Genomic DNA, 144179 nt, shown 5'->3' with positions numbered 1-144179 from the left:
GGCTGTGCCGTGCCTGCCTCCTTGCTTCGGATGGTTTGGTGGCAGTCCAAGTGGAGATGTTCATAGGCGGTTGGAAGTACAAGAAAGAATGGGGTTTTCTTGCCTCTGCTATTTCAAAGACCTACTAAGTGGATGACAGTCTGCTGGAGTCTGAGAATCAAGCACGAATTACAGCAGATGCTGGATTGCATAACTAACCTCCAACTCTGTTTCCTCCCTCCCTAACAAAAACCCCTGATTTCATTCATGTTAAGCCTCCCATGTGCTCAAGGAAGATGGTTCGAGGCCAGGCCCAAGGAATGAAGATTGACCAGTCCAAGCCAACAGAAGCAATTCTATTCCTCTTGGCAGGGCTCAGTTTAGGCATGGCCATGTGATGTGCCCTGGGCAGTGAGCCCCAAAGAAGAAGTCTACAGGGGGCACATATAAAAGATTTTCCTCCCCGATAAAAAAAGATAAGTAAAGAAAAACAGCCTCACAGATAAATCTAGTTTTGGATTGGGTATGTTTTACCTGGGCATCCCTTGACCCAGTCAAATTGACACATAAAATTAGTCACATGGCTCCTTTGAAATACATTCTCCATCTCCTGAGCATTTAGTCATATCTCCATGTCTGATACAGCAATACCAGCCACAGCTGCATCAGCCACAAGGCCGTCACCTTTCCAAGATCATACTGACTTAACTCTTATTCTTTGTATTAGTTGCTCACCTGAATAGTCACTAGGTGAGGAATTTCATTCTGACAGTTGTCCTCCAGGAAGACCAACCCACCGAAGTAACAAGCCCCCATCTTCTTTATTGCTGCACGTCCAACAACCTCTCAGGGACTGAATGTAGCCAAGTGTCAGAGTCACACTTCAAGGAAAAGTTTCCAATCATTCTAGGCTCTGCTGCAGAAACAACAAAAGGAGATGCTATTGGTGTTTTTGTCTCTTTGTCTTGGTTTGCCCACTGTGTAAGTATTCTATTGTCTCGTGGTCCCTGATGCCCTGTCTCAAGCTATGGATGGTGGAGCATGTGTCAGGCTGCAGGTTCCCAACAAGTGTTATCTGGTAATGTTCCATAAGACATCAAGAAATGCTCTACAGCAAAATAAGGAAAGTAGCAATGAGGGGCTTCTACTGTTCTATACACTTGGAAAACCTTATACAGGCATTTTTACTTCCACGTTTATTTACCTCTACACATGCCCGAGCCTTCAACAATAAACTAATGTCTTAACACACGTTAAGTACTGTGAATGGTATCTAACTTATATTAAATGTTAATTAAATGTGAACTATTTTATCAGTCAGATGGGCCAGGTTGTGCTTCTGTAACAAACAACTCCAAAATCTCAGTGGCTGACAGTAACAAAAAATTACTTCTTATTCATCCTACATGTCTCTCATATGTTGGTTTTGGAGTAGGGAGTCATCTACATTTCCATAATGCCAGCAGTCACAGAGAAAATCAAACTGAAGAGGTGAGCACTAGCAATGACACATGTCACTTCTATGCATGTTTCAGTGGCTCAAGCAAGTCATGTGTCTGCACCGAACTCCAACAGCGGGTGAAATTCATTCTTTCGGCATGCCCAGAAATGGAGGAAAATGGGGTGTTGGTGAATGCTATGTCAACAGTTGTCTACATATCTGTTTTCTATTACTGTCATTATTTTTGTTGTTACCCAAATCAATACAGCTTTCCAAGAATCAAGCCACATATTTTCAAAATTGCTCAACAAAGGACCAGCTTCTCTTAGAACACCAAACTGATAAGGGACGCAGGTTGGGTGACACTCTCTCGGAGTGACTCCAGTGCTACCCCACCGCTCTCTGCTTCTGCTTGGATCACATAGTGGGTGCTGAATTCTCTGCCCTGTGTCCTGGCTCTAGGCCTGAGATTTAGGAGCCATCTAACCTCTCCTCTTACGACTTTGGGTCTTTGCCCACCAACCAGTTTTCAACCTTGCCCCTCTTGGTTCTACCTCAGCACTCACCCTGCTCTCTGGTTCCGCTGCCATCCCCTCACAGCGCCTCCCATGCCCCCTCACACCCCACACATGCATCCCCACCTCAACAAGCCCTGTCTCCAACATCAGTGAAAAAACAGACACACATTTGGAAAAGCAGCCAGCAGCCAAGCTTTTGTTGCTATATGTACTGACTGAGGATCACCCAAAGAGAATTTAATGTATCTTCAAAAATTTTTCATATTCCAGTAATTTCCTGGAATAATAATTAGGTCCCCACGGTGTGGGGGAAGACAGAGTTTGTACTCTTCACTTCTTCCTTTGCAGTTGGCCATTTCGGGTGGAAAAGTTGCAGGAAATGACCATGATGGTATGATGCTGGCCCACCTAAAATCTGTGTTATGAAACCGAGTTACATAAGCTGTTAGAGAAAATAAGTTATATTCTCAGGAACAGATTCCAGTGAATCAGCTCATTTTAGCCTCACATCTTCATCTGTCTCTAAAGTGGCTTATTTAAATTTTAATAGAAAATGTTCGATGTGGGGCTCCAATGGAGGGAATGAAAATAACACTGTTTATGCCCAAGATAAAACTGTGTCAGGATCAAAAGGGAAAAAAAGAGAAAAATGTGATGCTAATTTCTTGAAAACAAACCTCCTATGTCCCATTTTGTAGGGACTGGACAAAGCAATATAAAGTCTATTGTATTGAACAAAAGCAAAGATGGTACATTGAGAGACTAACTGTCCCTTTTTATTTGGCTCTTTAAAAATTATTCAAAGAAGAAAAGTGCCCTTGGGGGAAAGTGAGAAAAGCTTGCAAAAGAAAGTTTTGCCACCTCCATGGAGTCCTTGAGGGGCAAAAACAGGAGAAAGCATTGGGTAGGAGGAAGGTGTTTCCTGGGCTTGGAAGTAAAAAACTCGGGTCCAAATACTGCCTTTCCCACTCACCAGCTGTGTAATATTGGACAAGTAAATCAGCAGTGGCAGACTATACATTATTATTACCTCCAATGAGGAGAATAACAATTGCTATCTCATGATGCTGCCACGGGAGGAAGATGAGATGCCTTACCCAGCCCATCCTCCCCCAGGGTACCGTGTGTCAATGACCTTCACACTCGCTTGACCAAGAGCTGGCAAACCACAGCTCAGGGCCTAAATCCTGCTTGCTTCCTGCGTTTTGGTACCAGTTCATCCGCACAGAGCCACGCCCCTTTGTTTACTGTTCTCCACGTCTACTTTCACAGGACCGCACACCGAGACCACACGCACCGCAAAGCCTGCAATCTTTATCTGGTTTTTGCTAAAAATGTGTGCCGCTGCTTCCTCTAGATAGCTGTGAAATGTGGGAGTCATCTCAAGCAAACCCATTGACTTCAGTCTGTGCGTCCAATTAGTCACCATCTCCTGTAGATCCTGCCTCCAAATACTTCTTGAATGGTTGCGCTGCTCCATCTCCAGAGCCACCACCACAACTGCATGAGTGTCCCAGGAGGACTCCCAGCACCCACTCGCACTCTCCTTTCCTGCTTATGCTATCAACACACAGACGCACATACACAACTCCTCAAACAGCAGCCTGAGCGGGCTTTTTAAAATGCTTTTCCTGCCAACCCTCTGCACAGAACCACTATGCTCCTAGGTTCTGTGGAACCCCACTGCTCTTAGGATAAAGATCAAAATCCTGACAGAGGCCCTGAGCATCAGTGACCCGCCTTCTCGCTGCCTGTGATTTTAGGACATTCCTCTACCACTGTCCTGGCGACACACCAGCCTTCTTTCTGCTTTTCTATTGAAAGGAAGCCTGCTTCTTTTTCACCTACAGGATTACACATAGAATGATTCCAGGTCTAGGAAGACTTCCCCTCCCATCCTTCACCCTCTGTACCTGCATATCTCCCACTCACCCTATAGGCCACAGCATAACTGTCACCTGCTCAGGTACAACTACCCTGACTTTCAGCCCTGTCCTCACACCAGGCAATATCAGAATGCCTTAATTTACACTTAATTTTTTCCTATCAATGCTTATTTAATAGCCCTCCCCCAAGAATGTAAGCTCTTGGGGGTGGGATAAACCAAGCACATGGCCACGTCTGTATCTCCAGCACACGGCACAGCCCTTTGTACAGAGCAGAGTGGGGTCATGGTTAAGAGCGGACGTCACCACCAGACTGCTTGAACTGAAATCCCTCACTGCTTTCCTGTTCCGTGACCAAGCCACCGAACCTCACTGTGTCTTAGTCTCTGCCTCTTTTAAACGGGGATGATGGAGCATATTGTAGCAGTATGTGGTAGCATGTTGTGAGGGCGAGATTATTTAATATATAGAAAACAGAAAAGTACTGGTTATATGTTAAACTACATGATTGTTTGCTACTATGACTTGAGTGGGTGCTCAATAAAAATGGCAGAATGATTATTTTTTCCCAGGGAGCATGTTTTTGGAGCTTGCTATTTCAGCTGAAGTTCATATCCATGCTCCAATAACTCTCGATCCTTGACTCTCCAAAGTTCCATCTGCATTGTGCTTTCTATTTGCTTTTGCACATCCTCCCCAGTCTTTCTAGTGAATTGTATTCATTGATTACAATTCTTTGCAAATACTACTTTCACCCTCAAGCAAATTGCTTCATCTCCTCCCAGTCAACCAACAAAAAATTAACCTCCTTTTCCTCTGTGCTATAATGAGATAGATAAATAAAATGATAGATAGATAGATATACTATACACACACACACACTTTTGGTCATTTTTTCTGCACAGGGACCATGATGATCAAGATTGTCACCACCTCAACATTTCCCCAAAACATAGTGTTTATACCTTCGGTACATTGCCCCTGCCATTCGATTTCAATGTTTTTAGTAATGTACTTGTATGTTCTCTAGGAAGTTTTGACCTTTGAAAGGGCAGGGACCACAGCTTATTCAACTTAGAATGGCCCAAAGTGCTTTGGCCTCTTCTGTGAAGGCAGTAGGTGCTCAGAAAATGGGTAGTAATCTGTTACCGGTGGTTGAATCCATTTTTGTGTCAGCAGCACCTACTGCAACACAGTGGGCTTTGGAGCGAGTGTTTGTGGGATTGTGCCACAGTGAAGATGTATCTTTGGCACTGGCCTCCTGCTTTCTCAGGTTACACTTCGAGGACCAGCAGCAATGCAACCCAGTGCAAGATGGACAGGGGTTGTCCATTTATTCAGCCTGAGGGATAGGCAGGGGGAATGTTCCTGAAGGCCAAAGCAGCAATGAGTCAGGGAGAGCCACTGCAGAAACGCACAAAGCCTGCTAACTAGAGAGGACAGTGAGATTTTCAGAGTCCCTCTAAGGTCAAATTGAAACCCTGCTTTGGGGGCATCTTAGGGCTTGCCTTCAGTGAGATATTACTGTACACTGTAATGCTCACCATTGGTATCTTTTGTTTCTTAGGAAACCATATGGTCTTCCTACATACAAACACTGGGACCCATCGTGTGTAGGACATGCAGCTAGGGGTGAATGACGCAGTGATGAAGGATGGTCCTGCCTTCGAAGGAGTTCACAGCCTAAAAGGGGAATGAGAGAGAAAGACAGAGGGGGGCTGGTCTGGAAAAGTCAGAAAGCCACAGAATCACCAAAAAAGAAGAGAAGTCACTGTGCATAGAAAATTGCTTGTATAGACTGTTGGGTGAAAACAGCATGTTGCAAAATAGGTTTTGAAGTGCTTTTTGTTTATCTATGCTTTTTGTATAAGAAATCACATTATGGCCATGCGTGTGTGTGTGTGTACATACACCAAGATGCTAGTTCCACTGCAGGCGAGTTGGCTTTGGGGCTCTCTGATGTTTGATCTTTATTTTTGAATAGTAAGCATGACTTTTTAAAAAAATAAACTTTTTATTTTGAAATAAGTGTAGATTCGCATGCAGTTGTAAGAAATGATGTAGAGAGATCCTGTCTGTACCCTTTACCCAGTTTACCACACTGGTCACATTCTGCAAACTATGGCACCACATCCCAAGCACAATATTGGCATTGACACCGTTGGGACAGAAGACACTTCTCTCCATACAGGGATGCCCCCTGTTGTAAATGCCTTATTTTTGAAAATTAATAAAATAGAACCCTCAGGAACAAGTTCAAGAGCTCGCCGGTGCCAGAAAATGAAGAATTCATTAAGATTAGGTACTTTTTAAATTTTCCCAATAAATCCCAATACTCTCACTGGTTATTGATTTGAGGGAGTGAGGACTTGGGGAGTTCTGGTGCTGTCTTTCCCTCTGTGGCCACCCAGCATGTGGAGACTCTTCCTTTTCTGGAAATAAGAAAAGTGGGAGCAAGGTAGAGTCTCCAGGGATAGAAATGAAAGGATGACAGGTGCTTGCTCCACTCCCTAATATCGAGGTACCAGCAAAAGACCTACAGGTGACCAGGTGATGCTCACAGCCCTCCACCCCCGGGACTTTGAACCTTGAAAGGGTGACTTAAAGGCACAGGAGTGATTGTTTGTGAGAAAAGGCTGATTCAGTAATCCGTGAGGGTAGTGGTAAGTGTCCACTTCAGAGACACTAGAGTGGGCATCCCAGGCAACAGGGTCCACAGTGGACTGGTGGCCGGGCCTTGCCTCCTTCAGTTTCTGCCCATTTTCAAGGCTTCCCATCAATTCTGTGAGCCTTCCCACCTAGCCTGCCACTTAATTTATTTTTTGCTTAAATGAGCCAGAGCTTCTTTTTGCGGTTTGCAAACCAGAACACTGAGAGGGATAGATCACCACCATGTACAATTAACTCTTTTTCTGTTATCTCTGCAACTGTCAGAACAATCCTTTTAAGTGGGCAGTATTCCAGGGTGGAACTACTTTTTTCTAGGATTCTAAATGTTAAAAGCGCATAAACGACAAAGGTCTTCTAACTAATGGGATTTTTAATGATCATCCACTTATTCAATCACCTTCTAATAATGCACGAGTTTGCCGTGGCTCACTGTGTATGGGAACGGCGTGGTCTGATGGATGGCAAACACCTGCTGCGGGACATCTCAGTGTCTCTCTGCACAAGCCGTGAGAGTTCTCAGCCATTTACCTAATTCGCTATGAAAACTATTTTGAAGCAATGAATTACAATTGTGTAAATAGACATCCAATTTCTAAATCTCCATAATAATAGCATTTAAAAAAAGCCAAGACAATATCCCAAAAGAATGTACCCAGCAAATATTAAGGCTGAGATGAGTGACTCTCTCTTCATGATTAGTTGAGTCTTCTAGTGTTGAGAAACCTAAACTCCAGAAGAAGTCCTACAACGGAATACACCAAATCCCAGGCATTCTGAACGAATGCCTCCTCTGTTTCTATCTGTGACTCATGTCTAAAATACCACACGAGCGAATGAGACACAGTGTTTGCATTCATATTTTCTACCTCTTTGCCTCTCTAAAGGTAATTTAGTTTGTGTCTATCTAACCTTTAATTCTCTGCCTCTTTCTTTGGGTGTGTTTGCAAAGAGCTTGGACAAACAAAGAGCCCAAAGCAATGGACACCTGTCACCTGTCAGATCGCCATTATGATTCATCCTTTCTTTAACCCAATCATTAGATTTTAATGTCAATAATTATATCTTTATCCTTAGAAGTTTCCTTTCATTTTTTAATCAAATCTGTTAATTAATGATTGATAGTCTCTTTCTCCTTGCTATGTTATCCTACCTTTTCCTTCTCCAAGTATGATATTCTTAGGCGGTATATCTTCTCTATCAAATAACCCCAACACCGGAAGACCTCTGGGGTCAAAACCTGTCGGTTTTGTTTCTGCTGACCATCCCTCACAATGGCCTGCTTGCGTGTATGTTTGGCTACTTTCCATGAGTTTATACTTGGCTGAGGTTAACCCATGGGCATCCTGAAGGTTCTGAGTTGAACATGCTGACCCCCTTAGAGAATCTGCATGTGGTATCTCTGGACCCCAGGGACTAGTCTCAAGATAGGGCCACTTCAACTTGTTGGCTTTGTTTTCCCTGAAGGTACCAGGGACACCAAATAATAGTAGGTCCGCAGGAGAAAAGGCCTGGACTGGAGCTAATAAACTCCAGGGAAGACTAGTGTTGCTACCAGTTAAATTCTATCCATAGTCAGTTGCAGGCAGTGGTCTGCTGGTGTCTTCCTGCAGTTTTTTTACATTGTGTAGAGGCTTCGACAGTCGAGGTTTATGAGGGGATCACAAGTGCAGTTGCACAAGCCCCAGATCAATTTTCTCATAGTCTGTGAGATCAAAAATCCTCCAAGCTTCAGGCACCTGGTTGTGTCGTTTTACCCCAGATTGCTCTGCTTTCATGATTACTCACCTCTCTGGTTCCAGCTTATGGCTTGCAAATTTGCAGCTTTGTTATTTTCAGAAATTCCTCAGTTGTGGGCTCAGCAATGCACTGGCAAGTGTGTATGTGTGAGGGTGTGTGGGTGTTGTTTTTGTTTTTGTGTTGACTTAACAAGTAGGTATTCCGTGGCAGAAAAGCTCTCCAGGCCATCTTATCTACCACGTGGCTGGAAAAGGAAGTGCCCAGAAACTTCAGAGATGACTATAATTATAATGACTGGCTCCAGGCCAAACAGGCCTGAGTGGAAGACAGCAGCACGCACTCGTTCATCCCTTGTGCTCCCAGCTTTCTCAAATGCCCCCGAAACAGTCCTGACAATCCCAGAGGATGTCTCACAGGTGCTCTGGGAATTACCTGACTCTCACCTTTTGTTCTTGTCCTCTCTGGATCACGGTGCTGATCATCAAAGACACAAAAGTGACCACTCTGTTCCTCTCGTCCACCAAAGAACACTCTGCCCCTGCTTCCCACTGCTGCCCACTGCTGCCCAAGGCCCAGACACTGACTTCATGACTGAGAAAGCCAATGCCAAGGGTCACAGCCCCATCTCACTTATCTGGCCACTTCACTCTTGCGACTCAGGCCACCATTCCAATGCTATTGGCATCTTGGTCCTCAGTCTCTTCAGTAATCATAGAAAAATCATCTCTTTATTTTAGCAGTGAGGGCCAAGGTCAAAGACATTCATTATTCTTGTGAGTAACTTTTGCTGAGAGCACCAGGCACTGTGTGCTCTCTATATACACATTATCTCATTTGTCCCCTGAAAGTCCTTTTGTCTCCATCCGGGATCTGCCAACCCAATGAAGGCGTCTCCTACCTACTTTTTTCAAATGTGCGTTCAAACTATGGTTAAGAATGCTGACTCTAGAGTTTCACCAGGTTTAAATTTTTGTTCTGTTGCTTACTGGATGTGTGCTTTTAAACAAACTACTTCACCTGGCTCATAGGCTCAGTTCTCCTACCTGTAAAATGGAGCCGATCAGAGAACATGCCCCATAGGGTTGTCATGAGCATGTTTGGCTCCACGCCAGCACATTGCAAAGGCCACACACATGTTAGACATTTTTCATGTTTTGACATGATTGTGTAAAAGGATGGATTTTGCTCATTGTGACTTTTTCATTGAATGGTTACTAAAAGGACAGTTAGTGTGGCAATATGAACACTAAAAGGTGGGGGCACAGATTCACAAAGGTCATATACTACATGCCTACCTCACAAGGCTGCTGGGAGAATTAGACAACAATGGCACTGGGGCACCACAGTCTGGGGAGGTCCCACTCCCCTTCCATGGAGGCCAAAGCCAGCAGAACCAGAGTGGGTGGGCTCTGGAGCTTGCGTGACAGTGATAGGAGAGGGGCTCTGATGAATCTGTTCCCAGACCCTGGGTAAAGAGTTTGATAGGCCAGACCTTCCTACATGTTAAGAGTTCTAAAAGTGTGGCGAAAAATTAAAACACACAAAGCCAACAATTCCTAAGCCCAGGATCCCACAGTGAGTGAGAGGGGAATGGCTCTCAGGAATCTCTCAGGGTTTCTGAGTTTTAAAAAAAAGATATATATTAAAATAAGATACAAGAGAAGAACAAAGTAAGGCCAAATGAATGGCACAGACTGGAAGATGCACCAGGGAGATTATATTTTTATTCTACATTAATATCCACATCTCTACCACATCTATATTTAATTCTGTGCTTTTATCAATAATCCCATCTTTTCCATGTAATTAGGAGTCATCTTGATCAGACTTGGAAAGCAACAAGAAATTCAGGCATGGCCCTAAAACATAAAACCCACAGTGATAATTGCTTATTTTCCATCTCTCTGGCTCCCTGTTCATAGTGCTTGGCTTTTCTCTTTCTCGGGATATGGAGTCCTCATTTATACTCATCAAAATGTGTTAATGAGAACTTCACAGAAAAAAAAATGAGGAAGGGAAAAAGAGAAAAGACACATCAAAGGAGTTTAGGTTCTATGCAAAGTCGGACAAACAGAAAGTTGTAGTGTTTGGACATGAACACATTGTTCGTTTACTAAAGATGCTTATTAAACATTCCCCAGTTCCTGTGAGTCTAAAGAAAATTCTTTAGTGGCATGAATTTGTTTTTAATTAAGTAAATTTATTTTGAATATTTACTGGACCGAAGATACATAGCCAGATGTGTTGAAAAACATGAAGCTCAAAAATATGTCTTCTTCCTGCCCAGGTCCACTTGGGCCAACCATAGTCACCCTCCAAGGTTCCTATGTATACAGTGCTTGGCATATAGTAGGTACTCAACAAATACTTGTTTAGTGAATAAATAGGTCTTCCTAGATACCCAAACATAATCAGGTCACCCCATCATACCAGTGGGCAGGGCCATGTCTCTTTCTTTAAAAACACTCAAACCAGCCAAATCATGACCACTATTTTGTGATTCCTTCCTTTGAAACACCCTTAAATAGAGATTCCTCTTACCTCCTTCATCTTGTGGTTGCTGTCATCCCCCAGTTCTTCACTCCAGTTCTGGCACCTTCCACCTGTTGCACGTTATCAGCACAGCTATTGCAACATCTGTCCACCGATTCTAACATCGCTGCAACATTGCCCATCAGGCCTGTTAGACTGGGTGTGCGGTGAGCTTTCATCTTCTCAGAAAGGGGCCTGCAGCTCAGTGAGACGTCTGTCCCCTTCAGCCCTGCTTGTCCTCTGTACTCTGTCAGTTTTTAAAGGGCACACTGACATGGTCAGAGCCTGGTGTTCTGGGAGGGTTACCATGAAGAAAGTGAGAAATTAAAAGGAAATGAGACCGGAAGGCTGGAAGTTGAGAACATATTCAGTCATTCAAGTGAGAAGAAGTGAATGTCCAAACTAAGGTTGTAGTGGGAAGGAGGGGGAGGGTGAAATGAAATAAGACAGAGTAGGGAGACATACTGCCGGGGAGAGTGACCGGATGAGATCCAGGCTCAACACATGGTGGTGGCAAACTGGTGATCTGTAAAGCACGTGCTGTATCAGAGAGCAGAGCTGTCTGACGAGGTGCCATACAGGCAATCAGATGGGAGCTGGGTCCTGAATGACAAAGAATTTACACACAAGCATGGTGGTGAGTGGGTAGGATTCCAGGTGGGAGACAGTGAATGGGAAAGCACCAGCTGGAAACCCCAGAAATGATCTTGAATACCGTAGTGTCCTTCACACCTGGACAGGCAAGTTCTTGTCTGTCCAGCACTTCTTTCCTCTTCTTCTGGAAATCAAGCCCATCTTTCCTGTGGAGACTGAAACATTATGAATCATTTTTCACTCCGGGAGCCTGGCTGTCCCTCTTCAGCCAGGCTCCCAGAGTGAACAAGTCACCCAGCCAAGTGAATGTGAAGATTCCATCACCCTGACCTCAGTGAATGGCTCACTTTCGAACAACTGGCCCCCAAAAGGTCCAATTAGAATTGCTGAAGAGCTTGAGATTACTTATTCCAAGGCATTAAGATGAAATTTTTTATTCTAGCTAGATTGTGAATGGTTTCTAATTCATTTTTCCCACTCCTCTATCCACCCACCCACTATTGCAGGCACAGGGATCTTGGTTACACATAATAAAAACCCAGTGCCAACTAGAATAAGAGTTTAAGACTTAAAAAAAGCCTTATTCTGGTTCCTGGAATAATTTTCCTTCCACTATCCCCTACTACCTTTTTCACCCTTGTAGAGACATCAGCAAAGTTGTGTAATGGAGACAATTTATCCCTTCTCAGGAAAGAAATTTATTCTGATAATTACACAACTATCCTCTTGATATTGCTGGCCTGTTACTTCTTTACACAATTTTTTAAAAAATACAATAGAGGATGTTTCTTACTATTATACCTCAGTACACCCATGCCTTTGGCAAGTGCCACTAACTTTTCCCTGTCTCTCTTTGACTGTTTTTACAATTCTCTTTCTGTTTCTATGCTGGGCTTTTTGAAGCGAAAAATTAGCCTTAGAATCAGACAGAGGTTCGTTCTGACCAAGACCCCCCACGTGTTGCACAGCTGAGGAAGCTGCATCAGGTAAACACCCACGTTGTCTGCATTGCAGACACAGGTGTGTGCCAGATCCCAGAGTTTGCTGAACGACTGAGAATCAGTCCATCAGTCCACACCTACTAACCTCTTGTATTCCAAAAAGAACCAAATCTGTCTTGCTCAATAGACGTACAGGATGTTTCTTTTAATATTACCCTTCAAGTTCAGTACCATGTACATCTGTTGTCGGACACCTTGCAGGAGGCAAACAGATAGGTTTGGTGTCCACACAACCAACAAAACTCCATCATCAATAGAGTGAGTTTTTCTAGGGCTTTAGAGCCGCACATCTGGAAACTGCTTGAAGTGATTTAGGTAGATATATTTAAATAAACCCCAATTTTAAAAACTGTTCACTAGATGACTTAAACAATAATAGAGTCTTAGGAGAAATCAGAAATTCACAAGAAAATTTGCTGCAGTCAGGGATTATCTAAAAATAAAATTCTAAACATTTGATCTAATCACATAAAGAATTCCTTGTGTTTTTCTAGGCTTTTATCATTTGCAGGGATTTTATTCATAGGCTGTTATTTCCACTAAGGACAGTGAGCACTTTTATTTTTACCCGCTTCGGACAGATGTTGAAGTGGAGTTGTTTAGCAAATTGCCAAGGTTCAGACCACAAATAAACGGGAAGGTGTGACTCAAAGTGTACTTTGCCTTTCTGTCCAAAAGTCAAAACGAAGGAAGATGGGCTCTAAAACCAGGGCTCCCCAGACTCTGGCTAACCCTGTGACATTCACCCAGTGCCTAAATCTCGTTAACATTTTCATTAGTTCTCTCATTATTCATAATGAATAATGAATAATGCCATACGGCTAAGATTTACTTGAAAGTCTCATTTTGAGATTTGAATAAGATAAAGTAAGATGCCCCATCGACACTGGGTAGTCAATATTAGTTCCCTTCTTCCTTCTTTTAGAATAAAATGCACTATGTGCATTCAATATGAACTACAATTGTAATTCTAAAGCCATAATCAATATGTAGATGTTCACGTGTTCAGAATCAAACCGATTTGAGGTCCTTAGCCAACAGTGAAATAGTCATTTATGCTCACCATCACCAAGCCCACCCCTGTCACTACTCAACTGTGCACTTCTTACATCAGCAGATGGCACCACCATCAACCCAGGTCCCCAAAACTGAAACCTGCAAGGCAGCTCATGCTCCTCTTTCTTCTTGCCCTTGACATCCCATTAGTCATTGAGTCCTACTCATGTCACCTCCTAAACACAATGTGCTGCCTCCCCTCCATTACCCTGTCCTGTGCTCTGATGCACACCGCAGTCATTGCTGTGGCATAGTCTGCTTCTGGTCTCAGCTCCGGCCATTCTTCCTCCCTGATGCTTTTCCCTGCCAGTCTGTGGGAAACCAATCTGATCTCACAGTCCCTGCTCCAAGTTCTCCCACCTTTCCAACTGCCTGAGGAGTCCACACTCTCTAGCCTGGCACACAAGACCCACCATCAGCTGGTCTCTACCATGATCCTCTGCCTCCTCTCCCATCCTTCTTCCAGAGCCTCCCTGGGCCAAATCTAACTATCATAATTCCCTAAAGGTGCTTTGTTCTTTCTCATCCTCACTGGTGATCTCTCTGCCTGGAAAACTTTCTCCATTTAATTCCTAGAATAGTATATTCATCACTAAAACTCAGCCCAATATCATCATTTGCTCCAGGATGCCCTCCCTGATCTCAGCCCCAAAAGCTGGGCTCTATGCCCCATCATGTGCTCCTATAGCACCTTATGTTTGCCCCATGTTTTCAAAGCATTCATCACAGTTACTGTAACTGGTAGTTTATACATCTCTATGCAGATAAAGAGAGTTGCAAAGAGAGGTGCAATATTCTATTAAGGTTGAAAGTAAGCTCTAAAACTGCTTGGGTTAATCTCCTGCAATCTCACTTACCAACTTTGGGATCTTAGGTGAGTTTAATGGAACTTCCCATGCCTCCTTTACATACAGCAGCAGCAACTTGGTGACTTGAAACAACACAAATTTACTCTCTCCGAGTTCTGAGGTTCCAAGGACTGACATCAAGGTGTCAGCAGGGTTGTGCCCCCTCTGAAGGGGGTGGATGATCTGCCCCTTGCCTTCTCCACCTTCCAGTGGCTCAGGGTGTTCTTCACTCGCGGCCACATCCTGCTGTCTCTGCCCCCTTCGTTACATGGCCTTTGCCTCTTTCCTACGCTTCTCTCCTCTGTGTGTTTCTTATAAAAATCTTTGCCTTTGGATCTATGGCTCATCTTGATCATTCAGATGTTGTCCTCATCTAAAGATCCTTAACTTAATTAGATCTTTAAAGACCTTTTCTCAAGTGAGGCCACATTCATAGTTTCCAAGGATTAGTACATAAACATGTTTTTTGGGGGGAACACCGTTCAACACACTACAAGGTGCTACAATGGTTTGTCTAGCTCTTATATTTCTTGGCAATATGGGACGAGGTGATGTATGGAAGGCTCTCAGAACAGTATCCAGCAGAGTCTAAATGTTCAGTAGATCATAGCTCTGGTTCATATTAGTATTAGCATTTTTTCCGCAATGGTCTTAGACGTCGGCACATATATAGTCCTTTAATACCTGGTCACTTATCTTAAAAACTGTTCTTTAGATAAAAAAAAAAAAGTCATGAGAACACGTGAGACATATTGCTAACAGAAAGGGTTTAAGTAGCTTTCACTAGCTAATCTTTGCTTTAACAAGAACATTCATTTAGCCAGGGTTCTCACCGCCCCCCGCCCCCAGCCTGTCCCAGCTGTCTGTAGCAGTTTTTCCCCAAAGGGAGATTACCCGGGCCAAGGGCAAGAGGCCTTTGCTCTTTGCCAGCACCAGAATAATGAATGACTTTATTTGAAGTCACGTTGGAGAGGTCATGTGTGTGTGATTATAGACTTGGAAGGGCTAGGAAAGCAACCATCAAATAACCACTCTTCAAGATTACAAATGTGAGCGTTTATCAAGGCTGGCAAACCAATTACTTTCCCCAGATCACTTGTCGAGTTGGTGACAAAGCAAAGCCTAGGACCCTGGTCTCCAGATTCACCCGACTCTGAGTCTCACTAATGATCTATCTCATCCTGTTGACGCTATTCAGTGCAAGAAATTAATACAAATAGTAACATCAGCTGCTGAAAAGGATGGAGAAGGTCAAGAACCAATTTATGTGACTTAGCGCAATCTTTGTCATTTTAATATTCTATTCCAATGGATCCCTGTGATGATACAGATAATAGCTATATGAACTTATATTTCACTTTTATTTGGTAATGGCAACAGAGAGAAGTAGTGAAGTATATTCGAGTCACCTTGTTTTGACACCCAAATTCCTCTTCAACTTTTCTTGATAATAGGATCACCTTCTCTTCCCCTTCACATACCTTCTGCTTCAATTAAGGGAAGTGTTCACTCATTGCATACCTATTCCATTCTTTCAACCAGCCAACGTTTTGTTCCAGCTCTTGTTCTTTGTATCTTAAAGATCTTTTTTATCTGTGCATCTCTAAGCCCTGATACCCTTGAAGGCTCAGTTCAAATGGCATATAATCCAAAAGCCTTCCTTGCTTGATGCTATATGGAAGTGACTTTTTTTTTTACCTCCAAAGGCCATTTCATAATTTTTACATCTCTCTTGTACCATTAATCATGTCTTAATTTATATTTTAGATCTTTTGTCTTTATTTAGCTCTCATAGACTTCAATAAAATGAAGTTAAATAATATTTCTGTTAGGTTATTAGAAACCGGAAACCCCCATGTCCACAGGACCTTCTGAGAGAGTTTCGACACGTGATCTTGATGTTGTGACCACGGCTGAATGGTCCAGGATGGGAGCCCAGTCCAAGACCAGCCAGTCCCTATATTGACCAGAAATTAGGCAGTGATGGGCATAATTGAACATAATATCCAAGTGGGCTCATGCTAATTTTTAGGATCTAATTGTTAAATTATCAGGATTTGCAGAGCCAGGTGATAGCTTGAAATCAGCTGTAGTGGAAGTGTCTGCGCCATGAAAATTGGCAAATGTTACAGATCAGGGCTTCCCTTCCACCCCAACCCTTCACACATAGCCTTTTATTAAACATTTATCAGCACCCCACTGATGCTAACAAACTAAATCTTCTCTCTTAGCAACCAGAGTGTGAGGCCTACAGAATGAGCCAGTGGTCCTGAACAGAAACAAAAGCATGGGAACTCAGAAGAAAAGACTCTGAGCAGAAGACAGGAGATGGCTAAAATGAAGAGGGAGCAAAAGCCACAAGGTGGAGAGACAGGAATAGAAATTAAGTTAATCAGTAATGGCAGGTTCAGTGTAAGCAGAGGCGGAGGGTGGTGATGTTGTTATGATGACAAATTCTCTTAGTAAGAAAACACAGATGCCTCCTTCCTGGATGGTGACTAATCCCACTCCTGGCATCTTGCTGGGTCCCGTGTGACCTTTCCTAAACCCTGCTCTTCCACGAAGCTGGCTCTGCAGTGACTCCTGTCCTCCTTACTTTCCTGTCTCTCTTGGAAGATGAATGCTCATCACAGAGGACCGGCCGCCAAGAAACATGACAGAGTGACTGCGACACTGTGTAGTTCATACAGGGCTCTCATGTCCATCCTCGAATTTAATCCACACAGCAACTCTAGGAGACACATAGGCCACCAACTGGCAAATGAGACTGGACGAGGAAGCTGAGGCTCAGAGAATCTGAGGGACTTGCCGAGACATGCAGCTAGGGAAGAGCAGGGTGAGACACAGACCAGGGTCCTCCAGCATCAGGATCAGCGTCCTTGTTCACTTGGGGCCCAGGGGACCTGTCAGGGTCACACCTCAGTTGTGCAACACTCTGACACTCTCACTGCCCAATCCCATTCCGTGAACGACAAAAAGAATTAGTTAACAATCAAAAGGAGTAAAGAGGATGAGAGGCAGAAAAAGTGATAAAATAGAGAAAGAGAAACAAAGGAAAATATAATTTTAAAGTTTAGATATCATAGATAGATAATATGGTATTTAGGCATACACACATATGAATATGGAATATCACGTAGGTTGTATTTCGTGTATATTATGTGGCATCGAACATACCTGGATTGAAATCTAAGCTGCCAACTCATTGCCTGTAAGAATTTGAGCAAATCGCTGACTCTGACTTCATCCATAAAATGCACATTAATTTCTCTGTCTACTTTGTAAGCTTCTGGTGAGGCTTAAAAAGAAAATGTGTGTAAACCATTTGGCACGAAGCTTGACACAAAATAAATATTTGATATATTTGGTGAATAATTGTTATCACTTCAAGTAAAATAACAAAAATAATGAATAACTATGATAATTTTAGTTAATCTGACTTTATCCTGAAAAACACTGACTGCAAATGGAAACACCGCTGTCCATAAATCAGTGGTATTTTATACAGGCACACAGTCTGCTGTACAAAAAAAAATGGAAACACGCAGGCTCAAAATTAAATGTCTTTAAATAAAACATAAAGCAGAAACAGCTGCTGCTGAAACTTAGTCCCTAGACAGATTTGATTTTTGAACATGATGAAGAGGCCAAACTGTGCTTCGATTTCTGGGCTGTGCGTGAGTTAGGAAACGCGATTGCTTCCCCACACGGACAGCCTGCTGGAGGGGACGCCGGAGGGAGCGCCGGAGAGGCTCAAACAAAGGATGTCACGCGTTCTGGACACACCGCTCCCCGGGACCCTGGGCCGTCAGGGGATTCTGCAGCCACGTCATCCACAGCGTTGCTGAATTTCCTTCCGTTTTCTGAAACAACAACCGCCACAAATGAGACACCCTAATGGGCACCGTAAATGCGAAAAGAGCAAATTCATTAGGCCTATACAGGATAAAACTCCTGCCCAGAGAAATCACCTATATTTCCAGGGACCTCAGTACACGACCTTATCATTTCCTGACAGAGCCTCAGCTAATACGTCATAGGCCGAGACCAATTCCTCCTGGGAGATGAGTCTCTTGCGCTGTGTCCTCGAAATTAGATTCAGGATGTGCGTCAGAGATCTTTTTGAATACCATTCAAGTATAATTCTTTCTAATAGAATTTTAAAGTCAGTAAAACAAAACTGAAGAAAACGCACAATGTGGAGGCTTGGATGCACCACACCACCAAACACATCACCCTGATACCATTGCTGACTTTGGCATCTGCGCTTCCCAGCCTTTTATTTCTCACACGGTGGCTTTTGCAGAATGGAAGTCAGAGTATCCACACGATTCTGCAATTCGCATTTCCAGGAACCAGGCTGGTGGGCTGGGAAGTGCCGGGCAACAGTGGGAAGTGATGTGAAGTATGTCTGTTCTGCCCCACCCACCTGCCAGGCTCCCAGAAAATAACCCACGGAGGGGACCCATTTCCTTCAGGAAAGGATTTTAAATTCCGGTGCTTCCCTTCCACACGAGTAGCACTATTTCATGAATAAAAGTGAGAATAGCTCCTTTGTCGTACGTCCAGATCACCTTTCTTGTGTCCTCATATCGCTTTCCCCCCGGCACCCAGTGTTCCTGGCCCAGTGAATGGAGTGCAGGTTTTGACCACCTCTCAGGGTATTTATTAACTCTCTCTGAAGCTCTGCCCGGTTTGCACTGAACTCCTGTGGTCCACCCAGGCCTCATCTTCTACGTTCCTCTGCTAGGAAGCCTGGCCTGACCTGGCTGATCACCCGGACTTTAGAACTGATTCAGAACACAGCAGCTGCCTCTTCGTGGCACTCTCTATTCTAACTTTGGTTCCCACATCAATCTCCTTCCCAAAGGGAAGACAAAGTCATATCCAGAAGGGAAGTTAAGGACCAGGCACCTGCCCTGTGCCACCACCGTGGTGTGCGGTGGCCTTAAAGATATGGGAGCAGAAAGAGCTTAGGCTCGAGGCTGAAGAGGGAGAAGTGAGGTCCAGCAGCAAGGCCACGATGGAGACTGTGGGGGTCTCCATTTGGATGCTCCTTTCCCGGATCTCTGTGGGTCTTCAGGCTGGGTCAGTCCTTAAAAAGACCACACCAGGAGAAGCAGAATCTTCAGCAACTTGGAGGAATACGGTCATGATCAAATGGCCCGAGGCTCGGAGAGGAGGTGGGCCAACATCAGTTCTCACAGTGAGGTATGATTCTGGGGAGGAGTGGGAGCAGGAGGCGGCTGAAGTCCAGCATGGGTGCTCTTTGAGATACTCCAAGATTCTGAACTGTCGGGAATGAAGAAGAAGAGTCGAAGCCATGGACAAGAAGAATGGTCAGCCACCGCCATGTTCAGAGAAAGAAGACAGAATGAACTTGGATCTATGGTCTGTGGCTGTCTGGGGAGAAAGACATTAGAACTTCCCATAGCTGTCCTCAAGGGTAGAACTTCTTGAGACCACAGACCTCTGGAATAGTTTATCTGTATACTTGTGTGACCCCCCCACCCCTACAATAGCACCCAAAACAAGAGCTGGTCAACATAACATGCTAGATGAGTATTTGTTGGATGGATGGATGAATTGCTACAACAGAATTACTTAGAGACAATTGTACATTGGAAAGTAATACAAAAACAGCATTACCCAGGCAGTCAGGTGTCAACCAGGTGCCTGAAAGGACAGACCCACAAGCAAAGACAGAAACAGCTCACAAGAGCACAAAGGGAAGCCCTTCTGGCCATGGTTCTGTTCGTCAGCTACACCCTGATTCTTCTCTAGGTGCCACATTAGGGAATACTCAGGGCCAGGTTCCAGCATCCTGAGGCACAAATAAAGAATGATGTGGAATTTTAGAATCCCAAAGGACTCCCAAATGCCTAGGACCCCCAAAGGGCTAAGCATGCTGGTAATAACAAAACTGCTCATGGGAAGTAATGGGGGAATAATGGGGACAAATGTCATTGAACAACAATAAAAAAAATTTTAATACACATGGGTTGAATTCCTCTATTAGAGAACAGAGCCCGATATTTTAATTTTTTAATAAAAATTAATGTATTATAATACACACTCCTAAAATAAAAGCATTGAGAAAAAAATGAAAGATTAGAAAATTAGATGGCAAGCAATAGTTGAGAAAAAGAAAAGCAGATATAGCAATATTAGTATCGTCCAGTCTCACTAACTATAAAGTTGCCTCTTTGCCAGTGATTGGGATTCATTAATACATTGAGGTGTTAAAATAGGTCATCTCCTGCCGACCAGCTATTCTCATTAGCATTTCAGTATTGGCTTTACCTAAACAAAAGTTAAGTAAATTAATACATATAACCCTATCACTTGATAAAATAAGTTAATAAAATAAATATAAAATTTATAAAATTTATAATAAAAAGCTAATTTGCTCTATGTTTGGTGAATAACAGCTTTCAAAACGTGGCTTCCTTGTGGCAACAGTAAACCCAAGGGGAGGTGCCCTACAGAGACAAGTATGGGATCCCTGGTGTGGTCCGAAGTTCTCAAGGCACGGCACTGAGGCCGGCAGAACCTCTGGAAGCTGCCCACGAACACACCACCAGGCTCTTTGGCTCCAACGCTCATGCTCTTGTGTAGTCAGTCATTTCTGTCCTACTGAATGAAAAGGCTGGGTGGCTAAAGACCCTGCGGTCTGGCTGCCTAGCCCCCCTACCCACTCCCTGTTGCCAGCTCAGCAGCCCGCAGGCAGTGGTACGGAGTCTCCCTTCCCCAGTCTACAGTGAAACAGCAGATGCCCCTCAAATGCAGCTTGAGCCCAAAGGCTGGAAACTCAAGCAGGATTTCCATGTTGCAGCTGGGGCATAGAATTCCTTCTTCGAGAAAACTCGGACTTTGTTCCATAGTCTAGCCAAGTTGCTTCACAGCATTAACCCTCACAGCCACACTTCTCAGCGTCCAGAAAGCTCCTGCCACAGGAGGGGAAAAGGCCCTTGGTTTTGAAGATGCAAACTTCTTTGACCTCCTTTCCAGATTCTGGAAATGGGGAAATGATACATGCGAGGTGAGAGAATTATGAGTTTTCAAAATGCTGACAAGGTGCAAACCAGCCACAAAGAGCCTTCTAACTAGGTGACTAACCCACGCAGGCCAGAGCTACCCGGGCACCACCTTCTCAGCACATTCTTGCACCCAAGGCCCAGTGCATTTGCCCGTGTGCCTTCCTCTTGTGGGGAGAGAAGAGGATCTAACCTCGCAGGGTGGAAAGGAGTTCTTTTATCATGAGATGTGACTCTTGCCCCAGCTTGCTCCACCTTGTTGGACTGCATTGCCAGGTTGTCATAAAGGTCTTTCCAGCCCCAAGCCACATGCCCTTTCTGCTTAGCTGCATTTTGGTGTCATGGGAAAGCATTCACACACCCCTTCCTTCTGTGAGCCAAGGGGAAGCACCCGAACCGGCTGTGGGAACCTCTGGCTCGGGTGTCCGCATCTCGGCTGCCTGGCGCTGACTGAGGCACTGGAGACTTTGTCGGTTTGACTCACTGACTCAGTCGTGCCCAAGTCCAAGAAATCACAGTTTTCCTTTTGATATTTTCTTTATTTATTTTTAACAAGGCATCTGTTGTCTCCTCCAGATATGAGCTATCTTTCTGCCGTGGAGGTTGCCCACACCCCCATAATAGACTTGGCAGCAGACTCAGGGCAGGCTGCTACATTCTTGGGGCCCCTGTCTGGAGAGCAGGGAACACAGCACCTACCTTCAGGGTCTTTTGAGAATTCTGTAAGATACTGGTCCCAAGTTCTTGACACCAGTGTGCACTGAACAAAGTCCTTTTCCTCTTTCTTATTATTTGCATAAAGCTCTTGTTGCAACCAAATCCTCATGTGTTGTCCCATTGAACTACATGACATCCCCTTGAGAGAGGCGTTGACTGTCCCCAAATGGCAGAAGTGGAAACTGAGAGACAGTTTGCCATCTTTCCTGCTTTGGAGTGAATGGGAAGAGGACCCACATGTTCCCAAATTTATCCATTAGCATACTCAGGTCTTTTGTTTGACAGTACATGACACATCAGGACAGACAGATGCCTGAGAAAATAATGACAACCAACCAGGACAGGCTGGCCAAACAAGCCCTGGGGCCACTACCACAAGACGGGGCACAAAGAGGCTACAGAAGAGGAAGGTAGGATGTTCAGGCTTGGAGAGCATGTTTGGGAAGCTGGGGAGAGGAGGACTGGGCATCTGAGCCATAAGGAGGAGCAGGAGAAAGAAAGACACTGTTCTCGTGATGAGCCAACTTTCTGGGGTTCTGTGAACACTCACGAGAGGCAGGCTTTCATCAGGTGAGAGGAGGTGTGTTGGGAGAAAGGCAGCTCTTCCATCCCCGCTGCTACATGGAAGCCACTATCATCTCCAGCCTGGAATATGGCAACAGCCTTTCAGCTGGTTTCCCTGCTCCCAACCTTGACCACCTCAGCCCAGGCTCTGCACAGTGGCCAGGGGGAGCCCACAACAGCCTGAGTCAGCATCTGTCACTTCTGCGCTCAAAACCCTGCAGTGGCACCCATCTCTAAGCAAAGCTAAAGTCCTCACAACGTCCTCGCCATGACCTTGGCGGTTTTCTATGCTCTGCCCTCCATCCCTGACCTCTCCTATCCTCCCACGTGAGTACTCTGCTCCAGCCAAACCAGCCATCTTGCCTTCCCACACACACAGGTCTGAGAGCCTTTGCACTGGGTGCTCCTCCCCCTGGAATGTTCTTTACCTGAAGATCTACTTGGTTAAAACCACTGCTCACATCTCATATTCAACCCCGCTTAAAGCTCCTATTTCAATGGGGCCCAACCTGCATGTCTTATCTCCTACTGCAAATTACCGTATTTTTTGGAGCATAAGATGCATCTAGGTTTTAAGAGGAGCAAAAAAAATGTGGTAAAATATTTAATAACATAAATAACAGTATTTCACCAATGTAAATGTAAACAGAGCTCAAGAGCAGCACTACCAACCATTATTCCTCTCAGATTTGGGGAGGGGGTGGGAGGAGAGCGCATCTTATGGTCAGAAAAATATGGTACTCCCAGTCTCCACAGTCTCAGTTCCCTTTCTCTGCTTTTCTTTCTTGTTTGTGTCACCATGTTCTTTTTAAATTGTTTACTCTTGATCACCTGTGTTACGTCACTAGAATATCAACCTCACAAAGGCAGTGTTCTTTGTCTGCTTTGTTTATGCTATATTCTAAAGTCTAAGACTAGTCCCTGAGAAATAGTGGGTGCTCCACAAATAGTTTTTGAATGAATGAATGAATGAATGAATGAATGAATGAAAGACAATGGACCTGGAGCCAAACAGACTCGGGGCATGACTCTACCTCCACATTGCCCTTTTTGGCAGCCATATTAAGCTTTCTGATGCTCAGTTTCCTCATCTATAAGAGCAAAATCATCACATGTACCTAATAAGATTGCTATGGGGATTAGCTATGAGAACTTCATATAAATCTCCTGGCATAAAACAGGCTTTCAATAAGTACTCATTTTCTTTAAATATTTTCAGAGATAGCACTTAGAGTATCGAAAAAGAGAGGCTGCATGCTTCGATGTTCTCAGCTGAAAGAATCAATACATGTTTTTGAACACCAACCCAGTGCCAGGACCTATGCTAGGCCAGTAAGAACAGACAAGAAAGTAACTGTGCCCTCAGGAAGCACTGAGTTCTAAGTGTGACATGTCCTACTAGAAGCATCCAGAAAGTGTTATGGGAAAGAAAAAGCAGCAGAAATTAACTCATAAAAAATTTTGTGAAAAATAACTTTAGAGTTACAAGCACTTGCCAAATTATAGCGAGTTCCTGTGTACCCTTCCCAATGGTAACATCTTACACAACCACAATATATCATCAAAGCCAAGAAATTGACATTGGTGAGTTTCAAGGACAGATCCTACTCATAGTCACCAGTTTCTACATGCATTCCCTGTGTGTCTGCTACTATGACACTGATAGAGAGATCAACTGTTAAAGAAAGCAAGAAAGGAGTCGCAAAGGTAGCATCTTCTCCTGTTTATTTCTCGGATGTACTGGATTTAATATTTGCATTTAACAGATAGTATAACGAAGCTCAGAAAAGCTAAATGATGTGCCTAAGATGACATAGCTCCCAAGTGCCAGAGTTGGTACCTGCATGTGTTGATGGTAGAAAACCTTAAGGTAAGAAATTGGGTGCAATAGTATTAAGAAGACTGAAATCAGGGCTTTGTCTTCAGACTAAACTTGCCATAGACAAGCCTGTGGCTTCAAAACTGCTGTTTTCTAAGCTCCGTCAAATTGCTATTTTCTTCACTTTCACCCCAGCATTTGTGTTTCAGGATGTCTTTTACAAAATGCAAGGAAAAGAGCTGTGGTATTCCAGTCTTTACTGGGGAAATGGTTCCCCAAGAACCCCTATTCCCCTTATACGCACCAGGCAGACTCACCTCTGAGCTGTCAGCTGGAATCCCACAGAGCAAAGAAAGCAAAAACATTTCAAATCGGAGGACATGAAGAGAGGTTTGAACAGCCTGGGAGGAATCCTGCGTAAAGAAAGTGACTGTTGTTCTTCTCTCTGAAGCTCCTTTTTGTTGCCCGGTCTGGCTGAAAGCAGCAGGGTCTGAACCTCAGCCAAGGGACAAAGGGCTTTTCTGGCTAAGGGAAGCAATTGTGGTAGGGATGGGCCAAAACAGGAGGGAAGTGTTTTACGCGGTAACAGGGCCTACAAAATGTCACCAACGGTGCCTGCAGGATGTAATTGAATTCTGCAAGCATGCACTGAGCACCTGCTTTGTTCCAGGCACACTCACACGATGAGGACAAAACTCCATCCCTCAGCAAACTTGCGAACTAGAACAGGAGTCATTCCTTCTGCCCACTGATGATTCATCCCATCTCTCACTCCTTTGGCCACGTAATACAGTCGTTGAGAACACAGCCTGGAAATAAGAGAAGCACATTTACTGACTCATTCAATAAATATGTTTGGTGTGTACTAAGTGCCCAGCAAAACCCTAAGGGAACAACAAATGTAAACAAAATATAGATTCTTCCCCTGAAGGATATCGATTGGTTGGAGGCTGGGAGAGGAACAGACAATGAATAATAAACACAACAAATTAATTCTATAGTATATTAGAAGCTGGTAAGTGCTATGAGGTAAGGGCCTGGGGCACATGGGCCAGGGGCATTCAAAATGCAGAATTAAATAGGGTTGCCGAGGTAGACCTTACAGGTGAGCAGAGACAGGAAGCAGGTGAGGGAGTGGCAGTCACAGGGTTATTGACTTGGGGAGGCAAGAACACAGGTAGGGGGACAACTAGAGCCAGGGCCCTCGTGCGGGGCCATGCCTGCTCTACTCGGGAACAAGAACGGCTGTGCCCTTTTCAGAAAAAGTTCACAAGCCCTTGACCTAGATCGAGAGCTGTGCTTTTCACACGGTTTTTTACATAGATACAGACATGGAACCATTCAATCCTTTCCTCAAAGGAAGCCTCAGCCAGAGGCCAAGTATAATAGAATCGGTGTGGATTTGGTTCCTCAGAGAGCGGGGGTGGGAGTAACATGGGAGGTGTCTCTTCTCACTCAGACTCCGGCCTCTCTCACATCCAAGGGGAACCACAAGGCACTGGCCGCTTCGCCTTCAGGGTTCCTACCAGCACCATTTGAAAAACAGGAACAAGTATAAAGGACTTGACAAAAACAAGGTGGGGGTGGGGAGGGCTGGGGGGATGGGCTGGGCTGGGAGTAAAAAAAAACAGAAAACTGTACTTGGACAACAATGAAAAGAAAGAAAGAAAAACAGGACTTTAAAATCATCTCTAGCAGCTCTTCCAGGTCTGTAATTCCAACAGCCTGTAAATGATGTTGAAACGAAGTTTAAATAAACTCAGATCAAAAGTGAACAGGATAATAAAAACAACTATCTTCTGCAGGGAAACTATGCCAAATAAACGTTACAAATTGGATAAACTAACACTTGGGCTGAGAGCCTCAACATTGTTTTTTCTCGTTCATGGGAAGTTCATGTAAATCCAAAACTCAGTATTTATTGTGGCAGATACTTTCAACCTCAAAAGTCAGAGAGATGGCATTTCTACTTTCCTAGCTTTCCCTAATGATCAATTAGATTAAAAGTTTTTCTTTCTCATAATATTGTGAGAACCCCTGGAAAAGTTTCAACGTCAATCACTTTTGCCTCTTCTAAAAAAAACTTCTATAAAAAAATTTTCTGTATCCCGCCTTCCTCTACTTTTTCATGGTTTGAATTCCTGTGTGTTATGGACTATTTGTAATCACTTCCCCAAAATCATATGTTGAAGTCCTACTCCCCAATGCGGAGTTTGTTAATGGGGCTTTGGGGGGATAATCAGATCATGAGGGTGGAGGCCTCGTGCATGAGATTAGTGCCCTTATAAGAAAAGACACGACACAGCTTGCTCTCTCTTTCCCCGTGTGAGGCACAGCGGAAAGGCCAGCCCTCTGCAGCCTAGGAAGAGAGCTCTCACCAGAAACCAAATCAAGTCTGGCACCTTGCTCATGAACTTCTGACCTCCAGAATTAGGAGAAAACAAAAGTCTGTGGTTTAAGGCATCCAATCTATAGAAACAGGAAGCAGCTGCGGGTCAACCTCAACAGTCTATCCCACACAAGCATCCTATCACCAATTTCCAAAATAAAATGAAGCATTCCCCCATCCTCCTCCACACTCATCCTCCATGCTCCCTTCTATTAAACCACCATCACCCTCCCAGTCATCCTGGTTAACAAACCTAAGGCATATTTTGTTGCTTTGCACCACAAATCCAATCAGTTATCAGTATCTCTTATCCTGGCTCCAGAATGTACCATATATTTGCATTCTTCTCATCTATTCCATTCCCACCACCATTTTCTAGATCAAGTACCGGTGAGCTTCTTTGAGACTATATTTGTCTTCTAATTCACTTTCCTGGCTTTAGTTACTCTCCCTTCACAACCAATGGTCTTTCACAGGACTCCCAGTAAATGTCCTTTAAGTGCAAATCCAGTCGTATTATTCCTCTGTTCAGAAACCATCGGCAATTCTCCATAGCTGGTAAAATTAAGTCAGACCTTTGTTTCTCATCCCAGGTCCTCTTCATCTACCCTCCTGTCTTTAATTCTCACTATTCCCCTATATACACTCTGCATGCGAGACTAATGGTGTTCACTCTCCCCTGAACACACTGGCTTCTCACGCTCTTCTGGCTTCTTCTACCTGCATCACCTCCCCAGCTTTGCTACAGGTCCAAATCCTTTCCAGCCCAAACAAAACCCTTCTCTTTGTTGCTGTCTCTTCTGGTGCCTTACTCCTTCTCTTTTAAATATGCTCAACATTTTAACTGAACCTTTATAATGACCTAATTTTGATTGTGTTTTAAATTGTACCTGCCTATGGTTGATCCCTGGTACCGTCAGCATTTAGCAACATTCTGCTTGTCAGGCTACTACTAGCTGCTTTAACAAATAACACCCACATTTTATGGCTTAACACAAGAACAAATTTTCCCCTCAGGTAAGAATTTAATGCCTATTCAATAGATAACTTTCCTGGACATGGTGATTCAAGGACCTGGGTTCCTTTCATCCTGTGGTCCTGTGATTTTCTAAGACCTCAGAGTCCTCTGCTTCCAGATAGTAAAAGGGAAAAGACTGGGGGCGTCATACTTCCTATACCTGGACAAACATCATGTATATTTCTATTCTACTGTGAGAACCAGGCACTGGGCCCAAAGGGGAGGGAGCTGCCTTGGCCCAGCAGCGCTTCCCCAGAGGCAGTTCTACGAGTCAGAAGGAAGAGTGGAAACCTTGGGTGGAGACTCAGTCTTCTCTGCTACACAGTGGAACACAGGGGATGTTTTACAACAAAAACACACAGGTGAAGAGGATACTGTTGAAAATGCTCACCATTTATTGATTACCCATAGTGGGCTCTTTTGTGCTAGAAGTCATATATTTCATGTCTTTAACACGAAGAGCAACATAGCAATATGAAAACAATAATCATAATTTTTGACATGGAAACATTTCAGAGCTCGTAAAGAATAATAAAAATAACAGCAGAACTTTTTGAACACTGACTTTGAAATGGACTAAGGACTTCACATACAAGATTATCCAAGGTTATTAGCTGAGAAAGGTTTTGAACCAGGGTGTGTTTAATATAAAAGTCCATGTTCCCATTCATGACAACTTCAACCTGTCCTTCATGTTCCATAGCTAAAATGCACATAATAATAGATGTTGGTATTTATGGAGTGCTTCCTATTTTTCAGGCTCAATTATGTACATTTCATATGTATGGATGGATTATATTAACCTACATGTAATATCCACACATATATACAGAATGTGCAATATATATATATACACACATATATACTGTTGTACATTCATTATGCATGCAAATATATAGATATGTTTATATGCACACATAGTCTACAACATATACACATATGTATGCATGCATACACATATATACATATACACATACATCTAGATACCATAATATATATTGTATAAGGTATGTGCGCATGCATGTATACACAAAATACACTATATGATGCCATTATCATGTCCATTATACAAATAAGCAAACAGAAGCACAAAGAGGCTAAGTAACTTGTTCAGGGTCTCACGGGGAACAGTGACCAGTGTAGATGTGAATCAGGAAAGCTGGATGCCCCAGCCAGAGCTAGAAGCACAAAGGTAAGCAACCTGCACTAATTCTCTCTGCTCCCGGGCCTGCTTGTCTGCCCTGACATCAGACTCTAAGGCCACTGAGGGCAGGAACTCAGCTGTGTTCATCATAACCCTCCCAGCACCTAACATTGCCTGGCACACTTCAGTCAACATTTGTTGGATTGAATTGAGTAAGTTCAGGGAAAAGTGCTACAAGAATAGGACTAGAGTTTAGAATCTGTGAGATTAGAGGAGAAGCAATGAAATCTGCAGGAAAAAGTAAATAGCCTGGCATTTCAAGAAGCAAATGAAAGTCCAAGTGTTTGGTGAACTTCTCACTGTTTGTCTTTCTGGTGAACTGCGTTCTTGACAGTGAGCCAGGGTGGCAGAGCCTGGGCAGGAAGGAGGCCATTCGAGCTCACCCAGCCGGTCGCAGATGCCCTCGTAACCGTCTTCTTGTGTGTGTCTGGGCCAAACATTGCTCACGGACTCAAGACACAGGGAAATGCGTTTATTTTGCACTGCGAGTTTGGGGAATATGACGGAGACAGAGAGAAATCCCAGGACTTTAACGTTTATCTTTTATGTTTGCAACACAGATAAAAAATGGGGCCTGTGTGAGGAAGGTTTTAGGATTTTTTAATGATATGACACAGGCACATAAACATAAAATGAATAATTAAGATTGGCAAGGAGTTTTAGATATCACAAGGCATAGTCATGTACAATATCCTGGTGAGTCCACCCAAATAGCGTCTTACTGCTTTTACCAAGTGACAGGGAATGGGCTGGTTGCTGGCTTCTGTTGTTGCTCCTCTTTGGTTAATTTTTGATGAGCCAATATTTAGACTTTCTGTGAAAATGGAGTATTGCGTTCATACTTTGTTTCTCTGACCCAAATAAATATAAGCAGCAGAAAAAATATACAAATACATATATACAAAAAGACATCGCATAAATGCAAATAGATATATTCATACATATATACATATGAACATATGTATACATACATATATACATATATATTCATACAGAAATAAAGAAGGAAGTAAAAATCATCTCTCTTGGATGAGGAATGAAACAAAGGTGCAAATGAGCAAGATGGGCTCTAGCCAAAAGCCCCTAGGCTCTGGCTGGCAGTGGAACTGAGGATTCAGCTTCTGTAGTGACTAAAATAAAACTTAAGCCACCTCGCAAGACAGGGAGCCAGGACCAGGCTCACCACTCATCGCCAGCACATGGATATATGGGGTTTTCTCACGTAAGACAGTGAAGAAAATGCCTATGACCCACCCCACCCACTCCCCTGGAGCTACAGATGAGAGCTGGGGGGAAGAGGCACCACCTCTCTGCCAGAAATGGAACCAAGCAACATGCTGACTTGGAGACAGGGATCTACAACATCCCCTTTGCTGTTGTGTGTGGGACAGGGTCCCTGAGATGCCAGGGTGATACCTGGAGAGCTACACGTGAGCCTGAGAGCAAGGAGGAGGCAACTGTCAAGCCATTAGAAAAGGTGGCATTAATACAGATGGAGGGAAAGAATAAATGAAATTCTCTGACTTAACTCCAAGCCTAAGCCTAGCTCTAATTCCTACTGTAATCCTAATGGAATATAAACCAGAAATTAGAAATACTAGGTGCCTCTGAATTTGGGGATATAGTGGATCAAAGACTAAGAGGACTCATTAAAAGTGAATAGTTATGCACCACTTAACAATGGGTGTACATTCTGAGAAATGTGTTGTTAGGTGACTTTGTGGACTCAGTGTGTGCACTCACAGAAGCCTACATGTTATAGCCTACACCTAGGCCATAGGGCACAGCCTACAGCTCATAGACTAGAAGGCTGAGCAGCATGTTACTGTACAAAACAAACTGAGATTAAATCAAGCACAACAGAAAATGATGCCATCAAGATAGGTGGTAAACAGGAGATACATATGGCTACTAATGGTGTAATGTGACCTACTGTTTTACAGCAAACTTCTTCTTTATAAGTAGAAAGAGCACAGTCTAAAATAACTATAAAAAGTATATTGCAGTAAATACATAAACTAATAACACAGTTATTTATTATCATTACCAAGTATTATGTACTGTACATAATTATATGTGCTATACTTTTATATAACTGGCAACACATAGGTTTGTTACACCAGCATCACCACAGGCATCAGAGTAATGCATTGTCCTATAATGTTATGATGGTTACAATGCTGTCAGGCAACAGGAATTTCTTAGCTCCATTACAATTTTATGAGACGATCAGTGTATGCATGGGCTGTCATTGACCAAAACATCTTTAGGTGGCACATGACTATGTATGTGTAAGGGGCAGTTTTCTAGGACACCTCCTGTACTCAAAACGGTATGATTATTCTTCCCAGTCCACTCACCCACACAGCCACAAGAAGACTGGAAGTCAATTATTGGAGCCATCAGACCACAAACCTCTGGACTCAGGAACACCAGGTGCAGCTGAGGGAAAGGTGCAGCGCTGAAAAGGAGAGCCAGCCCTTTTCTTCCACTGAACTCCCAGAAGGCCACCTGTCAGGCTTATACCAACAGGTGAGATACTGGAAGATTCTAGAATTCCTTAGAAAGCTAATAAATCCAAGTAAAAAGGCTCCCAGTCACTGGACAATTACAGATTCTACAAGGATATAATTGATTATTTGTTCAGTTGCCCCAAACTGAAACCCACCACTCAACAAGTCCTGACGTCATGTCTTGGGCTTTCAGTTAGATTTTCAGTGCCTAACTTTATTATATAAATAAACAATGAGGAATCACCAGTTTTCAGGGAACACTTCCAATATAATAAACAGATCAACACTATCATTAAAAACACAAAATAGATAAAGTGCAGGAACAAAAAAAATTTATGTATATAGATTTATATGGAGATTACATATGAATAATCAAGTTAAATTAAAAAGGGAGAATTCAAAAATCCATTAATGTAATACACCATATTTAAAATATAAAGGAAAAAATCTCAATAAATACCAGAAAAGCATCCAACATATCTCAAAATTTATTCAAGGCAAAATGCTTAGTAAACCAGTAGTATTAAAATGGAATTTCATTAACCTAAAATAATTGCAAATAGCATATATAATAATGTTGATTTAGAAATATTAAAATGAAGGAACAAGAAAATAATTCCCTCTTTCTCTGATTCCATTTGACATTGTACTGATGGTCCAGACAATGCAATAAGATAAGGGAAAGAAATAAGAGGTACAAGAATTGGAAAATAATAAGAAGTCTTATTTCACACAGTAAAATTTTCTCATGGAAACACCAAAATAATTTATAGAAAAACTATTTAGAATTAAGAAAGTTTAGCAAAGTTTCAGGATATAAGATCCACATATCAAAGTCAACACAAAATTCTAGCATTAAGTGGAGGAGACCTCCCCCCAAAATGCTCATTGTGTCTATGTTCTTTGTAACAAAATGTTACAAACCACTTAAGTGTTCAATAGGAAATCATTAAATAAATGCTATAATAAATTGTAAACAATAAAAATAGAAAAGTACTAAATCTAGTAAAATAAATAAATTTCAAAAATGTAACTTCAAACAAAAAATAAGTTGAAAAATAGGTAAGTGACTATTAGCCTTTTTCTCTGCTATTGTCTTAAACACTGGTGTCACTGTTTGGTTAGAACAGCATAAAGACATCCATGGTCTAAAGCCTTCCCTTATTATGCTTAATTTACACAGCTATAAAACACTGCAAAATGCATATCTGCCATAAACTAATCCCTAAAAGATCATTATACAAAAAGGGCTTTTGCAATTTGCCTCCACTTGAGGTATCAGCATTTAAAGGTTGCAATTAATGGGAAAACAATTCCTACCCCCAACAGAAGAGTTAAAAAAAAATTCTACCAAGTCGGCACACTGAAGGATTTAGTGTGAATAATGGGTTGTCAGAATTTCTACATCATCAAGAAAATTGGCAAAGAAGAGCAAAATCTCTGTCCAACGTCCAGGCACCTCATTCATTTTGCATTTATTCCGGTAAATTTGCAATAGACACAACCCTTAACCTTTTCAGATCTCAGTTCTAGTGGAGATATAGGAGTCTTCCCAAAGCCTTAGAAAATCAGAGCTGAAAGCATCTTAGGATACACTGTTCCCCACCCCTTCTGGCATGCTTCTCAATACCATATGATCTCACCTTTAACAGGGAGCTAAACAACAAAACAAACAAGCAAGCAGAAAAAAAACAAACAAAGACACTGAAATAGAGAACAAGGGGATAGTGACCAGAGGGGAGAAGGAAGGGAAGTTAAGGGGAAAAAGGGGGAGGGATTTGGAGGAACAAATAGGAAGGACACAGGGACGAGAACTAAGGGGGGTAGAAATGGGAGGGAGGTGGGGAGCAAGGGGCGGGGGAGGCTGGGATGGGAAAAATAGACAAAAAACTGTACTTGAAAAATAACTAAATAAAATTTTTTTAAAAAATGTAAAAAAAAAAATCACACCGTGACAAAATCTGGGTTCTAGCCACCTTTTACAGGACAATGAACAGCATACATGTGAGAAAACTATTATTCTATTTATAATCTATATTAAGTTTTGTGACTTAAAAACCACAAAAGTAATATTACTGATGATATTATTATTACTATTTGTAGTAGATTGAATAGTGTCCACCATAAATTCATGTCCAGCCAGAACCTCAGAATGTGACCTTATTTGGAAATGAGACCTTTGACAATGTGATTAGTTAAGGACTTTAAGATGAAAGCATCCTGGATATAGGGCGAGCCCTAAATCCAGTAGGTGATGTCCTTATGAAAGGAGCAGTGGACATGGAGGGACACTCCAGGAAAAGGCCTGGAATAAGAAAACATGGAGGCAGAGATCAGAGTCAGACCGCCACAGCCAAAGTGAACTCGGTGCTGCCAGGAGCCACCAGAACCCAGAAGCAGAAAAGAAATACCCTCCCCTGGGGACTTGGCAGGGGGTGTGGCCCTGCTGGTACCTTGAGTTCAGATTCTAGCGTTTCATGGTTCTAAGCCACTGCGTCTGTGATACTTTGTTATGGCAGCCCTGGGAAACGAAAATACTGCAAGTTTTCAAACATCGAACTAACAATTGCATCATTGGTTGAAAAATGATACAAATATGAAACTGCTGGAAAACAGGACAATAACAAATGACTCTGTCACTGGGAAGACTATGAGGAAGCAGGAATTCTTGGGAAGCATTAGGAAAACTGGGTCCCCCCCTGGCCAGGCCAGGTGTCCTCATCTGTGGTGCTGAACATAAAAGTCCTAATTAGGGGAGTCATCAGTGTTTTCTCTCAGATGACCTCATCAAACGCATTCTTTCACAAAGAGGATTTTTTTTAAACTGAAAGAGCAGTTGGGAATGGCAGAACTTTGCAAAGGCAGTGATGATACTAGGTAGTAGGAGCACTTCTTGAGAGCTTCTGTGTTTCAGACACTCGTCCAGTGTTGGCTCCTCACCACCCATATGTCAGGCCCTTTCCACGTTGGATTGGAGGCTCTGTAAGCACAGGGACGTGCACCTCTTTGTGGGATGGTGCCTGGCACAGTCCAGATACTCAGTGACCACTTGGTGAATTAAATGGAGCTGAGACTTGCCCAAGGTAATACAGCCAGTAAGCAGTGAAACCAGGACTACAGGATTCGGACCGAGGTAATATGGCTTTAGGAACCACACTCTTAACCAGGATCCCATTCTGCCACTAATTGAAGGCAAATTTGTCAAATCGAGAGAAGGAAATAATTACCCAGTAATCTAGCACTCAGTTGGTCAGTATTGGTATTGTTGTTTCCTACTGGGGCTGTTCTTCTCTTTGTGTTAGATTATTTGCCCCCAAAGTTTTCGTCACAATTTAGAAACATGTTCTGCTTTTTAAATTTACCATTGTAGCAAATCATATTTCTATGTCATTATAAACTCTTCATAGATAAAACATATACTTCATTGAGAGGTTGTTACATAATTTGCTTTAAATATTACCTATTATTGGACACAGGTCATTTCCACTGTTTTTTCCTACTACCAATAGTTCCCCAGTAACTATGGTGGCTCATAAGCTTTTAACAGTATTTACAACTATTTTCTTAGAATAAGTTACAAAACAGAAAAAAATAGTCTCCTGGGTCAATTGGTATAAAAAGGTTAAAGGCTATTATTACCGTACGCTGACAAAATGCTTTCCAGAGGAGCGTAGCAACTTATACTCCCACCACCAACATGTACAAGTGAGACAGGAATATGTGGATATTCTATATGCTAAAATATTTACTAATTGCATAAGCAGTAAATGGTATCTCATTACTTCAAATGTGTTTCTTAGGTGCTGGAATAAAAGGAAAAGCACATGCCTACATTGTGACCCAGTAATTCGGTCTTCAATGCCTACATACGCCCACCAATTTAGTCCTACAGAGATACTTAAGGGAACTAAGTACATGTCTATCATAGTCATTTTGTTCAAACACCCAAATACTGGAAACAACTCAAATGTCCATCATCAGTAGTAGAATGGATACATCAGTTGAGGCACCTTCATTAAATGCAACATTACAGAGAAATTTAAGGAAGGAGGAACTCTGTGCAACAACATGAATGCCTCTCACAGACATTATGTTACATAAACATCAAGCACCAAGAAGAAAATACTGTAAAATTCCATTCATATTGTATTCAAGGACAGGCAAAATTAGCTGATGATAACAGAAATCAGAATGGTGATGGCGGATGTGAGGGTGTAGGACTTGACCGGGAAAAAGGGCACAGAGGAGGCTCCTGAGCGTGGGAAAGTTTCCCAAGTCTCGATCTGGCTGGTGGGCACACGGGAGTGCACAAGTGGAGAAAGTCACTGAGCTTAAAATTAGTTCAATTTATTATACAAAGGTTATGCCTTATGGAAAGTTAAAAATGTGAAAATAAAAATAAATAACAAAGCATGAATTTTGAAGAATTATCTAAGCACGCAAACCCTCCTGTGAAGGTCTTTTGAGGTAAATGGTTCATTACTCTATTTTATGGGAGTGAGAATTGCCTTTTGATGATATCATGCTTTGCTGTTCAGGGAGTTAGATAATGAACTCACTGAACTATTTACACATATGTTTGAAGGTTACAGGAAGCTGGAATAGTGCCCAAAAGACTTGAAGAGTAAAGAAAGTCATTTTAGCAATTACCGTCTGGCAAATCTACCATTTCGATGATTATTTAAGGAACTCTTTTAGGGACAAGAAATGATAAGCCTAAAAAAAAAAGGCACCATCAAAATCTTCCATGACAGAAGAGGAATGACTGAGAAGACGCTGACACCAGGAGAATGACTGAGTTCTACTGAGTTATCGGGAGGCTCGTCAATGTATTTCTATACACCGAGCTTTCTTTGGTGTCCTGGGCTTTCTTCTACCTTCCTCTTCTCTTTGGTTTCCTTTAAGTGCCGCCCAATCTGCCTCTCTTCCTCTAAATGTCAGTGTGCTCCAGGACACCATCTCCCCGGGTAATTGAGTGCAATTCCATGATTTTACCATCTATCAGCCAGTGCCTCCCAAGTGTAGACCTCCAGGTCTGACATCTCACCTGGTCTTCAGACTCACGTTACCCCTGTTTGACATCGCCATTGGGTGCCTCGTAGGAATCCCAAATTTAAAAATTGATTTTCCAAAATGACTTTTCTCCCACCTTCTCCAGTTCAGGCCAAAGAATCACACGCTGCTCAAAGCTGCAAACCCAGAAATAGAGAAGGGTCGTAAAGTGATGAAAGACATTTTCCACATTTGCTTTTATTTATAGCACTTACCACCATTTCCCATGCCATATACTAGTATGTTTATTACCTGTCCCTTTAAACAAGAATTAAAGCTCCAGGAAAGCAGGGGCTTTGTTTTGTTCACGGCTGTGTCATCAGGGCCTAAAGCAGGGCTCAGGGGGTTAGAGGCGCCTGGGATGTGTTGGTTCAAGCTGATAGAGTGAACATCAGCTATTCCTGACTGCAGTCATTTCCACAGTAATATAGTAAATCACCTTCAGTAGTACTATCATTTATTCATTGGGTTACTGGGAGGGTTAAATCAGATACACTACAAAAAATGTGGGAGGCTTTTTTTTTGCAATAAAAATGGCAGATTGCTCTGCTGGTCTCTGCAGGACAATGGCCTCATGGCAACTCTGGCATTGACATTTGTAGGTGGAAGTTAGAAAAGTTGTGTTTAAATCCAGATTCTGTCCTCAATCATTAATTGGGAGAACTTAGGTTACTTACAGAATCTCTCTGAACCTAGATACAAGTATTAGAAATAATTAAACCAGTCTCATAAGGTTATAATGCAAATTGCTTTAAATGATACAATGTTTATAAGACTGTCAATCAAGTACAAGTTCCTTAAACAAAAAAAGACAAAAAAACAGGCCTTTGCATTTGTGTAAATGATGCCATTAATTATTGTGCTTTCATGGGAGGTCAAATATAATTTTTAAACAATATTTATTATCCTACAAATAATATTTATTTATCCTCATTATAATACATACAGACTTATTAAATAGAAACTATGACATGTCCATAGAAATATTTAAAAAATAATTTTGTATTTTTAATTATATAGTTGATATCCAAAATTACATTACTTTCAGGCATACAACCTAGTGATTAAACATTTGTATAACTTATAAAATGAATATCTTTTAAATAAAATTTACTTAAAATTCTGGATCCCAGAGATAACCATTGCTAACAGTTTGGTTATATATTTTTCAAGTCTGTTTAACATACATACCAGCATGTATGGTATTTCAACCTGTCCTTATGTTAATAATGTTATCTGAATTCTTAAAGAACATGACGTATGAGAGGTATTCTTCTGAGCTCTTATTGATAGTCTACAGGGCTGACTTGATTTACATGCTTACAACTATAATAATATTTTAAATAGTTTTTGCCATTATTTCCATGGGTGAAGTATCCAAATGGAATTATTGGATGAAAGGGAATTAAAATTATTGAAGCCTTTGATGCATTTTGCCAAATTCTCTTTCAAAAAAGATTTCTCTAATTTACACTAAAACCAGTAGTATATAATTGCCTATTTCCACACATGTTCATTCTATACTGAATTGCAATAAGGGAGGAAAAAAAGCACAAATACTATTGCAGTACACACACACACAAAGTCTTATTATCTTATCTTTATAAATATATAATAATATAGTTTAGTATCAATTTGATATAATAATGACTTTATAATATTTGGAAAAGGGTGTACCATATTTCTGTTTTCCAGTAAAAATTTAAAATTCCACTCTCGAATGGAAAATTCTTGCTGAAGTGAACGTTCCTTGTGCAGTCTATTTAGTGCCACGTTTTTGCACTGTTGAGCTTTCCATGGTGATTTCACCATGTGAATTGTCCCTTAAGTATCAAAGTGCTGTCCAGTGTTTTAACGAACAAGAAGGCTACAACGCACCTGGAGAACAAGATACATGTTTGATAAGCATGTCCTGGTGTGAGTTATGGTGCTGTTGGCCACGAGTTCACTGTCAATGTTCAGCAACATGCTGCTGCAATAAGGTGCCTTCAGATAGACACACACACAAAATAAGGTTACGTGCTGCTCAGCTGATGGAAATGCTGAGCTCAGAGGCCCACAGGAACCTGACCCTCTTACCTCCCCTGGGAGCAATGTCTCTGTGTTCACTAACTCAGTTTTCCCAGTGACTTTCTAGAACGCAACTACCATGGGTATCAAGGAGTGACTGTACTTTAGAAAACTTAGAAATAAGATTTTTAATGGGTCATGCGCTAAGTGCTACAATTAATAAAAATATTAAATTACCTTTACTTAACAGTGAAAGTGTAAGTTATATAGAATTAAAGTATTTGCTGAAAATTACTCAATTCTCTTCTCAGCAAAAAATATCAATTCTTAAGTGATGCCTCTAGATTATTAAATCTGAAGGGATGAAAATGATTTTGAACTTGCTGAGAGGCTGGACTCATCATGTTTTTAAACTATGCTTCAACTTCACCATTCATGGACTCTCTGATACAGGGAAATCGGGACACGATTGCTTCCTGTCACCCACATCTTCCTCCACCTTTCTCTCTGAATGTGTTCAATTATTGTTTTGGCATTACCAAAGTCTGTGTCATTTGTATTGGAACTGTGACCATGAATTAGACAGGTTTTCAGACTTGATCTGTTTTTATTCTGATTCTGCATCCGTCACCAGTGCTTTGACTGCAGTTTCTCGACTCCTGAACTCGGACTTTGCAATGACGTGGTTTGGTACTATTGTGTCTGTCATTCTTATTACCAGTGCTTACTCGACTAGAACTGTAGTGTTATATTTAGAGCAGAGGGGCATACCTTTGGTACGAACACACACGTACCACACAGACACACATCATACCAAACCACATCACACACACCTAGAACACTTCTCAGTGGCCCGTTCACTTGGGTACAAACTGTGATCAGTCTGGACAGTAACAGCTGTCCCTAGCAGGGTAAGCCAGCTGCCTGGGAAATGCTATCTACATCCAGGCCCAGGGGCCACACAGCTTGGCGCATATTGACAATCAGAAGCTGACCTAGAAAGAAACAATCGCCTTGTTATATTTCACTGATCCTAAGATACATACTTTTTGTCATATTTTAACATTTCATAAAATGAAGTATGCCTTATAACTGATGTCATGTCAGAGTGTAATCAGCAGTGGTTTTTGTTTGTTGCTTATGATACGCAAAAGTAACAGTACATCTAAGAATGAGTGGCATCTTTGCTTTAACAGAATGTGGAGGCTCAGACCTGGAAAGGCAGCCATGAAGGAAGAGGGTGGGAGAACTGTCAGTGATTGGCAGGCAGAGAAGAGGTTTGGGTAATTGGGGCAGAAAATGGCAAAGGTGAATGAGTGGGAAGTTTCACGGTCATGGACAGAGAACATTTTAGTTGAAATACTGTGTGTGCAAAGGTTACTTGTCCATGATCATCATTCTCAAATAAGTGATGGGCTGCCTTGGGGAAAGAGAGAACTCGGCAGTTGGGGGCAGCTCCTAGGGGCAGAATAATGACAACCAAGAAGAGTAAATGGTGCCACTGTGGGCTCCCAAAAGTAAAGATTTAAAAAAATTTTTTAAACAAACCAGATGAACTTGCATGTGAAAAAGAGGTTTATTGAAAGGAGTCAGGAAGAGACATGTTACTTTAGAGGTATCTCTGCCTTGAATTTGAGATTTGACATAGCAACTTCTCTTCCAGTTTGAAGTTTTAAAACTCTAAGAATTGATGCCCATTTTAGCCTCTTTTAGGAAGTTATTTATGTAAATAAACAAAAAGAATAATGGGCAGATGTGTAGCATGTGATGTTCATTGTAGAGTAAGAAAAATTAAATCAGCATTTACCTGTTGGGATATGGTCAAGTAAATACAATGTGAGGAAATACACAGCTGCTTAAAATGGCCATTATGGAAACCATGTATCAGCCAGGGAAACTGCAAGTGATAAAACATTGAACAAATAGATTGCAACACCACAGAGTGCACCTTCACTGAGAGGAGGCAAAAATACGCCAGTACGTGGACAAAGACTAGTTACAAAGAAGTTTCAATGTGACTTTTTGACTGGCAGAATTCCGAGTTAGTCTTTTTCTTTTTTAAATTTCAATTTCTGTTATCATCGTGTTAGCTGATTAAGGAAGCCCTGCGTGAGGAAGTTAGCTCCAGTCTTCCTCCCGAGATCCAACTTCTGTCAATCGTTTAACCTGTTTCTCCTGGTGATTATCCCCCTGTCTCCAAATAAGACGCCTATACTGTTATATCTTGTTTTAGAAATTGAAGTTTTATATATTGACTTATTATTACGGAAGTAGGTTTTCTACAGCATTCTAAACATCTTAATTTAATTATATATCAAACAATGGGTTAATAAGAAGCAGTGTTTGCCTCATTATATATATATGTATGTATAATTATATAAATATCATTACATATATATAATGTATCACTAAAGCAATTAATACAGATTGCACATCCTTTCTCATAGAATTACTGTTTTTTTCTATACTCGGTAATCAACTCTGTTTTGTTTGTTCATTTTTTAAGTGAACAAATTACTCCTTTAGCATTATACTTTTTTCCCAACAACCTTAACAGACAATTCAAAATCCATCAGTAATGGTACATACGCTCAAGCACAGTTTCCAACACTCTGTCCATTCCTGCCTCTCGCTCTCCCCACCACCCCTACGCACACTCACCCTGCAGCCTCGCTCCCCTGGCCCTCAGTCCTGGGCTCCTATCCCGACCCAGTCACGCCCAGGACGACTGTGCAGCTTTCACACCGAGCCTCTTGTTCTCTACCCCCCTCCACACCAGGCATTAAATGCCCTGGGTTTTTAATCCCATCCCTTCCTCTTTCTTGACCAACTTGGTTTATAAATTACATCCTTTAGCAGCTTGCTCAGAAAAGATGTATAGTAGTAATGAATTTGAGCCTTTCATGTTAGAAAATGTCTATATACTACCTCATACCTGCAACTGATAATTGGGCTGAATATAGAATATTAGCTTGAATATCATTATCCCTCTGAATTTTGAAAATGTGGCTCTTCTGTCTCAGCATCCGGCGTTGCGTTACTATTGTTAAATTTGAAGCCGCTGTGGATTCTGAATCTTCTCTCACTCTCTCTGTCTCTCTGTCTCTCTCATTTTATTTTAAGTGTTCTAAAATTCCATAATCATGTGCCGTGGTGTAGGGTCCTTTTGCACAGCAATCTCCAACCTTTTTGGCACCAGGGACCAGATTCGTGGAAGACAATTTTTCCACAGGTGGAGGTGGGAGGTTGTTTGGGGATGATCCAAGTGCATTCCATTCAAGCTCACCTCCTGCTGTGCACCCTGTTGCTAACAGGCCGGGACCAGTACCAGTCTGCACACAGGTCCACAGACCAGAGGTCGGGGACCCCTGCTTTGGCATACAAAGTGCTAATCCATCAGGGACCCTGTGAATGTGAAAGTTTACATATGTCAGTTACGGGAGCCATTCCTCCATTACTCCTTTGATAGTTCCACCCTTTTCATTCTATCTTCTTTTTCTGAATCTCTTAACATACACACGTGGGAGTCCCTGGATTGAGCTTCTACTCTTTTTTATCTTTTCTTCTTTTCTACCTTTCATTTTCCCTTTTGTTAGGTAACAAAGTTATTTCGCAAAACTTGTATGTGCTTTTTAAAATTTCTTTGGGGTGGGGAGTGAAATGAAATCATTATCCCCCCACACACACAGGAGTTCTTTATCCTTCTGATGTTTTCTTTTCCCAAGCATCCCATTGGTATTCCATAGATGTAACAAATGTTCTGGCTGTTCAGAAAATGTTAGTTGCAAGGTTTTTGAGAAGCTCTTCTCTGCTGCCAGCATCGTGTCTCTTTCACTGAGTTCCTTCTCATCCTCCTCTTCTATTGGTTTGTTTACTTCACTGGTTGGTTGGGTTTTTGGCTTTCTGTCTCTTTCATGTGGAGCGCCTCTTTAAATGACTAGTTACCCTGGATCGTCCACTTGTTTTTCAAAGAGTAAAGCACTAACTGTTCTACCTGACACACTGTGAATGCTGGGTTTTACATGGGATAAGAAAAGGGCATGCCGTCCTTGTTGAAAGGAAGCTCCGCATGTCAGTCTCTGGAACTCTCTTCTCTGGACCTACTTCATTTGTCTACAAAATAACCCTCCAGTCTGCTGCTACAGAGGTTTGGGGGAAAATATACAGATGTGCTTGAGTGCTGGCCTTGTAAGGCCAAAGAGAAAGGGTGCTGAGCATTTCACAGTCTCCTGTTAGTAGGTTATCCTCAATCCTCTGTTGTAACTCAGTGCCATCCTCCCTTGTTCTCCCAAGATCTTGGTGTCCCTGAAACCAGAATTTCACAAGTTTAATTCTGCAAAGATAAGGATAAAAACTCTTCTGGTTGCCAAGGATTAGGGAGGGACCTAGGGGTCTGCAGGTCACCCAGCTTTAGCCTATGCTGCTCCAACTTCTGCTGTTCCTGGTGTTCTTTCCACGGGGCCACTCAGAGGCTGCGAGGGCAAGTCATCTGCAGGCATTTAGTGGGGTCTTTCTCCACTGTGCTGTGCTGTCTGCAACGCCTGCATCTGTTTCCTATCTTCAGCAAAGTGGTTGAACCCCTCCATTCATTACTGTCTCTTCTGCTATACTTGTCCCTGCAGATTAGTCTCTTTACTCTTCTGCCACCATCTCAAGGGTTTGGGGAGGTAGAAGAGATAAATCTGTTGTCAGCAATGTATTATGATTAACCAGGAGCCTAAGGTCTATTTTAAAGAAACAACAGGTTTAGCCGAGGGAGGAAAACAGAGTGGTCTAGGCAGGGCGCTACACAGTGGTCTTCGAGCAGACATGGGAAATAATCCGCCCATGGCTGAGACTTCCTGCCTGCTCCAGAAAAGGCACTGCAGTAGCGTAGCACTTAATTTCCAAGCTCAACATTGGGAAAAATGCAGACTTCATCTCTGGTCTCCCACGTAGTAGTTATGCATCCGTTAGAAAACCTTAGTCACTTTGGACCTCAGTTTCCTTATGTGTCACGTGTGGGGAAGAACCAGACCTACCTCAGAACTTACTGAGCCATTTAAATGAGGAAACGCTTTATGAAGAGTTGAGTACTACATCCAGCAAAATAGTAAGCACCAAATAAATGTAAACTATCATCATCATCTATCCACACAAATATACAATAGTAGGAAAAATCTCACTGAAAAGATTGGCAATAATAATTTAGGTGAGCAGAAAAGAAAACTATGAAGAATCGGTTATGGAGTTATGAAAACTTTAGATTGGATTCTGTATCCTGACTGAAATGAGTTATTTGAACAATGAGACTAAATATGAGTATTTGTGCAAGGTGCTACTTCAGAACCTATCACACAGGCATGTGTTACGTGATAGTGATTTTGTCGTCCTTGCTGTTTGATGCGACAAGAGCAGGACAAGTGAGGCACTGTGAAAGCAGCAAAGCTTTCATTTAGAATGGAAGGGCAGATAAAGTGCTTCTCAGATAAGATCAAATTCAAGGAGTTCATCGTCACCAAGCCCTTATTATATGAAATGTTAAAGGGACTTACCTAAGAGAAAGAAGGTAAAAAAGATGAACAGTGAAAGGACAGCAAATTCACAGTTACTAAGAACCACACCTAAAACAAAAACAAACTAAGGGGTCAGCTAGATCAGGAGCAGAAACATAGAAATGAAGATCTCATGGAGGGTTAGCAACAGGGGAGTGGGAGAAGGAGAAGGGGGGAGAAGGTACAGAAAATAAGTAGCACAGATGGTAGGTAGAAAATAGATAGGGGGAGGGCAAGAATAGTAGGGGAAATATAGAATCTAAAGAACTTGAGACACGTGGTCATAAACTAAAGGGGGGATGGTGGGGGAGGGGGTGTGCAGGGTGGAGGGGAATGAAGGGGGGAAATAGAACTATAATGGCATAATTAATAAAATATATTTAAACAATAAATAAATAAATCACGAGGACTTAAAAACTGGCCTAGAGGTACACTCTCATATTCCATTCAATCCACTATAAAACGGAGGTACCCCATTATTTTCTCCCACAGGGGTCTGGTATTTATCTTAAACATTTGATTGTCTGTTCGTCTCTTCCTCACAAGAGACCAAGGCTGTTGGTGGGAGGGACACTGTGGGTCTCCTTCTCCTCTCTGTCCCCAGTACCTGAGTATCTAACACACAATAGTTTTTGGTAATAAATGAAAGCTGCTTAAACTCTCTAAATAAATATTTTTAAGCAAATGAGGTAGTGGGAAGAACAGAAAATAACTGGTTCAGCATGCCTTTCATTTCATGCTCAAAACCTAACAAGCCTCAAAATAGTTCCTGCTCAGCCTTTTATTTATTTTTTAACAAAGTTTCTTATTCATAAACTAGGCAGATCCAGCAGCACTGAACTAACAACCAAATTGACTCCAACTCTTTTCACAAATCTCCATGGCTGGCAAATTCCAACAGAGCCTGCCCAGCAGTGCCGACCCCTGCTCCCTCACTTTGCAGAAGGGTTGGTAGCAGAGTGTTTCGGGAAAAGCCTGCAGGAACGGCTGTGTTTCTGTTTACCACATGCATCCACCCTGCTCTTCTTATTAGCTAGACATTTGGTCACAGATTATTAAAATGAAACGATGCCTGTTAAGACAAATGGAAAAAAGATGCTCTCTGTAATGTCTTAAATTTTACTCTTTGTAGGCCCGCCAAATTGCAGGACTCCAAAATGCTTCCTGACACCAAAGGGAATGATTGACATTTTCTGCATCATCCCCAGGGTTGAGAAGCATCCTATGATGAAACCTCATATTTCAATGGTGCATTTGTAATTCTCAAAGCCCCTTCGAGTGTTTATATCATTTGATTCTACTTAATAAGCCAGTGAGAATAAGTCCATTCTTGCAATGGAAAAACAAAGACTTGGCCAGGTTTAGGTGACTAAAATCAAGGTCACAGAAGGGGCTGGGAGCCCACCGCACAGCAGAAAGCAGCTGGATGAGCAGCTGCCTGGGAAGGAGACCTGGTTTTCTTCCTGGCCCTGAGTCTAAAAAGCTACGTAGCCTTGAGCATGTCACCCCGTCATTCTGGGAATGAGCTTCCTTATTTGCAAAACGAGGTTAAACTAAGAAACTTCCTGGTTCCAAAACTCAAATTATAGGATCCTACCCAGGTTTTCTGAGTTTTTTCTTTCTTTTTACAGTTCAGCCCGAGGGATTCAATCTCTTCTATCACTAAGAACCCGATACATCTTAGCTTCTCTCTTTTCAGTTGCTTACTTTGAAAAACAACAAACTAAATACAAATAGATTGCGTGACTACTATTTGCCAGGCACTACACTAAAAAGTAATGATACCAAGGTGAAGAAACCCGGTGCCTGCCCTCAAGACGCTTCCTGCCTGAAGGAGGCACGTAAGCAGCTACAAAGCTGTGCCATGACTGCAGTAAAGGCGAGATGATGCACAAGATGCCCTGGCAGCATGGAAAACAACCAAGCTCAGGTCGGGCTTCTTTAAGAAGTGTTGAGTCCTGTTAATGTTCAGGGACAAGACATTGTGGCAAGCGCTGCACAATAGAGAAGGCCCATCCAGAGAACAGCCAGTCCTTCTGGAGCTGGGACGGGGCTGGAAGAGAAGTGCACACAAAGGAAAAAAGGTTGGAGAAGTGGGCTGGATGACTCCTCTCATCTAGCGGATGAATGACTCCTCTCGTTGACATGGGCTTTCACTTGTTAGTCTTGTTTCGTTTACTTGGGTTCTGCCCTGCCCTCAAAATAACTTGAAGTCGGTTGTTTAAATGAGAAAAACAACAATCTAGACTGGATGAAATAATAAGGGAATGTACTGGGCTCAGGTAAGATGCAGATTAGAGACCAGTTAGATTTCAGAATTTATTAACCCAGAAACTCTAGCTCAGTTTCTCTGTAGTTTTGTGATTGTCACTTCCTCTGGGTATTTACTTCCCTCCAACATCCCGTGGTTTCCTATTTGGAGACAGAAAATATCCGACTTAGAGCTCTAACAAACTTTCTCTCTCGTCTCTCAGGCCTGATCGGGCCCCGTGCCCATTCATGAGTCAGCCCTTGAGTCCAGGGACCTGCCAGACGCTGACTGTCTTAGGCCTGAATCCTGAACCACCGTACCAGTATTGAGGTGTTTATCAGAGGACATGGCTCACATCTGCCTCTGGAGCTGAGGATGGAGCCATCCTTCCTGAACTGTGATGGTAAGGGGTACATCAGTAAAGGGACACTGGGATAGTTTACAAAGAGTGGAGGGAAAAATGAATATGGGAGCTAAAAACAGTAATGTCCACTGAATTTAGAATACATTAAAAAGTGATACCAGCTATCATATATAATATTATGATATTATTATATAACATAACAATATCATAATAGTATTGTCTTATACTATATGTAATAATATATACTAGGTAACAATGTATGATATTATATTATATATAAAAATAAAGGTCAAGGGATAGTAAGGGTAAAATGGTAATATGACAATAATGGGAAAATTACTAGATAGACTCTAAACAGGAAAAGTCACAAATATTAAAGACAAAATGGTAATTTAGTTTTGAGCTTCCTAGCAGCCAAGGCAAAGAAGGAAAACTGGTCAGTTGAAAGAGTCAAAGTATACTATGGAAGAGCGAAGCTCTTTCTGGTTCAAAGTCCTCAGAGAAAATATCTTCCCCAGGGATCTCCATAAAAGGATCATTAAATAATATTATAGAACTGTCCATACATAGGATTCCTACGTATCAGCAAGTTTTAAAATAGCTGTCAACCCCAACACAGGTTTAGCTGAGACTGCCCTGAGATACTAAGTCTAAACCAAGATGACCCTCCCATGCCTTGTGTTAACCCAGGGGTAGAAGCTAGACCAATGAGAGCGCCAGGTTTCCCAACTCAGGTAAAATGGGCATCAGGAGATGCACCATTTTGACCGGCCTGCTTTCCTGGTGATAAAGGATTTAAAGCATTAATTATATGTCTAAGCCAACATGAATGTATGCAGAATAGCATGTAAAATGCATATGTGGTTTGAAAGAGAGAGCATGAAACCTCAGTGAAAGGAATGGCCCATGCTCTTCTGCCCTAGGGCTTTGTCCAGGGGAGAGGTCTGGAAACAATTTCCCCTGCCGCTCGTTGCTCCCGTGGCCAACTGGTAGTCACCCTTACTGCTCCTTGTAGTTCTCTAGTCACAACCCTCTTCACATTTTATTGTGGTTCTTTGTTTACCACCTGTCTTCCCCGATAGAGAGTAAGGGGCTGGCTGCCTGGCTGCTTTCATTCCTGGCAGTATCTGGTCTGGTATGAGGAGTCAACAAATGAATAAGTTAACTAACTAAAGATGTCTGGCTGTTGTGGAATGAATTGTGTCCCCCCAAAATTCATGTGCTAAAGTCCCGACCCCCAGGAGTAAGAGCTTCCTTCCCCACCCAAACCTCCCTTCGAGGTCCCATTTGACAGACTCACACAGATCACCTTGTTTATTTTTTTTAAATTGATCCTTTTTTTGTTTTTTAATATTTTATTACATTTTATTGGGGTAGCATTGGTTTCAAGTGCACATTTCTCTGACCCAAGGTCTTCATGCTGTACCTTGTGCCCACCTTGCTTATATATGAGCTCTGATGTTAGCTGTAGGATCTGGGCCCAGCTGGCTAACTGTTCTCTGTGCCTTTGTCTTCAGAAGTGATATATTATACCTAAGCCAGAAGTCAAAGCAATGCACACAGAACCTTCTCACATGGTCTGTCGCATAATAGGACTCCAAACACATGAGTCTCCTTGCTCCCTTGCTCTCCTTATAATGGAATACATATTTTCCCACGGAAGGAGTAAGTAGGCCTCTAAATACTTTACAATTTTAATGTGTCTTTTTTCCTTTAATATTGTAATCTGTCAACCTTCTACAATAGGCCGAAAATCAAGGAGATGTTTAAGTAACAAGAGGACAAAAAGTGGCATTTTCTTTTGGGAAGAATTAATTATTGTGAACTAAACATCCACATTAGTATCTTAAAATGTTTCATTAAAAAGCAATCCCGGTCCATTGAGTTCACTTATGAACTCTGGCTGAGGTTTACTCTTAGAACAAATGTTTTTAATTTCATTATACACTACCAAATCAAGCAAATCATGTGTGTGTAAACTCAACCCTCCATACCTTGCAAATGTGCTTTTTTTCCCAGTGCCTTACTTGATGTGATTTTCATTGTTTAATTTTTTTCTGTATTGCTTCTCAGTAGCTGAGTGCTCCTTAAACTAAGCAAAGACCAAAAAAGAACACTTTCAACAATGGGTTTGAGGTCACTTAATCTCAGTGATCTTTGGCTTTCCAGAGATTAAAGCCAAATTTAAACCAGAGTGCTTTTCCAGAACTAGCAATAAAGAGATTATTTCTTCTAAGGTTCACTTGCCATGGAAGAATATAGAAAATTCAGCACTATTATTTACTCCAAGTCCTAAAAACTTTAGTAAAAATTCCAAAACTCCAGGTTAAAATTCTGTTTCACTTAATATGACCCAGTTTTAATAATTAGTCAACAAAGACGAACCTGCTGTAAAGCTTAAATAACTTTTACTAAGCAACCTAAAAGCCCACCAGTAAATGAGTGGATAAAAAAACTATGATACATTTACACAATGGAATACTACACAGCCGAAAGAAAGAAGGAGCTCCTACCCTTCACAACAGCATAGACAGAACTGGAGAGCATTTTGCTAAGTGAAATAAGACAGGCAGTAAAAAACAAATACCATGTGATCTCACGTGTAAGTGGAACCTAATGAATAAAACAAACAAGCAAGCAAAATATAACCAGAGACACTGAAAGAAAGAACAAACTGACAGTAACCAGAGAGGAGAATGGAGAGAGATAATGGGGGAAAATAGGGCAAGGTCCATAAAGGAACATGTATAAAGGACACATGGACAAAGCCAAAGGGGGTGAGGTTCCAGGGTGGGAGATGGGGGTGGATGGGGCAGAGGGCTGAGGTGGGGTGAAAACTGAGACAACCACGCTTGAACAACAATAAAAGAAAAAAGAACTTTATTAATAAATACTTAGTATCATCTATGGAGAATTCAGGTACCTGTCACCCATTTGGAATTCAAGTATAAATTATGAAGTATTCAACAAATTTTCAAGATAAGAGAATGCAAGCCAGGCTGGCTCCAGGCAGGGGCATTTGGGGCAGGGTGAAGTGACCATTGACATCCTTACAACGAACTTCAAGGTAAGCAGGAAAACCACAAACATTGGTCACAAGCTTACAAATCCTCAGCATTCTTTTTTTTTTTTGTACAAGCAAAGAGTATTAAATATACCACAGGCTGCAGGACATTACTATGGTGTAACCCAGTAGAAAAAGCCAGGGCAGCTGCCTTTTCTGCCTCAAGGCACAGGGGTCAGGAGCCACGGGCTCTGATTAGCCAGTCATTTGGGAAGTCATTTTAATCTCTCAAAGACAATTTTTACCTCCAAAATGAAAATAATTCTGTTGCTGCCTATTGCACATGGTCATAGTGGGAACCAAAAGCAAACGAGCTATATGGAGTCACTGACTTGATTTCATACCTCGGCCAGCCCTTTCTCCTCTCTTGGCTTCTAGAACCCCACAGGGTCCTGTTCCCCTCTAATGTATGGGCTACTTCTGTTCAGCCCTCTGCCTCGGTTTCACTCTCTGATCTCTAAATTTTAGAGTACCCTAGCGTTCAGTCCTCATTATTTTTCTCTACAGTCTTTCCCTAGGTAATCTCAAAGCTTTATGTAGGATTCATTTTGCTCATTATCCCCATGTTTATATCTCTAGACCTAACCTCCTTTCTGAACTCCAGCCTTGTAAACCCGACTGAAAATTTGAATCCCCACTCGCTGTGTAATAGGCATCTCAAACTTTATATGGCCAAACTAGACCTCTTGATTCTTCTCTGTGTTCATCTAGTCTTCTCTATTTTAATCAATACCATTCACTCAATTGCTAAAGCCAAAAACCCATAGAAATTATTTTGTGTCTTCTTTTCCCTTCTTTCCTCACATCCAATCCATCAGCAAAACCTATCAACACCCCCTCTAAAACAGGCCTCAGATCTACGTGCTGGCCCCTGGCTGCCTCACAGCCATGCTGTTCTCACAGTCAGGCTGCGCCACAATTGAGCTGTTCTGCACCAGATAAAGTTTCTTCTTCACCACACTCCCCCCCACAAAATATCTGTCTACTTCCTTCTCCTATATCACCCCTTGCCTTGGCCAAGCCACCATCTTGGCTCATCTGAATGTCCACAAATCAACTCCCAACTGGTTGCCCTGGTTACCTATTGGCCTAGGCAATCTTTTTCTTTACATTTATTATAACTTTTATATAAATTTAATGACATTTAAACAATGCATATATAAAAGATACCATTTTTATTTTTTAAAGATTTACTTATTTATGTTTTGAGAGATGGGGGGAAGGAAGAGAGGAAGAGAAGCATATACCTGTCAGAGATACATCAATCGGTTGCCTCTCCCATACCCCCAACTGGGGACCTGGCCCGCAGCCCGGGCGTGTGCCCTGACTGGGAATCGATCCAGCGACCTTTCAGTTCATAGGCTGGTGTTCCATCCACTGAGTCCCACCAGCCAGGGATGGACAAGAACAACAGGGTGGGGACTGACTGTGGGAGTGGGGGGCGGGAGGCAGGGAAGAGAATGGGAGAAAATTGAGACAACTGAAACAGAACAATGAGAAAAAAGTTCCTTCTTTTTAAAGAATATAAATGAAAGCATTTTAATACAAAAATCACCAAAGAATAAAAATACATGTTTGTGTGAAAAGTCAAAATTCAGCAAAGACCTAGAAGGTTACACACAAAGTCTATGATGCACTTAACTTCATAGAAGGGAAATAGGGGAGGAATGAAGAAGAAAACAAACTTTACTTTTATACACAGTATCTCCTTATTTTATTAAAAACAAGAAGTGTAAGTGAACATGTCAATATATTATAATGTCAATTCTTGGGTTAAATATTTAGATATTATTTTCTGTGATTTTTTCTAATTTTTTCAAAATAAAAAGAAAAACAGACCCCCCCCCCTTTAGTTTATGACCATGTGTCTCAGGTAGGGTGGAGGGGAATAAAGGGGGAATAGAACAACTGTAACAGCATAATCAATAAAAATATTTTAAAAAAAAGAAAATACATAGGGCATTTTTTAATAGTTACAACCCTTACATCTTTCTTAAAATGTTCCTTTTTTCTTCTTGAGCTTGTATTTTTATTTCAATTGTATTATACTGTAGTGTAAAACATTTTCATAGTTGCAAGCCTTTTTGTGGATCATCCTGTCATACTTCTCCACAATAAAAATATGTACATGTTAAAAAAAAAAAGAAAAGCAGAGAAGATAAAGGGCAATAAAATAGGTAAAAAGGTAAAATATCCCTGAGACAAACACTGAATTAAAAATTTAAACACATCCTATGCATGCATAAACAGCTAACAAAATATTTTAATTTCATAAATAAGAGAGAAATTGTCTTACTGTATTCCTGATATTAACTGAAACGTTCATATTGCCTTCACACCATGCAGTATCTTGAAAATGTGCATCATAATAGCCTGTTTAAAATTCTCCAACGTCCCCCTAGAACATTTATAGTCACATTCAAATTCCTTACCAGGACACCCGAAGACCTACTGATCTGTCTGTCCTCTAACCGCCTCCCCGACCTCCCTGTGAGCAGGACCTCCAGCCATCCAGGTCATGGCCATGCCGCTCTTCTCTCTCTTGCTCACAAGTTCTTTCCCACAGGAGGCCCTTTGCCTTGGTCCCTCCTTTGCCTGGACAGCTTTTTCCCCAGACCGAACTTGGCTGGAACCTTCTTGACATAATAAGCCCTTTCAAATACAGCTGCCTCAGTGACACTTCCCTGGACCAAGTGATCTAAAAGAACCACTCCCCCCACCCCAACCACTCGGATTCAACCCCTTTGTAATGTGCTCTGCCGCACTGGACTGAAATCTGATCTTTCACTGTGTGCTCTTGTGTCAGCTTTTCTTCATTGCATCTCCTTTATCCCCCATCCTTCTCCCATAATACAAACTCCATGATCGTGGAGGCCATTATATTTCTAGCACCAAGACTTATGCCTGGTACATAGAGGGTGTGTTGGCTTTTATTGCTGCATAACAAATCAGCTTTTATTGCTGATTCACAAATTCCAGTGAATCACACTAACATTCATTATTTGCTCACAGTCCTGGAGGTCAGAAATGCAGGTGCAGGTTGGCTAGGTTTTACCACCTGGCCAGGGCAATTAGACACTGAAATCAAGGTGTCAGCCAGGCTGAGTTCTTGATTGGAGGCTCTGGAGAAGAATCTGCTTCCGGGCTCTTCAGCTTGTTGATAAAATCCAGCTCCACGAGGCTATAAGATTGAGATCTCTATCTCCCCACTGACTGTCAGCCAAAAGCCATTCTCAGCTCCTGGTGGCCACCCACCATCCTTACCATGCGGTCCTGTCTCTCTTCAAGCCAGCATGACAATCAAACCCCCCTTGAGCTTTGAATATCTGACTTCCTCTTCGGTGACCAGCTGGAAAACTCTCTGTGTTCAAAAGAGCCATGTGATTCCATCAGGCCTAGCTGGGTAATCTCCGTATCTTAAGGTCAACTTGCCAAGTAACATAACTCAATCCAAATCCGTCATATACACAGTCCTGGGGATTCTATAAAACATGTACACCTCGGGGGGAGGGAATCTCAGGCCCACTGTAGAATTCTGCCTACCACAGAAGTTATTCTACAAACATGTGTTGCATTAAAAAATGAATAATGTGCTCAGCTAGAATCATAACCTCACAAGTGTTAACATTAAAGTAATTATGATTCATAAAGATGTCCCTATAATGTCAGGAAAAAGTTAAAGTGGATATGAGTTGCCATATCCAAGTAAGACTATTTTTTTCTTTAAGTTTTGGGGCTCAGAAAGATAAACTCTGGTGAGCTGACAAAGTTTAAAAAGACAAAAACAAAAACAAATAAGCAAAACCATAGGCTGATCAGTAAGGCTGGGTGTTCATTTGACTCAGCTACTTCCTAGCTTGGACTTTTGGGCAATTTATTTAACACATGGAGTTCAGGTCGCTTCTGTCCAAAATGGGTAGTGATTTCACAGGTGGTTGTGAGATTTAAGTCAATAGATGCATGCACGTTACCTAGCATGTTATCCAGAGTTTAGCATTTGCTCAATAATTATCTCCCACCAGTTTGCAGAAGTCAACTGTTTAGAGGGGAAATTCACAGATTTGTTTCACCCAGGCAAGGCTTTTTAGTGAAGTTGCAGGGTAAGAGAGAGGGGCCAGGGGTGTGTCCTAAAGTCAGGAAAATAGTGTGTGTGTGATGAGCATTCTTTTCCTTTAGGAACTTGCCACACTGAAGACTTTCTTAGTGAATTCAGTGCAGCCAGTTTTTCTGCTAGCATTAGAAGAAATTGTATTTCTTTAGCTGCTTATCATGCAAGGGAATTGACTAAAGTTTAGAGGGCATATTTTATTAAAAATACTTATCTTTAAATGCTGCAATCTCTGCACAGCAGAGAACACCTGACATGGGGCACAGCACAGTGCAGTGGCAGTAAATTCCAGCCCTGCCACTTAACAGCTCTGTGACGTGGGACAAATTTACATTAATCTCTGCCTATCTCACTGCCCTCATTTGCAAAATGGAAGTAACAATTCACCACAGGGCGGATGTGAGAGCTAAATGATTCAGCATAGGCAAAATGCTTAGAACTATGCCTGGCATGGAATAAATGCTACAAAATATTTATGCAAAAAAACTGCAGACTGAGAAACAAATGGAACCTGGCTGAGGGACAGCTGATCTGCACCTCCCACTCACTCCATCTGTTTCCGTTTAGCAGCCGCTGAAAAGTGCCTACTCTAGTGGTCACTCTTCTTTCCTCCACCCCGCCCCTTCCAAGGAACAGCAGACTGGCCCCAGAAATAGATGCATGAGAGATTTAGTGGGGGAAACACTTGTAGGATAAGGGACAAGGGAGCAGGAGTCAGCAGGGAGAGCATTGGGACCACGAGACAGGTCAGACACCTGTGAAAGGAGCGAGGGAAGGAAGGAGCATTGGTGAGGAAGAGCCACAAACCACAGTGCAGTTCTTAGAAAGTCTCAGCCTGGCCAGAGCCATGAGCAGACGGTGCCTGTTAGAGGAATCCCACGTCAGGCAACACAGGGCCGCTCAGGTGTTGGCTGCTGGGAGGAGCCCAGGGGAAGCGCAGCCTTGGCACATTCGGACAGCTGTCTGGCAGCTGTCATCAGCTGAGCTCCCCATGCCAAGGCCTGTGGAGAGGAAGGAAGATCTGGGTGGCCCACCTCCATGACTGCCATGGCCCTGTAGTTTCATTCATGCAGGTGAAATGCACATAGACTGTAATGGCCACCAGACACTACACTAGGTGTTACCGCACATCTGGTTATTCTTTGGGGACCAGCCAGGAAGCGGCAGCTGAAGCCAGTGCTGGCGCTCTGGTGGGATCCATCCACAGGGAAAGCTGTTGCCTTGCTGGTTGCACATGTCTGGAAACTAATCCATTGCACCCCTCCTGATTTGTGCATTTGCTAAGCATGGACTCCAATGGTAAGCAGCTACCTTTTGTATGAAGGCAAATTCAGGAATAGTATGTATGTATGCTTGTGTATGCATGTGTGTGCGTGCCTGTGGGGGTGTATTTAGAAGCCATATTTCTTTCCTTCCAAACAAAAACAGCCTTACTTGGTTCCACATAAAGTATATCTCTTCTTGGAACTCAAATTACCTACTCAACTGAATAGAAGAATGTCATTAAAAGAGTTGGCATTGCTTCTTAGCCACCAAAATCGTAAGACAGTATTCAGACTTCTTTGAAAAACATCAATAACAAGGTAACTCTTAAGTTTTCCTTTTGAAATGAGATCGCAAATAAGAGTGTCGAGCTGGACAGCCCCGGCTGGCTCTTGCCTGGGTGCTGACAGCATCTCTGTTCTGAACCTGGCACTGTGAGGGCACAGAACGCAAAGGCTTGGTGCCAAGGCTGGGAGGAACAGACAGGACCAAAAGGGTGTTTACAGGCACTGTCAGGACTCAGAGGAGTGAGTCACCAATAACGATTATGGGAACTGCAGTGATGAGCGAGGCCTGCAGACACTCAGCTCACCTGGACAGGCTGCTGCTCTCGCCTGGCACTCAGCTTTTTCTTCATCTCCCTCCGAACCTCGGCCTCCAGCTTAACCATGGCTCTCCCAGGGCAGATGGGGTCAGTGTGATCCTTGCTATCCCATCCCTAAGTGATACTATCATTCACTCATTCATCTGCCCACACTTCATCAAGAATATATTTATTAAGTACAGAATGCACTTAGATTACAGTTTGTATTAACATCAGGTCCCTTACACAATAAACATCTATTTGGTTATATCAATGTGTAGTATTAGCCAACTCAGATCCCTTTGGGAATGAATAAAAGGATAAAGAAGGTAAATTCCAGTAATTGCAAAGAACCTTTTTTCTCAGCTACATGTCGCCCAGACAGCATGGCAAGAGCTTCTGTCATGATTCTCAGTATTGACCACACGTGTGACCTGGTTAGAACCCTCATTCTCCTACTCATGATCTGAAAAGTGAGGATAACACATCTTGCAGCGTATGTGTTAAATTATGTATGCAAAAGGCAAATATTATTGGAGCAAAATAAAATGTAGAAAATAAAAGTATACACATGCAAAATGGAAATTTAGATTCCTTAAAATAATCTGATGTAGGAAAAGTCCTCTTAAACATGTAAAATAATCCAGAAATCATACATAAAAAGGATAATAGATTTTAATATATAAAAATTGTTCCCCTCTATATAATGACATATAGCAAAAACAAAATTCTTTAAAAAGCATGTAATCGATGAGGAAAAACATAGTTGCAAATATATATTATACATACATATGTATAGATATTAAAGATTAATAGCCATAGTATTTAATGATCCCTGCAGATTAATAAGAAAAATGCAATTCTACAGAAACATGAACCTATGCATATGAGCCATTCACAGAAGAATTGCAAGTAGCCAATAAAGACTTGAAAACATTCTCAGCCTATTTCTTAAGAAACATGGATTTTAAAAATAAGGTGATATCATTGTTTTAACCCACCATGTTGACAAAAGTATGAACTATTAATAAAGTCCCTTGTAGGCATGGGGAATGGGTACTTTCACATGGGACTGCGTGAGAGAGAGCTGAGGCAAGGCACCTGCTGTGTATCAGACTTCACTGATACAACTCTTAATCCCAAACATGGGGGAAAGCTAGTTTAAAATAACTTGAGGGAAAAAAAAGAAAAGAATTACTATTATCACAATAAAGAGCTTAGGATAGTTCCCGAATCTCCTGTCCTTTTTAGAAAGATGGGAACCAGGCACTCGATTTGCATTCAGACTCATCCGTTCTGCTCTTCTCTGCTTGTTGTCTTCAGATTTCTTTCTTCCCTTCTTTTTTTTTTTGGGGGGGGGTGCTGACTGACTTTCTCCATTTGGTGGCAAACGTGGCGACCAGAACATTGTGAGTTCTATGTCTTACAGCTCCAACTTAACAGAAAATGACTGATTCAAGCTTCAAGTTCTCCGGGTTCAAAAATCCTAAGGAAGGACTCACTGGCCCTGATTAGAATCAATGAACGTGCCGGGACCAATAATCAATGCCCAGAGAGATAGAATTCCTTTAGTCGTTGCCCACTCCGATTCCAATCCACTTCGTCAGAACATGAGGACATACTTCCCTGGCATCTCCCACCAGAGGGATAAGAGAAGGCATGATTCCTAGACGAAGGGAATGCTATTACTAGAAGTAAAATATGTTACCATATATAAAAGGGTTAGAAATATGCAGGCATGAAATATTTTTTAATTAATTAGGTAATAAAAGATAACTAGGTATAGCCAACTGAAAGAGATATTTAGCAATACCTATCAAGACTAAATATATATATATATATATACTTCTGGTATTTACCCTAAAATTTAACATATATACAAAAAAAGATTAAATTTTTAAATTACTCAACAAATATTCAGTGCACACTGTGTGCCTACACTCTTTTAAGAGCTGGAATAATAATAGTAAAGATAGAAAAGTTTTATATATTTATATATGAGTGGGGAACACACAGAAAATAAGCAAGTGATGGACACATTGCAATTGTTTGCTAAGCACTCTATCCAGTTTCAATTTTTAGGCTTCATAATCTCACGATATAAATGTATTTTCCGTTTCTGCTCAGAGAGTTTTCATTATCTTCAAGCTCCATTTGTGATACCATATATACTTGCAATTGGAAATAGTATTAGATTATGTCTAATTTTTATAGAATTGTATACTTCACAAAGAGCTTTCATATCTACTATCTCACTTCTTTCATGCACCAAAACTGACTTAAATAGAGGCAGGTATCATTATTATTTTGATCATCCTTGAATCTCCAGAACCAAACAAGAACCAAGGGAGAGTTAGTTGGAGGAATCAGAATTAAGAATCAGGGCTAAGGACACGGAGCCAATTAGGTAGCTCGTGTTAGTCATCTAACTCAAGACTGCCAGTTCCAGTTCTTGGGCTTTTCCAGCTATACCATGTTTGAAATTTCTAGAATCATCTAATCATAAGATTTTAGTTGCCCCCATTTTACTTGGTAGCTGCCATTTCTTCTAAATTTAAGGATCTTGGAGATTTGCTTTTTTGTTTTTAAATAAATTATTGATGGTTGATTCACAAAACATGAACTACTGTCATAAAACCTGGAACCAGTAGCAAGTAGAGCTCAGAGTGTAGAAAGAAGTGTTGGCCACACTCATATCTGAGCCTCATGAGAAATCTAAGACTTGTGCTGTAAATTTAATGGCATATGTGTGACTTAGACCAGTCATTCTGCCTCTCTATGAAATGATTATTTTCATTGAATGCTGATTCCTTCTATTGCTAAAATATGATGGGTCAACTTTTCCAGCCACGCCTGCTGAATAATTGTGGATAGCAAGGGTTGTGTTTTAGTTGACCCTGAAGGAGAGGAATACGCATTGCAGAACAAAGTTATTTCCATCAGTTATTTGAGCAACTGAGTGTTCTGGGCTCCACAGATGCAAACTTAATTATAACAAAGAACAAGCATTAGTTCTTTTATGTGATGAAATGAGTCAACAGAGGAAAGTTTGACTGGGCCCACCCTCTTCCTTGGAGAAGTAAGACTCATCGAATGTTATGACATGCCTTTGCAGAGGCCCAGCTAAAAGCAATGGACATGAACTACAGAAACGGAAAGCCTGTTCTTTGGCAGTGGCTTTGTACTGGGGGTCAGCTGACAGAACCAGTCCTTACACAGGAAGTAAGACCATTAGTTACATCCTTCCAGGTCACAAAGAATAACAAACAAGCAGAGTCTCCTTACCTAACATCCATGACAGCCTCTATACTGGGAAGCAAATGAGCTTTGGAATATCAAAAAGCCTGGTTGCAAATTCCAGCCTCTGCCTTAAGTGACCTTGAATAAGGTATTTAATCTGGCTAAACCTCAAGTTTCTAATCTACAAAATTAGGATAATAATATTTACCTTCCAAGACGTCAGTCACAAATGTATTTAAGCACCTGGTAGGGTCCTGACACCAAACAGATGGTGAATATACAGAGGGACGTGCGGAGCTTTAACCATTCTCCCACTGAAGGATACCTAGGCTGTTCCCACTTTTGCCTATTACAACTAACACATCTTTAAACATTCATGCACAGACTGCTATGTAGCATACATTTTCATTTCCTTGAGACAAATGTCCCAGAGTGGAATTGCTGGATTATATGGTCGTTGCATGTTGAAGCTATAAATTATTTGCCAAGCTGCTTTCAAGAGTGGCTGTAGCATTTTACATTCCCACCAGCAACAAATGTACAAGATCAAGTTTCTTCACATTCTCGTCAGCATTTGGTGTTATCACTATTTCAAAAAAAATTTTAAGATTTTATTTATTTTTAGAGAGGGGGAAAAGAGGGAGAGAAACATCTGTGTGCCAGAGAAACATCGATCGGTTGCCTCTTGCGTGTGCCATGCCCAGGCACCAAACCTATAACCCAGGCATGTGCCCTGGCCAGGTATCGAAACGGTGACCTTTTGCTTTGCAGGACCAATATTGTCACTATTTTTTTATCTGAGTCATCTTGATAGCTGCATAATGATATCTCACTGTGGTTTTGATTTGCATTTCTATAATGGCAAATGATGTTGAACAGACTTTCGTAAGTTTATTTTCCATCTGTTTATCCTCCTTAGTGAAATGTCTATTCATGACTTTTGCTCATTTTTTAATGGGCTTATCTCTTTCTTTGCTGTTGTTTTTGAAGTCTTTTTTCTTAAAGATTTTATTTATTTATATGTTTAGAGACAGGGGAAGGGAGGGGAAAAGAGAGGGAGGGAAACATCAATGTGTGGTTGTCTCTCGTGCACCCCCACTGGGACCTGGCCCACAACCCAGGCATGTGCCCTGACTGGGAATTGACTGGCGACCCTCTTATTCTCAGGCTGACGCTGACGCTCTATCCACTGAGCCACACCAGCCAGGGCTGAAAAGTCTTTATGTATTCTAAATATTAGTCATTTGTCAGATAAATGGCTTCCAAATATTTTCTCCCAGTCTGTATTTTGTCTTTTCAACCCTTTAAGAATGTCATTCCTACAGCAAAGGTTTTCAATTTGGAAGTCCAGTTTATCCACTTTTTCTTCTCTGAATCATGCGTTGTTATTTCTAAGAACTCTTCACCCAACCCTAAGTACAAATGTTCTCCTTTATGTTCTCTTCTAAAAGATTAATGATTTCTGTTTTGTATTTAAATCTATGATTCATTTTGAGCTAAATTTTGTATAATGTGTGAAGTTTGGGTTGAAGTTCATTCATTTGCCTGTAGATTATAATTGTCTTAGAACCATTTGTTCAAAAGATGATCATTTCTTTATTGAATTACTTTTTCATCTCTGTCAAAAAATCAGTTGGGTGATTTTGTGTAGTTTATTTCTGGATTCACTCTCCAGTCTGACCCATTGATCTAGGTTTCCTTCCTTCCACCAGCAATATGCAGTCTTGGTGACTATGGCGACATAAGTCTTAACACTGGGCAGAGTGATTCCTCATATTCCAGTCTTCTTTTTCACATGTGTTTTAGCAATCTTAGATCCTTTGCCTTTCCATGGATTTCCCCTTTATTCCTAAAGGATATTCTAACAGATCTAGAATTTTGAGTTGCTAGTTCTCTTCTTTCATCACTTAAGAAATATACCACTTCTTCCTGGCCTCTGAGATTTTGGATGAGAAATCTGCTGTCACTTGAACGTTTTTTTTTTTTTTCCTGCAGAGAGAAGTTGTTTCTCTCTCGTTGCTTTCAGGATTTCTCTTCATCTTTAATTTTTACATGAGTGACTATAATGTGTCTTGGCATGGATTTTTACTTTTTTAGTTCATCCTGTTTGACATTCACTTAGCTTCTTCAATCTACTGGTTTGTGTCCTCTGCCAAATTTGGGAAGGTTCCAGCCATTATTTCTTCAAACACTCTGTCAGGCTCAACCTCTTTCCTCTCTTCCTCCAGTCCTCAGTGATGCAGATGTTGGGTCTTTTGTCATGGTCATACAGGTCCCTAAGTCGCTGACCATATTTACTTCAGCCTGTTTTCTCTCCTTATTCAGACAGGGTGATTTCTATTGTTCTTTCTTTCCATTTACTATGTCCTTCCTCTGGTTGCTGCATTCAGCAGTTGAGTTCATCCATTGAATTTTTTATTCCGGTTATTTTATTTTGAGGTTCTAAAATTTAAGGTGCTTTTGTTATTATCATTGATGCTATTATAGATGTTCACCATTTCCCCCTCCCTTTGTCCCCTTCTTCCCAGTCCCCCCACACCTGGGCCTTCATCACATTGTTGTCTGTGTCCGTGGGCTATGTATATATGGTTTTATGTTCTTTGGCTCATCTCTTCCAGTCTCTCAACCCCCTCCCTTCTGAGATCTGTCAGTCTGTTCCATGTGTCCATGCCCCTGGTTTTGCTTATCACTCTATTTTGTTCATTAGATTCCACATATGAGTGAGATCAAATGGTATTTGTCTTTCTCTAACTGACGTATTTCACCTAACATAATATTCTCCAGGTCCATTCATGCAGTCACAAAGGATAAGAGTTCCTCCTTTTTACAGCCAAGTGGTATTCCACTGTGTCAATGTACCACAGCTTTTTTTTTCCCACTCACCTAATGATGGGTACTTGGGCTGTTTCCAGATCTTGGCAATTATAAATAATGCTGCTGTAAACATAGTAATATTCAAGTTTCTTTATAGATTCTAATTCTTTGCTGAGGTTTTTACTTTTTAATTTGTTTCAAGCATGTTTGTAATTGTTCATTGAAGCATTTTTATGATGGTGGCTTTAAACCTTCTCCCAGCTGAACAGAAGGAGAGAGAAAATAGTTGGTGAACTGAAAGAAACAACAATAAAAATTACCCAATCTGAACAACAGAAAGAATAAACTGGAAAACAAAAAGGTAGAGAGACACTCAGAGACCTGCATAACTATAATAAAAGTTCTATAGTTGTGTTTCCAGCATACGGAGAGAAGAGAAAAAGGAGGGCATAGCTGGAAAAACAAATGGCTAAAGACGGCCACAGTTCTAACATCTGTCACATCAGTGTTAGTGTTCATCAGCTTTAGTCACTCGTGTTGGAATTTTCCTGGTTCTTGCTGTGATGAATCATTTTCAACCAAAACCTAGACATTTTCTGTGTTGTTTAGAAACTTCAGATTTTATTTCAATTCTGGCTGCCTTCCTACACTCTTGCTGTGTCAGGGGAAGAGGGCATGTTGCTTCATTACAGCCAGATGGAAAGAGAAGCCCAGGTCCCTCACGTGGATGGGACCTTTGCGGATGAACGGGGAGCTTTGTGACTACTGTGCAGGAAGGACGGTACTGGCACCCCTCTCAGCCTGCTCTGACACCACCCTTGTTTTGTCCTATCCAGAGTGAAGCGCTAGGCTACCCACCTGTCTTTGCTGATGGTCTTTGTCTAGGCTACCCACCATTCGTGGAGGTGAGGCCACACTTTCTTCATGGTGTTTGGCTGGAACAGAGCCATCAGTGTCAAAAAGTTTTCCGTGGTGCGAGATTTTGCTTTTCCTGGCCCTTTGGCTACAGGGAGCAGGCTTTTTGGGGTCTTTTTTTGTTTGTACCCAAGGGCACTTTCAGTGCTCTAACTTCTCTGGATCCAATTTTAGAATATACAAGCCAAAAGAACACCCAAGAACCCCACTACGCTATTGTTCCTCAGGTTCCAAGGTCCCTGTACAGTTCACCTTCCTCTCTCCACCTTTCAGATATTGTACATTTGTTCCATACAACTGTACTTAGTGGGAGAAATAGGGAAAAACCATCTATTTCATCTTCATGGAAGCAAAAGTTCTGAATATTCATTTTTAATAACACTTTATTGTAAAAAAATTTGACATTAAATAAACTGTTAAAACTAGAAAAAGACTTCTTATAATTTTTACATTGTAATTACTTACAAGATTAAGATTTGCAGGTGGTATTTAGTTATCCATGTCCACAGTAAAGCTATGTACATGTCTAGCCAGTGCTCCAAGCTAAAGGCCATGTTGGAAGGCAGATAGGTAACTAAGTGCCTTAGGTGTGTGGTTTGATGGTGCTAAGTAAGCCAGTCTGCCCCAAACAAATCCTCCCCCTGGATAGCACATAGCGTTACCAGGCTTAAGCTTTATCTCCTTAGCTTATGCCTACAAAATCAGTTGAACAGAAACAGCCATGGAGAATGTGCAGCACCATCCCATACCCTGAGAGTGCTGCATGCCGTGAACACTCATTAGTAAAGAGGAGCAACCAGATACTTAACAGAACCAAACAGATATGAGGATAGTTCACCATGCCCCTCAAATACGTTCTTTTAGATGTACATCCATAGTCACACACATATATCTCTGACAACCAAATGAATAAACCAAAATACCCAATTTAAAAGGCACTTTCGGTTATGACTAACATATTTATTGACAATGGCTTCATGTGTTGAAAAGGTCACAAGAAGTTGGGTGCAGCATGTTTTCCCTATTAGCTTCAGCCATTCAGGAACTAAGCTCAATAAGTATTTATTAAGCACTTACTGTGTGACAGGCACCACATTATGTACTAGGGATAAGAATTTATAAATCACTTCTCTATGCTTTCTCTTATTTGATGGCTCTTATACCAGAAAGATGTTTCTAGGAAATTGGATTTCTTTATCATAAATCTGTATTGCATTTTAGAAACTGCTTTCCTTTATCTCAACTGACTAATTCTTAAAATAAGGTAGAAACATTACTTGTTATTGTTCATATTTAATAAATGAGGGAAGTGAGGCCCCAAATTTAGGTGTCTCTCCCCCAGCCCGTCAACTAGGAGAATTGGGGGAAAGTCTTAAATGGCATCTTCTGACCACCCAGCCCAGGGCACTTTCCACATCACACCTGGGTGCTGCCCAGCTCCCAAGAGCCATTTTCCCCAAAAGATCTGTCAGTCTTTAGTTAAAATCCCACCTTTAGATTATAGCCATTTGTCTAAATCTTTCCACCAAACCAAAGACTCCACAAGGGTGAAAACTTTATCATTACAACCCATTATGATTTTATACATCTGTCTTGGTTGGTATTCCATTAGTATTTATTGACTTAATTTCAATGACTGCAAAGGACTCTAGATTCTGAAATAACCCTTGATGTTCTTCACCATAATCAATCCACCAGCCTCAGACCCTTCCTAGCTCTGTGAGCTCAGTTAAATTAATAAAATTCTCTTGTTTGCAAAATGGGCATGATAATGCTTACTTACAGGGTTGTTATGAATATGGAAGACGGTAAATGCTAATTTTTATTGTAAATTATGTAAAATTCCTAGGACACTCTTTGGCATGGAACAGACTGCCCTTCCTTCATTCTCTGGCCCCCACTGGACAGCAAATTTCATGAAGGAAAGGGCACGTCTATTTAAAACCCACAGTACAATGCTCTTTACTTATCAGCCATTGGAAACTGATCTGCTAAATGAATGGAAAAATTAATACAATACCACAAAAGGATTTTTTAAAATATCAGTGTTACAAAATATTTAACTTTACTGAGATCAAGCTGATGCAATATTTTAACAGTATAGTAAATCTATGTATATCTTCTAAAGTAAAATATATGAGCATCAATCACTCTGAATCTTTTGACTTTAACATGTTTGCTCTATTATTTATTTTCACTTTGAAGTCCTATCAGCTCCCTACTACCTGCCTTTATCCTTTCCTGCAAACTAATCATTCATTCATGCATGCAATTAACATTTGCTGAGCACTTACTGTCTACCACAAACCAGGTTGCAAAGATTCATAAGGCTCTCTCTCTGCCTCTAAAGGATTTATATGCTACAAAGAAAAGCCAACGCATAAACAATGTATAATTAATGGAGGTGTTATGATAGAAGTACGAAAAAGTGCTATAGTAATAAGAGTGATTCATTCTGCCTGGGGAGTTTGCTTATGGGAGCTTACATGTGGGAAAGTGATTTTTCTCTTTGCAAACTAAATTGACTTACTGGTAATAAAAATAGTTTCCATTTGTGTAGTATGTTGCAAAATGCTTTCACATCCATTTATTATTTTAATCCTTACAATGAAGGCTCTATAGTTTAGTGGTTTTAAAAATATATATATTCATCCAAAAAGGCAGCTCTAGGGTCAACAGATAAATATTATGAAAATTCATTCTAAAGCCCACGGCTAGATGATACGAGCCAAAACTAGAAATGGGAATAGCTAATAGCGAAGACCTGCTCCTTTCCCGTCATCCTCAGTGCCATCGCCTCACTTCAAGCCTGAGCCAACATCTTGCTCATACGTTATTATAACAACCTTCTAACTGGATTCCCTCATTCGTGTCTCATTTGCCTCCAAGCCATTTGCTACATTGGTCACAAAATGATCATTTTAAAATGCAAATTGAACCAAGTCGTTTTCCTATAGAGTTGTTCATTTCCTATAGGAAGAAGTCCAAATGCTTCTGCGTGGTACAGAAAACTTTCAACCACCATCTAAACCTATCAAACTTTTCTAATTCTTTACGGGTCACTCTCTTCCAATGAACTTACTGATGTCACTCAAGGCCACCATGCTACTTCCATTTCTACGCCTTTGAGCGTCTTTGCCCTACAGTGCCTTCAACCCTCCCCTGTGCTGTTTGGTAGGATGACAGTGGGACCCAAACAGTGTGGCTTTTTTGTTGTTGTTTGTATTAGACTTAACTCAACAATAATGGTAAAATCCTGGCGACACAATTTTTGATCTTGCTTTTTCTTCTTAATTTATTATTGCATGAAATACAGGTTGGGAACCAATAGTTTTAGCCTTTTCTTCTAAAATCTCATGAAAAGATCAGTATGTTTTTATTACATATCAAAGGTTCACGACACTTACATGCATTTAACAGAACTAAAATGTATTCTCTTGTGAGCTCAGGCTGTGCTAAATGCTAAGGAACCAGCTGAGGATAAGTCAAAACAAGGCAGATATAAGTCTGTGGTGGATCTTACATTCAATGAAATAAACAATAAGTGAATTAATTAAATCTTATCAATGTGTGACAATGCTATTAAGGAAATAAAGGCTGGTCTGAGGAAGGAGGTACTTTGGAGTGAGCAGACAGTCCATGAAGATCTCTGTGAGGAAGAAACATTTGAGATGGGACTTGAAAGATGCGAAGCCAGATATGCAGCCAGTAGAAGGGTGTGCGGAGCTAAGGGAGAGCCTTGGAGGGGGCGAAGAACTGAAAAACCTATGTCACTGTGCATAGTGAGTGACGGGAAGAGTGGGCTGGGTCAACAATAGATCATGCAGGACCTCATAGGTCAAGGTGAGGAAGCCGCTGAAAGATTTTAAGCAAGTGAATGATGAAGCTGAATGCAGGATGCAGGATAGAAAATGGATTACAAGAGAGCAGAAGAAGTAAGAAGACCAGTTAGGAGGCTGTGGCAATGGTCCTATCGAGATATTTTGATAAATGGGACTATCGTGGTGGCAATGGCAGGGCTGAGCAGTGGATGGATTTGGGATACACTTTGTAGATGAATCCAACAAGACCATCTCAGAGGAGAGCAAAAAGAATCAAGGATGAGTCCTAGATTTCTGACCTGAAGCAACAGGAAAAATGGTGGAGCCATTAACTGAAATAGGGGAGACTGGGAGAATTTGAGAAAATGGAAAAAACATGGAAGTTTCAGTTTGGACATGTCATGTTTGAGATGGCTATAAAACATTTGAGGGGAGCCACCACGTTGGCAGTTGGACACATTCATATGTCAGAAGGGAGTCCTGAGCTAGATATGTAAGTGTGGGAGTTTTTAATATAGAGATGGGTGAGATGAACTAATGCATTAAATGTGTGGTTTGAAATAATGCATGGGAAGTATAGACACTTCACTTGGAACGTAGCAAACATGTGCTTAAAAATATTCGCTACAGGACGCTGCTTATGGTCAGGACATTCTTTGCACAGTGTAGCCCAAATCTTTTCTATTAAAGACAAATGGCCCTTCTGTCATTGGTTTCTCAATAGAAATACATCTAGTAGTCTTAATAAGCTAGTCATGATTTAGAGACTGATTTAGAACATTTATGTTTTCATATGTGGAAATACAAAAGAATAAAGATAACAGTCTGCTAACATAAATACATGGCATATAATATAAAAGTGTGTATATAACAGAAAAAGTGTATCCCTCTGCATAATTTAGTTTAAAAAGTATTTTTAAAAAACGGAACATCAAGGTAGTTAAATTATTCGGATTTACAGAGTTTTAGCACCTATATATAAAATAAATACATTTTAGAATGCTGATCCATTTATGACACAGTAGACTAATTAATTTTTATGCCGTGGGAGGCACAGTGGTCATGGTTAAGAAAATGTGGTTTCACCTCACACTTCCTGTTTCTGTTATTTACTAGCTGTGCAATTTTGGGCAAATTATATAGCCTCTCAGTTCCTTAATTTCCTCATCTGTAGACCATAGATAATTATAACACCTATCTAATCAGTCTGTCACAAGAAATGGCAATGATGTGTGTAAAATATGTGGCACGGTGCCTTAGGTAATCAATAAATGATCTATCGATATCAGAGGTCCTCAATCCTGGATGAATATTATAATCACCTGGGGAGGTTTTAAAATACCGATGTCCAGGCTTCATCTAAACCAATTAAATCAATATCTGTAGGCAGGACTCAGGATAACAACAATATTTTTAAAACGTTCCCTAGGGGATTCTAATGTGTGGCAAGGGTGTAGAACTACTAGGCTATAATAAATGATCGTCTATGAAATATTTCTATTGAGTTATATCTACATGATATAACGTGATACCGACTAAACAAGTAGTCAAAAGATTTTCAAAATCTGTCCAGCAATTTCGTTTGAGGGGGAAAAAAGGAAATTGGAAGAGTAGGTAATGACAATAGGAACGAAGAAATGGCCTGGCTTCTCTAACCCGAAGCCCGCACTCCAGGCCCAGCTCCACCACTGAGCCCTTCGTGATTTCAGTCAAGTCACTCAACCACCGCTTCCTCGTGGGCGCAATGCAGGTGGTGACGGTGCCTGCCTCTCCCTGTGTTGTCCCTGGGCTACGTGATTTAATATTTGTAAAGTGCTTAGAACAACTTCTGGTACATAGTAAGTACTACATGTGTTTAAAAATATTAATGGGGAAGTATTCGGAATGAAATAATGCTGTTAATATTGAATTCCAGTCGCATGCTTTCACATGAAATTAGTACTGAAAAATAGGCACAGGACAGAAATTCTGAAGTGACTTAAAAAAAAAAAACATTCTTTATACCTTCTATCAAAGATTACACCGGTCTGCAGTTCAAACTAGCTCTCTCGCATTGAGGAAGATGGCGTGTTAATCTTGCCAGGATCTGGGTAAGATACCATGAAATATGTTAGTTCAAGTGTCCATTATCCCTGAAGCCCTGACATTAAACGATTACATGAGAATTTTAAAAACATGGTCACCATCTACAGGTGCTATACTGGGTTTAGGTCCTGGGGGTAGGTCTTCAGGGATGGGTCCGCTCTTTGTTTCACCTGGTCTGGCCCTGGTCGGCTTCTCTAGCTTTGTTCTAATGGCCCCACCTCACCCCCCACTGGACAACTTCTCCCCACTTCCTCCCACCTGTCCTACTCTTCTCTCCCCCAAGCCTTGGCTGCTCTTGCTGATGCGTCCTCCCAGAATGCTCTTCTCATTTTGCTCTGACTCTCCCATCCTTAGCCGGCACATCTTCTAAGACTCAGATCCAGTACTAACCTCTTCTGTGAAGCTTTTCCCAATGCCCCAGGTTTAAGTAACGATTCCCTCTTTTATACTTGTTTATCCTGTGAGCAGATGGCCTTTTTTAAAACTATGTTTGATTCTTCTTAAAGGCCAGAACCCTAGTCTTATTTGTTTGCATATGTACTTATTTAAGGATTAGCACCTGGTACAGAGCCTGGGTAGTTTAATTTCACTGACTCAGAAAATGGAAAGAAGGGAGAGTTGGACGAAAGAAATGGATGGCATCCATTTGTATGGGGCTTGACTGAGAGGAGAGGAGCCGTCAGTGGGCACAAAGGTGTCAGTGGGCATCTATGGCCCCTGGTTTTAGTAAGATTGACAGGAAAACCATCCCAGCGCAAAGCCGTCGGCTTCTCTAGACCTAAGACACTGTCTCCCCTCTGCTGCACGGAGAGACACCGTCCGGATTTCAGCGAGACTGGGTGGTCTGAGACGGCAGCAGAAGGGTCCCTCACACCTACACCACAGAGTCCGTTTACAAACACCGCAATTTCTCTAGCTTCCCATGTTCCTCAGTTCATTCTCATCTTTGAAAGGTTCTCTCAAGTTCCACCGCCTCTTGGAGGTCTTCCCAGGTGAGCAGAGACAAAGCCCCAAGACTCACAATAACTGGAGCACAACAGACTAAGCGTAGGAGCTCCGGGATTCTGACTCTGCTGTTGGCTCTGTGGTGAGAGCAAGCTGCTTAATTCTGTCCTTGGTTCACTTGGCTGTGATACGAGGACAGTAACGGTGCTTATCACGGAGTCGTCAAGTAGAGTAAATGTTTAAAATAGCTCCTTACATGAGAAGAGTACTAAATCCATGTTAATATTTGATATTATAAATTATTAATATTATCTGTTAGTTAATATTATAGACAAGAACTACCGAATTCCCTTCCTTCATTCCATCTTTCCTCAAGCAGGAAGAATGTAGGTGCCTCTGTTTTAATTAGCATAACATTGCTTATTTTAGGAGTTAAGGGATTATATGTGTTGGCCATATTGAGGATATACATTCACCTTCTGTATAAATCAACAGGTCTACAGTTAAATTAAATACAGAATGAGATTTTTCCATATACGAATCCTGTGGCATTTGTTGCTTCTGAGTCTATTTAGCAATGGTGATGACACTCGACAAAATGACCAAACTTGTATAATGGCAGAGAAACGGCAGATCGGCCTGGCCTATGATTCACTAAAATCCGAACAAGGCAGAATCTATCAGATGCACCAGGACACTTTTATTTTCTAAACTGGAATAAGCTGAATACAAGTATAAAGCTTATTCTGCACCTCATCTTAAGTTCCTTTGAAGTCTTTAGTGAGTCTCTCCCAACTAAGGAGACTGGCCCTCCGAGAAGAATCTAGGTGTGATAGGGGATTAGGTTAAACAAGCGCCAACAGAGACCTGGTATCCAGCGTTCTCTTTCCCAATTTCCTATCAAGAGGGCCAGTCTTACCCTCCTTAGTAAATGAACTACAGGGAGCTCTAAAGAGGAATCCCTAACATTAAGTCTGAAGACAAGTCTCAGGTTATGTCCCCAGCACTGATGAATAAATAACAAGTCATTAGGTTATCTTTCATTAATAACCGATTGTTTTTACACTTGAGTTGGGCTTAAATTTTTGAGCATTAACGATTATTAATAAAAAGAGCCTGTGTTAGCATTCACAAGCAAATTCAACCCACAGGCATCTTACACTCTTACCAGAACAGAGTTCCTAAGTCCTCCAAGAACTATGTGCTGCTAGTCAAAAAGTTGTCTTGCTTTTCCCATGGCCTCCTTCTCCGGAGCCTTCCTTCCCCAGCTGTCTACCTCAGGAGTCTATCTTCTTGAGTAGTAGAGCAGACAATTGTACTCACAGGGAGCAGGACTGAAAAAGAACACAGGGTTGTAACTCAGAAGATGGTCATTTTACTTGGTTTTGCCACGTACTAGCTGTGTTTCCTTGTGAATTCACTTAACTTTAGGTTCCATTTATTCAGTAATAATATTGCCACCTCCCTCCCTGCCAGAGTCACTTTGAGGACGTGAGAACTGTCTATGAAGGTAGTTCTGAGCTGTACGCTGCCAAACAGTCGTCACTCTAACTCTGCTCATCCCACAGCACGGCAGTCAGGTGCCAGCGGTCTGTGGTGTAGACTGAGTTTAAATCCAGCCTCCCGTTCACCAGTTTTGACCTTGAACAAGTTCGTGCTTCCATTTCCTCATTCGCAGAATATAAAATGAAAGGGCAGCTGCATGGCACTTAGGAAAATGACTAGAACCTGGTAAAACAGTCCATAAGAGTTAGGATATGATCCAATGAAGCTTTTTCCCTTTAAATGGCTACCCCTTGATTGTGTGTGAGCTGCGAGGAAGCAGGAGGATAAGATCCGATACCCACCTTTGGGGGCCTCCCAGACTCATGAAGAGTGGACACTCAGTAAACATGTGTTACTACACAGATAAAATGTGGGGACGCATGGCTTCATTCCTGACCCCCTGCTCTGTCCTCCTGCCCTCACTGTTTCCCCGCTCTCCCTAGATAAATTTCCCTGTAATCGAATTTACGTTCATGGATGGCTTCAGCTATCAACTGCGCACCGACAGAGCTAAAATTCATAACCCAGAACTCCGCCCTCACTGCAGGGTGTCTCCAGGCAGCTTCCTCCCTCCCCCCACTCCTGAACCTGTACCGCCTTCAGCTAATCCCTCCACCTAATCATTGACCAAACCATGACAGTTCTGTCAGAGAAACACTGTGTCCCAGTTCTCAACATCCGTACACACGACTGCATTCATCCTGACTGTTGCAGGAGCTCCCTCAGCATGTCTGTGAGCCGGTCTCACCTTCCCTACCCAACAGTCACCCCCATTCGGCCATAATAAAACATTTCGTTATGGATTAGGTTCATTCCCCATTCAGGCCTGCAAACTTCATGCAATGACTTGCACTGATAAATGAATTTCGGATGTCAAGGGGACATACATTCCCATGGACCTATTTAAAGCATCACGCCCAAAGTGGAGACTTAGTAAGACTGAATTGATAGCATAGAGGATGAGGCACTAACCTAGACCAAAACCAATACACTCCTTTGCTCAGAGTTCTCTTAACAAATGTAAAATATGATAAAAAAAACTTCCTGATTTTTTTACTGAACATTCATAGTTTCCAAAATAAATATTTAAAACTTCTAATCTTTCTATGATTCTGAAAATATTAAGACAAATTTGATAGATGCAATACTCTTGACCTACATAAACCCCAAATATTCAGTATTTACTCAAAATGCATCTTTACTTTTGTCTGCATAGACTAACTTATCAATGGAAGGAGTTCACTTCCTAGAATGTAAAATAAAAGAATTAAATGCAGCATATACAATCTATACCGCCAGGCCTCATTCTTCAAATAGGAGAAAATGAGTAAGTACATTTGAGTTTTTCTGAATTTTTATGGGATATGTATTTTGAAAATAAGATGGTGTCGCTCTCAGATCATGACTGCCCATTGTTATTCATTTAGTCAGGTGTAACTGAGAAGGCTTCAGGGATTATCCTTTCTGTCCCTTATCCTTTGATAGAGGTAGCAACCACTGTTTTCAGGGCCAGTCCCTGCGGTTGTGTTTTGCTCAGACGTGTTCCATGTCTCTGGCGATGGCCTGAGGGACCACGTACAGAGCAGGAGAGTGAGAATGGGAGATAGGGGTATTAAGCACAGACTATACACACTGCGTAGATAAATTACTTTGTTTCTAGGCCTTGCTTTACTAACTATAAATAGGAATATTTTCTCTCTCTACTCACAAAGCATATTATAACAAGTAAAGAAGATAATAAATGGAAATCTCATTTCAAGCTACAATTACAATGATTCGGTGTGTAATTTCTTCTGCCTTCCTGCTGAACTTGCCTTACCTCCATACTCCTAGTCATCTTGCAGCTCCAGCCACGACCGGCCCAGCGATGCTTTGTCGGAGCATGCAGGACTCCAATTCAGTAGGTCACTTTCAGCCTGGAATCTCACTATTTATGACTCTGTCTAGACAACTGGGGCTGGGATTTATCATAACTAGAATTGATAGCAAATAATTATTTCCAATCTCTCTGATCATGCACAGAATACCTAGCCCCTCACACAGTGTCTGGAACGTAGTAGTTACTTGATACATAGTTTCCAGATACAAAAATGAAGAACTAGGAAAATAAAGGAATATGTCAGACATAGCCACTGCCTTCAGAGACTTATAATCTAGTCAAGTTGCCGAGCACTAAAGAAAAAACACAAGCAGCAAGGGAACAGTTAAGTCAGTCTACACAAGCACCCAGTGCGCATCATGGAAGGAGTTACTGTAGTCACCCTCCGTCTTAGGTGGGCACATTGGAGCCTGCTAACAAACTTCCAACGCACTACAAAGGGTGACACTACCTGAAAGACACTTCATCATATTTGAGGGTTATTGTTTATTATCAGGGGAAGACTCTGGATCATGTCCTTTTTCAGTGAGTCAGCCCATCCTGGGTGGCCTGGACCAGGTGGCCTGTGGTAAGATGCTTGGACACTGGATATAATTTAAATGTAGGCCAAGCAGCACATAAGGATGGCGTGGATATGCTGTAAGAAAAAGAGAAGTCAAAGATGACCCCAAGGTATTTGACCTGGGTAACTATCGCAATGAGGTAACATTTATTGAAATGGGGGATTATGGCAGGGCTATTCAATTTGGGGGTCATCGTGAAACATTGGGGTGTCATGAAATACTGAGATGTCTGTGAAGACATGTCCTAAGCAGGTGGGGGAGGATCTGGAGCACCAGTGGAGGGGCAGGCCTTAGACCTTAGATGGGAGTGTCGGGCAAGTAGCAGGAGGGAAGATGAGGTATCCGGGGACAGAGTGACTGGAAAAGGGGGCAGTGACAAGCTGTGGAAGCCATCCTATAACTGTGGCTGGGCATGAGGACAGGAGAGAAGGCTTCAGGATGAAGTAAAAGCTCTCCAGTGAGGCCCTCGACCTCTCCAGGTGTTCTTCTAGTACACGGTTCTTACATGTCAGCTTGTTTCCTAATCACGGGTCTCAAAATCAACTTAGTGATTTGAGAGCAATTCAGGAATTTAATAAAATTAAACAGAATTTTAAAATAGACTTTATTGCATGTATTAAAAGTAAGAATTGCTTAATAAAAGTTTTATTCCAGTTGCATGTTTGTGTATGGGCATGAGTGGGTTTGTGTCTTCCCTGGGTTAGAGCAAAAATATTTTTCAAAACACTGGTGCATTGCCCTGGCCAGTGTGGTCCAGTTGCTTGGGCACTGTCCCCCAAACTACAAGGTCGCAGGTTTGATTCCTGGTTAGGTACATACCTAGGTTGTGGTTTTGGTCCCTGGTCAGGGTGCATACCAGAAGCAGCATTTTAATGTTTCTTTCTCACATCAATGTTTCTCTTCCTCCCTCTCTCTCCTTCCTCCCTCCCCCTCCCTTTAAAGTATTGCTTAATATCAATAAAGGTGTCCCCCAAGTAAAGAAACAAAAAACACTGGCCCAGGACAGTGGAAAGAAATGAACAAGGGATTGTCAAAGCCAGGGACCAAGTTAATGGTCATCTAGTTAACATGTGCAGATGAGAAAGACTATAATATAGACTCAAAGACCTTGACTTTGGATGGGTTAGAGGACCACAACCCCTCCCTCCCTACCCCCTCCTACTGCCACCCTCCCACCAACCCCTCTATAGGGAAGACTTGGTCTGAATATTGTCAGTGACGGGATGCTCACCAGATCACAAGTTCTACATTTCGGAAGGCAATTTTCCTCGTATTAAAAACTAAAGCCTTTGTTAACACTCTCTGCGAAGTGAAAGCAGTGAGTGGAGGCCTGGCATTCGAACTTTGGGATTTAGTGAGCCTGGTGTGGAGTTTGATCATGTTACGTAACAGCAAACTTGCCGGCTTCCCTCGGTTTGGAAGAGCTCCAAATCCTCTGAAACAAAACCAGTATCCGAACACCATGAAATCTTTTTCTTGTCAAACTTTAACCCACAATGGCACTGGTTAGCTTTTAAATGTATGCTGTCTGCAATTTTAATGGGTGAGTGAAGGTTTATGCCTACATTTCCTCCTTCAAGATTTTTTGTTGGATCTGCAGCTCATTCCAACCAAATATAACCTTATTTAGAAAAAAAAAATTGTTCATTTTTAAGACTTTACATGCCTTGGCTGCTGAAAGTTTTTTCCTCTAAAATACATTAATGAATAATAGTTAAGAATGTGTCAATAAGTGCTGTGAAAATGGCCATTTATAGTTTTAATTCTAATGAGCTCAGTTTATTTTCTTGGCAATATAATTTAGAATAATAAAAGTACTTCCAGTTCTATATTTTGCCTGATTGTTAAAAATGGTTTTGAGAGTATTAACTTGAATTAATTTTCTATGCACCTAAGCAATTTCTGAGTCATCTCTGAATTTTAAGTACTTTTTTCTTATTGTAAAAGACACTATCAGATATACACATTATACATAAAATATATTTCTCCCTTGCAATGTTGTTCTCTTTCTACTGTATTTATTCTGATTTATTTAAATTTGAAGCACTGGAGTAACAAAAGTGGAAGTGAAATTGAACTAAGAGAATGAGGACTCATAAAAATGTACACTCTGCCTACATCAGTGAGTGTATGCTAATTTATGACACTATTTTATCTTAGCCCAGTTTTAAGCAAAATCAAGTAGAGTGTGAATCCATTTTCTCTCTCTTTGGGAGTACTCTACATTCTAGGATTCATTCAATAGTTTCACTTAGATCTAAGTGCCCGGAAAACATTAACGTTGCAAAACAGAAACAAAAAATATCCATATCTTTTATGTTGTATGAATCATTTTGCTGTTAGAGCCTCATATAACTGTTTTTCTGTATGTCAAGTTTTTATTTATGAAAGGAAATATACAAAATCAGTTCTATTGCTTGCAACAAGAGCGCTGCCATGGAAAGCTCGCTGCCCCCTTCCATTTTGCAAGCCTCAACAAGTCTGTTGCTGAGTCAGAACCTCCTTTTTCCCCCTGATGTGCGAAATCTTTCTCCCTCGAATTCATAAAGCTTCAGAAATGTTACAGCCTCCCTAGGGGTAAGGGGAGGGGGTGGCCGCCTGAACGCAGCGGGGAGGAGTCCCCCCCCACAGCAGTCTTGATGACAGCACATTAAGCGCTTTTATGAAATAGGAAGACTTGGAGCTGGCCCAGGGTTGCCATGGGAGCTCATTATATGTATATTCGTGTGTAAAAAACCACAGGGAACCGTGTTAGGGTCCAGGAGTGAAAATGTTTGCTGTGCAGTGGAGGCTTCACATTGACTCACAGAAAACACCTTCCCGCGACTGCAGGAAGGTCGGTGACCGCACGCGAGCGCGCTGCGAGAGGCTAAAAACGGAAACGAGCCCCAGAAGGCGCTTTCTAGGGCAACCAGCAGGGCTCCAAGTTGGAGCCGCGATGGGGCCAGGGATGGAGGCGAACTGCCCGGCATTCTGCTGGGCAGGCAGGGTCCGTGCACTAGCGAGACGGCCACAGGACCCCGGTGCTGAGCCAGCGGGGCCAGAGGACTCCACCGGAACTGGGAACCGCTCCGGGTCACACTCGCTGCCTCAGTTTCCCCCGTGGGCCAGCCCCATCCGGGGAAGAGTCTGTCCCTGGAAAGCCCCTGTCCGTGTGGCCAGGCCTCACATGACCAAGGGTGGGGAGTAGGTGACATGAAGGAGGCGCGGCCGCGAGCGCAACCAGGCAAGAGCGGCAGGGGGCGCGTTCAACGAGGAGCAGGAGGGGCCGTTGCTCCGGAATCATCGGCGCCGCGGGTGCCTGCTCATCCTCTTTCGCGTGCACGTCCGGCCCTCAGAATCCCCTCGGCCGCCGGCCGCCCGCCGCCCCAACCGGCCGTTCTTTTCCCTGGGTTCGGAAAGGTCGTAAAGCTACACGCCTCCCGTTCCCGCGCTCCCCTCCCTCCCACGAACGGGAGCGCGCCCCGGCCAATCCTGCATATTAATGAGGGGCGGGGCGGGGGCGGGGCAGCGGGGGCGCGGCGGCCTCGCGCCAGCGCGTGCCGGGACGCACCACGGGGGGCGGTGCGATTGTGAGGTGGCGCTGACGCACGTTCCGGGATTCTTAAGCCGCGAGGGCGGCGGTAGCGCCGGCGCCCGAGCCGGTCTCGGGAGCGGCCGTGGCCGCCTCGAGGGGTGGCGGGGCTGAAGTTGGTGCCCCAATTTCAGTCACGGTGTCCCTTTCTCACTGACTTCCCCTCCTTCCAGCAGGCCCGCGCCGCCCAAGATCTGGAGGCTTTTTAGGGGGGCGGCGGACGGGGCGCGTCTTCTCCCGTTGCCGCCGGCCTGATAAATGAAGGACTTAGGGTTTGGGGTGCTGCAGACAGCCCCGCTCCGAAACAGCAGTCCCGGGTCCCTATTCGGCGGCGGGGCGTACCGCCCCTCCGCCGCGGCCACCACCCCGCTACCCTCCGCCACGCCCTTCGGCCCGCTAACGCCGTTGCCTGTCACCGGGTTCTCGGAGGCCGCCTCCCCCTCCCCTGTCCCCCTCGGCTGCGGCGGCGCGGGCCGCTGGGCCGCCGCCGCTTCCTCTTCCTCCCTGCTCCTGGCGCATCAGCAGACCATGCAGGATGAGCTGCTGCTGGGGCTGACACTGCGGCCGGTGGCCCCGGAGAAACTCCCTAACCACCGCCCCGGCGGCGGCACGAACGCGGGTGTGACCCACCTCCTCCCCTCCCAGGACTTCAAACCGAGTCTGCACCACCCCGCCTCCGCCTCCGCCTCCTCCTGCTGTGGCTGCCGCACCTCCTCCCCGCAGGACTTCAGTAAGCGGCAGCAGCAGCAGCTGAGCAGCCAGAAGAGGAAAGAGTTCAGCCCTCCCCGCCTTCCCCACCCTCCGGACTCGCAGTCGCCGCCGCTCCACTGCCCGGGCCGGTTCAGCACGCCGCCGCCCGGTCCGCCGCTCCAGCCGGCGCCGCTCGCCCCGTGCCATCAGCAGCGGCAGCAGTTCAGCCTCCCGCACCCGAAGCGCCTCCCGCCGCCGCAGGACCTCGCCCCGCGGCAGCGCCCGACCGACCTGCCCCCGCTCCCGCGGCTCCAGCCTTCGCCTCCCGCAGCCCCGCGGCGCCGCCACGGAGGCGCGGGCAGCCCTCACCAGACCCCGGCCGCGGGCGAGGGCAGCGCAGCCGAGTCCCCCGATGCGGGCTTGGCCCCCTCGACGCCGCCGGTGAACCCCGCGCCGGACTCCATGGAGTCGCCCAACCACCCTCTGCTCAACAGCCCCAGCAACCTCCTGCCCGGCGGGGCGCTCGGCGCGGGCGCCTTCAGCAGCCTGCAGAGCCCGGACCTGCCGCACCCGGGCGGCGGCGGCGGGGGCGGGGGACCCCCCGGAGGCGGCGGGGGAGGCGGCTCCGCCTCGCCGCCGCCGCTGCCCGGCTTCGGCACCCCTTGGTCCGTGCAGACCGCGTCGCCGCCGCCCCAGCCCCAACCCCCGCCGCCGCCGCCGCCCCAACAGCAGCAGCCGCCGCCTCCCCAGCAGCCGCCGCAGCAGCAGCCGCCGCAGCCCGGCTCGTCGGCCGCCACCGCGGGTGGCAGCGGCGGAGGCTCGCTCAGCGCCATGCCGCCGCCCAGCCCCGACTCGGAGAACGGCTTCTATCCCGGGCTGCCGTCGTCCATGAACCCGGCCTTCTTCCCGAGCTTCTCGCCCGTGTCCCCGCACGGCTGCGCGGGGCTCAGCGTGCCGGCCGGTGGCGGCGGCGGCGGCGGCGGCTTCGGCGGCCCCTTCTCGGCGCCCGCCGGGCCCCCGCCGCCGCCCGCCATGAGTTTACCTCAGCAGCAGCCCGCCCCGCCCGCGGCGCCGCCGCAGCCGCCCAGCCGGAGGTCGCCCGTCAGCCCGCAGCTCCAGCAGCAGCACCAGGCGGCCGCCGCGTTCCTGCAGCAGCGGAACTCCTACAACCACCACCAGGTGCGGCGGGCTGCGCGGGCCGGGGGCGCGTGCGGGGTGCGGACAGCGGCTCGGCCCCGGGGACGAGCGACACGGGTTACTCGCCCGAGTGACAAGGGGACTAGGAAGGCGGAAAGGGTGACCGGACTCGGGACGCCGGTCCCTGGCGGGGAGGCTCCGGAGGCGGGGTCGTGCCGGACGCCGCGGCCGGCGCTCCCTCGAACGCCGGGAGCGCCGGTGAGGCCGGCGGCGGGCGGGCGCGTGACCTCTCGCGTCCGTCACAGCGGGCCCCACCCGCGATTTCGGCTCCGCCGCCCCCCCCACCCGGCCGGGGGCCCCTGTCCCGAGGAGAGTCTCGCGTGGTCCGGCGGGGGACGCGGGGCCGGCGGGCTCGGGCGGCGGCCTCGGAGGAGCGGCCGCGGGAAGAAAACTTGCGAAGGAGGGAGATGGTTCCCGGGGACCGCGCGAGTCGTCCAGGGAGGGGACCCGCGGGAAGGCGTTTTCTCTCCAGTGGGTTTCGCCCCTAATGGGCCGGCGAGGGGCGTCGCGGGGGAGGCGGTGGCGGGCCGGGAGCGGAGCCGGGCGGGGCCGCGCCCTCCGGGCTGTCAGCCGGCAGCTCGGCCGCCCCGGCTCCGCTGGGCGCCCGGGCGGTGTCAGTTCCCGGCTCGCTCTCGGCGGGGCCGCCCTCGGTCGGGGTGAGAGCGGCCCGGAGCGGAGTCTGGGGCGGGGGGGCGGCTTGAGGACACGTGCGGGGGCCCCGCGGGACCGCGACTCGAGGGGCTCGGGCAGTGGGAGCGGGGAGCCCGGCGGGCCCCCGGGCAGCGTCTGAGCGGTCGGCGAGTGGGCGCTCACGGCGAGTTTAGTTCCGTCCGGTCCAGTCCGGCGACCGGTGCGTGTGCGGCCGTTCCGCGGGGAAGGGTGAGCGACCGGCGCTGGGCCCCACCGGGCGCTCGGCCGCTCCCGTGACTCCCGCCGCCGGCCAGCTGGCGTTTCCAGCTTTTTAAAGGGTGGTAACTACGCCAACCAGAGTGACAGTTAACAGTTTATTTCAGTCCATCAAACCGGTAACAGTTTTTGTTGAACCACCGGTTTCTCCCTGGGGAAGGAGGACGTGGCCTACAAGGATCGAAAATGGGGAATGTTGAAATGACACTCTGTTTGCTCCCGGTTTGCATCATTGTGAGCGGCTCTCCTGTGTGTGGCAGGGTCTTCGCTTTTCTGCTGGAAACTTGCCACTGAAGTGCTAGGTGGCTTTCGGTTCCCGGAGACGTGATGGAGAGCGTTAGGAGACCATGTACCATGATCGCTAGTAAGCAAGGAGCTGCTGTTTGTCAAAAGAGGGTCCGGCAGGGAAGCGCGAGGCCACGCGCTTGTCACCCGAGTTTGGGTCTCAGGAACCGGGCGCACGGGTGTCCTGAGCACCCAGGGCCCTCCGGCGGGCGGTTTCTCCTCGGTCTCTGTAGAGCTGCGCTTTTGACCTGCGTGGAGGCTGAACCCGCGATAGAGAGTCATGATTATTTTAGTATTTAAAAATTTTAAATAGGTACTATTTATTGGGGTGTTTTTATTTTTGTTTGTCTTGTAAGACGCAGGTTTATTTTAAGGGTACTGTATTCATTGACTTTTAGTAACTGCATGGTCCATACTTGTTTGGGCTACATATTAGCACAGAATTATTCAAGTATAAGTTTATTGATAATAGAATTGCTAGCAATTAAAGCATTTTAAAAACCTACAACTATGGGTGGCTTTTCGTCGGTTTTCCATTCTTTGATGACTTAACTTTTTTTTTTGCCACAGGTTCTGGTTTGGAATATTATTTACTTTTGAAAATGAATGAAATTAGTGGAGACTTAAGATCTTTACTAAAATAGTTAAATCATATAGTTATTTACCTTTATATATCTCAGTGGATCCACCTATAGGTAACATTAGATAATTGCTTAACAGTTCATGGATAATTAAGTGAAAGAAACTAAAACTCTATAAGAAACTACACTAAAACTGGAATAAAAGGGCTTACAAGTTCAGTAAATGGTGCTGAAAAGGACACAATTTCCCATATTGTCCCTATTCCCAAAAGGACTTTTAAAATTTGTACAACAGAATAATATTATCTTATTATTCACTTTTGCACTGATACAATTTGTTTTAGAAGCCTAAAGTCTAAATGTTTTACCGATATGGTCGGTATGTTTCGATTTTTTAAAAGAAGACTATTTTTAGTTGTGTGCCTACCAGAACGTGGTTGCTTTAAGATCATAATGTAGGGTATATCTTTAAGGGCCTTCAGAGTTAATTTCAATTTAAATAGATTTTTTCCTTCATGTTTATCATGTGTATGGTTCTCTCTGTAGGGAAAAGCTATAACTGCATGCTTACATTTTAGTAATTGTCATGAAATACCTTCTTGCTTCATAATAATTTATAACAAACAAGAGGATGAAAACTTGCCCCATATTAAATGAATGTTTTAATATAGCAAGATCTGAAGCCTATTAGTTTTTAAGCTAGTTAAGGATATATTTTTATATATTCTATATTTCAGCATTTAAAGATTATATAAATTCTTAGCTCAGGTCTAAAATTTGAATTTTGATCATAAACTCTTTAAATGTCTATAATTTAATTATGTTTTTCCCAGCCTCTTCTGAAACAATCTCCTTGGAGCAACCATCAAAGCAGTGGCTGGGGCACTGGAAGTATGTCCTGGGGAGCCATGCATGGCCGAGATCATCGTAGAACTGGAAACATGGGAATTCCAGGAACTATGAATCAGATATCTCCACTGAAAAAACCGTTTTCTGGTAATGTCATAGCCCCACCGAAATTTACTCGCTCTACACCGTCACTGACGCCCAAATCTTGGATCGAAGATAATGTGTTCAGAACAGACAACAATAGTAATACACTCTTACCCTTACAGGTAAGAATGGTATGTAAATGGCCTTATTTCTAATGTTAACCTTTTGAAATTGGAAACTGGGTGGTGGTGGTGGTAGTAATAGTAAAAGAAAATGAACAGATTGAAAAAGAAAAAGTTTTAGTTTTAAGCATATATAATGTTATCAAAAGATAAAATCCCTATACAAAGAAAATTAACACTACAAATTCTTTACCCACACTACAGAAAATAAGCTTCATAAAATGTAGAAAAACCCGCTATATGTATTAAATACATATTAAGCTAATTGGCAACTCCTTCAGAATGCCTTAATTTACTCATATTCAATGGGGCACCAAAATGAGTGAGTGCCTCCTGTATTATGGCTGAACTGTTCATAATCATGCATAGACTCAACTGTGACCTGATCAGCTGTATGTGGATTCGAATATACTTAGTGCAGCTGTGATTATGGCAAAATAACATCAGGGCTTTTTACATCAAATTAAAATTTGTCCTCAGTGGTTCAATGACTGTTTTGTCCCCGATAAGGCCTAATAGTTATGATGACTGACATTTTTTCAGGCCTTTTAGTATTTTGTTGATATGGCAGGTTAATCAAACTTCCTTATGGCTATTTAAAATGAGACTTTCTTTTTCTCTCTAAAACCTTTAGAAGACAGAATAAAAAGAGAACTTTGTTCTTTGTTTTCTTTCTTTCCTTTTTTTTTTTTTTGGTTTGTTTTTGTTTGGTTTGTTTGTGGATGGGTTTGGGGAAGAGAACTGCTTATTTCTGATGAAAACTTCTATGCTATTGAAGGTGAGATCTAGTTTGCAGTTGCCAGCTTGGGGCTCAGATTCACTCCAAGATAGTTGGTGCACTGCAGCCGGAACATCCAGAATAGACCAGGTAGGCTGCACAGTGTATATTTTTCAGGACTTTGGCTAGGAGTTTAGTATTTATATTATGAGGAGGATTTCTTATTTATTTTCTGATGATACCTATTTTAGCATATATCAGAAAGCATGAAAGTAATTTATTTTTATAGGGTCCATTGACATAAATTAATTACTTATACTGCTTCATTTTCATGTTTAAAAGTAATTTATAATTTTTATATTTCCAAAGCATAATAAATTTGTTTTTGGGAAAAGGAATTATATACCCAAGAGCACCTGGCTTTAAACATCAGTCAAATAGAACAGATTTTTATCTCTTTTCAGATTTATTTGCAATTAGATACAAAATCATATGTTTAATTAACCTCCAACTTTACATTTCATCAATGTCTTATGGAATTTTTTATTTCATTTTTTCATGAAATCTGCCACATTGGTCTTGAGGTATGTTTTTAAAAACTTTGGCTGTTTCAAGTGGATAAAAAACTTTATGAATCAGTATTTTTTCTAAATTTTGTTGCTGCCCAAATAATCATTTTCCTAGGGAAAACCTCTGAGTTAGAGAGCTGGAGTCAGTCTTAATCAAATTACTCTCAAGCACTTTGTGGTTACAAAATGCAAAAACCCACTCCTTACCTGTGAAAGTTCTTTTCTACAGAACACAAGTTTGAATGACCCCAGACTTGACATTACGGGGGTCTACTGAATGGAGCGATATTATATTATCCTTAGCTAAAGCTCAGCCTCAGTTAATGTATCATCATGAGATGATTTTACATAAATTGTATAAATAGATTAATAATGCCTCTGTAAATACTTTTCTAATCTTCAGGGTTAGCAGTAACTTTAATAATCAACCATTAGCTCTTGTTTTAGGTAAGTGCTACCTATTTACCCAAGTAGTCCTGTCAGGATCTCCACTTAGAAACAAGTAGTTATCTCACGTAATTTGTAGTTTATTGTCTTGTTAATGGAAGTTAGCTATCCATCTATTTCTACTCTGTTTTCACCCTGGTTCTCGTAAGCCATATTAGTGTCATTTTTGCGGTGGCATTTTTATGCCATTCAAATTGATTATCTAGATGCCTAGGAAATGGTATGTTGGAAGAGAAAAATTATAGTTATTTTGAAGGTGGTAAGGAATAATATTTTTAGAGAAAAGACAAACACGTAAGAGAGATACATATCTCCACAGAAGAAAAATACAAATTGCCTGCCATATAACGGGTCCATGGGTTGAGGGGGCCATACGTTGAGAAATTAGGTCATTGAGATGGTGTCAGTTGGTGGAATGCTAGAGAGTAGAAGTGACAAGGAAAGGGAAGCTGGCAAATTGGACTCTGCAGACGAGCCTCTGGGGCTGCCCCAGGGTGAGGGCCTCTAAGCCTCCCACTTACACTCCCATCAAGGCTACTCTCCTTTACCTATTTTATCATCTAGGGTTTTTAGTAAATTCATTTTGTCGATTGAAGGGTTTTTTTTCTTTTGTAAATTGCTGAGATATTGGCATTCCCTGTGGACTCTTTTTAGTTTTTTAAAAATTGTTCAAGTACAGTTGTCTTCATCCCCCTTGCCCCCCATCCCCACCTCCCACCCTCAATCCTACACCCCTTTTGCTTTGTTCATGTGTCCTTTATACCTGTTCCTGAGGACCCTTCCTGCCCTCCCCCTAACCCCCTCCCCCCTTTCCTCTGGATACTGTTAGTTCTTTATTTTAGTGTGTCTCTGCTTATATTTTGCTTGTTCGTTTTGTTGATCCTGGACTCTTAAGCAAGAGGTGTAATATGATCAGTTAAAGACAGTGATAAGTTAAATAAGATGGTGACAGTGAACTAAACTAGAAGGAAAAGTTGTTTGAAACCTGAATCATCTTCCACTTCCTCTCATAATTTTTATGACATTGTATCACAGTTTCTGGGCCTCCATCTGTTTGGTTCATAGTTTCATTGTACAAAAAGAGTTGATTGAACTAGGTCATGTTAGGGTCTTTTTAGCTCTTACACTTTCTCTGATCTCTTTTGGCCATTTCTTTTACTCCCTGCCCCCTACTATCCACCCCTACCCCTTAGTTTTAGAATCTAAGGGTCTTGGTTTACTAGGGGGAATAGACGGATATTGATCCCAAGGGGGGGGCGTGTATGCAAACTGGTCTTGAAAACATTTTTGTTGTCTCCTTTGAGTACCCAAAGGGTACTTACACAAAATTTGTTCTGTGTTTCTCCGTAAAAGGTTGAGGTCTTCAAAGTCGAGGTTCTTAAAAATACAGCAGCAGCTACAAATTGCAACTGGCATCTTAACCAGTTGGGTAGCTCCTCACTATTTGACAAAGTTAAAATTATAGAAAATACTTAAGCATGTGAATATCTGGAGAGATTATTGTTATCTATAATTGTTTTATGTCATATACAATACTTTCATATTAATTTTAGTTAACAAATACTTTAAAACATTTAAGTTTTCATTTCCTTTAGTCTCAAATTGATTAGGTCTAAAAATACTAAATTCTAGAACTGAAGTCTTAATTCTTATTGTCGTACTTCAGGCCTTACCTGTAACTGAATTCAATAAATGGGAAAGAAAGAATTTTATAGGTTGGTTTTATTTCAGACGTATGTAAAATTTGGAAAATTTTGGAATTGACTGTTTGGAAATAGTCAATTTTTTATGGAAAAGGTTCAACCTTAAGACTTTTAGAAAACAAATACAAATTTTATGCACATTTTAAACTTTAAAGTGAATGTTAGATATCTTTCTTAACATCTTTAAGGCTAACAATGACTTTAAAACTCTATTAGCTAGTTATCCTTGCAAGAAATCATATTCAAAAATGTTAATTCTAAATTACCTTAAAACGGAATTTCCCACCCTGAGTGGCGGCTCCGTGGGTTGGGCATTATCTCAAAAACTGAAACGTCACCGGTTGGATTGCCTCTTGGCACTGGAGTTGAGAGCCAGGCCCCGGGTCAGGGGCGTGCAAGGAGCAACCAATTGGTGTTTCTCTCCTTCTCCATTTTCCTTCCCCTAAATAACGTAGTTTTTAAATAGAGTAACATTGAATTTCTTTTTATGTTTCATGTCTTGTGTTCAGTTCTAAATTGTATTTGATATATTCTTAAACCAGTGTTTTCCACTTGTCTGTCCATTTTCTGTAACTCTTGTGGGTCTTAGAATACCATTGGCCATTTGGGTCCTTTAAAATTAAATTTAAAAAAAATCAGAATCACTGTTACAGAGCTTTGTTAAGGATCAGAATACTAAAGGAAGTTTAAGAAGTGAATGTTTATTATATATGTGGCACTGTGTTAATTACCCTTGAGATATATGAGGGGAAGTGCTGTTCTTTACCCTTGAAAAGGTGAAGGTGCAGTGGGGTGAAGAGGGGGTGTCTGCGGTGGAACAACTAGAGAATTTGCGAGAGTGCGACACTGAGCCCCGGCTGCTGTGCAGTGAGGTCAAGTGCGCAGCAGGAGCTGCTTGCCCGTTCAGAGCAGTGCAGCAGCGGCGTGTGATCAGGAGTGGCTAACCAGCACTCAGATTGAGCAAAATGCTAACATAACTTTGCTTTTTAATTTTAAAACTGGAGAACTAGACACAAAAATATGATAAAAGCTGATCTTCCTACTTAGGCAGAGAAATACATGCTCAAGCACCTGGTATATCTTTAAATATGAGGATGTAGGGTTTTTCTGTAATCTTCTTTTTCTTTGGGAGAATACTCCGTTGTCAGGGTTCTACTTGAACACTTCCCTCTTTCAAAATAGAACAGGGTTTTGAATATATCAAAGTAAGAATATGACATCCCATAAAAAAGTTCCCTTTTAGTTAAATTGGAATTTCTCTTATACTAATGGTAATATCATTGAATTCCTTAGTTATTTTTCAGTGTGTATAGTCTTTTCTTAGGCCATCCTTTTTAAGATTAGGATTTCTTTGTGTTTTTGGTGTTTTTCAGTTTTCTAGGACTTCTGTCACTTCTGTAAGTGTTTGTGGCAAATGTCTCAGTTTACAAAAACAATAAAATATTAGAATATAAGATATTATAGTTTTTCCTCTAGTGCATTCTAACTTTTGCCTGTTCATTATTGTAGGATTCTATAATTTCTGTTTCTCAAAGCCCATGTAGTTGATTCTTTGCAGGATAGTTTTAATATTACATAGATTGGAGTAAAGTTCTTCATAAAGATTCTTATGTGAAATATTAGTTTTCATATAGTCATGTAAATGTAAGTCTGATTGCTATGATTTTTCCATTTATGCTAATCAGTATTGGTGTGTTTGTGGTTACTTGAAAATGGTTTCAGGATTCCAGTTTAGTTTTTAAACCAACATCAGTGTGTGTGAACACAAATTTGGTTGGTAATTGTCTAGTAATGTCTAGTACAAAATGTCTAGTAATTGTATTTCAGAAGGATGCATGAGTGTGTTTTATAATCACATTAGTTTTTGTTTGAAAAAAATTTTAGACGTCATTATCATGATTCCCCACATTTTATTTAATGAAATTATCGGTATTTTTGAACATGTAACTATAGGTCTCATTAAATTCAAACAGCAGTTTTGGGATGTCATGAGCTCTTTGCCTGCTCAAGGCTATTTTGTGTTTGATGCTTTAAGAGTCATGTGGGCTACAGCTGATGAGTAACAAAGTAAAATTAAGTGAATAATTTTTAAATAGCTTTGCTCTTTGCTAAAGTACGACTTTGTTTCATAATGAAAAGACTTGTCTAGGAAGGAAAATAAGGGATTTTATAAGTAGGCCTCTCAGCTAAAGCTAAAATAATAATATTGTATATACAACATTTTGTAATATAACAGTTGTTGGATCTGATTGTGTAGTGGTCACAGATACAACCTATTGAATCACACTCTGTAGATGGGTCCCAGCAATCTGTGTGTTTAACAAGCCTTCCAGATGATTCTGAAACATGCTCACATTTGAGAGCCTCTGTTTTTGCTCAGTGATTCTCTGGGCCTTCCTCACCAATCAAGGTCACTGTTCTAGTGAACTTGTGTTACTAATGGGTGTGTTTTACCTGAGGAGTCCAAGTTAAAATAAGGAGTTAAACTATAGCTAATCAGTGATAAAGTTGGAATAAGAGCCTCTAGTGTCCTATCATTTGCATCATTCAGTGTTACTTTTCACAGTTAAATACCTTGACAGCAACTTGTTTAATCTACGATACTGATTCCCAGTCTCCTAGCTTTAAAAAGCTCATAACCCCAATTTAAACATCAAAGTAGAGTAAATAAATCAACATATTCTCATGAAATGTTGATTTCCCGAGAATACATGCTTATGTATGTATTGCACGTTGCTTATATTTTTCTTCAGCTTTCTAAAAGAGTAGTTCTGAATCTTCTCTGGATTTATAGACCCCTTTGGAAAACTGATGAAACCTATAAACCTTTCTTCAGAAAAAAAATGATGTATACATGCACGTACAAAATGTTGTATATAATCTCAAAGATTGCATGATCCTTCTCAAAGCTCATGGACCCTGGCTAAGAAGTACCAAATTCTGATTTCTGTGGAGGCTTTTTTCCCCACTCGTGTGATTCTTTTTTTTTCCCATGTTAATCATTTTTTGAAATTTAAAGATGGCCTGCCTCATCCACATATTCAAGCACTTGCACAAGCATGCATACACACACACACTTAAATGGGTGGGGGAGAGTGCTGACGTATTCTGATAAAAATCTCCGTGGTCATTTATTTGGAAGCCCTGGGCCAGAGCTTGCTGTGGTAGTTCCCCATATGTATTTGTTCAAATGCCTTGATTGCACGTTGAACAGAATACTGTATGAAATTCATGAACGTTAAAGAATTTACTAGGCAGGTTAAAAGATTTAACATTCAGGAGACTAAGCTTCTAATGACACAAAAGATTTTGTTTTGAGACTTGATGAAGTAGGAAATTTCATAAAATGAGATTGCTTTTGCTCCCCCTACTTTATTTGCAAAGGGGATGGATGGGAAGAAGGTTAGAAATGCAGAGACCAATATGTGAGGACTTCAGAGAGCAAGACTGGAATAAAAATATTCTAGGTGTTAGCCTTTGTTTTGTTATTGGTATGTGATTAGCCTTTTTGCTATTTGATTTTTTACTGTATAATGTGTTTATGCATTCATTATTGTAAAATTCTGAGTAAGTCAAATAATGTACGGTGTTTGATATTGGTATTTGATATTAGCCTTTGTTTTGATATTGATTTTTTACCATATGATACCTACTGTTTTTGCATTCATTATTGTGAAATTCTGACTAAGTCAAATAACATACAATATTTGATAGATGTTTAAGGTATGGTGCAATTGAATTAAGTCCTTTCCCCAAAACTATTCTTCTCAAGTGCCAGTCTTTCTAGATCTATGAGAAAAGTTTTATGTTATTTAACTTTTAAATTAATAACATCTAAAAATGCTTTCTGCATGTATCACATTTCAGAAATGTTTATAAGCTGAGAATAACAGCAATAAAAATTGTTTTACTGTATTCCATTAATACTGTCAATGAAATAAGATTGCTTTTTATATGTGATTTTGGAATTAAATTTATTAAATCTATTCTTCACAATGAGAGACTGTAGTTTATAAGGTCCTTAGTTATTGGTATTGTCTTGGGATGCAAACTTATCAGTAATATTAATCATATGTTACATTTTGTGTAAGAAGATTACCGTAGTATATTTATCATTACTTTTTGAAAAAAATTGCATAGATTATTTTGAGTCTTTTTCTTTTCTTCTCTTTTAGGATCGAAGTAGAATGTATGACAGTTTGAATATGCACTCTTTGGAAAATTCCCTTATTGATATTATGAGAGCAGAGCATGATCCTCTTAAGGGTAGGTGACTTTTAAAAATATCCTTATCATCCACCAGTTTGTCTGCTTGTCTTGCCATTTTTATATGAAAGAAACTCAGAGCTTGAGTAGCACCTGTGCCACCAGCACAATTCTATTATAACTGTTAATGAGAACCTTTGTCTTGGTGCAATGTCATACTTTGATATGCATAAATTGAAATAGATGCTGATTTATACAGAGAGAAATGTAAACTCATCTCTTTGGACTTGTTTTATAAGAGTCACTTTTCAGAGATTCTCTAGAGTTTACCAGAGGACAGAAAAATGGATGTGAAAGTGTGTAGTATAGTCACTTTTCTGAAATTCTACCAAATACTTAATTTTTAAATTTCTTAAGAGTACTTTCATTCACAATTTGCAGTGATTCCAACCTAGAATTGTCTTACGCTAACTTCCTTATTTTTCTTCTGCTTCATATCATAAGAGTTTTGAAAGATGATATTTATAGTAGCTTGTCTGAGGTAGAAAACAGTTTTACAGAAAGTTGGGGCAAATTAGGAAAAAGAATCTGCCCCACTGATCTTACAGTATCAACTCTATTTTAACTAACTGTATCTGAAGAAATTTCATTAACATTCTTTTTCTCATTTGTATTTAATAATTTTTTTAGATTTCTTTTAAAATAAATCTGATTGCCTTTTACATTAATGGTGAAAATCTAGCAAACTGTGAGATTGAGTGATGAGAAATATTAGTTATCTATTGCTGCATAATAAAGCGTCCCAAAATTTAGAAACATAAAACAACAATAAGCATTATTACCTCATGCGGTTTCTATGAGTCATGAAATTCAGCAGCAGCTTAACTGGTTGGTTTGGCTCATTGAACCAAAACCATGAGTTCCTTTGTAAACTTTCTGCATTTTTTAATTCTTTCAAGCCAAGTAAGAATGCCCTTACAAACTCGAACCTAAAAACTCTAGAACTTCAATGTTGGCACCAAGTGGGTGGCTCAGGGCTGACTTGGCAGTACTGATCAGATATGTAAACATTTTTGTTGTGTCTGGATTTTGCTTGTAAAGGAGTTTCTGGTTTTTCTAATTTCTTTATTTGTAAGGAGCTTGAGAGGCTCAAGGAATCAATAGTGATTGTTGACAACATGTGGCAATGGTAATTCTCATAAACCAATGAAGGTAGTTATTATACTTCGTTTTGTGTGGATGCTTTTTGCTTCTAACCAGAATCTAGGCTATTTTTTTAATGTTTTTATAGTACTGGGGCCTTGTTCTTTTTCACTATTATGTTGACAGTTCCACTAGCATTTGTCTTGGATCCACTTTTTAAAAAAATATATTTTATGGATTATGCTATTACAGTTGTCCCATTTCTTCCCCTTCATTCCCCTCCACTCTGCGCACCCCCTCCCACCCACATTTCTCCCCCTTTAGTTCATGTCCATGTGTCATAAGTTCTATATTTCCCATACTATTCTTGCCCTCCCCCTGTCTATTTTCTACCTACAATCTATGCTACCTATTCTCTGTACGTTCTCCCCCTCTCTCCTCCTCCCACTCCCCTGTTGCTAACCTTCCATGTGATCTCTATTCTGTCGTTCTGTTCCTTTTCTAGTTGTTTGCTTAGTTTGCTTTTGTTTTTGATATGGTTGTTAATAACTGTGAATTTGCTGTCTTTTTACTGTTCATATTTTTATCATATTTTTTTAGATAAGTCCCTTTAACATTTCATATAATAAGGGCTTGGTGATGATGAACTCCTTGAACTTCACCTTTCTGAGAAGCACTTTATCTGCCCTTCTATTCTAAATGAAAGCTTTGCTGGATAGAGCAATCTTGGATGTAGGTCTTTGGATTTCATGACTCGGGATACTTCTTTCCAGCCCCTTCTTGCCTGTAAGATCTCTTTTGAGAAATCAACTGACAGTCTGATGGGAACTCTTTTGTAGATGACTGTCCCCTTATCTCTTGCTCCTTCTAGAATTCTCTCCTTCATTTTAATCTTGGCTAATGTAATTATGATGTGCCTTGGTGTGTTTCTCCTTGTGTCCACCTTCTTTGGGACTCTCTGAGCTTCCTGGACTTCCTAGAAGTCTATTTCCTTTGCCAGATTGGAGAAGTTCTCCTTTATTATTTGTTCAAATAAGTTTTCCACTTGTTGGTCATCCTTTTCCCCTTCTGGTACCCCTATAGTTCAGATGTTGGAATGTTTAAAGATGTTCTGGAGATTCCTAAGCCTCTCCTCATTTTTTTGAATTCTTTTTTCTTCATTCTTTTAATTTCCACTTTTTAAGAATAGAATCCAGTAGCTTCTGATTATGGAGAATTTCTGTTTCTTTAACTATCCAGAAAGAAAACTCTTTGAAAATTTTAATACAAAATGAAGCCAACGTTTACTATCCATCAGCAATGGATAAGGAAAAGTTTTCCTTTGTTGTTTCTCCCAGGCTTCTTTAACAAGGTGTTTTGAAGATGTTCAGAGAAAACATCTCTGTTGTGCTATTAATTTTCTCAATCTTTCTTTTCCTCTAGCCTGTGTTATAATAAAGGGGGGGAATCTATTTTTCGAACAAAGATGTTGAAAAAGAAAATGGAAGCAGCACAAGGCTAAGAGGAATTTAATAGTAAAAAAACATCAAGCAAATTCAAAATTCTTTTATTAGAAAAATTATCTTTGACCATGAGAAGGGAAAAAAAAGCTGCTCACCACCACCCTTAACAATCGCAGTGAGAAATCTGTTTCTAACTGGAGCATTTTATGTTCCACATTTATTATGGCAGAGAATAAAAAGGAAAAAAGCATTTGAGAAACCTTCTGTACAAAAAACAAAGAAGTAAGACTAGTAGTACTTCTGCAAGTTGCTGTCATTTACCTATTTCATATTATCTTGATACCCAAGTGCTGCCATCTGAAGTTTTTTCTTGCTTTTCTCACTAGCACAGCCTCTGCTAGCTTCTGGCATCATAATTTATGTCCTCCCCACACTCTCATCACTTCAGGTTTGTTTTTTGTTTTTGTTTTTTTGTGGGGGGGGGGGACGGTGCTGGGCCTTAGTAAAATTTACTAAAGCAGGGTTGTGACAAATGGAGGAAACCAGTTTCTAACTTTGTTTTGTTTTCCCTTCTTCCCATTCCTGATCTTCAGGACAGGACTTTTCCTCTACCCAGTCTCTTCTGTTCCCTCTGTTAATCCCATTCAGAAAATTCTGCCTTCTGTCTGATACAAGGAAACTCTTTTTTCCAAAAAATGGGATGAATCTTATTTTATCCTTTTACAGTGTTTCGAAATAACCAGACGTTACTTTGTCTTCCTTATGGGATCTAGTTAAAAAAAAGAGAGAGAGAGAGAGAGAGAAGGGAGTGGTAGGGTAAAATATTTTTAATGAATTACTTGTTTCCCTTTATATTGATGGTGAAAGTTTCTTGAGAAAATGTCTGTGAACTTGAGTGATGAGAGCTATTAGTATTTATTACTCCATAACAAATTATCCCTAAATTTAGCAGCTTAAAACAAGAATAAACATTTGTCTCATACAACTTCTGTGGATTAGAATTCAGGAGCAGTTAGCTGGTTGGTTCTGGCTGAGGATCTCAAGATGCTGGCTGAGGCTGTCGTCTTCTGAAGGGTTGACCGGGGTGGAGGATCCCTTTCCGAGATGACTCACTCATGTGGCTGTTGGCAAGAAGCTCAGTTGATCACCACATGGCCTTCCCACTGGACCGCTGGAGTGTCTTCATAGTGTAGTTGGTTGATTCCCCCCCCAGAGAACAGTGAAGCTCCAGGGGAAGCCCGGGTGTCTCTGTGGCCTGGCTTTAGAAGTCTCACACTAGCCTGCTCACTGTCTCTGTCAGCCCTGCTCAACTGGCAAAGGCTCTGCTGCTCAAGAGATGAGAATGCTAGGCAGCGCAGCTCAGTGGAGGCCACTGTGGAGGCTGGCTCCCTCAGAGATGGCAGGCAGAAACCCGTAAAGTTGTATTCAGTTCTGCTTTTCTGAAGGAAAAGAGAGAAACTGCTCAAGGTGAGAGTCAGTGTCAGTAGAAAAAATAGCACTCAAGCAGATCTCTGGCATCCAAAGAACGTCAGCGGCAGATTACTGGCCTGGCTGGAACCTGACTGTACTAACAGAAGGCCCCTCCCATCCCCACCTGAGCCTAAAATATTTCACTACAGCTAGTTTCTGTCTTCCCCACTCCAGGGTTTTTTACAGGTCATAGGGGGCCTCCGTCGTTTAATGTTCAGGTGTTTATGGGTTACCACATCAGGTGGGAAGAAGGGTCGTGTGTTATTGGACCACTATAGGTGTGAAGTGACGACAGCCAAAGATAGACTCTGAGTGCACTTTATTCCACGAGTGTGCCTGTTTTGTGTCCGTCAGTGCCCAAAACTGTCTGCATACACTGTATGAAACAGATAAGAGTCTCTGTTCTCTTGGAACATACAGCTTATTGGGAAAGGAGAGAGCTTACAGTTACATGCATAATATACTAATATAATATAACATAATGTAATATATAGGTATCATATATAAACATACACAAATGTAATGTATAGATATAACTACAGAGTGCCATAAATACCATGGAGGGAGGATTATAAAGTGCTTAGGAAGGTAGGAATTGGGGAGAAGGGGGTACCCAATTTACCTGTGGAGTAAAGAAAGCTGAGACCTGAAACCTTAAGCAGCACAAGGATGAAAAAATATTAGGGAGAAAGTGTCAACTGGACAGAGTTTCTCGCTTGAGGAACTGAAAGCAGACTAGTTCTGGCGTAGCTCCCTTAGAGGAGCCTGGTGCTGATTGGGTGCAGCACTGCCCAGCCTGCCCTGTGGAGCGGGTGCCGTCCTTTGTCTGGATGGTGAACCCTGGCACACTGCTTTATGCGTTCCTTGGTCTGAGTGGCGCTGACCAGTCTGTTTTGCTTATTCTGCAGGGGTTTCTCACCATTAAATCCCATTTTCTAATGACCGTTTTGATTCTTGGCAAATACTTTCCCTTTCAAAGAAACAAATGGTTAAAATAAATCATGCTTTGTCAAGTCAGTTTTGTGATTCTGCCATATTGTTTTGCATACCTATATTAAATAATCTGAGATCCTTTTATGTATGTGTGGGTCAATTCATTCTATTTTAAACAAAAGAACAACATGGTGATTATTGTTAAGCTCTTTTTTCTCCCTGCCTCAGCAATTTGCAAAAAGATCTTACTGTGTAAGCATTTTTACCAAAAATTGCTTACCCCCTGGCCCAAAGTATAAGGGCAAACAAAAAAAATTTAATTTCAGCTCATAAATGTTGATGTGAACATTGTAGGAAGAAATGCAGTTTATATAACAGTTGTTGGGGAGGATCTGTCTCAGCAAGTCACAATGCCATTACCAGTGTTCCCTGAACAATTCAAGGGAATTCAGGAAAGGGATTTCTGAGTATGATTTTATGCCAACAAATGTTTAGAAGTGGATGCCTTCAAAAAGTTTTTAATTGATTATGCATTTTTGTATATCCAGGTTCGTTTTTATTACTTCACTGCTAAACTCCTCTATTTTCTAAGGCTTCTGAAGTCAGAAGATCTATTTGTTTTGTTTTGTTTTGTTTTTTAACAAAAATAACCTCTGAGAAAATAAGTAATTATTTTTGTAAGGTGCCAAGTTGTTGTGGTAGTGCCTCTTCTCTCCTACTTTTCTTTTTCCTCTTATTCTCTTCACCTGAACATAACATAAAATTGAAGTGCAAATCCCTAAAATAACCTGCATGAATTTCTGAAAGTCTGATGTGAGAACTTACATTTTTAGATCTACAAATTCTATAGGAGGACAGAGGTTCTCAAATTCTGAGAGCATGCTTATCATGCAGGTTTCAGGGTCCCCTTCCTAGAGCTTGTGCATTGTATGTTGTTGGAGAAACTCTGGTACAGGAGAACAAAATCAAAGAGATCCGTGAAAAAAAGGTAACAATTATAGCACATTCGTTTAAATATGGCGAAGTGCAGACTAAAACTCAAACAAGTCATGGACATTCCAAAGCAGTGACAGCAGCACTTCTCCACACCCCCTTCTCTCTGACAGCAGGGACTGTGCTGCTCAGAAGTAATTGTACTCTTTAGTCTCCTGTGTGTCCCAGAGTCAGAACTTGCACAAGTACCCCCCAAGAAGTGTGGATGAACATCACGTGTATTAGAATAGCTACAAAAAAGATTAAGGAGCAATTGTGGTGTGCGTATAACATGATTTATTTTTAAAAGGAGTAGAATTTATATGTCATTTTCCCTTCAATTCATTGGTCTTCTTTCCCCTTTTTCCTGTAGACCACTGGCCTTTGATAAGAAGAAAAAAATCGTTATTAACTTTGGAATAAATTATATGAATGTAGAAGCCATATACATGGCTTTATTAACTGTATTCTAACTTTAATAAATGATCACTGTTGTGATTGTACCTGTTACCTTAATATTTTACTGTCTGACTTGTCAGAGTTTAGTTTATCTTAAGAAAAGTACAATTTTTAAGAGTTTAACTTCTGTTACTGGTGAGAATATCTGGAGAGTGAAAAGGTTATTGTGAAAATATGGTTGGAAAAGTTCTGGTTTTAGAAAACTTATTTAAAATATGGTATCCTGGATAGTGACTTTTAAGTTTTACTTTTATTTATTTTTAAGTAATTGTCTTAATGATATTAAATTTGAGAACATAGTTAGAGTTACAACAGGCTGCAGTTTTCAAAAAAACTGAAACAGGCAGAAATCACAATAGATTTTCTTCAACTCTTACTTATTTAGAGTTCTAACTTACTTAAGTTAGAACTTAAATGTGTTTATTAAAACCCTATTATTTGCCACAAAGCATTTTTCTTAGGACCGTAAATATGGGCTTATAACTTACTCATTTTTTTTCTATAGATGTCTGCAATTTACACCTCTCCTTGGCCCACCTCCACCCCCTGGCTTATAACTTATTTTTAAATTGAAAATAAAACAATGCAAGTAATATATTTATATAGACCTTGAAGTGATAAAGACAAGTACATGGGATAATTTAGGCCTATGAATTTTAGCTGTTTATAGTATTTGAAGAGTATCTGAGAATGTCTAATGAAGATTTTGTTCCTCAAGAATATAGGACTTTATCTTTTTAATTTAAAAAAAGTTTGTTTTAAAATATTTTATTTATTTATTTTTAGAGAGAGGGTAAGGGAAGGGAAAAAGAGAGGGAGAGAAACATCCATGTGTGATTGCCTCTCGCACACCCCCTACTGGGGACCTGGCCTGCAACCCAGGCATGTGCCCTGACTGGGAATCAGACCAGCGATCCTTCGGTTCACAGGCGGATGGATGCTCAATCCATTGAACCACACCAGCCAGGGCAAAAAAAAAGATGTTTGTTTTCTTATTACAAAAAGTAGTATGTATTCATTAAGTGAAATTTGAAAAAAGTAGAAGAAAAGTGTTTAAATTTTCTACATTTTAAGTATTATTTGTTAACTGTCTATTAATTGTCCCCTAGCACTTTCCCTGATTTGTCCTCTCACAATGCTTAGGACCATTCTTTTGTTTAAATTAGGTAGTATGTTACTGTGATAATGCTGATACCTTAGTAATATTCATAAATAAACCATGTATCCTTTATCCTGTAAGACATATTTTTATCCAGCGTGCAGCAAAAATGTTTAAAACATGCAACACATGACTGTTTAGTCAGGGGCAATGACCTCTTTCCCTTAGACTGTCAAATTAAGAAATTACAACAACAGCCAATACAACAATAACCATTCTGTTGTGAATGAATCAAAATTATACCTATTTTTTGTTGGATCAGCAAAAATATATTTTTGGGTGTACCGCAGAATTTTTGTAATTTGTGTGCACCACGAAATGAGAAATGTTGAAAATCACTGCTATAACATATTTTTTTCTTATAACTGTTTTTCCTAGAATTACGGTCTCTTGTTATTTGTCACTAATTCACCCCAAAATTTATTAACAGAACTCTAAAGATTCTCTCTAAACATGTAAAACCATCAAGTAATTAATCTAGATTGATTTTTTGCTGCCATCTGAGGCATACTTTTTGTAACCCTACATAACTGTCATTTTGGGACTTCCCTATTCCTGGGAATACTTTTTTCTTGTAGAATCCATTTCCTGAATCTCTATTCTTTCTTAATGATTTAGGTCTTTGTTTTATTGGACCTGTTTTACTGTACCTTCCTTCAGATGGGACATGAATTTTGACCCTACATCAATGAAAACATCTTTATTCTACCTAAGATGATAGATTGGTGTGGAATGATACATTAGTAATTTATACTATTGAAAGCATTGCTTCATTATACCCAGGGTTACTATAATACCATCTGAACCCTGTTCACTTGGATGACTGATTGCTTGTTTTGTGTTTTTGAAATTTTTGCTTTTCTTTCTAGAAGCTTTTGGGATATTTTCATGCCTGTGGTTCTGAAATTTTATATACGAAATATATATGGGTCTTTCAGTGTGTGTGCAGTGGTGGTGGCGGGGGGGGGGGGGGTGCTCTGCCTGCCAGTCTTCCTCCTCCTTCCATTTCTGTGTTTTGTTTCCTCTGCTGCACATTCTGTGGTCCCTTTGAATTCAGACATTCATTTCCTTCAGTTCTTGGACATTTTGGTATTTCTGTGATAACTTCTTTCCTTCTGTTTTTTGTATTACCTCTTTCTGGAATTCCTGTTCTTCACCTATTAAGCTTCCTATTCTCAACATCAGCTTTCTATTTTTTATTTTCTATTGCTGTATCTTTTATTGTTTGCTTTTGGAGCAAATTCCTCATGTCTTATTTATCAACCCTCCTATCCATATTTTTTGTGTAAAAATTTTTTCTCTGAAGAACTTTCAAGATTCTCATTTAAAAAATTCTCAGGACTTTTCCTATTATTATTATTTGATCTTATTTCACTGGAGTGTCTGTTTTTAAACACTGTATTGTAGTATTGAAGATTATTTTTCTAATTCCTTGTATTGTTTATGCTTCTAAGTTTCTCTTTTGTACTTGTTTGTTTTTTGCTCATGCTGGAGGCTTTCATCAAATATCTTATGGTCTTTTGCTATCCATTATTTAAAGAAAAGACAAAAATGGTGATTGGAAGCTCACTGTATGCAGTTGGGGTTGACTAGTAACATTGCTGTAAGCGGGTCAAATGGAACTCTCACATGTCTGCATCTCTTGTTCTTTTCTTTTGATCTGGGAACTGGACCTGGATGTGTTTTCCATTCTGCCTGTGAGCTGTAGTCCTAGCTGCTAGCACTCTTAGAGGGGCCAGGAAGAGGCTGTCTGTGTCCCTGATTCATGTACAAACTAACAAGCAGTCACGGGCCTTCCTGTTTTCAGTTCCACCCCACATCTACACTCTTTGATAACCAGAGCCCCTTATTTCTGAACCTCTCCAGGTATCTGCTGCAGTAAATGACTTGTTTCTTAATAGCCTTCCCCTTGCACACACCAGTTTAGGTTTCAGTGTTTTCAGTGATTTCTGGTCTACAAAGTCAGTTACCACTCAAATGTACATGTTCATAGCCTCAAAAAAAATGTGTTGACATGTCTCTTCTGTGATTCTATTCAGTTCTTTCTGTCCTGATGGGGTTATGCCTCCTTAAAATTCCTGCATCGTCATTTTAGGAGTTTCAAAGTGCAACAGTGATGAACACATGTATTTAATCCTCTGCTTCCAATTAGATGTTTCTCTAGTCTAATCCATAGCCTGCTTATCTCCTTAGTGAAGCTTCCCTAAAACTCTTGGTCAGCAGTAGATTACTTTGTTTAAAGAATCATATAGTCCTTTTTAATCAGAGCATCTTTCTTATGTTTTTTGGACTCAGTAGTTTGGATTTGTGTTCAATGTTGTATACATCTTTCATGGTATATTATGTCATGGGGCCAGTGACAGCTTCTCCTTTGGCTTTATCTTGATCACCATCTGTCAAAGTGTCAAGCAAATAGGAGAGGCTTACTATATTACTGGTTAAATGATTAAACAGTTTCCACAATTATTCATATTTTTCAATAATTATTTAGAACCTTTAAAAATTATTTACATGCATGTAAAATAGTTTGTATAACCATTCTCCTACAGTTGGACATTTAGACATTTAAAATTTTTAAATAAAATTTAGTGAAGTTTTTTGCTTTTGTCTTCATAAAGTAGCCTTAATACAAGTGTTTTTGAATCTCTAGGCATATATTGCCAACTTATTTTTGTTTTATGCCAATTTATACTGCCACTGGCAAATTTGATTGACTATTTGTTGTTAATATGATTTTCATTTAAAACCCTTTTACAATGTAAAATTTTGCAACCATTGTTTCAACTTTATTTTACTAATAATTGAATATATGTTAATTAGTACCATTTTTGTTGTAATACATTATCTTACCAGATGATTAATGACTTCAGTTTGGCCTTTTGTTATTGACTTTATTTTGTTACTATATTTTACATGCAGCAAACTTTTGATATTCTTTGTTCCTTGATGTTTCTTAATATTTTTCTACTGTAGATTAGATAGAAGTTTTAAAAGTTGTAAATAATTATTCAGTGAAAAATTATGATGGGATCCTGATTAAGAGTGAGTTAACTAGGTTAATTTTCCTGGAAACTAAAGTAGATGTATTAGATGTATTAGGCTTTTATTAGATGTAGGTAAGGCATGATTCTGTTATTCTCTTGAGATATCTGATACTTTGGATCTAAGGGTCTTTTCTACATTTGTATGATCTTATTCTTAGGCTTTTATGAGGCATGCATTGAGATTTGGGAGTGAGGTCAGGAATGACTGTCCTGCCCCTTGGATCTGAGCAAAGATTGGAGTTTTCAAGGTTGGTAATGACCACATTCTAAGTGGATTTTACCAGACTTTCTGTAAACTGTTTTTTTTTTCTAATTGAGTTTGGAAATGAAGGTGAAGTGTAGACTATTAAAAAATATTAGAAAATTCTCCCCAACCAGTGGAAGCAATGCATTATTTAAAGCACACAAGAAGGAAATAATAGATCTTTTCATTTAAGACTGTGTATATATGTGTGTTATATATATGTAAAGCATACATAATATATATAACATATCATACATACCATCAATTGAGCACTTTGTGTGTGTGTGTGTGTGTATGTGTATCACACACACGTATATATGCCGGGCACTGTTCTGAGGACTCTCCATATATGTATTAATTTATTTAACTCTCACAACTAAAAGGTAGATATTTACTCTTAATTTACAGTTAGGTGTCTGTGCAGCTTATTAATAATAATTGCTCAGTTTCAGTGCTCATAAGCGGTGAAATTTAGTAGCTGTTGAGTTTGAAGTTTTAACCACTGTAACCATAAAGAAATATGTAACCATATTTTAGTTTTTAAGAAATATGCTATAATTCTAACTCAATCTCTTTGATTCTAAATGGCACTTTGACACAGCAGTGTGGTAGTTACCACAGAGAAGGGAGGTAGGGAGTATTAAAGGGTGAAGGAGTCAGTATGTGATGTCAGAGGATGATTTGACCGTGGGTACACAGTGAAGTATACCAGTGATAGATCATACAACTGTGCACTTGAAACTTGTATAATCTTACCCGATACATGGATTTTTAAAAGGAGTTAGAAGAATGTGTGGCATCATTCTCTAGCATTTTCTCATCACTAGTGAGGAATGGGTTGGCATCATTAACTATGAATATCATGGCTTTAGAGATAATTTTTTGTTCATATTCATTTAAGAAAAGGAAATAGTCATGGAGGAGAAAATTTATCTTGGCAAAGAATAAAGAGCAGGATCTGTTTTTAATAGGTACCTGTCTTTTGAACTTTTCACACATGATATGCCTTTTAACTCCCTTCAGGGCCAAGAAGTCAAAAGACTATTAGCAATGAAAGTATCTTGTTATCTGTGTCTTGGGATAAATAAAGTGAACAGTGAATCTGTTACAGGGCAGTTATGTGGCATATGAAAATTGAGAGGGTTTTTTTGGTTTTTGTTTGTTTTATTTTTGTTTTTGTTTTGCGGGGGTGCGGAATGGAGCAAGGCTTAAGGTTTTGTTCAGTTTACTTTTCCTTGAAAGTCTTACCTGAATCCCTGGAGTTGGTTAAATACACCTTTGTGTTTATTTATACACACACACTCATACACATATATCATACAGTACATAATTCTTTTCACACTTGGCAGATTTCATTGAAATTGTATATTTGTGTCTGTCTTCACTACCATATCATAAGCAGAGACTGTATCTTACTCATATTTGTATTCTCAGCCTCCTAACACTATCAGGATGCAAGTCCTAATGAATTGTTACACTGAGCAGCAACACAGATTGCCCCTTTCAAAGTTTTGATTTTCTTCATGGCCTTAAGTTCTTCACATTTGCTCATCTGCTACGAGATATTTAGAAAGAGTATCATTTCCAAAATAAGCTGTGTATTGCTCCGTGCTATTAAAAGCCTGTTTAGGAAAGCTCTGCTTCCTAACTCTCTGTGTCTTGTACTTTCTGTACATATGAAGGTATCACAACAGTAGATGTGTTTCTGTGTGTTAGAGTATGGCAACTTTATTGAAGAGATCATTTAGTTAACGAAAGCCATGCTACATGACATTGAGGAGTGATAGGAAGTGGTAAGTTGTCCTTTGAAGGACAGTAACATTTATTTTGTTTATGTTGGGTCTGAAAACACAATGTGCTATATAGTAAAATTAGAGCTCTGATGAAGTGTGTGTGTATGTCTAGGTATATTTTTATATCTGTATATCTATTTACTAATATGTATTTAATGTCAAAATTGGATTATCTTTGCCTCTCTTACATTGCTAGATAATCACATTTTTTAACTTCATAATTAAACCAGAAGCCAAAGGTGATCTGTCTTATGTGGAATATTTGGATAGAATAAAGGACCCTAGAAATGCAGAGTACTTGCAGAAGTGGTAAAGATATTGCAGTTAGTCTGTGCTCCTTACTAATCATGTCAAATCCATTCAGATATTTATTGGTCACCCTTCTGGTGACAATACATTATTCGCTATTATGTCTTTTTAAAGGGACTGTGCTGAAAGTTGCTAAAATGCAATCTCACAGACATTTAATTTTTAGCAGATTTCTAAATGGATTTTAATGTGCCTTTCAAATAGTCTATCAGAGATTTAGGCATTAGAGAAAAGTCCCATATTTCAGTGACTAAAAGCAGTGCTCATTCTTGCTGTTGGCATATGTAGTAACACTGCTGTCCCTGCTGCATTTAGTCAGTGCAACACTCCTAAATGCAGATGGCGCAGAGGAAATACTGTGCTACCATACTCTTAAGCTTTAATATTTTCCTTTCTTATATTTTTGTTTTTATATCATTTGTGAACTTTGAGCAAGTTATATTATTGTAATAGTATATTCAAGATGTTTTCATTAAGCTTCTTTACAACTATATAAAATAATAATTAAATGGCAAGTTGTCATGAATTTGTACTGCTTATTTGTTATTTTAATGTTTGGTTGTTTTTTTTTTATTTAGGAATAGAAATTACTTTCCTTCAAATTCTATTTTTGGAGAAAGAAAATTTCAAACATTATAACATTAAGAAAGTCACACATTCTCTATTAGGTTTGAAAGACTAGGATACCCGCATTGTTTTTTCATTTCAAAAACAAATATTCTTTATTCTATAGGGAATGTTCCCAAATCTCACTGTGCTCTTAGGGTCTAGGAACCGTTAACTGTTTTTTTTTTTTTTACTTTCAAAGATAATTTTAGTTTATATATTTTAAGTTAAACGTTACCTTTTTAGTTCTTAAGAAATATGCTATGCTCAGTAATTTCCTTCTTAAGCACCTTTTCTCTTTTCAATTTGCAAATAGATCAGTAACCTTCAAACTTTTGTTTCCTGTATTTTTAAAGGTCGATTGAGCTATCCACATCCAGGAACTGACAATCTGTTGATGTTAAATGGTAAGTTTATAAAAACATTCTTATTTTTCCAATTGGTTTACATAAAAATAATTGAATACCTTTCTCTAAACCTTCTCTTATACATTCATTCGTCATTTTCTGAGTACAAAAATAAAGCTGCAACTCTTCCTGAACAGAAAGCAAAATTGGGAATTTGAGTGTATTCTGGCTGAAAAAGTAGTCATGGAAGTGTATTTGTGATAGTATGATTTAATTCAATGACCACAGACTTTGCAGGCAGTCCTGAGTTTGAATATTGGCTTTCCAGTTTATGGCTGTGACCTTGATCAAGTAACTTTTGTGAGCTGTATTTTGTTTTCTATCTGTGAAATAGGAATAAAATCTCAAGGTTTATTAGGAGAATTAAATGAGATATTTGCAAAGTGCCTAGAATTTGTTATTATTTAATTTAGCACTTGTGTTAAGGAGGAAACTGGTGATTCTGTAAATATAATGGTCACGCTAACTTAATTTACTCTTAACTAGAAAATTTGTAATGCGAAGCTCACTAAAGTTAGAAAAAGAATGAATAAACATCCATTAAAGTTTGTTCTCTTTCTATTGGACAAACATTGTATTCAGAGAGTTCCAGGACTTGACACCTCCATGCCTGGGAGTAGACCTGGAGGATCAAAGTGTCCTTCACACAGGCGTTTTTAAATCAAAGGGTGGCTGATGAGGAGGAAGTAGGAAGAAGTGATGACAGAGATACTTTAAAATACATAATTATTAGAATAGCTTGACTCTTCTGTTTCAACTAAAGCTTTGTTGGAAAAAGAAAGCAATGAAGTTGGGGGGCAAACTGAAAAAAAAGGCCAGTGTAAAGCTGCTAGACCATGTGAACTAATATTAAGTAGAGACTATAAAGTAACAGAAAGATGGGAATAAGCTCCTGACCACCTGGGAGATTGTCAAGATGGATAGGATTTTGGAATGAGAAAATAATTGAAGCATTAGGTAAGGTGACTTACTCATTCAGTATTTGACCATTGTGTATTGATTTGTCCACCACATGCCTGCCTAGTATAAACACCAGGTTATCTATTACAGAAGATCTTTGAGTATAGTCACAGGTAGAATTGTCAAGGTCCTAGTATTGGTGCTAGACCATGCTCTCTAGGCTGAAGCCATGTCCATGCTAGACCTCACAGTCTGGTAGGCCAGGTGCATGAATTCAGTGAATCACAGTGTTTACATAGACTTTGACCAGAAAGCTACTAGAAGTTACATTCCAGGATTCTATTCAACTGTTTTCCTACCACAAAATTAAAAACAATGTATTTTTTGAGTAGCTGGTCTCTGACCTCTGAATCTATGGCTGAAAATTATATTGTTTAAAGTGAGTTTGAAAAAGTGAAAATGATTGTAATTTTTCTTATTGTCATGGCTTGAATTATAAAATAATGATAGGTTTAGGTTATAATAAATTATCTATTGATCCTTACTTTAAATACTTTTCTTTTGATAGAGATCGCTTCTGTTTTAACTTCTAAAAAGTAGCAATTCAGTTGAAAATTTTGAATTTACAAATGTTTCACATGTTGTGTTAAAATTTATCCAAAGGAAAAAATCCATCTGAGATAATCTCTTAGATCATTCACAGATATTCTTGGATTGTTAAATGTATAACAAACTAGGAAAATTTAGAAGTATATTATGATCACATTAGAATATGTCAGTTATGTGTAAGCAAAGAACTTAGTTGCCAAACTAATACTTTTTTACAGCTTACAATTCTGGTAACACTAAACATAACTAAACTAGTTGATTTCATCAGTTGCTTAAACCCATTGTAAGTAATCTAGATATTAGATTGAAAATGTTTCATAGTCTGACACTTTAGGGCCACAATACATACTCAGTCCAGTAAGCCATCCTGGAGGTTCTGAACTTGTTCTGGTAAGGGACTGGGGAGATAAAAATTCACAGAACTAGGACATTAAAATATGTTTAGGTCAGTAGACACAATTGGATCCAAAGAGAAAACATTTTTTTTTTGGTCATTTGAGATTACTGGTTAAGAGGGGAAGCAAGAATCAGAAAATTGAGTGTATTTATAGGATAATGTTAAAGTATTTGAATATTAAAGATTTGAATATCAAAGATTTGAAGTATTTGAATATTAAAGATTTAAATATTTTGTAGACATTAAAATTTATGGAAAAGAGAAGTAGGCAAAGGGCACTAAAAAGTAAGGGGGAAATTGTTTTGAACTACTTTTTCACTGCCTCTAATTCAACTATGGTCTTAATATATTATCTCCCTGAGAAATGTAGAAATTAAGTGATACTAATAACAAGCCTCTCTACTTATAGTAAGTTATTATTAAATATGATCAACTGATTAAGAAATTGTAGCATTTTCGTACATAGACCTGCTTCTTATACTTTTAGTTATCACAGATTTAACTCACTATTAGGCAATTGATTAAATAAAGTTGTATTATTTAACAAATAAGCATAGCTAATATTGCTGACTTTGAAAATTAGTATGTGATAATACACTACTAGTATTGGTTTGTGGTGATTTAACAACAGTTTAGAGGGGTTGATATCACAAACTCTGAAGTCAGATTCTGAGTTTAGACTTGGGTTTGCTCTTTATAGCTGTGTGACCTTGGGCAGCTTACCTAACTTCACTTTGACTCAGCTTTTTGCCTAAGAGGGAGCCTGCTGCCTGCCCTAGGGAGATTGTTGTAATAAGTGAATGCATTCATTCATGGCTAGTATGTATCTGGAACAGTTCCTGGAAGTAAAAGTTAGTGTGGCAGAGGGTGACGATGAACAGTGACAAAAATCACTTTGAAAGAGTAAAAATCATATCCTTTGAATAGATAAAGGAGTTGGGTCTGTTTACTTTGGATTATATAAAATTAGAGAAAACATAACTGGTATTTTCAACTTTGTGAAGGGTGTTACATACAGTGAACAAAGAAGGTTTGTTTTATATTATTGCAGAAAGCCAAACCAGAACCATGTAGAAGAAGCTACGTAGGGACAAATTTGGTGTCAGTAAAAGCAAAATGACAATCTTAGGCAGTCTCCTAAGTATGGTACGCTTACCCCTGTGTTACCCAAAATAACTTGATGGTACACAAAGACACATCAAAATAAATGCATGGCTATTACAATCCGAGGTCATTCTATAGAAAATACAGTATAGAAACCTGTGATGTCGTCACCATGGTACTAAACTTGTGTTCATTTAATTAAAAAATAATATGTAAATAGTATAATTGTTAATACAAATAGGCATATTGTAAAGGTTTTATGATCCTATCTTCCTAGTTAATTAGCATTATGGTTAAACTTTAAAATATTTCTTTAAGTAAGGGGTAAATAGGGTAAGGACTAAAGGCCAGGAAGTGGATCAAATTAGGTAAAACAATGAAGTACTTCTGGCAAATGTCTCATGAAGTTGGTATATAGATTTTTTTAATGTTATAAGAAATGCCAAAAAATATAACTGCAAGCAGCTCCTACTTCTGAATAGACCATGTCCCTGAAATCAAGTGGAAATCAATGGAGACTGCCATTATTGAGTAATTCAAATATAGATGAGTCCAACTTGAACATCCTGGGGTATCGTTTTAGGCAAGTCACATTATTTAAGAATGAGTAAATTGTCTAAAAGTCAAAAGTTAATTACTGTCTGAAGATAAAATGACAGTTTGAATGTTTATATTTCTGTAAGTGTATAAATCTTACAGTTTTTATTTTCAATAGTAAAAATATTACAAAACAAAACAGAAATACTCTTGTTTTCCAGAGTACTGTGTAAAAGTACGAAAAGCTGTATCATTTAAGTATCCATTTCTATTTGGATTATATTTCCCCCTTTACCCCTTTCTCAAGGAAAATAGTAATTTTGTTAGTACATATGGTTTTCAAAAGGAGAATAGATAGAGCAGAAGTATGGGAGGATGGTATTAGCAACCTAGTTTAAAATTTCAGTTTGCAGTTATTAACCACATACAGCCATGCTGGTAATCAAGAGCTTGGTGTGCTTTTGGAAGGAAAGAAGTTCTGTATATCTTTCAATTAAGAAAATTTATTCAGAAATGAAATTCTATTTCTGAAGGCAAAAACTCTAAATACACTATATTAAGACACGAACATAGGAAACTTGAGTATGCAGTCAGTTCTTTTTTTATGCTGATGGAAGTGAGTGGAGTAGACAGATTTATTTTGGATCTTGAAAAGGATTATGAAGGGAGTTGGGGGCGGGAGGGATGGCATATTTCTCTCCTGGGTTTTGGCTCAAGCTTTTAGAGTAAGAAATAAAAATTTCTTTAGTTTCACACCAGGATAACTAACCTTTAAGTATTTCCAGCTGATTTGGTATGTTTATCTGTCACTTCCTCCAGCTGCAATAATTCAGGTACCACAGCTGAGTTAAGAGCCAGTACATTTGGGCAAAAAGACCCTAAAGAGAATGTTAGAAAATTTTTTGTAGCTCTGTGTTAGAACCTAATATTATGGGTAGCCCAGGACCAAATTGTAAAGCCACTTATATAGAAAAGATATTTAGCCATTTCTGACAGCTTCTTATTATTATATTTATTAAAGAAAAGATAGATATACACATGAATATATATAGTGCACATTTTAACATACATATGTGGACACACAAATATATATGTATTTACATATGTATGCTGAAGAGCCAATTCCTCCCTTTTGTATGAGGTACTTTTATAATGTTTTATTAAAAAATAAAATTTTATATTTAAAATTTTTAACACAAAAATTATTTACTTTTTTTCTAAATTATATTCTGAATGAGTTTGGAGGAGCATATTGTTTAAAGAAGACTTTTTAAAAACATAATGAATAGTAATTTAATGATTACTGATAAAGTTATAGCAGAACATATCCCAGAAATTCAAGTAGAAACATTTGTAGGAAAGTGAGTACACCCATTATTGTTTAGCGTGATGGCAGCAGATTGGTTATTTCCATGACAGGGAATAGGAAATGCTTCACATGGTTTAGCTCCATCTGCAGTCAGTTCTATTTTTGGTAATGGAGAAACTTGGAATCGGTGAGTTGTCCAAAATTAAGCAGAATAGCTCTTTACAGGATTCTAAAATTCCTCAGGTATGAGATGGAAAAATTTTCTAGATAATTTTGTTCAAGCCTAGGAGTGAGATGGGTATCTAAGATGCTGGAGTATATGTACTTATTTTCACTATTTTAGTGTTGAGTAGTCTTAGCTAAGAACATGAACACTAAGAACATAAACTGATTATGGTGTCATTAATTTTCTCAGGTTAAGAATTACATGCCACTTTATGACTTCATAATTCATAATTTGACTTCAAATTTGATGAGAATAGTTTATTTGCTTTATAAATGTTTGACCCTCTATAGCCATGAATGAGATGCCCCAAAGCAAATTTATACTGGATTAATATGATTAGACCACGCTAGGCACAAGGAGGAACCCAGCTCCTAAGATTGTGCTGTGAAGTACTTGGGGGTCTATTGATTATTTCCAGGCCCAATACAGCATTAAAGACTTAGGGGAATTCACTCTTTTATAGCCTGTTTTCGATAGCTTTATTAAAACTCATATTTTATTGGTCTGATTTTCCACATTTGATGTCCCATCTCTTTGAGACCCTGTTTCTTTAAGGCCTTTGTAAGTCTCGGAAGACCCAAAATTGTAAATGACACTTCCGACTCTACCCTCACCCTAAACTAATATATTGGTAGGCAAGCTCTATGTAAATTAAATCCAAAGAGTGGGACAAAAGTAGGTTTACAGTTGTTTATATGGAAATAGAAGAATAATTAATAAATAATAAAAGAATAAATTGAGTTTCATGTACTCAACTGTAAATGTACTTTTGCCCCCACCCTGTACACATGTGTTTGTACATATACACATACGTAATTATGTATATATAACTATATATCCACATATAAGCCATATATGTGCATACATATAGGCAAGCTGTATAGGTCAGGTTAATCTGTTGAGTTTTGAGATAATTATCACTCATGAACAGGTTAAGTCTGTTGTAAATTATACAGCTAAATAAAGACAGTAGAATGGCAGATTGGCAGATATGCAAATGAAATTATTTTCTGTAAAAGACTCTGACGTGAGCCTTATATTTTTTTGACTTCTTGAACAGTAAATGACTAAGGGAGCTGACTAGTCTGTTTATCCCCTTTTTTATTATAAAGGGGACTAATGCTATATTCTCAACTTGTAGACATACTTATTTACTATTAAACCCTTAGTATAAAATTTAAAATATATTTTTGAAAACTTCAAAGTAGATTATATTTAATGAGATGAAATGTTACGTTTTAGTCTTTAAGTTTCATGCTTTTAGGGAGACATTTCTGACAACTTTTAATATACATTTTTATTTGAGACTTATTGAGTATCAGTTTTCTCAGGCTTAAAACACTATGAACATGAGAAAAGATGTGAAATTTAACAATCATTTTTGGCTTACTACCTTGGTTTTATATGTTAATTCCAGGGTACAAGTACTCATTGGGTACTCAGATTTGGGGGGAGGAGTTATTTGAAAACAAGTTGTGAATTTTAGCAAATTGGTAGTTTCTTTATGAAAAATACATTGCAGTATCTTTTCTTCATAAGGAATTATATAAACTTGCTAGTAACAGATTACAATGCCTCACTGCTTTATACTTTACAGCATTCAACATACCTAGTATTCTATGATGATGCTAATAACACTTGCATCCAAGCCTCTATTACCCCAAAGGTAGACACATAAACACTTTAGATACCTGTTATAAAATGTACTAAAAGAATAGAAAGTGTTATTAGCTATAGTATTACCACTAATAATTTCTTCAACTAAGCAAGTCTGAATATGGATTGAACTCTTTACTGTGTCTTCTGGTACTTTTTCCATGCAGGGTTTGGTATAATGTGAGCTGGATGTAAATAACTGTTAGACTACATGTGCTATATCACATTATAATACATAGAAAATAAGGATTTAATTCAGGTTGTTCCCATTCATTGGAAAAATTATTTGTGATGCTTTTTAAGTGTAAAGTGTTACATATTCCTATTGTTACCTGATAAAACAAATCTTCATGAATTTTAACATGAATGAGAATAAATTGTATATTTCCTGTTAATTTCAGTTTTTATACAGTTCAGATGAGATATGTAATAAAGTGCTCTGTAAGTGGTAAAACACCATGCACATGTCATATATTGACATTATTATAGCTCTGAAAACAAAGTAGCACTAATTTCCAGATGCCCACATAGCTTTTCATGTCACAAATATTTGTATATGTGGGCTTATTTTTAGTTCTGACATTTTATGATTTGTCCTTTGTTTACATGCAGCAAGGAGTTATGGGAGAAGACGAGGTAATTCATTTCTGTTTGCTATAGTATAATTGTTTTTAATTGGGTTTTACTGATCAATGTTGTATTAATTATCACAGATTGCTTATGATATGTCTGAAAACTCACAGAATCGTGTTTTGATTTGAACACTTGTCAATGTTTTGAATCCTAAATCTCTTAACTTTTAAAGAACATTTCATACTAATATGGCTATTTAATAAAATTATCCTTTTTAAAAAAGTGCCCAGATTTTAACTATTTTTAAAGTTACTTTATACCTTTTAAAATAGAACTGTCATTTACAGTTTGCTTAAGAAACACTAGTGAAGGTGTGTTTAAATACTATGTTTAATAAATACTAGTGAAGGTGACATACAATATGATTTTTGTAATCTCTAAATCTATAACTGATTGTCTTATCTATGGTGTATAATTTATGTATCTAGTTTATTAGTTTTATGTTTGACCCAGTTGAAAATAACAAGTTAACACTGATATATAGAAATTATGTTGCTAATATTTCTGTTTTCTCAGAATGTAGTCCTTCCCCCCTCTACTAACACACACACACACACACACACTCACTCACTCACTCACTCACTCACTCACACACACTTTCTCTTTTCCTCACAGTAGTCTTGCCTTCAGGGTTCTTATTATCCTAAGAAAGAAGCTGGGACTGTGGGATTCTGGACTATTAAACTTTCCAGGAGAGCAGCTGACATCTTCTTTGGCTTAAACTTAGTCTCTTATTTTACGTGCAAAATTTAAGAGGTAGAAAGGTCAATGGTATGAGAAGAAGCAAAAGTAACTTTATACCACTAGATTGTTCTTAAATGAGTGATAATTGTGAAATTTATATAGTTGTTATAAGTGCCAAACTAAATGGGAAGTATTTCCATTAACCCCTGAAATCTCTCTTGAGCCATGGAGGATAGACAGTGATAATAGTGACTTTTTATAAATGTTAATACATTTGTGCTAGTGCTTCATTTTCTTTTTGTCTAGTCATGAGTGCATGTACTTTGAAAACAAACAAAAGCATTCACCACCACTGAAGACAGAAATTGGTCTTTTGTATTCTTAAGTAATATTTTTAGTTTTCTAAGTAAAAAAGCTATATAGAAAACTTAAAACTTTCTAAAGAGTGTTATTAACAACTGAAAAGAGAGAGGGAAAGTTAGGAATTTTAGGATCTGTTTTCAGATCTATGGACTATCTCATTTCACTGTGATGTTTTTTTTCTTTTTTTTTTTAAATTTATTTAATTATTGTTCAAGTACAGTTTTCTGTCTTTTACTCCCAGCCCAGCCCACCCCTCAGTGCTCCCCACCTCCTTCCCATTTCCACCCCCCTTAGTTGTTGTCCATGTGTCCTTTATACTAGTTCCTGTAAATCCTTCCCCCCTTTTTTCCCCTGAAATTCCCTCCCCTCTCCCCTCTGGTCACTATCCCCTTGTTCTCTATTTCAGTGTCTTTGTTTTTATTTCGCTTGCCTGTTTGTTTTGTTGTTTAGCTTCCTGTTAAAGGTGAGATTATATGGTATTTGTCTTTCAACACCTGGCGTATTTCACTCAGCATAATACTTTCCAGTTCATCCATGCTCTTGCAAAGGGTAGGAGCACTTTCTTTCTTTCTGCTGCATAGAATTCCGTTGTGTATATGTACCATAATTTTTGGATCCATTCATTTACTGACAGGCACCTAGGTTGATTCCAGGTCTTGGCTATTGTAAATTGTGCTGCTATGAACATTGGGGTGCATAGGTTCTCTTGGATTGGTGTTTTAGGGTTCTTAGGATATAGTCCCAGCAGTGGAATTGCTGGATCAAAAGGCAGATTCATTTTCACTGTGATGTTTTAATGTGGAGCTTCAATTCTCTTGGGGGAAAAACCCCCACTTACCAAGCCATGGTACTTCTGAAACTACAGGGTAATTTAGGATTTTTCTTATACCCTTTTCATCTATTAACCTTAGCAATTTATGTTTAATATAATCTGCCATTCTCCACTGTAAATGTCATGATCTAGGAAGTTCTTAGGAGCAAGTTAACAGAGTGTCAATTACTTACCTTCTTTCATCTCAGTTCTATAATAGTAGACTATGATTATAATGCCAGATAGGAACTTGCTACTACACTCTTATGTATCTCCATCTTCTGGGAGCCATAAAGATTTTCTCTGCTTCAGAGCTGCCCCCCCCCCCCAGTATTGGAAAAAAGAAGACTCTTGCAGGGTTTTTAAGTTGACCTTCTTTGGGACAGAACTAACAGCTGTCATACTTGGCTGAATTTTCCTCTCAAATTATGTGGCATTAGTAATTGTTTTAGTTGTTATTCTGTGGATAATAGGAGTCTGCTTTTAAAATTTTGATTTTTATGTGGTCAAATGAAAAGTATAATCATTAGAAATGGTATTGAGAGATTTTATTTGAACTTGAATATATTTCAACTATAAATAATAAAACATTTTTAAGAACATACCAAACCAATAACACAGAAAGGTCTGGAAGTAAACTGGTTCTCTTATTATTTTTTACTCATTTCCCCCTTTCTATTTAGTTTGTATACCTTATTCATTCTCTGTGAGAAAAGGACAAATTATTGGAGCAAAATGTTTTACCTGACAAGTGTACCTTACAGTTTCATTCTAAGTTATTTGGAGAAACATGCTTGAGCAGTGCTCCTGTTTGAATAAACAGGTGATGTCTGAGAGAGATCAGTCCTGGACACAGCTCTTTTGCTTTGGTGGCTTTTTTATTCTTGCATGTGGAATAAAAATCACACTGGTGCATTATCTACCCTAATAGAAAGACTGCTGGGCCTTATAAAATAGGAAGCATTTTCCTATTTATGCTTAATTAATATGTTTTATGTCTTTATTTTTAGAACAACTTTAGTAAATAAAAGAACAGGATAATACATTGAGATCAAAGAACAATGCTTAGTTTCAGGCTATAAATTGACTAATTTGTGCACGTGTTTTCATTTTCTCTCCTGCTTCTCCCCATTTTTATGTTGGAAAATGCCTTTATTGGTCTTCCAGAATAAGGTTAAAATATGCAAAGTCAAGGATATTTAGGTGTATTAGCATAACCACCACAGTCAGAGTTAGAATCTCATTGTAATCTGAGTTATAACTAATCTCATTATATTAATTATTATATTCTCTATTTGTACCTTTTCTTGTTGCAAAACTTTGATTTGCCTTCACTTGTATGCATATTAACTGTGTCAACACACATGGATGTGTTGAATAGTTCTGCATTTATTAAAGATATAAAATCGGTAACTTAAAAACAAACTTTCCACAAAGAAATCTACAGGCCTAGATGGCTTTACTGGTAAAGGAAGCAGACTTTTAAAGAACAAAAAACTGCAACTTCATAGAACTATTCAGTTCTATATTTATTTATTCAGCTCTATATCTATTCTATGTATATATGTATACCCATTGTGTGTGTATATTCTTGTGCCAATTTTAAAGGTTATTTGTTTAAGCAGTTTTTTCCACTAGATGTTGAATTTATTAGCATAAAGTTGTTAATAATATTCCCATTTTTAGCCTTTTAATACTCGTAGATTCTATATTGATTGAGGTCCCCTTTTTCATACCTAGTATTTGTGATTTTAGGTGTTTTTTTTCTTCTTGATGAAGGGAGATACATCAATTTTGTAGTTTTCAAAGAGCGACCTTTTTTTTTTTTTAAGATTTTATTTATTTATCTTTAGAGGGGAAGGGAAGGAGAGAGGGAGAGAAACACATGGGTTGCCTTCTGGGTGAGGATGGGGATGGGGGCGACCTTTTGACTTTATTGATTATCTTTCTGTTGGTTTGTTTTTTTATGTTTTTATTTATTTATTTATTTATTCTTTATGTTTTTAATTTGCTATTTTTCTATCTTTTTTATGGCATAAACTAGGATTATTCAAACATTTCTGGTTGTCTACTATGCATTTAAAACTATAAATTTTCCTCTAAGTATGGAAATTTTCCTGTAAGTATATAGCTTTTGCTACATTCCACAGATTTTATATTGTGTTTTTATTATCCTTCAGTTTCACTCTTTTGGGGTGTAAGAACCTAAAAAACACCCTAGTTTCAGAGCAAAAAATAAGAAAAGTAATTTAATTTTAGTTGAAAACCATTGTAAATATTCTAGTCCAAATCAGATTTTAACCAAATTCTACTTCTCTCAGCACATATGATTTTACCTTTATTGCCAGTAATTTTCATGCACTAAGTATATGTGTGTATAATTCTTAGAATGTATGTCTGAAGTATACTGTACATGGAAAATGTAATTAGTGGTTCCCCTTCTATAATGAATTTAATTCGGGTTAAAGGAAAGGATAATTGGCAAGGTAAAAAGTAATATTTTTGTTGGTGGCATTTACTCAGTTAACTTCTCTTTTAAATAATTCTATAGCTTTTATGTATTCTAAAAAGAAAGTGGTCTTTTTTTGGCAGTGAAGATTCTAGTTAGTATGGCGAGTCTGTGATATGTTCTCAGCCTTGTATTACGTCCTTTGCTCAGCTGAACTTTGGTTAATAGATTGTAGATGTTTGTTATTTCACTAACTATAATAATACTTTATTATAGTTAGTAATTTGGAGTAATTGTAAATGTAGTTATAACATAATCATACTTACAATATTAGAGTTAACACAAATAGTTTGTCATTTTGAGTCACCTCTATTATCTGTCATTGCTCGTATAGCAATTTCCTTAGCCACTGCATTCATGGACCCTTAAATACTTATAACCTGCACTTTTTTCTCATGATAAAAATTTGTTAGACTTTATTGTGTTTATGGGGCTGCTAAATTTGTATGTTTGTTAGAACACCTTACAGTGAAAAAGTTTCTAAAGTATTTCTAAAGAACTGTAAATTTGAATCTATCACTTTTTAAATCAAAAACAAGTAGGTATGTTGTTTTTCCACCTCATATTATTTGTTTTTTAAATATAAAATTATTTATTATGAACCAGTTACTCACAGTTAATATTGTTTTTAATAGATCTTGATGAGGTTCATTTTGTTCCGTAAAAGTTTCATTTTGAAGATGTTTCTTTCCATTGACCACAAAGAAGATTGACATTTGTTTATTAGTCTTTATTTCTTTTTTTTTATTGATTATGCTGTTACAGTTGTTCTATTCCCCCCTTCATTCCCTTCCACCCTACCCCCCATCCCCACCATTACCCCCCCTTTAGTTTATGACCATGTGTCTCAATTCCTTTAGATTCTATATTTCCCATGCTATTCTTGCCCCCCCCCATCTATTTTCTATCTACTGTCTATGCTACTTATTTTCTGTACCTTCTCCCCCCTTCTCCTCCTCCCACTCCCCTGTTGCTAACCCTCCTTGAGATCTTCATTTCTATGTTTCCACTCCTGATCTAGCTGTCCTTTTAGTTTGCTTTTGTTTTAGGTGTGGTTGTTAATAACTGTGAGTTTGTTTCCTTTCACTGTTCATGTTTCTTTAACTTCTTTTTCTTCAGATAAGTCCCTTTAACATTTCATATAATAAGGGCTTGGTGATGATGAACTCCTTGAATTTGATCTTATCTGAGAAGCACTTTATCTGTCCTTCCATTCTAAATGAAAGTTTTGCTGGATAGAGCAATCTGGGTTGTAGGTTTTTGGATTTCATGACTTGGAATACCTCTTTCCAGCCCCTTCTTGCCTGTAAGGTCTCTTTTGAGAAATCCACTGACAGTCTGATGGGGACTCCTTTGTAGGTGACTGTCCCCTTAGCTCTTGCTGCTTCTAGGATTCTCTCCTTCATTTTAATTTTGGCTAATGTAATGATGATGTGCCTTGGTGTGTTCCTTCTTGGGTCCAACTTCTTTGGGACTCTCTGAGCTTCCTGGATTTCTTGGAAGTCTATTTCCTTTGTCAGATTGGGGAAATTCTCCTTTATTATTTGTTCAAATAAGTTTTCCACTGGTGGCTGTGCCTTTCCCCCTTCTGGTACCCCTATAATTCGGATGTTGGAGCGTTTCAAGATGTCCTGGAGGTTCCTAAGACTCTCCTCATTTCTTTGAATTCTTGCTTCTTGACTCTTTTCTGTTTGGCCATTATTTGCTTTCTTCTGGTCCACTCCATTGATTTGAGTCCCAGTTTCCTTTTCATTGCTATTGGTGTCCTGTGCAATTCCATTCATTTCAATTAGTTTCGCCTTCATATATTTGTCTAATTTGTCTTTATTTCTTATAGCAAAGGAATTGTGAAAATTAAATTAATATTTATAAAGCTGCTCAGTACACATGAGTATCTTTCAGAATAACTTATTAAAATTCAGTTTGAATTTATGGAATAATTCTTGTTTCCTATACTCAGTATGAATTTTGTCCTTGTTTTTATGACTTATAAACTTCAAATTATTGTTTCCAACATCTGGCTAGCTATAGTTCACAGACAAACCTGTAACCCCGTCTTTGTCACCCCAACCCCAGTACTCTGTGCAGGCTGACATGTTTCAGACTGTCCTTGTTTACATCACTTGCATCATTATGTGTCATATTTTTCAAGATGATAATGATATTTATGTTGAATATTTACTCATGTATTAAGGCACATGCCATTTATTATATACATTGTCTCCTTACTCAAAAACAAAATCTTTCACTCTATTTCTATGGAAAAACAACCTGTCTACATTGTTTTTTTCCTTGTCTAATGAATTTCTGAAGAATCATGATTTGATATCTGTACTTGACAAAGCTCTACATGTATTGTAAATCCCTCCCGTTTATTAATAATAAACCAATACTTTCAAAGATCATGCATGTTCTCAAACACAGTTATCATTTTTAAAAATCATTATCTTAACATCTCATATTGTTATTTTATTGCTCTTTTTTATGTTATTACATTATTTTTCTTTGGCACTCTGTCACAATAACATTTTGGCTTTACTCTTAATTTTCTTAGCACTACTTTATCTCCTTGAATGTTCTATTTCTTTTTTGTAAGTTTTCCAAAAATCTATCCTCATCATTTTTCTCTGGAGTTTTTTATCTGTGATATGTCCAAGTACCTTAAACAATCAACCTCTGCTGAGTTGACTCCTTTTAGGGGGTACACAAAAAATCGGAATTATCTTCCGGAGGGTGGCAGGCCCCTTGGAATACAGCCTTCCCCAGCTAGGTTAGTGTTCCAGGAACCCATCTGTATCACTTTACCAGTTGGCATTGTGAGAGGCAGTGTTCAGCTTCAGTGAATTTTTTTGTAAGACTCTTTCAGTGTGTTTGTCCCTTTCACAATGGGTGATTTATGAGCGCACCTGCCCACACCAGGTAGAGTATTCAGCAGTTTTTAATGAAAAACAGCAACACTCCTATGCCCCACCTTCCCTATTCACCTGATCTCACCCCAGTGACTTTTTGTTTTTTTTTCTCTGGATGAAAAAAGCCTTCAAAGAGAAATGTTTTTCCAATGTGCAAGAGAGGTTGAAACAAAAAATTGGAAAAACACTAGAAGGCATTGAAATTAACAAGTTCAAAAACTTGCGAACAAAGGAAATAAAACATCTTGATAGGTTCGCGCATCAACTAGGGAGTACTTTGAAGGTGACTGAAGCTTTAAACATGTAAGAGTAAATATTCAATTTTTTATAAAAAAATTCCAGGGGGGTTTTGCCCACCCCAAACATGACTGATTTCCTTCCTCCACTTCAGCCTTCATATATTTACTTTTTTCTCCCACTTTTTAAATTTTAATTGTTGTTCAAGTACAGTTTTCCACATTCTATCAGCTTGTGAAACTTCATGTATCTAAAGCTCAGCACTTCCTACACCAGTTTCTGGTCGTTACTTAAGTTTTTATATTTAGTCAGTGGTTCTTACCATTCATGTATTATAATCTCCTTTTGGTTCTTTCTTTCCATTATTTTTCTCTTCTTTTGTTTCTCGTCTACAGTATTTTTTCCTACTGTAGTCACCCCTGCCGTCCCTCCTTCCTGGATTTTTTGAAGGACTTCTGGCCTGCTCAGTTCCACCTACCTTAACCGTACTTGCTAAGTCTTCTTAAAGCACGAAAAAAAGTTGTCAGCTTATTTGAAAGCTCTGTATTGTTATTTTCTTCACCCACTTAGATAAATGCCTTTTAGCCTGGCTTTCAAAACGGAGTGCTCTGACTAACCTCAGAGTGCTTTTCTAGCTTGACTACTCTTTCTTAAATAAATTTATTTTCCTACTTTTTCTTATGCATATATCACCTTCATTTATTAAGCCATTGAATTTGTCATTACTCTGTGTATGCTTTAATTTATCATTTTCTAATATCTGAGATTCAAGTCATATTTATTATGTTTTAGGCCGTTCTTCTCTCTTTCCAATCGATGATGGCTTGCTGGATGATGGTCATAATGATCAAGTTGGTGTTTTAAACTCACCCACATGTTACTCAGCTCATCAAAACGGAGAACGAATAGAACGCTTCTCTCGAAAAGTTTTTGTTGGTGGTCTTCCTCCAGATATTGATGAAGGTAAGTTGATGATTTGAACTTTTAAAAAAAATTCTGAAATACAGGGTGAATGAGGTAAAGAATTTTGTACCTTTAGAGATTTTCACTTAGACATCCATCTCTGTTTAAATATTTTAAATATTTTGTCACCTGCTGAAATGTGGAGGCAGTTAAACAAAAAACTTTTTTAAAGTTGATTTCTTTACATTATGTTATAATGCATATTGCTACTGTGAGTGCTTTTTTTGTAAATAGGATTTTCATGCCCTAGATGATATTCTACTTACGGTGGAACCTATTTTATGTGGAAAATCTACTATTCTCCTTCACAACTAATAGATGAGTCAATGATTCAATAAACTGGGAGATTATTCTGCATAATAATAATTTTAATAAAGTTCCCATGGGATAAGGTTACCTAGAACATATATTGGATTTGACCTGTCAGATGTTTCAGTGAAACTGCCTGGCGGATGTCAGATGCAGTCAGTATTTACGAGTATTACAGATTTCCACATGTTGTTTTAACATTCTTTTTTGTCTCCAAACCTTGCTTATCAAGCAATAGTGGATCTCTATTTAACTTAGCATGCTAAGTTAAAACATGTTAGCATGTTTTTCAAGCCAGTGACTTTAAGATTTGCTGTACTATATTCATTATTATCCATACAGTTTTATATAAAAATTTTAAAATCATACTGAATTGATTATTCTGGCCAGTGTGCTACTTAAAAATGAATTTAGTTGGACAAAATAGCTATTTTTATGTATAAGTTTAATAAGAATATTAAATATGTTTTCAGTATTTATATTGTAACTTAGGCTATTTGGTACTTTTAAATATTAGATCTTTGAAGTAATAAAATATGGAATTTTTAGAATGAATCATTAAAACTAATTTCTATGCATATTATTGTACTTTCTTAAGATGAAATAACTGCTAGTTTCAGAAGATTTGGACCTTTGGTAGTAGATTGGCCTCATAAAGCAGAAAGCAAGTCCTATTTTCCACCAAAAGGTAAGGGTTTTTATTGTTAATATTTGCTGGAGAATCAATTATATGTGAGCAAAAGAGACAATATCAATTACTTCATGTTCTCTTTTTTAAAATTCGGTATGACTGTTTCTTTATCTAAAAGTTAACAGTGATTTGTAGAGGCTGGTAATATGTATCGGGTGAGGTCAAGAGACCTAGTCTAGACTTGCTATACTTTCTCTATAACGTTTTGATGATGATTTTAAAGATTCAAATGTTTCAGTACTTTCTGTGTATAAAGTGTCGTTTTTCTTTTTTTAATTATATTTTATTGACTATGCTGTTCCAGTTTTCCTGATTTTCCCCCCTTTGCCCTCCTCCACCCAGCACCCCCCACTCCCTCAGGCAGTCCCCCCACCACTGTTCATGTCCATGGGTCATGGCATAAGTTTTTTGGCTACTTCATTTCCTATACTATACATTCCCATGGCTATTCTGTAACTACCTATTGATACTTCTTAATCCCCTCACTTCTTCACCCATTACCCCACACCCCCTTCTCATCTGACAGCCATCAAAATGTTCTCCATATCCACGTTTCTCTCTGTTCTTCTTTGCTTAGTTTGTTTTTAGATTCAGTTGTTGATTTGTATTTATCACCATTTTATTGTTCAAAGTTCTGATCATCATCGTTTTCTTAAATAAGTCCCCTTAATATTTTATACAGTGATGGTTTGGTGATGATAAACTCCTTCAGTCTTGTCTGGGAAGCTTTTTATCTGCTCTTTGATCTCTTTATCTGCTCTTTTTATCTGCTCTCTTCTAAAAGAGAGCTTTGGTGGGTAGAGCAATGTTGGTGTAGGTCCCTGCTTTTCATGACTTGGAGTATTTCTTGCCAATCCCTTCTAGCCGGCAAAGTTTCTTTTGAGAAATGAGCTGACAGTCTTAGGGGATGCCCCTGTAGGTAACTTCTTTTCTGTCACTTCTTTTGAGATTCTCTCTTCATCTAACCTTTGGCATTTTAATTATGATTTGTCTCCGTTTGGTCCTCTTTAAGTCCAATTGTTTGGGACTTTCTGTGCTTCCTGGACTTACATGTCTATTTCCTTCACCAAAATAGAGAAGTTTTCTTTATTTTTTCAAACAGATTTCCAATTTTCTTCTCTCTCTCGTCTTCTGGCACCCCTATGATGAGAACGTTGGACCTCTTGAAGTTGTCCCAGAGGCTGCTTATACTACCCTTATTTGGGGGGATTCTTTTTTCTTCTTATTGTTCTGATTGGTTGTTTTTTGCTTCCTTATGTTCCAAATCATTGATTTGATACTCAGCTTCATCCACTGTACTGTTATTTCCCTGTAAATGCTTTTTTATTTCAATGAGTGTACCCTTCATTTCTGATTGGATATTTTTTATGTTGCTTAGGTCCTCACTAACTTCTTTGAGCATCCTTAAACCAGTGTTTTTAACTCTGCATCTGAAAGATTGCTCATCTTCATTTAGTTCTTTTTCTGGAGTTTTGATTTGCTCTTTCATTCAGCCTGTTTCTTTGTTTCTTCATTTTGGCAGCCTCCCTACATTTGTTTCTATGTATTATGTAGAGCTGCTTTGACTCCATGTCTTGGTAGTATTGCCTAATGTAGCAAGTGTCCCGTAGGATCCAGTGGCATAGCCTCTGCAATTACCCAAGCTAGGCACTCAAGGTTCCCCCTCTGTGTGGGCTAAGTACACCCTTCTCTTGTAGTTGAGCCTTGTTGGTAGATCAATGAGAGGGATTTACCCAGGCCAGTCAGCTGCAAGGATTGGCTGTGACCACTGACCACAAAACTCCACCTTCTGTGGAGGATCAACTGTGCAGGGACAGGGCGGTGGTGCTCTAACATGGTCTTTAGCTGTCCACTTGGTGCATTGGCCCTGGGGTTTCCTGGGTGGCACAGGCCAGGGTCACCCCACACCTGTGTTTTGGCAAGGCAGCAACCTGCCAGAGCTATAAAGCAATTGTGCTGGGCTTAGAGATTCCCAGGCAAAGCCAAGCTGTGAAATAAGGCTGGCTGCTGCTAGTGCTGGGCCAAGGGCTCACTGAGGCCCCTGTCACTTGTTTGAGAGGATTTAGGAAGTTTTCAGCAGGAGCCAAGACTAGCCATTCATATGGAAAAGCTCCTTGGGTGGACTGATAAGTTGGGTAGGGAGATGTTTCTGAGGATCTCCAAGTGGGGGTCAAACAATGCTAGCCAGTGTGATGGAGTCTCAGGTATGGCACCAGCTTGCTGGCTCTGTGGGGGAAGAAAAAGGGCAATTGCCTCTGCTTGCCTTGATGCCAGACCCTTCAGTTCCTCCCAGTCTGCCACTGGTGCCTTTCAAGCTGCTACCCCCATGCTGGAGCTCAGAGGGAGTATATGTGTGGGTTCTTTAAGAGAACTGCTTGGTCTCCAGCGGTTTCCTTATAGTGCCTCAATTCCTGCTGGTTTTTGCAGCCAGAAGTTTTGAGGACTGACCAGCATCTTCCTGGCACTGGAACCCTGGGCTTGGTGTGGAGCTAGGAGTCCTTGCTCCCAAGATATCCCTTCTGAATTTTTATCCACCGCACCTGGGCCATCTCTACTTTTTGTCACTGAGAATTATAGAACCTCCATTGCTAGTGCATTAATTTTTTAAAGAAATATAATAATACAATTACTTTTTATGCCTTTAGATCTTGTACTTAAGGGCTCAAGAACATCTTTTGAGCAGGGATTCTGGATCCCAGGCCTGTATGAAAATTTAAAGCTATAGATGTCCTTCCATATACTCTGAATTTTCACATGATTTTGGAATTTACTAGACTTGGAGGTCCCAAATCCTTGGTTTAAAGAAAAACTTAAGTCCATATAGATATTTGTTAGTTTTAACCTACTGTTATCTGCAGTTTTACTATCTTACTCTTTTATAAAGTTTATTTTATTTGTATGTGTGTGTGTGTGTTGGCTGTTGTCTTTTTTTACATTTTTATCTATTTTTAACAATTTTTAATTGCAGTTGACATACATTGTTATATTAGTTTCAGGTGCACACTCCAGTGATTAGACATCTATAACTTACTAAGTGATCAACCTGGTAAATCTCGCACTCACTTGACACAATACAGAGTTATTAGATTATTGACTCTAATCTCTTCCCTATGCTGTACTTTACATCCCCATGACTGCTGTATAACAACCAATTGGAACTCCTTAAGCCCTTTACTTTTTCGACCCACTCCCCTAACCCCCTCCCATCTGGCAACCATCAAAATGTTCTTTGTATCATGAGTCTGTTTTTGCCTTCTTATGCATTTTGTTGTTTAGGTTCAATTGTTGACAGATACATAGTTCTTGTCATTTTGTTCATACATTTGATCTTCTCTCAACCTTCTCCCCTTCCCCCTAATATGCCTACTAGTGTCTAGTGTTCCTGTGGAAGTTACTCTCATCCCTTGCCAGGACCCCTTCAGATGTGTATGTGAACTACTTGTCTGCATCTGGGGTTCTCTCCAGTTTTCCTCCCTTAGCACAGCTGGAGCAATCTCTGTAATTCATCTGACTGTGCTACTCTGCTCCTCTGCCTAAAATCCTTCAGTGGTTTATTTATTGCTAGAGTAATGGCAAAAATGCTTTTGGCTCTCCGGCCCCCTCATCTTTCCACTTTTCTTCTCCCACTACTGATTCTTTTGTTCCTTTCTGATTCCATAATCTGGCCTTTCTCTCGCCTGCCTCAGGACTTTTATGCATGGTGTTCCCTTGCCCTGAAGACTCTCGTCCATTGTCTTTTCATCTAAATCCCCCACTTATTTCACCTTAAATATCAGTTGCTCAGAGGAAACTTTCAGATGCACCTTAGAGTTCAAATCAAGGTATAGTCTGTCCTACCACTGTCCTCTTCCATTGCACTTGTCACAGTTGCAATATTACATTTTTACAATTCTAAAAATACATACTTATTTTATTTAACATCACATTCTTCCAATCTGTACGATGATTATCTTTACTCATCTTTGTATTCTCAGTAATCATGGATTGATAGTTGCCTAATACAGGTGGGGGAAAGCTTCACTGAGGTTTGAACTAAATCTGAAAGTTAATGTGCAGTTTAGATAGATAAAAAGTGTTAAAATTGAGTTCCAGGCAGGAATTGAAATACAATTTTGAAAAGGAGTTTGAATAGGTTTCTGTGGAGACATACACATTTTTTACACGAGCCTTTTGTTCATCTGGAGGGATAGTGGACTATAAGTCTAGGAAGATGTGTTGGCAGAAATATAGTGAAACCGAATACTTGCCATCTTTGTGGTTATTGTTACTGTTGTTGTCGTCGTCGTTGTGGTTTTTGAGGCAGTTGTTAGTTTATTTTCCCAGACCAAAACCAAAATATATGTGTGTGTGTATTATGGCAAATCATAGGAGTTATTTTTGGTACAGTTATACTTAATTGTAGCCATGGCCAAAGACCAGTTTTCCCAAACCATGTTCTTTCAAGCATTTTTGTCATTGCTGTAATTAATCATTTTTCGTGGTTTGGAAAACCCTGGTGTAGAAGCATCCAGTTGGTATTGCAAACTTGTAATTAAGGCAAGGACTTAAGCCCTTGGGTACTGACTGAGCCACCCAGGTATGCTTCCTTTGCAGTGAATGAGGTTCACCCTATGTGACTATTACTAGCTTGATCTAATAAGTAAGTTCTAGAGAACTATAGGTGGTTTATTTTTAGTAAGAGTATTGCAATATTCAATGGCTTTCCTTAGCAAGCTCATAGCTTACCTGTCAGGTTGCTTAACTAATTTTTATGATATAAACAATTCCTCCCTAATAGTCACAAAAAGTAATTAAGCAATATTAAAAATACTGAACTTAAAGTATTGTTTAAAAATTCATATGAAAATAATTATATCAAAAAAATCATAAAACTTAAGCAGCATTAAAATATTGGATTTAAAATACTATTTTAGTAAATTAGCCTTATATCCTTTCTATCATTACAAAGCAATTATAGCTTTCAAATGCTCAGCTTTGTATCAGAATTAAAGCCTTCACTTAAAATTAGTCTTCATTTTTAAATTTTTTCAAGCATATTTATATTGTTTCTAGCAATTAAAAAGTTTCTTTCTAAAATGTGTTTCTTAGTCTTACATAATTATACCTTTGGAAGTTTCTATTTGTGTAGGTTGGTTTGATGTCTTATTTATGCAATTGAACAATATAATTTTATTAAAATGAAGTACTTCTGTGTCACATCAGACCTTTGTGGCAATAAAAGCTGATTTGGCAACAAGCAGTGTTTTTTGAAATCTATGTAAAATATGACCCCACACTTCCCATTGTTTAATGGAACAGATGTGCATGGACTGCTTGATGGCTTCGTTTTAGGCCTAGATTACAGTGCTCCACGTCTGTGCAGAAATCTTCTCAAGGAAAGGGATATTTTTAGGTTATTTATAATTATCAACTGCTGGGAATAATCACACAATACTAAACTTGCCTTTTTATAATGAAGTCTGCTCTGCCTGCTAGACGCATGATTGATTAAAGATTGACAAGTGGCTGTTACAAGAAAAGGGCAAGATGCACATTTCCTGATGATACAGGAAGTTAAGCAAGAGCTTGGATTTTTTGTACAAGTCTAAGTAGTTGCTAGACTGAAAAAATTGTATATCCAAGTTGAGACCTGATTTACAAGTTCTCACCCACCGTGAAGGAACCTGCTCATTCCATCCTCCCTAAGATAGTTTTCTTAGTATCAGCTGGAAGTTGTCAGGTTGACTGTGGAGTTTTCTCTCTGCATGAAGAAAGTCCTGAGCCTTCCCAAGTGTGCTGTAGTCCAAAAGTGTGCTCTAGATCTTCGTGCCTTGAAGACACAGGAAACTTCAGGTCCCAATATGCTCAGTGATTAATCCTTCCAAATTGTTTGAGGCTGGGACTGACCTGAGTTTGAATTTACTCAGCCAATTCCTTGCTTATATGACTTACTTTGAGCAAATAATTATCCACTTGATACCTCAGTGCTGTATATAAAGTAGCAAATTAATTTATTGAGTATATGTTTTTGAGTATATTGAGTGTATGTTTTTGTGGGTATTGTGTTCTATTAAAAAGTACAATGATTCTAGTCTTATTTGATAGATTTTTTCATTTAAAAAAGTGTATTTTCTAAACAGTAATGAAATTTGGGGTGTAATCACTTTCCTTGACAACATTGCCTTATTTTTCTTGGCTATTACAGGCTATGCATTCCTTCTCTTTCAAGAAGAAAGCTCAGTTCAGGCACTAATTGATGCTTGTATCGAAGAAGATGGAAAACTCTATCTGTGTGTTTCCAGCCCCACCATCAAAGACAAACCAGTAAGTAAACCCTACATGAACTGTAAGCTACAAATGCAAGTTTTCCAAAAACTGTTTTAAAGTAGATGTTAGTGGAAAACAATTTAACCACCATGTTAAGAGGTCAGTTTTTTAAAATTTGGATAATTTATAATTCCTAGATAAAAAATAATGATAATTTGTTTCCAAACCCAACTATTCAAAATTTTTCACGATGAAAAAAAACCACTTTATAGCATAAACTATAAAGGGAATAAGACCCAATAAAGTAACATCTTTTTCTTCATAGGTTCAGATTCGTCCTTGGAATTTAAGTGATAGTGATTTTGTGATGGATGGTTCTCAGCCTCTGGATCCCCGAAAAACGATTTTTGTTGGAGGTGTTCCCAGGCCACTAAGGGCTGGTAAGTAGAATGCTAACATTATGTGTGCGTGGTTTTTTTAAATTATTTAAATATGAATTAATCATTTTAGTAAACATTTGGTAGCTATTAGATCCATGGCACTGTTGGACAGGTGAGGGGCAGATTCTTTATGCCCAGTAGTTACTAGAGACAGATCTGAAAACTGTTCTGAAACCATCAAGTAATTGGGAATTGGACCTCATCTATCAATAATTAATAGCTAACTCCAAGTAGACTCGATAAGAAAAATCCACTCAAATACTCTGACTTCTTAAGTATTACTTGCTAAGATACGAGAATTTGGGGTCTGTTTATTTTATGTGAGTTGATTCTGTTATCCGAGGAAGAAATTTTGGATTTAAAAAAAATAGCACTTTAGACGAGTAAATAATAAACTTATGTTGTCAGGAACCAGAGATTTACTGGAAGATGTTATAGAGGAACATAATTATAGATGTAAATGGCCACTGTGCAAGCAAGCTTTGGGATGCCATGTGTCCTGTGAAGTGTATCAGTGTCCCTTTCATTACTGAGAACATTCTCTTCTAGTATAGGAGATGTAGGTTAGAGAACTACCCAACATACAAATACTAACAGGACATAACTGCTACAAAGAAAGACTGTAGAGAACAGAAGAGCATATGGCCAGGGAAGGTGATATAATCTGTTATTTAAGTACACTTGTATTGAAGCTGACATATAAAGATCAAACAGAAGGAGTAGGGGGTGGTAGGGAGGGTTATGAGGAGTTTTCAGATAAAGGGAACCACATACTCAAAGGCCTTCAGTGGAGAGAAGCAGAATACATTAGAGGGACTGAAATAACCCAGAGTGCCTGACGGGGGTTAAGAGGAGCGAGTAGAGAGACACAAGAAGACATTGAAAACGTCAACAGGAAGTCTGGACATACAGGTCTAATATGCTAATTTAGTCTTTATCCTCAGAGCAAGGGGAGACCAATGAAGAGTTTTTAATAGAAGGAGACATCACATTTTCATTTTTGAAAGATCTCTTTAGCTAATGACTCATGGAGGATTGAGACTAGACATTGGTAGACCAATTTAGTTGCCTATTATTGCAGTTCAGGAGACAGCTAATGGTGGCTCGGATGAGTGGTAGTGGTGGAGAAAGAGCTAAGTGAACAGATGTCATTAGGTAAATGCAAAGACAGAATCCCAGCTTTCAACGTTAAGCCACTAGGTAGGTCGTGGTACCTTTTACTAAGCTAAGAAACACTAGAGAAGGAGCAAGTTGTTGGGAGGGGTTGGGTATTGGTTTTGAAAGCTCTGACACCTTTCAGAGCTCCCAAGTATAAATTTCAGTTAAGCCATCAGTATCTAATACAGGTGTCCCTGACTTTCAAAAGCTTGATTTACTTTACACTTATATAAAACACATATATTAGTACCCATTTAAGCTAAATAACCAAGAGAAATAGAGGAATTCTGCTTTTAAATTTTTCTAATTTTTACAAAAGTTTTTATAGGGAACCCTCTACTTTCAGATAGTGAGGGAAACCTGTATATTTTTTTTAAGAGTATCACATACTGCTCTTTGGCAAATACACCGGGGGTGGATCAGACTACTGTGCCATGATCCAGATGAAAGCTGGAACAGGATGTTAGTGATGAAGGTGAGGTGATTGGATTCTAGGTATTGAAAAGAATCCAGTACCAAGGCAGGTTCAATTCTAGGTATGTCTTGAAAGTCAGGTTCACAGGATTACACATGCAAGTATGGAAAAAGATAAAGCCAAGGGTCCTAACTTGGCAACTTCATCTTTTCCATTGCTTACTAACTGAATCAGCAAAACATCACTGGGGCAAGTTTAATGGGATGGCGGAGGATCAGGAGTGCCGTTTTGAATGCACCGAGTGCTGCAGTGTCTGAAATATCAGTAAGAGTTGTCCAGTAGACAGGTGCGCAGATGAGTGTGGAGTCCAGGGAAGAGGCCTAGACTGGAGGAATGTGGGAGCTGAGAATAGATGGCTGGTGATTAAAGCCATAACACAGGATCAAGTCACCAAAGCCAGGAGCGTGGAGAGAAATCCAAGGACTGAAACCTGGGGTATTCTGACATTGAAAAGTCAAGGAGTTGAAGAAGAACTAAGAAGAACAGCAGGAATTGTAATGAGGCAGGAGGAGAATTAGTAGAATAATGTATCCTGGAAGCTATATGGAGAAAATATTTCAAGGGGAAAGAAGAAAAGAACTATGTTCAATGCTGCTTTCAGGTAGATTGACCATTGAACTTGATAGGCAGGTGATCTTGACATGAGCAATTAAAGTGGAGTTATGGGGTAAAAACCTAATTATGAAGGGTTGAACAAAGAATAAGAAGAGAGGGATTAAGAAATATAAAAAATTTTTTTAGCAGTTAGGGGAATATGAAGAGAGTTACTGTGATAGCAATTAGAGAAATGAAGCAGTCACTGAGAGGAAGAAGCAGGTAAGAGTTGTTGAGATGGGACAAATTACAGTATATTGGGAGGGATCCAGTATGGAGAGAAAAACTGATGATACAGTAAGTTGAGAATAGCCAAAGTATTGGTTGGCCAAAAAGTTCATCTCTTTTTTTTCTGGAGATGGCTCTAGTAGTACTTAGTTGTCTTTAACTCCATTTGAAACAGTCTTGTTAGATAGTATTGTGACAGCTGTCATATCATCGTGCATTTTTTAAAAACTTACCAAGATTGGTGAATTTTTGCATAGCCATTTTAATATTGAAGGTAGAAGAAAATACATAACATTTTTGGCACATTATGCTTTCATATTTCAAGAAAGGTAAAAACAACTGAAATATAAAAAAGATTTGTGCATTGTATGGAGAAGGTGCTGTGATGGATGGAACATGTCAAAAATGGTTCACAAAGCTTCGTGCTGGAAAGTTCTCACTGGACAATGCTGCACAGCAGGTAGACCAGTAGAAGTTGATCAGTGTAATATCGGGGGAGATAGCCAACACACTCAAAATATCAACATCAGTAATGTTATTGGTGAAAATTAAAAATGTGTCTTTTATATTACAGAAAAAACTAGATGGACTTTTTGGCCAACTAGCTAATTCTTCTGTAATGAGAACAATTGGAATCTAGTGTATAAGTGATAAGATGGGATTTAGAAAAGAGCATGAAACTGGATATCCAAATGATTTTTACTTTTTTAAGAAGCACTTAAAAGTTGTTGATTTACTGTGTTCTCTCACATTTGATCTGAACTTCTTTTTTTTTAATCCAAGGACTTTAATGTATTTCTTTTTCTTTTGAAGTGGAACTTGCTATGATCATGGACCGGCTGTATGGTGGAGTCTGTTATGCAGGAATTGACACAGATCCTGAGCTAAAATACCCAAAAGGTGCTGGTCGAGTTGCTTTCTCCAATCAGCAGAGCTATATTGCTGCCATCAGTGCTCGGTTTGTGCAGCTTCAGCATGGTGATATTGATAAACGCGTAAGTTGCCTACTGGAAAGTCATTTTTGTCCTATAGTAAGATGCTAATAATAATAAGGGAAATAATGAGTTAATGTAATTCAAACACTGAATATTTTTATACCCCTTTAACTCTGAAAGATATATATCATATCAAAATACCTCTGAAATGTAGAAATTTTCAATGTACTTTAAGCTTCAGGTATAATATGAAATATATAAATGGCATTTTAAGGCATGTCAAAAATTTGTATTAGCCAATAAGGTCTGAATATCCTTCTAACTTTGGAGGCAGAGCTTGTTTTAAAGCTTGTATTCTAGAGCTGGACTACCTAGGGTCCCATTTCCACCATGTGCTCTGTAATCCTGGGCAAATTAACCCTCTTTGTGCCTCTCTTCCCTCACTGCAAAATGGAAAACAGCAACAGTATCTCCCTCACAGTTACTTTGAGGGTTAAATAAATGGATTCACATATATAGCAGCACTGAGAACAGAGCTTGGTACTAAGTGCTATTTACATGCTATTTCTTTTTAATTTGTTATAAAATCTAAAATAAAAATATATTGTGTATATTTTCCTAAAGACAAATAATATGCAAATAAACTCAATATGCAAAATAATTGTCCTAAACTAAGAGTGTTTACATTTATAGTACACATGAGATATATTAAGAATGTTAGGGAAATTAGCTTTCACAGACCCAGATTAGTAGCCATAACTGGAGTGGGTTCTTACTTTCCCAGTGTAACAGTGTCTTGAAGGTTCTCCTTGGAGGTTGCACAATCCATGACTGTTCGGGGACCGGAGTGCTGATTAACTAATGCTAATTGACTAGACCATGGACTCTTAAAAGTGCCATCAGTTGAATTACCAAACCATACTGTTTGGGAAAGAAGTACAGCACGTGTTCAGTTCATATGTGCAAAGTGGGGTTTTTTTTGTTTAGCATTGTTTTCTGGCATTGTTACTTAAAATACCGTGAAAAAATTAGGAGAAGGGGCTCTGCTTTTATTCTGACATGCATATGAAATTTTTTGAACCAGCTTGTGCCTTAGAGTTTCTCTAAATCAGTGGCTTCAACCTTGACTTCATGTTACAGTCACCAGGAGCTTTAGAAAAACCTCGGTGTCTGAATCCTACCCAAAGATCCTGCCGTAATTGGTCTGGGATGCAGCCAGGTATCCCCAGGTGCTCCTTCCTCATGTGCAGCCACGCTTTAGACTACTGTCGTAGTCTAACCCTGCTTTTGCAGAGAGGTGATACCGTCACAAGGAAATTATTTGCTTCACATTTCTTTGTACTTGTCTAATATGCAGAGGCAGAGGGAAAAGATTGTTGCATTGTCATACCTCATACCTCTTTGTGTCCAAAGTAAGAGTGAAGGGCCAATATTAGAGGGAGAGTATCAGTTCCTAAATAGCAACCCAGATGCAGAACAAGTGATTTGAGAAACACAAGCCATCTTTAAAAGGCATTGAAATCCCTAAGAGAAGTTTATTTTTTTTAGATATGTGCTACTAAAGTATTATGGAAAGTAAGAATAGGTAAAAAATTGATGAAACTGTTTCCCAAACAAAAGCTAATTGTTAAGAGATCATTATTAATCAGAAATAGATATTGAAATCATCCATTTTAAATCTAATTTCCCATCTTTGAAGTCTTTGATTTTGAGTTAAGTAGATTAGCTTCATAAAATAATATCTATAATTTAAAAATGCAAATAATTGACAACATTGTATTTGTAAAATTGTATTCAATACTTTGACATTAATTCTTGATACTTGCTCTGAGCGTTTTATGAGGTGTTATGGAAATAAAGTAAACAGCACTGAAATTATCTTCAGTTTGCTTAAAATCCAAGGCAAGAAATAACCATGAGAAAGAAACCCAGAAAGCATGTATAAGTGTGCCACTTTTATTCAAATATGTGCTAGATATTCTGCTAGGTACCAGGTACTGAGTATTAAGCAAATGGACATGTTCCCTGTGCCTACGGAATTTATCACGTGAAGACATGAAATCCAGTAGTTCCTATGCGACCTTCATATATTTTTTTAGTCATAGTGAAGTTCCTCCTTCATTATAGTTATGATTAAAATACCGAATCAAAAATAATAGCCTAGCAGCCAAGATAGAATCCATAAGAAAGAAGATGAAAGATAAAGATTGAACATAAAAATTTTAGAATTTGAGTCAAAGATTATTTAAAAGGCCAAATGGAAGAAAAGGTTAAAAATCCTTAACTAGCAAAGAGAACTTAAAATATTTTTTTTAAACTGGAGCAGGAAAATATCCCTAAGATACAGACAATTCAGAAAAGCAAAATGTTTAATATATGTAAAATGTTTTTATCTTAACTCCAATTGATGAAATACAAGTATAAGCAATGTAATTCTGTTACTTCCAAACTTTCTATGAAAGTTTTTTTACAGTTCTTTTTATGAACTTGTAGTTTATTTCCAGTTTGTCATAATTGTAGTTATTACAAACAGTGCTGCAGAAAATATTCTTATAGGTTCAATTTCTGCACACATGCAAGCATTAAAGTAGACCACAGAGTACACATTGTTGGGTCATTTTATACTGCAAGCAAACACTACTTTATCTAAACCCATGCTCTTAAGACACCCAATTTTCTCTGCTGTCCTATGGAAAGGGTGAAATTTTAGGCTGCCTGTCACTATTTAGTTAGACAGACGTAGTAACTTTTCATTTATAAAGTTATTACAAATGAGAAAGCAAGGCTATCTCAGCTGATAGTAGCTAACACTAATTTACAGAGAGTATTTACCATGTGCCAAGTACTGTCTTACATGCTTTTATTTGCATAATTAAATCCTCATTCCATTGTGCAGCTTCTTTTATCCTCATTTAACAGATGAGGTTAAGAGATTTAGCACTCAGACCTTTTTGAGTCTGAGCTCCTCTGCAAGTCAGGCCTTCACAGTGGGACTTGGACTTTCTGTCTGACAAGTTCACAGAAGTCTAGGCACGGCCTCAGTAGCATTATACAGCTCTGCTTCCCAAGCAGCTGTTCACCAGCAAGGCGCAGCTCTCGCCCGCAGCAGAGAAGCCCTGCCGCAGCCAGCGGCTGTGCGGGTTGTGCCATCTCACGGGTGGTGTTGGAATGAAGGGGAAAAGATGGGAAAGTCATTTGTCCTCCGTGACCACTTCAGATCCCTTTACTTTTTCACTCAGAATCACCTCTGAAAATATTAACACACAGGTGCTTCTAAGATGTTACTTCAAGAAAGGTGAGGGTGGAATGTTTTGCAAATCAATTAGACTTTTATAGGTTTTAAAAGTATTTTCTGTCGTTGGAAAATACAGTAAATACCATTCAGTTTATAGTCTTCTGAAAATTACATTACCAAAAATACAGAAAGATTACCAAACTAAGTGCTCATTCAATCACATGGTCAATTATGAACATGAAACATCATATAAAAAGATGATTAGTTCAAGAACAAAATGACTTTTTAAAACTTACTGTATGGTAAAGTATTTCCCCAGGAAACTGCCTGCTTTCTCAACATTCAATGCTGGTCTTTTTTCTCTGCAACACATTTTAAATTATCACTACAATGATTTCTGGAGCAGACTTAATGAAACGTTTTTCTCTCTTTTTCCAGGTAGAGGTAAAGCCATATGTGCTCGATGACCAGATGTGTGATGAGTGCCAGGGCGCACGCTGTGGTGGGAAATTTGCTCCCTTTTTTTGTGCCAATGTCACTTGCCTGCAGTATTACTGTGAGTTTTGTTGGGCAAATATCCACTCTCGTGCAGGACGTGAGTTCCATAAGCCATTGGTAAAGGAAGGTGCTGATCGCCCGCGTCAGATCCACTTCCGCTGGAACTAAGAATAGCAAACCTGCCTCCGTTGAACAAGGAAAGAAAGGCTGCATGTGGCTTACCGTGTCCGAAGATACTGACATGCAGAAGAAATAAGTGCATTCTTCTGCTTTCACCCCAGCTCTCAATACATGCATCTTTATCAGCAGCCAAAACACTACAAGCCTCTTGTTTTTCACCAAAACCCTACATCTCAGGCTTACTAATTTTTGTGATATTTTCATGTTAAAATAAAATGTTTTTTTGTATTTTCTCCAAGTTATTTTTATATGTAAAGTTAAAATTAGATATGAGAATGTTTTGCGTAGGGGCAAACAGTCTGCTGCTATATAGTGGGTGAAGCGTGCACTTATTTCTAAACGTGGGTTTTTAACTTCAAGATCTGCCCCAGTAATTTACCAAAGGTAGCAAAATAATAGTGAAGATGGAATATGTCTGCTACAAATGCTTATTTTTATTGTTGCTATTTTCAGTGTATACATAAACTAAAATTAGGGTTGATTTTTTTGCTCTCCATTTTGACTTGCAAGAAATAATACCTCAAGATAATCTGATTTATTAGCTATTTTTAAACATTTTTAATCACAAGCTGTATTAGCTTTGCTGCTATATAGGTGTTATGTGTAAATGCCACCTATTAATACGGGATTGAAAACGTTAGAGACACACTGCATTGCAGATGAAATGCAGGCAGCACAATATGGCCTAAACTGCCATAGTTTTAGAATGTGAAAAAAAATGCATGTTTACTTACCTGTATACACCATATGCATGCACTAGAGTTAGTAACTAACAAGAGGTGAGGTATCGCAAGTGTTCACAAAAGCTCTCTTGAATCTAGTTAGCATGAACAAATTATAAAAATTTGTTTTAAAAAAGCAAACTTGCATGCATTATTGTGACTTCAAGTTTTAAAAAAATTGTCCTACATGTGTATAATACGCAAATTAGCTTTAGATTAGAGAGTGCAGCCATTTTTGTGATCTGGTCAGTAGTGGAATTCGATTTTATGCAGACTGGATGTAATATTTGTAATCCCTGTGCAATTTTGTGATGTGCGGTTCTAATTCATGTGCAGTGATATAGTATAGATAAAAGATTGAGTAAAAGAGAAATACTAGAATTTTAAACCAAGTTGATTTTAGCCCCTTTGATAGTTCATGGTTAAGACATCCTTTATAAACCAAAGATGGCCAGCACACTGCTAACCAGTCACCAAACGTAAGACCCACAGGAAGCCCATATTTAAACAAATGACCTTTTATAAAAGAACGCAAAACTTTAGTAAATTAAAGTAAAGTCAAAATGGAGATGGGGAAATATACAGATGGCTAGTTGCATAAAATTCAATTTTACCTTAAAGACAATGGTGAAATCTGTCTTGAACTTGCTTACATGTTTGACCTATATATATTGGGGTCTTCTGTCTAAACTGGGGTCACTGTTGCATGGAACACTGTTGTTTCTTAGTGGTTAAGAATTGCTTTTTAAAAAAATTTTGATGAAGGAATTTTGGTAATGACTTTGCTTGCAGTTTTTGGGAAAATGGCATGGAGACATGCGACAGGTAATGAGTTTCTCTTGGTACTGAAACACTATTAGAATATCATTAGGGACATTTTTTCTCTTTAGAGCATTTTTAATGCAACCGGCCCCTGTATTTTAATGTAAAAGTTACTCTGCAATCTAAGCAAAGCACCAACAATGGTAGATGTTTTTTTTAATGCAGAACTAAGATTCTTGACTCTAAAGAGAGAAAATTGCAAGGGTATTGTCTTAGAGCAACCCCTTGGGACAATCCTTCATGTGAGCGAAGTGTTGATCTTAACATTGGTTGTCCGTGGTGTGCTTTTTGTACTGTAAAATATGGGGTTCATGTCTAACTCTGCTGTTTTATTGTGGTTGTGGTTCAAGTTTTTAATGTTTAAAGTTGATGCTGTTTTCAGAAGAGCTTTTTACTAATTTATTTGTCGATGTTCCCTATTTGTTACTTAACCATGATCCTCCAGATTTTTGGAGTATTCTTTTCTAACCTTAGCCCTGCCAACCTTGATCCATTTGACATTTGTTATGCACTATTTTTATATCTCTGTGAGAGATTTTTCCAACAGTCAGCTATTTTATGGCACACTTTTTTTGACTGATGACATCTCCTTTGCTATACCTCAATTTTTGGAATAGAAAAGAAATCAGTAGTTTTGCAATGTTAATTATTTAGATATTTAATTTCGCAGATTTTTAAACTTTATTTTCATAATTTCTGCTTCGTGTTTAAAACTGAAGAGCCTTTTCATGTATTAAATAATGAACAGTAAAATAAATTATATGATGCAAATAATTGGAGATGTTGAAAATCACTTTCCCTTCTTAAACAAAAATAAATATTGGGAATGAAGGGAAATGTAATGGAACAAACACCCTCTTTGCCACGGGTAAAAATGACAGAAATGGATGATTTGTTTCACCTTCATTTCTGTTCAATAAAAGCTTGTTAACCTAATATTTTGATCCTTTCCCACCTTACCCCTACCTCTTTTTTTTTTTTTGCCTTGTATGTACTACATTCTTATTTTCTAACTGTTGAACACTGTATTGGAGTTTTTTTAATTTACAAATCATATTTATTTTACTATTTTTGTAGAAATTATTAATTTTGATTGTATTTTTGTATTTTCAAAGCTTCTTCGGTTGTGTTCTCGAAATGTTCTTATTGCTGCCCAAAAGTATGACTATGGAGGAAAAAAATACTTTAAAAATCCACACTTTTTGTTAAGAAGGAAACATTTAGCATTTATATATTTGTGTATGGAAAACACTTGACGTTTTATCCCTGTTGCATCTGGCTGCACAGAGCCTCTCCTCAAAGATGCTACAAAACTTGAATAGAACCCATTCTGGAAGGCTGACTAACCTCGATTCTGTGTCGTGATGTGCAATACTGTTTCTAACGTTTGTATAAAAAAAATAACAGTGTAAACCTTTTTAATGCAAATTTATTTTTTTCATTGCATATTTTGCAGATTTTATCCACAGTGTCATTTTTTACTGTCAGAAAAGATACCCCTTTTGTCATTGCAACTATTTTTTAAATCCAGAAATCTTTGTACTGATGTAAATGATTGTAGTTATTTTGGATAGTGTTTTGCTAACAAAAGGAGAGACTTTTTTCATGCATATTTCTATTTTGTTTTTTTGGGTTTTATTTTATTTTAATAGTAGTAAAATACTTGGAATAATTTTTCATATTCTTGTCATTAATATTATTTTGTATTTTTATGTGGAAATATATAATTTTATGACACTAATTGCTAAAGTTTATTTTATGTTGAATTATTTTTGGAGCTGAAATCTTTGTAATATTAAAGCAACTAGTTTCTAATTCCCAGTTTCTGTATAGAATCGCACAAGTGGTTTATGGAGTGTTTGGACTGTAATTATAAATGGTTCTTTGATATGCAAATTAATATTTTCAGTTGATTTTATTTTATATTCCTAATGGGGTGTTAAAGCTGTTTTTTATTTTTTTCTAAATAAAAAGAGAACCCATGATTTTATGGACACTAGGTAAACGCCTTCAGCTTAAATTTTTGGGTTAAACTATTTTAGTTTATTTTATTGTTATCTTCCAAGTGTCTAATAAATCTCCAGTCTGTCTGTTGTACTGGTAATTTAACTCTGTAATGGAATAGTTTGCTGCCAACTATTTATATTAAGTAATTTTTAAATATTTGTAATATTGTTGACTGACTAATAAACTATTAAGTTATTGGCATAGTTGTGGAATCTTATTCTTTACTTCAAATCTATCAAAATATCCATCACTGCAAGTAAAACCTTCTAAGAGAGTTTAGCGACGTGAATATACTATGAACCCCAGGCTGACTCTAGAGCAAGTGCGGGGAGAGCCAGTGTAGGGAGAGAACTGTGGAGATGATCTAATCCAGCAGTTCTGCCCAGAAGACCCTTTGCATCGGCCCTCCCATGCTCACCCTCAGCCCCCACATGCCCCACCACCACCACACGCACACGGAAACTTCCCTGTTGCAGGCGTTACTGGAGGTCAGTGTGACCATATCCAAAGTGATGCTGCACTCAAAAACTGAAAAGCTGCGGACCATTTTACTAAATGCACCATTTCCATGGTGCTTTCTCAGATACCCTCTAGTTGGAAGCTGCTCATCTTGTCATTTTTCTACGTGTTTTTTGCTCAGCCTGAGTTCTTCAGTGACCACATTGTAGAAGGAAGGAAGAGGTACAGCGAAAGGAACCCAGGATCCAGGTTCCTCATGCTCATTGTAACTGGAACAGCTCTACTTTTAACTTCAGAGTTGGAGTTCTACTTAAAAATGGTGCGCAAGCCTGGGGCAGAGGAAGGAAGGGGGTCTGTTGCTCCTTTAGAAAGTGTTTACAGAGGGGAGAGGGAAGGGAATTTAAGGGGAAAAAAGGGGAGGGATTTTGAGGAACAAGTATGAAGGACACAGGGACAAGTACTGAAGGGGGTGGAAATGGGAGGGACTTGGGGAGCACAGGGCGGGGTGGGCTGGGATGGGAGAAGTAGACAGAAAACTGTACTTCAAAAATACCTAAATAAAAATTTTTTAAGTAAAAAAATGTTTAAAGAGTAAGTGATCATAACCAACTTTTCATTTTACCTGTGAGGACACACATATCCCAGAGAAGGTAAAATGGTATCTCCTCTTGTTCTGCAAAACATCACCAAAACTCCATAAAGAGGCTAGCTCGGTAGCAGCAGGTGCTGCCATTTTTCTATTGGGAATCTTACTTTCTTTTTGCCAAACAAACCCCCTTCCATAACAAAACCAAGAGCTTCCTCCCTCTGCATTCTGGCTTATTTTTAAGACTTGGCAGGAACTGCACATTGTCTTGACTCTTACCCCTGCTGCTGGCATAAAGATCATTTATCTCCCTGAACTCTGCTATCCCTTTGCTATTTAAGAGAAGAATAAATTTTGAATACTGACCAAGTGTAAGATAATAACCATATGGGATCCGTGGTTGCCTGGCCATTTCATAGCCTGGGAGGTGAAAAATCAGACTAATTCAAACTCAATGTAATACACGACAAAAGATAAAATATACCCTAGCAACTGTGTGTCAAGTGTAGTCGGAAGGACTTTCTACTGAAAGGAGTTCATTTCTTTGACATGATTTTACTTAAGAATTCACATAGGAGTTAGCATTTGAATTGAATTTTGGCATGAGGAAGGAACTAAAGAACTCAGAGTTTAGCACTCAGATGGTTTCTGAGAGAATTACTTGAAGATCTATTCCACCAAAAGAAAGATAAAGTGTCCAGGAAACAGGAAGACATGTGACATTGTGATTTATAATAAATATAGATTTAGTCTTTGTCCTCAGTTTTGGCACAGAGCTCCTATGACCCTGGGGATTTCCTATGTGATTGGAGCAATTAAGGTATCTTGATGTGTATAACAAACCCCTTTCTACTATACTTGAGTTTACATTAATGAGGGGACTTTTGGAAAGCACCTTAAGGATAGCAGCTCATTGCCAAGGAAACCAGCCTTAGGTGATTAGAGGGTTGGAACTTTCAGTACCTCACACCCCCGCACCTGGCCCCCACTGACCTCCAGGGAGGGGGGGGAAGAAGCTGGAAGCTGAGTCTATCTCCAGTGGCCAGTGGTTTCATCACGTCTATGCAGGGAAGTCTTAGTAAAAGCCCAAAGGACAGGCTTCAAAGAGCTTCCAGTTTGAACATAAGGCCTTGCGCGTGGCAGGAGAGGGCACGGGAGCTCTGTGCCCTTTTCCCACTGCCTTGCCCTGTGCATCTTTCATCTGGCTGTTCCTGAATTATATTCTTTTATACTTAACCAGTGATCTTGTAAATGAAATGTGTCTCTGAGTTCTGTAAGCCACTATAGCAAATTAGTCAAACCCAAGCTGGGGGTTGTTGGAACCTCTGATCTATATGTAGCCTGTTGGTCAGAAGCATCTGGACTTGCCAGTTACAAACTGGCATCTGAAAGGGGAAAAACAGTCTTGCAGGACTGAGCCCTACTCCTGTGGGGTCTGATAGTATCTCCTGGTAGATAATGTCAGAACTAAGTTGAATTGCAGGATACCCACCTGGTGTTGGAGCAGGGTGGTGGTGTGTTGGGAAAAAAATGCAGTGTAATTGGTGTTGCAACTCTAACATGGTATGAGCCCTTTGATAAAAATGTATTCAGAAACCCATGAAGAATTGGTAAACTAGAGAAATTCCTTGCACAGGACCTCCCCAAAGACCAAATCCTACTGGTCTTGCATATGTCTTTTTTTTGACATTTAAATGAATATATATTTATATGCAAGATAGTTTGGTTAAATGCTATCTCTTGTAATCATTATAAAACATATGTACCAAGCAAGTAACTAATTGATTAATATTAATCTTGGCGGTGTTGATATTTTTAACCCTCTCGACCAGCTGATGAACCATGGAGACTACGTAATGCCCTTCGAAACCAATCCTCCCTCCCTGCCGCTGTAAAGTCCCCGTAGCCAACAGCCTGGGAGGGAGGGCAGCCAGGGACCCCTGTTGCATTCTGTTCCATCACTGCCTACATGTTCTCCTTCCCAAATGCTGTTTCACACGTTAATATTTTATCTCTTCTCCTTAAAGGATGTTAACTTTCCCAGTAAGTATTAGCTTATATTGTTTTCTTTTTTCTCTTGCTTATAAAGGTATAAAATTCACACTTTTTAAAGGTATAGCTTAATGATTTGGGAAATTGTACCCAAACCAAATTACCATTACAATCCAGTTACAGAACAGTGCTCTGGCTCTAACAAGTTCCTTTGCACCTGTTGTTCTCCTTGAGCCTCATCTCTAGGCTACAGCAGCCACTGGTCTAGCTTCTCTGACTAGTTCTGCCTTCGCTGGCATTTCATATCTTTGGAATCCTAAGACAGACAACATTTTGCTTGACTTCTCTCAGGGTTGAGATTTTTGAGATTTCATGCTATCGCAGGTCCTGATGTCATTCTCTTAATTTCATATCAGTATCTCACGGCACACAATTTGCCCACTCGTCAGTTGATGGACATCTGAGTTTCCTTCAGTTTGGGGGTATTATGAACAAGGTTCACAGATTTTTATACGAATATCTGTTTTCATTTCTCTTGTATAAATACCTAACAGTGAAATGGCTGAGTCATATAATCAGTGTATGTAACTTTATAAGGTATTGCCACATTCTTTTCCAAAACGGCTAGACTATTTTGCATTCCACTGGCAATGTATCAGAGTGTCCAGTTGCCCTACCTTCTCTCTAACCTTTGGTATTGTTGGTCTTTTTACTGCAGTCAATTTCGTGGATATGAAGTATTACCCTTCTTCCCATACTTTTAATTTGCATTTTGTTTAATACGGTGCTATTGAGCATCCTTTCATGTGCTTATTGGCCGTTATCTGTCTTCTTCTAGGAAATGTCCGTGCCTTGTACCTTAGTTTTTATTTTTTAAACCTGGCTATCCTATTAGGAAATCATGAATGGTCTCTACATACTCTGACTATAAGCCGTTTGTTAAACATACATATACTTAGCAAAAACTTTTCTCCCAGTCTGTGACTTACTTGCCTTCTTGTTTCTTAACTGCTTCTTTCAAAGAGCAACTATCTTAAATCTCGAATAAATTAATTTTATCATTTTTTTCTTTTTTAGATATTTTGGTTTTTGATGTTTCATTCAAGAAATCTTTGCCTTGTCCAATGTCACAAAAGCTCATATTCTGTCTTCTAGAGCTGAACAGTTTTAGCTCTTACAATCAGGTATGTGGTCAATTTAAGTTAATATTATGTATGTTGGGGAGTACGGTTCCAGGTGTTCTTTTCTTCATACAGATAATCCAGTTAGTGTAGCACTATTTGGAAAGCCCCTTGCCTGTTCCAATTGAATTACCTTGGCATTGCTGTCAAAAATAAATTGATCAGACCAGTGGGGGGTCTATTTTTGGACTCTCATCCTCATCCATTGATCTGTGTGTCTGTCCTCACATCAATACCACAGTCTGGATTACTGTTAGACTTGCATTTGCAAAACAACAACCGCTAAAGCCCTCTGGTCATTTAACAACAGCTTTAGATTCTAGAACAGCCATCAATCTCCCTGAACACGTCCACCCTACAGCCTTCCAGAGGACCAGCATAGACCTTAGAGAAAACACCACAGCTGAAGAGAATGGGTCCTCCATAGATGGGGAAGGAAGGGACTCAACACGTTGAAGTCAGTGCACTTGGAAGTCAGCTCACAGCACCTGGAAGCAATCGCCATGCCAACAAAAGCTGTTAGGCCTGTATATTGCCCTCAGTTCCTGGTAAGCAAGGGCTGTGCAGAGCAGTAAGTTTGGGAGTTACTAAAGCAAGGCTTTCCAACCACTTCTGGATCAGAGTGGAGGTCCATTCGAGGCAACATTAATCAAGCCTACAGTACATTTGAGGAGAGTTTTAGCATAGTCTTGTTGCTGTTCAACTCCAAAATATTTATCAAGCATGTAATAGTGGATATAAAGATTCGAGAGATAGATTAGATCATATAGGTAGATGTGGAGATACGAATGTTAAAAGGCAAGGTCAATCCTAGTAACAGACTAATAATTTCAATAGCATGTTAAAGTGAGGGTGAGGTATATGCAATGGGGCCACAAGAGCAGAGAGCAAGGTAAGTAGCCTAACCTGATATGTTTCCTGCAAGAGATGAAAACTGAGATCTGGCGTGAAGGATGTGTAAAGCAACCACCACAACAGAGGTGAGGTGAGTATTTCAGAGAGAGGGAAGAGTGAGCACAGCTTGAAACAGCGTACTACGTGCATCCCTGGAGCAAACTGCAAGACTGGGCGTGGCAGACAGTGAGACTGGAGATCATACTGCTCCAGTTTATGGACTTTTTCAAGACACAGCTCCATCAGCACCTCCTCCAGGAAGCCTCCTTCCAATTAGCTCTCCACTCCTCACCCCCTAGAGTTGGGGTCCACCCTTTTCTCCTCGTTTCATCCCCACTGCTTTGCATTCTCCCGGTGCCCAAATCCTGGCCTGTATCTGCATCATTCACATGGCAAGCTGCAAAGGCCACGTCCCCAGCATTCAGGACAGTGCCAGATCCGGCAGAATCAGGAAATGTGCTCACCACAAGGCTAATCCAGTTAATAAGAAAAGCAACCATGTAACAAATAAATGCCTTCTTGCTATGTTCCAGAAAGTTATCAGAACAGGTTTGAGGAAGGAGTTAGGCATTAACAAAAGTTAAGAGACATGAGTTCTATGCCTAGCACCACCCTCTTATTTGATTATTTCAGGCCTCCTCTCATCTGCTCACCTGACGCTGAAGAAGAAACAAGTATGTCAGCATCAGACACCAAATGGCCAGCACAGGGTCGTAATATCGAGAGAGAGAGAGAGAGATAGTGCTATGGCTTGTTAGGGGCAGCTCTGCCTCAGAATGAGCCCTGCTAGGACTCAAAGTTCATAGTTCTTTACAACTGGGATGCCAGCTTGAGCAATAGCAAACTTAAAGTTAGACTTCTACTATATTAAAAGGTAAAACAACACAAGTTTGATTTAAAACTTGAAGTAAATTTTAATCAGAAGCAATAGGTACCTGAGATTTTAAGAAATACAGCCTTGAATACTTAATAAAAAGTATTCAAGTACATTTGAAGTACATAAGTACATAAGTACAAGTACATAAAAAGTACATTTGAAAAGTATTTTCTACCAAACAGTGAGGTCAGATCTTGCCCCCACCTGCTCACCTGATTACCTTTGAACTGAGTACTTGTCCAGGAAGGAAAGCCATCTGTTGAGTTAGATAT

At 39.8% G+C, this 144179-nt stretch overlaps 1 protein-coding gene and 1 long non-coding RNA gene across 12 annotated transcripts; one reads left to right on the top strand and one right to left on the bottom strand.

Moving 5' to 3' along the window:
- Nucleotides 1–57696: 57696 nt before the first annotated feature.
- On the bottom strand, nucleotides 57697–76233 carry LOC128628441 (uncharacterized). Of its 2 annotated transcripts, XR_008392819.1 has the most exons (5): nucleotides 74791–76233; nucleotides 70741–70906; nucleotides 68547–68628; nucleotides 61876–62067; nucleotides 57697–61434 (listed from the first exon to the last, which is right to left on the bottom strand). It is a non-coding gene; the product is annotated as an uncharacterized LOC128628441 (long non-coding RNA). The 2 variants fall into 2 exon arrangements; XR_008392818.1 differs by having other exon boundaries at nucleotides 57697–62067.
- Nucleotides 76234–77181: 948 nt separating this feature from the next.
- Nucleotides 77182–138117, top strand: CPEB2 (cytoplasmic polyadenylation element binding protein 2). 10 transcript variants are annotated; one of them, XM_037127007.2, is made up of 12 exons: nucleotides 77182–79002; nucleotides 81626–81907; nucleotides 82686–82775; nucleotides 89520–89610; nucleotides 103481–103531; nucleotides 110882–110905; nucleotides 119208–119378; nucleotides 120286–120375; nucleotides 126563–126681; nucleotides 126950–127064; nucleotides 130333–130514; nucleotides 134128–138117. In XM_037127007.2, exons 1-12 carry the CDS (start codon nucleotides 77392–77394, stop codon nucleotides 134353–134355), a joined length of 3054 nt encoding a protein of 1017 aa, XP_036982902.2. In that variant the 5' UTR covers nucleotides 77182–77391; the 3' UTR covers nucleotides 134356–138117. The 10 variants fall into 10 exon arrangements, with proteins under 10 accessions (XP_036982902.2, XP_036982901.2, XP_036982906.2 ...); XM_037127006.2 differs by having other exon boundaries at nucleotides 81626–81916; XM_037127014.2 differs by lacking the exon at nucleotides 77182–79002 and adding an exon at nucleotides 79009–79491 and having other exon boundaries at nucleotides 81626–81916.
- The last annotated feature ends 6062 nt before the right edge of the window (nucleotides 138118–144179 follow it).

Source organism: Artibeus jamaicensis, unplaced genomic scaffold, assembly GCF_021234435.1.
Source record: "Artibeus jamaicensis isolate MK-2021 breed Jamaican fruit bat unplaced genomic scaffold, CSHL_Jam_final contig_76, whole genome shotgun sequence".
Taxonomy (NCBI): Eukaryota; Metazoa; Chordata; class Mammalia; order Chiroptera; family Phyllostomidae; genus Artibeus; species Artibeus jamaicensis.
This window is presented reverse-complemented; position numbering and strand designations above follow the sequence as displayed.

What these genes read in the sequence shown, in the direction of transcription:
- CPEB2 (XM_037127006.2), top strand. Translation starts at nt 77,392, where the DNA reads ATGAAGGACTTAGGGTTTGGGGTGCTGCAGACAGCCCCGCTCCGAAAC. An exon ending in AGAGCATGATCCTCTTAAGG is followed by an intron (nt 89,611 to 103,480) that starts GTAGGTGACTTT and finishes GTATTTTTAAAG; the next exon opens with GTCGATTGAGCTATCCACAT. An exon ending in GTCCTATTTTCCACCAAAAG is followed by an intron (nt 120,376 to 126,562) that starts GTAAGGGTTTTT and finishes TGGCTATTACAG; the next exon opens with GCTATGCATTCCTTCTCTTT.